General features: G+C 40.6%; 2 long non-coding RNA genes across 6 annotated transcripts; both read right to left on the bottom strand.

Annotated features, from left to right (window-relative positions):
• Positions 1 to 66,936: 66,936 nt before the first annotated feature.
• On the bottom strand, positions 66,937 to 123,810 carry LOC127382702 (uncharacterized). 5 transcript variants are annotated; one of them, XR_007889028.1, is made up of 6 exons: positions 123,676 to 123,810; positions 122,471 to 122,745; positions 115,147 to 115,213; positions 106,935 to 107,047; positions 98,617 to 98,821; positions 97,205 to 98,483 (listed from the first exon to the last, which is right to left on the bottom strand). It is a non-coding gene; the product is annotated as an uncharacterized LOC127382702 (long non-coding RNA). The 5 variants fall into 5 exon arrangements; XR_007889027.1 differs by lacking the exons at positions 97,205 to 98,483; positions 106,935 to 107,047 and adding an exon at positions 66,937 to 70,256 and having other exon boundaries at positions 123,676 to 123,805; XR_007889026.1 differs by lacking the exons at positions 97,205 to 98,483; positions 106,935 to 107,047 and adding an exon at positions 85,198 to 87,343 and having other exon boundaries at positions 123,676 to 123,804.
• A 9,595-nt stretch (positions 123,811 to 133,405) lies between these two features.
• On the bottom strand, positions 133,406 to 135,517 carry LOC127382491 (uncharacterized). The gene is made up of 4 exons (XR_007888969.1): positions 135,453 to 135,517; positions 134,410 to 134,488; positions 133,950 to 134,204; positions 133,406 to 133,860 (listed from the first exon to the last, which is right to left on the bottom strand). It is a non-coding gene; the product is annotated as an uncharacterized LOC127382491 (long non-coding RNA).
• Between the last annotated feature and the right edge of the window lie 8,662 nt (positions 135,518 to 144,179).

Genomic DNA, 144,179 nt, shown 5'->3' with positions numbered 1-144,179 from the left:
TGCAGTGCTTTATTTGCTAAATGAGGATATTCTTCCTTAAGTCCAGATTTCACATTCATATCTCTGGGGTAATGCATTAAACCACAAACAAGACTGAAGTGTTTGCATCAGCCTGTTTTAATGCCTAGGAGAAACCCACCTTCTCCTCTTCTCTCATGCTAGGGGGCTGTTTTTTTAAAACCTCTCTGTTCCAATACATATGGAAGCTGGGGCAGGGAAATATTCTGTTAGTTTTGCTGTTAACTCTGCAGCAGGTTCATCAACAACTTCTTCACCAGCATCTTGTCTTACCACTACCCCTGAGGAATTTCTCCAAATACTCCTTCAGTTTTGCTTGCAAAAGTGCATTATACTACTGTAAGTTTTGGATTAATTTTTCCGTTTCTCAGATGTACAATGTGTTCCTCTAAATCACCTACTGCAGCCAAAGCATCTGTTCAAGTGTGATTGTGTATACATGTTTTTCTTTGTATGACTTAGTTTGTCATATTTATTTCAATCTCTCTGTAGTATCTATCCATCCACATGTCAAGCTGCAAACCAATATTGATTTCAGAGGCCATATGCTATCCTGATGTCTACAAGCATTTCTCCTGGTAGTATCAATGGGAGCCCTCCCTGTGCAGGCTGAGAGTTTTCCAAGCTTGGGCAGTGCTGTTCATACTTCTTGTGTTGGCTGATCAGCTTTTCTTTGTGACAGCCAGGAATTTAGGAAGAACTCTAAGTAAAACTTGCTCAGTCAAATAACTATTTACTTGTTGAGAATCACAGTTTTCTCTTTAGCAAGCTTTAACTGTAAACTTTATGAACAAAACACTGTAGTATGAATATGTAATAAACAGTAAATAACATCAACATACGTATTTGGGCCTGATACTGCCTGATTTAAACCTGCTGAAGTCAACAGAAAGGTTAATGTGTGTTTTAAGAAGCCAGTTACCTAAAACCCCTAGTTAGAGGAGCAGGGTATATGGAAGCTGTGTTCCTTCACCATGCTGCCCTGGGACAATTTGGCCATGCTGTGGTGCCTCACTCTAAAGTGGTATCTTGCTTTACCTCCATGGACTGGATGGAGGATGACAGGCCTGTTGCAGAATGCCTCAGATTGGAAGGGACCCATAAGGATTGTATGTTTAATAACCAAATATATAGCCAAGCACAGACACAGAGCACTGGTCAAAAACTTTATTGGATAAGATAATGCTCCCCTTAGTCTAGAACAGAGAAATATATAAACTCCAGCCTATCATTCCGTCAAGGCAGAAATCTAGTGCTGCATGGCTGTACTTACCCCAGCTCACAGTCATACCCAGCTTTTGGTCATAGCTACTGTGGTGGACATGGCAGTTGTAAAAAATACAGTGGCTAGGAACACTATGATAAAAACATCTTTATTCATTAAAGTTTGTTCAGTCTTGATTTGTTGGACAGTCTGGGGAAAATTCCACCCAGACAGTTGCATAAAATTAAACTGATACTTCTTCATAGCACAAAAACTGGCATCTCTATGGTGTCAGTCACTAGCTTCAGGTGGATGCTCAGGCATCAGAAGATTTCATAACCTTAGAACATAGTCCCCAGAGAGATCTAATGCTTCATTAGGCCCCCACAGTAACCTAATGCCATATGTATAAGATGGCCTGTGCAACTTTTTTTCAGCCATAAAATTAATGACATTTCTATATCATTCAATCAAAGTTTAAAATATATCATGTCCTTCAGAATGTGGATGCCTCTTAACAAGAGGGCAGGCATGTTTTTATAAGTGCCACTACAGGGAGGTTTTTCTTTGTATAAATTATGCCTGTCAAGAAAACAAAGACTACTTCTGCAGTGTATGAAAAAAAACACTGTTTTTAATTTGTATTACATTGCTGTTAGCAAGACAGCTTTGTTTTTATCACACAACAAATTGAAATAAATTTCACTAGTAAAATAAACCTTCCAAAGATAAGAAATCCTAAGATACTTCCTTCTGGGTTTCTTCTTCTGGTCAGTTATGTGCTGCCAACTTTTATAGTCTTTTATTTATTGCATTTATACACTTGACATTGCTGTGGTAGGCAAGTACTCTGTATGATAATACAATAACCTTATATGAGAGCTAGTGAGAAACACACACAGTCTGCTTAGATTATTTTAAAGCATCTCTCAGGTTTACCAGCCATATCTGTGGAGGTGAACTGAAAACAGGATGAAAGGAAATCTCTGTAAAAGGTAGCACATGTTCTGGTCATTTCTGAGTGAAATATGATGAAAATACTGTCCTGGATGTGCTTACCTTTGCTTACATTTTCATTTCTTTATCTAGTTATAGAAAGCAAGTGCTGGCGACAGAGGAGGATGCGATGGGTTTGGGAGGTGGGGGGCAGGGAACAGACCTACTGAATAACATGCTCAAGAGCTCTCCTGCACAATGAGATTAGCACGATGTGATCATTTCGGTGCCAAGGTGCTAACACAATAATACAAGCGAGTTTGCCAACTTTTCAAATTGAATGTATTTGATTATTTGCTTTTAATTAGTGTGAGTTTTGGAGTATGTACAGGATTGTTAGAGATACATGAAAAGCCTCCTATGGCAGGAGAGTGTATTCTTAGTAAAGACATTACAGGATTGTTCTTTTTTAGCTGTGAAGAATGAGATTTAACAGCTATGTTAAATGTTTTAGCCCGTTCCTGTTGTGCTTCCATTTCAACCTATTGACAAGTCCAACTGATGCGAGAAAATAAACCTCTCATTTGATCTGAATGTTTAGCACTTTGCTATAAGAAAAATTTCCAGCCCAACTTTGGTGTACAAAAACTATCACTGGTTTATTTGCAGGAGACTCTTACTCCCTCTTTCTCGCTTAATAAGACCTAGAATAAACTCATGTTGTCATTTCATTTATTTATTTATTTATTTATTTATTTATTTCCATACAGTGATCTTCTTTGTGTTCATTTATCTTCGATACCTTCATCAAGATTGTAGAGTTTTAAAAAATCCTTTAAAACGGCAGAAACAGATTGCAGCTTGGGAGGAAACACAACAAAACAGGAGCTGTTTATTTTGACCCCTTCCCTTTATGCTCTGAAGTAAGAAGGCAGACTAGAGGTGTCTTGGGGATCGTTTGGATGATTTAGTATTCGCTCACTTCGTGACTTGCCAGTCACTGGGAGTAACTCACCTCCCTGGACCAGGGGACACGTCAGCAAAAGGAAAAGTAACGCTCATTGTTTGGCACAGATTGTACGTCAATGTCCATTTCTCAGTTTTGGGTGTTACGTGCCTTCACAGAGCTCAGTCTCTTGGTTTTCCACCATCTGAAGAACTGGAATAAGAAAGACTCCATAGATTCTTTGTGCAGTAACAAAGCCTTCTACCTATGCTGGTTTTCAGTCATTTATAAATAGTTATATATATGCATACACACATATATATATTTTAAATACTCTCCCCTTAAACAATAGAGAAAAACAAATGGTTGACAATAACAATGGCAGCAGCTCTTCAACAAAAGCGTGCAATTATTACAATTATACTATCCTTGATTAGGCTCCCATGCATTGCATTTCAATGTAATTGATGTTGTAGGTTGACACATTGGACACCAAATATTCTCGCCTGTCCCTTCACTCTTTTGTTTCAGAGCCTGATTTGCATTTTCTATGCTTTTAGTAATGAAGACTTAGCACTTTTCCTCCATTAGAAAAAAAAGAGAGACACAATAATCTGCAACTCGGCACTTGTTTAAGGATTCTGACCCTCAAAAATACCACTTTGCTTCACACATTAGCTGCTTACAAAGAAGGAAGCTAATGTATCATCTAATTGGGCAAACCACTGCATCTGATTTCTCTCAATCAGACTATTAGCTTCGTAATTACCCATCTGCCTCATGTGGAAAAACGGCAAGGCGAACACCCAGCTAATAACATTCTCAAGAGCTCTCTACCACAATGAGATGAGCATGATGTTGTGGGATATAGTCCCTAACCATTTAAGTGCCAAGGTGGTCTCACAATACAGTGGGAGTCTGCCAACCTTCCCAGTCTGAATGTGCTTAATTATTTGTCTTTAATTAGTCTGAGTTTTGGGGTCTGTTCAGGATTGGTGATGAAAAACAAGTGGCAGGAATGAAAGCCCCTTGAGCCCCCTGGCAGTCTGCTTTACATCCTCTTGTCTGCTAAAATAGTGGTATGGAAAGTGGGATTTAGCTCCTGAGCAGCTCCAAGTTTCCCCTCACTTCTTTTTATGGATTAGAAAAAGTTTTCTGGGTACCTAAGCTGCCTTGTCACAGTTCAGATGGAGGATGTTCAAACAAATCTCTTTTATTTTCTTGACCTTTATGGAACTATTGCCAAAATACACTATTTTAAGTGAGTAGATGCACAAATCTAAGATTTCCTCTTAATCAGAGAGAGGTGCCATTCTCCACTTCCAGCCCGGGTTCTGCCCCTCCTGGATAGCTCACAGTATCTCTGAGCATGTCTCCCACTCGGTCAGCTCACAGATTGCAAAAGGCTGGAATGCCCTTGCTACCAGACTCCAAGGTTGAAACCATATGGTCAAGTGGCAGGTGATTCTCTGAGAAGGGCCCTTGGCTCTGTTTTCACTCCCACATGTGGTTTAGTAAAGCCCACATCTGGTTGCAGGTAAAGCAGAGAGCAAGATGCATCTGCAAATCTGTTTTCTTTTCATTGATTTGGAAGCTTAGTGGAGATTCATTAAAGATAAATACAATATCGATCCATATTGACTAATTGCAAATAATAGAGTCTCCTTCATGTGTCCTACCAAAGAGCATACGGTATTCCTCATTTTATTGTAATTTATTCTATTGCTTTAGCATTTAGAATGCCATTTATGGGCTTGACCATCCAAGTACTAATGATCCCAGCAAGGGACTTAAGAACTCTTAAAGAAAATCTAAGAAGATAAGAAAAAAACTCCGACCAATAAAAAGAAAAACAAAAACAACTTAAAAACTATAGTAACAACATTTTCACATGTACCAAATTATTTTGCATATTGATATATTTCCATTCAGAGATATTCCTGCTTTGGCCTTCCTCAGAAACCACTATCTGAAGTGCTGTTGCAGCTATTGATATCAACAATGGTAGGAAAGACACAGACACAAACTATTCATTAGTAACTTGGTGCTTCAACCACCTCTCTCTCTTTCTAGCGGCAGGACTAGCAAGATGTGTACACAGCAAATGGAAACAACCAGATGGTCTTGCAGTTATGACCCTCACTCTCTTCTCTCCCATTGTTTACTGTTAACACTCCTTGTACTATGTCCAAACGCCTTTACAGGTCTGCTGCAAATTCTTCTCATGCCTGTTTCTGATGCCTCATAAAGGCTAACTGTTTAGGCCATCACGGATGATCTGTGAGCCCAATCCTGTAAGACTTACTCACGGTAGTCGTTCTTTGTCACTTGAATCATAGTATTTCCTTTTCAGGGTTGCTTGTGTGAGTAACATTCATGTAGGACCGGATTACATGCAGGTTTGGTTCAAGGTTTCTCAGCAGCATAGGCACCCACAGCGCCGATTTGAATGACCACAGTGTGAGCAGCCAGGAGAGGCCACCCCTGCCTCCAGAGGCAGAGAGGCAGGAGAAATGATGGTGCAGGGTTGATTCCAGTGATGGGGCCCTTCGTGGAGGGCTTGGGAGGAGTGGTGTCTCTTCCTGGGGTAAAACCCTCTTCTGCTTCTCAGCCGTACCAAATGCTTTGGGCACTGTGATTATTTCTCTTGGAGACAGAAACAGCTGGTCTGGCTTTCTGGAGAACTGACATAGCCAAGTCTATGCTACCCTTGTTTGCCTTTTCCTCTGACCCTGGCAGTCTGTTGCCTGCATTGCCTTTGCACAGAAACAGCCCTAGTAATTTCATGAGGTCCTGTAATTTTTTGCTGCCTGGTAGTTGTGTCGTATTAAATAATATTTTACAGCTGAAAGACACCTAGCATTCTAGGCTCTCAAAACCTTCACCAAATGCCATCAAGGGATTCCCAGCTATATCTCTGTGAAATAGTGTCCCCGTTTTATTGTCTGCAAAAGCTGTGGCAAGGCCTTGGGCAATGCTATGCAGAAATGTATCTCTGTCAACTGCCTGAGTGTTTATCTGTTTACCAAAATGAGTACAAGGCCTTAAATAACTCAGGTTCACTTACTCATGCCTGTTGTCCTCACTCAGGTGTCATTCTGCTCTTCAGGGTATGGGTTGCATGAATACGGACTGTGAGATTGTTATTTCAAATGCCTGTGTTCTCTGTGTTTTAATCTTCACCTTCTCTCTAGTGACCTCTTTGGGGGAAAGGCTGTGCAATCTTTGGTGAGACACATCACTTCAGCAGAGGTGTTGACTCACTTATGGCTTCAGATTAAACTGGTATGGCTGAAGTGTTGTTGTTCTCAACCACCCTCCCTTCCCTATGCTTCCTTCTCCTGAGATTGCTGGCTTCACATCAGGGATGGCCTAGCAGCTCTTGAACTGTTACCATTTTTAGACCAGCATATTACAGTAATCTGGCATTGGCTCTGATTTTCTTCCATATATTGGCCTCTAAATTGCTGCAGTTCAAGAGCTGATCCTTCTCTGCTCTAAGGTTATTATTCCCAGTCATAGACCGGGGAATCTTGGGGTGAGAGACAGGCAGGTGTCTTAGGGCAGGAATCACTGCACCATCCGAGCTGAAGGCATCAGCAAGTGCAATTCAACACTTGCTCTGTTTGTTGCTGCTTGTCTGTGTTAGACCCCTATCTGTGACAGCCGAGATTTATGCTGGCCTGTTTGGAAAGATCGAAGACTGAACTGAGAATAACATCATAGCTGACAAAAACATGCAGCTGGACACACAAAAAGTGACTTCTGGGTCACTGTTTGGATGCTTCTGCTGAATGTGATTCCCCTTTCCAGACACACATGCACATTAACTGGCACTGATTCAGTGGGAAAGCTGATGATAGAAACTGTCTCAGTTTGTGCATGAAAGGCCTGTGATATGGCTAAGCAGATACTCTACATTTACACCTGCTGTCCTGACAGAGAAGGGAACTTAGTACATGAATGAGGAGCTGACATTTCAGAAGTAGACATGTCATGTCTGTCTGTCAGTCCAGAGACATGGTTCTGAACAGCTTAACACAAGGTGGACAAAACAAATAGTGACCTGGTTGTTACTGAAGACTTGAAATGCTGCACTGAATCAGGTCAGGGAAAATAGGCCTTGGTTTACACGGAGAACCTGATGGGAATGCTCTTCTCCCTCTTTGGTTCCCTGCTGGCTTAGAAGATATATTGCAGAAGACTTGTCTTGCTAGACCAGTTTTTGTACTCACCTGGAAGTTGTATGTTTGGCTAAATAAAGAGAAAAAAATATTAGTTTTAAATGACTGCTGACCATGAGTTCTGACTGAGCTCCAGCTGGCGAGTTGCACACGGTTAAAATGTTAAAACTCATTCTTCAGCCACATTCCCATCTCACAATTCACCTAAAACCTATGTCCATTCTTCATCTGCCACATTGAGCATATTAGTGCCTATTTCCATGAGAGGTACCACATCAAATTTCAGCAGCTAAGGGGTGGCGCTCTTGTTCTGAGTGTCTCATGTGAGATCAGTAACTTTTGTAGGGGAAATCAGTCAGGGAGAATAACTTTTTTTGGTTTTATTTGCAGTTCTGTATGAGAGGAATAGTTGAAAAGGTAGAAAGGAAAATATTCTAGAGAGTTAATCTTTGAAAAGAAGCTCAGCATGCATTTTTTTTCTACCTTCTTAAGCAGGAAGATGCTTAAGTTTTTTAGAAAAAATCTCTAAAAAGTTAAGATTCCAGTTTTGTGGTTTTTTATTTATTTTTTTTTTTTTTCTCAGATACATGTCTGCTATCAGTGGGATTTTCTTCCTGGAGTAGGATTGATTTGTTCCACTTTGGATATTCATTGCACTCCTATGAAAGAGTCTACCATTCCCTGAAAAACAAGTGATTTCTCTATCTTGCTTTCCTGCCTCTAGGAAAATAATTTTGCTCTCCTTTTTTGAATGAATGAGGGATGGTCTGGCATTTACAATTGTTTCTCAATAAGGCAAGAGAGTGCTTCGTCCTCTTCTACTCTGGATCTGAGTTCACTCCTAGTTCTAGTCCCAGTGGCCTATCAGTATTTCAGCTATGTATGACCTGTTCCTTACAGCTCCACAAAGTTCCTTACAGCTCCCTGATGACCATACTCTTTTGGTGTTGACTTGGGGTTCCCACTTAACTCCTGGTGCATCATAACAGCACTTGTAGTTTCTTGGATGATACATGCTTCACATAGTAGTGAGATTTTCATATGCTGAGGTAAGAGGGACCCTAGGTATGCCTGGGACAGGTGACAACAGGCTCCATTCAGAGGTAATAAATGTAAAGGACACAGTCTGAAAGGACACAGTCTGAAAGTGATGGGGGATATCGTGTATTCCTGGAGTCTCTTGTCTCTGCTACATTCCGAGTGGTTCTGCAGGATTTGAGCATGTTTTGTAAACATGGACCACTGCTGTAGATGATCAAGCACCCTTTTGGGCCCCAAATTTTCAGGGATTAACCCATCAGCAGATCCAGTGATGTTCTTGATTAATTTGGCTCACACAGCACAGAAGAGTGATAAGGAACACAGTCGAATGAAAGTCTTTTTCATTATTCCTTTTTCCTTTTGCAACAAAGCTGGCAGGGCAGCTGTCCAGCACATGTGAATCAATGTATTCATAGTTCTGGGAAGTAATTTCTTTCTTTTATTATTTTTATCATTAGAAACTGTTGGTTAATTAAGCTGAAATACAGAGTGGACAAACGAACCAGAGGGTGTGTTGTGACTTTAGGCAGAGCAATCTGGGTGCTGTTCCCAGAGAGAGATTAGCAGCTCTCTCACTGAGAGATTCTGGTGTGTAGCCAGCTCTGAACAGGCTGTACAGCATGCAGCCACCTCTGGATTTGGGAGAAAGTGAATTTAGGAGAGGAAGCCAGGACAAGTCTCTATTCTTATAAGTCACATGAACTGTAATGCCAGACAATTTATCTGTGGTGTCTTATCTAACTCAAGAAACTATTACAGTATTAAAAAAAAAAAAAAAAAAAAAAATCTTTGCTAAGATTTGAACCTCACTAAAAGTGCTAAAAATATCAAGCTTAAGCAACAGAAGAACTCTGCATCATTTGACAGCAATTCTTCCTTCCATTATTTAGTTTTTCTAAAAACTGCTAAAAACCAACCAACCAGTTTTGTTTGAATACTCAGGAACCCAGTGTATTCCAGCAAACTTGTATTTGGTGCCAGGCAACAATGTTACTTCAAAAATAGGGTACTGCCTCTATCATAACCTAGACCTATTTGCAATTCACTTCTTTCACCTTGGCTGCAAAACTGTTTGTTCTTGTCATGACATAAGCTGAACATTTATAATAATGAGCCTTTATTGAACGGTGGTGTCCAAACTCATGGTATTACTTGCAGCAACACTTGGGGTAATGAAGAGTTCAATATTATCAGTCACAGACTTGGTTTTGATAGCATTGTACTGACTTCTGCTATGTGGAGAGACTAATGTAGCTGGACTGCAAAGGACTTCATAAGCAGCAGTTTTGCTTAGGGCATCAGCTGTCAATCATTTGCTGTGAAAGCTTGCAAATGAGGTTAGTGTGCTGGGTACACATTATCTGTGGTTGAATCAAGTCCTTGATGCAGTCTTCATGGTCCTTCTAGATTTCTGGAGGAGATTCTGGACAGGGATCTAAAAGAATTGTCCAGAAGTGCACCTGGAATTACAAAGAGTGATAGAAACTTCTAGTCAGATGACATCCTTAGAGAGGTTAGCAAGCCTGACTTGGTGACAGATGAACCGGAGGGTGATGTCTGATTTCAAAGAGAATTACTTTAACTTTTTTTATCTGACAAAATGAAGGTAAATGATCTGGAATTTAGGAAAGATACATTTCATAAAAATACTTGAATCTGTAATGAAGTTTCCCATTCCATTAAGTAATATTTCAACTGTTTACACTGCAAATTGGTTTCTATTCAAACTGCACTGCTAGGTCATTAATTAAAGTGTGATGACTTTTATAGCGTCTAAGTTTAAGAGACATATGTTTCTGTGTCAACTACTCTCTTCTTGGCCACTAAAACAATGGGTCACTTTATGACACAATCCTGTGTTTTGTACCAGCTTGTTCAAGCCTGCCCATCTCCTGGTGAGGGGACAGCCTTCCTGAGCACTTGCTCTTCTACAAACAGATAAGGCAGCTGTTATTGTACTGAAAGACAAGGAAGGATGCACGCAAGAAATTTGCCAGTTAGGTCTTATTAGGGAAAGATCCCAGCAGGGAAGTGGTATTTTCTCTTTTTTAAAATGAAAGAGCTGAAGTCCTCTCTTTTCATCTTCTTCTGCCCTAATGCAATTTCTTGATGGGATTTTGCTTGGTTGTATAGCAAAACTGGTGTTTTGATCTTCAGTGAGGACCTGGGACTTTGAATAGTATCACTTCTAAATTCCATCTTTAACACAAGTTTGCTATTTTAAATCAGAAAGAACTACTTGTTGGGAAAGGAAAATGCATTTGGCCCCACTTGGATGATGACCTGGAGTTGCTGCATGTCTGGTGCAGGGGGAGTAACCAGGAGTGGTAACGTATGCAGTGGCTGTGCAGTCTCTGGCACCCAGGGAACTGGTGGGTCTCTGCCTGTTTCTGTGGACAGGTGTCATTTTCTCACAGTCAAAAGACCTGATCCTCCAAAGCAGGCACTAATTGGCCCCCTTGTTGGCAATCTCAGCAGAGATGCCAGAGTGAATGGGCATGAAATCCCACTCAAACCCTTCGTGGTTTTCTCCTCAGGTCAAGGTTGAGGTGCTTTGGCAGAGAAGTGTGAGGAAGGCTGACACTGCTGCTGTCAGTCTCCAGGTCTGTCAAGCTGCCACCTTTTTTAAGCACTGAAACACAGGGGTTTGGGCTTTTAAGATGTGCTTTTTATTACTGTGCTAAACATTGTGTTTTCCGAATTGTAGTCCTTTGGTGGTGGTGGTGTGGGGGGTTGGGTTTGTAAATGCCAGTGAACAAGGAAAATTTCTAACCTGCTCCTAAGGCAACATACAGAGCAATATATTACTTACCTAGAGTTTGTGTGACCTAACGTTTCAAATACACCATCATAGCCCACAACCAGCTTCTCCTTGGAGTAAGGGAGATCCCACTCCTTTATATGTGGTCGCTATGACCCAGAATAATTCAGGCCTACAAGTCGTGTTTTTTTAATAGATGCAGTACAGAACCTGAGGATTTATTGTCTAAATAGAAAATGCATCAAATACATTACTTCAGCATCAAGTATATCAAGTGTAGGAGCTTATTAAGGCAGTCCAGTGATTCTTAGGGAATCTAATTCAAGATACTTCAAAGTTTACGAATGACAGCGTTGATCTACACAAGGACATTAACATGAAAAATCCTCACTGATTCTTCAGAACACACAAATGTTTTGGAAGGGACGTAGATTTTAAAAACTTCTTTGGGAGACTGTGTTTCATCATCCCCTGGCACTGCACAAAGGCTTTGGTCCAGTTCTGCGTTTACACATAAGCTAACAAGGGAGTCTGTGGGGACAGCACACAGAGCAGTCAGCCAGAGAGACCCATGACACCAGCTTTTGCAGGGCTTGTTTCATCCCTGCAAGTTATTTCTTAGAAAAGACAAACAATCCATTAGAAATTGTAAGCATCTTGACTACTTTTCTGCTTTCTGAAAGCTTCTGTAGAGAGACTTATAGTCACTACTAATGCTGTTTTAGTATGAATTTCTGGCCCGGACCCTGAGGGCTCTTTACTTGCAGTTGGATTTTTTCTATTTTTTTTTTTTTTTCACTAATGCTTTGCAAACCACAGAGAGTATTAGCTCAGCTGAAAGCAGGTAATATTGCAGAGGAAACTGTTTTCATTGTCATTTTCCTCCCTAATGTTCTTTAAGGCTTTTGTACTGCAAGTAGCTCAAATAAGCACTGTGCTCTAGAATTTGTGCCAGATAACAGGTTTTCCCAAATTAGTGCTCTCATTAAGAGAGCTATACACTATGTATATAAAACATTTTCCTGCAGATTTTGATCATGTGTTTTATAGTCTTTATCTAAAACAGGTTATGGGGAACAATCGAGGTGGGGGCCTACCTAAGAAGGTGCTGCATAGGCTCAGATTTTGGTGCTTACAGGTCTGCTGTGGCTCCTTCCACTGAAACATTAGGGATACAAATGAAATAAGCCTGAAAGCTGCAGAAAGCAGCTTATAAGCTGCACCTGTACACAGCTGAGTTCAGGAAAGCGGTGGAAGCAAACCAAGGGCACAGACTTGCTTTTCTTTCCAATTTTCCTTCTGTTTCTCTTTACCTGTCTCTTCTAGCAGCCAAAATCATGTTACGTGATACTGGGAATCTGCTGAAGTCCCTGCAAAGAAATTCTGGATTACAGGTGGGAAAATAACTGAATGTGGCCAGAAAACCAAATCACTGGACTTGGAGAGAAGGAAAGGTTTTAAGGGAGAGCAGCTGCTGCTGTGTCTACTTGAAGGGTCCCTGCTTCACAAGGAGGTTATGAAGGTTAGAGTTCAGGGCAGAGTGACAGAAAGAATTACCTAAATGGTAACTTGGTTTGGAATGTAGGAGTCAAAGATCTTAATACATTTTGTTCATCAAAGAGAAGGTTAAATGGTGATAAAAGTATCTACAGGAGATACAAAAAAAATACAAGCAGTAATGTGAGTGAAAAGCTATAAAAAGTCCAGAGCTGGAAAGTGAGGCTTGGCTAATTCAGACTATATATAAGCTATATTTTTGTCAGATAGTTAACTCCTGGGACAACTTAGGGCCTGATGTGGTTTCTCTCTCACCGGGAAATATGGCATGTTGTGCTGCAAGATGTGCTTATGTTTAATCATAATTTTTGAATCCAAAACAGGAGTTAATAGGGACTCAGCATAAAAGAGATAAAAATAGATGATAACACTGATGCTTGTCTACTGTTAAAAATCTATGAAGTTTATAAAATCTGATTTGCCCAATATATATATTTTCTTTTATTATTACATAACTTTTTCAGAGCTGATCTGGTTTGATGCCCAACAGTTTTAAGGCACACAAACTGGAGGGAAGATTCTATGCCAGGAGGTTTAAGTAGCAACTGTCTCAATCTTTTTACAGTGAGGTACAAAACCTACCAAGTATAATTTTGCATTTGTATGTGTAATTCACTATAAACACTGATGTGTTAGAGAAAATACCAATAGATTAGGGTATCATAAAAAGAACTCAAAACACAGCTCTGAGATTGAGCACTTCCTAAGTGTAAAGTACTGCAAACAAATTTTTATTTTGCTTTTATCCTCATGAAATTTTCACCAAAATCCACATTTTTTTTTTTCTGTTTGTATCAATATGGTATGTTTGAATGAATACCTATGTGACAGGATAATTTTAAAAAGCTGTAAATATGACTTCCACCCCCCCCCCCCACTTCATTTGTAAGGGTGAGATCTGCATTCCAAGGATTGGAACGTCTTTGTTTCCAATATGAAATCACTTGTACTGTAGATATAATACCACCAGGATGTTTTATATTCTCATATATAAAAAATAAGTGAAAAGATTAAATTCTAGATGAAGCAAGACAGAGGCTGGAACCGGTTATTGCAAGGCTGTAAGCAGGTAAATGTAAAGGCCAATTAGGCAGCTCCAGGGGAGGGGTTTAAGGGAAACTTTTCATCCTACTTGGTCAGAAGATGAGCAACAGATAGTTCAGGTATTGCAGGCTCTGATCTGTTAAATGAATGTCCCTGTAGTGATGTAACTGCCAATGCACTCTTCAAAATAGTATTTCCTCTGAGATTGATCTTTTAAGTTATTTGTGTGACTTACACACTTTTTGTATGTCAAGTCTCTGTTCTCTTTAGGCTCAGATGTGTGATCAATTTGCCACATATTAGGTGGGCTGTGGTTATTGCCTTCACTTTGGATTTAGTTGATGTTTTTTTTGCCTTATTTGTGATAGCAGAGATACCTACCTGGTCAGGTAAAACAGAGTAAGAATATTAAGGTTCATTTGCTCCTGTTCTAAGTTGAGTGGCAGAATAAGCACACTGTAAAACTTCTGTAATCTGTGCTTCAGTCAGCAGCATCTGAGGATGTTGTCTAGAAGGTCAGTGAATATGATTTAAAAGTAGGTGTGACTGCCAGTTACTTGAACTGTGAAACAACCTGACTGCATCTTTGTATTAGCTCTGATAAAGCAAATAATTCAGGTTAAAAAAAAAAAAGCACTAAGGTTTTACTGGTGATCAGTAAGCATTTAAGTAAAATTAAATTTCTATTGATTTAAGCAGAAAGGAGATAGGAGTGATATGATTGCATACAGAAGTATAATAGAAATTACACAGCTGCATTAATTTTATGTACTGGTAAATGTACGAAATATAATTTTATTACACAATGCTGCTGGGTATAGCACCATGAAAAAACTCTCTTCTGCTGCAATATCTGTTAAGACTATGCCAGTTAATATTCATATGTTGGGTTTATCTGGGGTTTTTTACTTAACACCTCATTCTTTCTGGTCTTTCCCATGCCTTCATGTTTTTTGCCCCTCTTGCATCTGGTTGCAACTTGGATTGTAAATTATCTGAGGTAAGAGGCCATGCGTTTAGTAAGTGTGTGTGTAGTGGCTGACACAGTGGAGTACCACACTAATTAAGTCAATCCTGTTGGAGTCCAAGGGATTACTAATGGAGCTCTGCCCAGGGAGGAGGGTTTGTAGGATTAAGTTGTTATTATCCATCAGAATCCAAAACAGTTGAGAAGGAGCAGCAGAAATACAGTAAATACTGTCCGAAGTATACAGCTTTGACTGAAAGGGTCAAGGTGGGGAAAGGTAACCAAACAGATCCTGACTTTTACAATCCCATTTGGGGAAGGAGATGGCTTTGCCTGAAGTAGAGGATAGGTTTGGAAACAGATGTAGGTGAAAGATGAGCTGTGCTTCTAAGCCTCTATCGCTGAAGTCAGTGCAATATTTACCTCTAGTGTCCAGAGACGACCTTATGGATCTGGTGAGGAGTGTCACCTCTTGCTTCTCACTGTATGCCTCCTGACAGACTGTCTGAGCTCTGGCACACCTCGATCTTGTGGGGCCATTCCTTTAGGTAGTAAAAGTGTCAGAGAGGTAGCCTTGAATGGTGACACAGAACTGAATTGCTGCAAAACTGTGAATTAAGTTGGGAACTCAGAATTTTTCCTCATTTAAGGAACTCTGAAAGAAACAGGGCAGGAACTGAGCAAAGTCAGTGGCCTAAGTGCTGACAGATAATTTCTGAGACACAGGAAAGTCACAAGATAAAAATATCCTTGGGAAGCAGCATTTACAGCTGTGTGTGGTGCAAGAAAAATAAAGGTGGAGGAAGTTTCTAGAGAAAGCATCCTTTAAAAGTACTACAGTTTTTTTATGTGATAAACATCATTCAAAGCAAACAGAACAGCTGCAAGATATGATAAAAATCACTTGAAAGTTCATTGATTTTGCAGTAAAACTGTAAGTACTTCACTTTATTGTAATTGTTCCTCTCATACTCTCAAATCTTGTGCTTGAGCAACAGGAGTATTCAGGTCAGGGTTGCAGTCAGAAAATAGGCACAAAAAGACAATGAAGCTCAACTAACGTGATACTTTAATCATGAGCTAATTTACAAACCAAAGCAAAACAAAATCATTTTTGTCTAAGATTATTGGAAGATGCTAATTCTCTGCCTAAAATGATCTTTTTCTGTAACTGAACCCCCCCCCCCCCCAAACCAACTCTTATCTCCCTAATTAAATTTCGTGACTTGGCTTACACGGTTGGTTGGACTTTTGTTTTTTCCTTGTCTGAGGACAATGTGCATGTGTTATTCAAATATGAGCTCCTCTGTAGTATAAACTCATATAAATATTGTCCTGATGGTACTAAACTAATGATAGTGCTCTTTGTAGTAATTTTCTCTTGGGTGGTAGCTATATTTAAAATAAGTGAGCAGCTTTTATGGAAGAGAGACGTGTGAAAATGGAGCCCTGCTAAGTCTACGCAGCCTTGCAAAATTTGTAAGAGACTTAAAAAACCAAACCAAAACCAACAAAAAAACCCCAACAAAACCCAAACCTAGCAACTTAGAGCAATGTTGGGTAGAAAAAACATATCTGTGATCAAATGATAAGGACATTCAGCATCAGAGCTAGGCAAAGGAAGAATAGAAAGTATTCATTTGAATTAGCTATGTGAATATATCTTGTTATCTGTAATATATTTTATTTTCTGAAAACTTTTAGGCGAATATTTTTTTAGTATTTTTTTTTCCCCTAAACAATCACAACAGTGACTCTATGTGCACACAAATACTTACACTCTCTTGCAAATATTTAACATTAATAATTTGAAGTATTTTGATGTACATTTGCAATTTTGCATTAACACTTTCTCCAGACATCTTTGCGTAGCCATCTTAAATGCTCTCTAGAGACTTTGCACACATCTTGTAGCCTAACAGTATTTTGTCTAATAAAGTTTTTGGGGGCTATTCACTTATTTAGTTTAGACATGGGCTTAAGAACTTGACTGAATTTGGTCTTGTGGGGTTGAACATCATCCAATCTGGGACAGCAATGACATCACCTACTTTAGCAGATCTTTATGCACTATGAGCAATGGGGTATGGAAAGTTAGTAGGCTAGCTGAATGCACTGTGTACAGGAAGAAATATTTTGCATGGACTATTAGCCAAATCTGCAACACTTTACTCCTTCCAATCCATGAACACCTGAGTGTGCTGGCAAGCACAGGAAAATAAGAGTGAAGTGACTGCCAGAAGTGGTTTAGTTTTTTATTGCTTTCAAGTTTTTAAAATCAAAGAGCCCAATAGCCAGATTTTTTTATGATTTAAAATGCTTGATAGTGTTCAATTCTATCCTAAGGATGCAGGTATACTAAGCAAAAATACACATTTCTAGCCTTTCATATCAGCAGAGTTCAAATGTTAATAATACAGCCCTTCATTTCAAAAGACTATGCTTGCACCAAGGCAAATGTCAGCAAAGGTGCAAGGCCATAATTTTCATTTATGTATGTATGTATTTATTTATTTTTTTATAATACCTCCTGGCATCTTTTATAAAGCAGCTCATCTTGTTTTGTCCTGCTCTTTGTTTACAGACTATACAGTCTGTGCCCGCTGCAGCACTGGCGCTCTCGGTGCAATCTCTCCTTCTTTCCATCACCCAGGGCAAAGATGGACCTAGACCTTGTACCAGCTGCCTGAGCCTCTGTTCCTGGGGAGTCCTCCAGCTTTGTCTTTTCCAATTCGTTCTGACTGCTGTGCTGCTGGCCAGGCCTGCTGGTGCCCCAAACTGGTGCCCCACCTTGAAGACTCTTTCTTGCCTGCTCCCCTTTAGTATGCTTGTTAATTGGAGATATCTCGATGTTCCTGTTTAAGCAAGTTCTGCCTAGGTCACTGATTTTGTCCTTTTTCTGCATTTCTGGTCAGTTCTTCTAAAAGTATGAGTCTGATCACCCTGGTGTACTCAATAAAAATACATCTCTCAATGCTGCTGTCAGCAGTCTGCAATCCTATCATTGCTGATTTGTCAGGTTTCCCAGGAGCCAGAACAGTCATGAATTTCCAGTATTTTTTTAGTGTTCCTATGTGCACATCAGACAAAGCAATGGTGCAACTGAGAGCACCAGGTGCTAATGTGTTACTATTGACTGTTGAAAAACTCAAACCCTCTGTTCTGTTTCTTGCTGTTTTGATCTCATGGTGATGTGCTGTACAGCAAGTTCCAGAAGTGAAAGGCTGCAATAGACAGAAACTTTGCAGAAATGTATTTAATATAATACGGTTAAATCTCTGTGAGCCTGTGTTTTTATGCAGAGAAGCCAGACGAATGGGACTATTATACAAGGTCATGTGTTTATATGTCCTTTTTTTCAAGGTCTATCTGCAAACATTTGAGGGCAAGTTTAAATGGTGCTGCTGAGCCAATCTTCCCATCTCTTTTATGAAGCAAGAGATTTGACTGCTCTCAACTAGCATAAAACCACTCTGCATTGGGAACTGCAAAATACTGCCTGGTCAGATGAAATCAGAGCAGCATATTTTTGAGCAAGAGTATGTTGTCACTTTTGACTCTGGAAGCTCTCTAATTTCTCCACCCTCTTACTGACATATCTGAGTTCCTCTCATGAGTATTTGTACTTTCAGGGGTTTTTCCCTTTTAATTTGTTCTTCAAATGTGAAATACTGAGTAATACCAGTGGAGGAACATCTCTCAATGCACTCCTGGTTCTGCTGACAGCCAGTGCATCATACAGATGGCATAGGTAACTATACCATATTGAGGTCCTTCCCCTAAACATATGGCCTATATCTACTTTGCTCCTGAGCTTTGTCTTGGCACTGAAGCAATTAGTCATATCAAATGCTGGTATTGTGCTTGTGTTGCCCTTGCAGACTCCCTGCTGCAAGAAGAAGGAATTTTTAGGCAATGCCAAGGCCTGGACTGATTTTGTAATGATGTCCCTCAAAGGGCAAATGAAATGTAGAGGAGTTTATGGAGCCTTTTCTCTGCAGGGATGGTGTTCTTGGGTGCCTCTAAAAGCACAGGACCACCCCAGAGCTGTTCCCATGCAGATGCAAAAGAACCAGCTCCAAAGTAACAGTGAGTAAATCTGGCCTCAGAGCCATTGATAAAAAGTGGCCACGAAGTTCTCACTCACGTTGTCATGTCATAGCAGGACACCAAGCTGATTGAATAAGAAACTAAAACATCTACATGTGTCATTTCCATGTTAATCTCATACTGTTCCTCCAACAAGCCTCCAGCTATTGTTTCATGAAATGTATGTGCTAGTTAGTCACTGCAGATCAGTCTGTCCAGAAGCTGTATTTGATACTTCTAACTTCAGGGCTGAGATGTGGTAATAGTTGACTCACTATTTGTGTTGTAAGTAATTTCATGAGACTGTCAGCAGAATTACTCTTCTCTAATTTGAGCAAATGTTGGATTTCCTTTTTCTTAATTAAAAGTGATGCTGTAGCTGCCTATTCTGTCTTCTGGAACATCTTCCAAGGTTTGAGAAAACTTGATGAAGTCAACACATGAAATCAAAAGCTCTGTGTTGTATTTCTGATGAGAAGTTGTTAAGATTCAGTGACTAATAATTTTATAACTTTTTGACTTAACCATCACCGGACTGTTTTCCACTGGATTTATTTTTGAATTACTTGTAATTCAGAACTGGGTTTGGTTCATTAAATTGCAGAAATTTTCAAGCCAATGCTTACATTGTCCATCAATATCTTGGCAGAATTATCCATGATTCTCCCTAATTGAGGGAAGCGGTGAGAATGGGCATCCAATTAGGGCATTCATTGTCTCAAACATCCATTCCTGTTTACGCTTCTTGGAAGCTTTCTCAATGTGCTGTGTTGTACTGGCCTGAGAATCACACTGGTCCTGACCTACTTGGCCTGTTAATCTTGCTCATCCTCTGTCTGTCCTTTTGTCAGACTTTTGCAGTCCAGATTCTGGGGCAAAATATGTAGATGTCTTTGTCCTTTGGATATTCCTTGAAATGCCAAGTTTCTGGGCACTCTAAAACTGGTGAACTCAACAGGTGAGTGAAAAACAGAGCCTCTCACAGTTATTTCTCATGAGAGAAAATGCTGCTTCACGAGGTATTTCTGGAGCACCCTGACATCGTGCCTCACAGCACAATGCAGTGCACTGGAGAGATTACTGCTTGTGGGGCAGGGGCCAATTTGCCTTTTTCCCCCTAACTGTTGAATCTTATCTCAGGTAGGATGGCTTTGCCCTGAGCTGCACACTGCAGTGTTGCTGTGCACTGCAGGGTTCCCTGAAAACTCTTAGGAACAGTCTAAGGTTAATCACTCCAAGCAGCCAAGCAGACTGGTGGCCAGATCGGCATCTGATGCCATGAGTTCACCAGCATGTAGGGATGGACAGAGACCTGCCCTCCATACTTCTACCAGTCCCAAGGAGGGAGTATAGTTGACTGGGCCTGTCCCCTCCCTTGGAGTGACCTTTTCTATACCAGAATTAAAATGAGGGCACTGGTATGTCTGCTTTCAACAGTTACACTTCTGTCATGGCATCTTGGCTCCTGCGAGAACAGAGCTGGGGACCATCCTGCCTCGGCCTTATTTGCCATTGCCAAAATCAGCATTATGTCCATTATCATAGGTGTCTAGTCTCCTTACTCATCAGGATTCACAGGTCAACAAGGTTCAAAACTATTCCTATAATACTACTAATAACAATAATACTAGCAGTGCCCCACTCCCCCCCCCCACCAGTTTCTAGTCACCTAATTAAATCACAGCAGCCTGGCATTGCAAGGGTGAGGACCCTCTCTGGACAAATCCTGGATGACAATGGCAGGACCAATGTCTGGGCAGAGCCCTGTGGCAGGTTAACACATTGAAAAAGTAGGCTTGACACCACCTTTGCCTTGCATCCTGAGATTTGGGGTGTTTTGCTGGTGTAAAACAGCCAACATACACTCAAATCCAATCCTAGGTCTGTCTGTACAAGTGAACCTAGATTTGGCCTAACAATGAAAACCCAACTATCTACCCATAAGCTTGTGTTTGAAAATGTGACAGGAACATTCCTGTGTGTAGCTATTTAAGTGTGTCTTAAAATTACATCAATTTGAAATGTCCTTCTTAAGTATAGCAAGAGTCCTATAGTTCACGGATCTTGGTTTAGGGAAGGAGGGTTGATTAGAAATAATAATAAATTCTGTAGAATATCTGGCCATGTCACATTCAATCTGGTAAACCTCTTATGTCTCACAACCCGATCATGAATTTTCTGTGTCAGTGGGTGTGTAATCACTCTTAATACAATGATTTACAGTTTGTGTGCAGACAACAGATAGATGCACTCAAATTAGGAAGGACTATCCAGAAAATTTTATATTTATAATTAACATTCTAACATTGTATGTGCAGCAAGACTAAAATCTGGTAGAAGTCAGGAAAAATGTAGCTGTGATTTTTCATCTGAAAATCTGTATCATTAAGGAATTGTCCAAGATTAGACCCCTACAAGCTTTAGCTTGTGAACACTGGGGGAAAAAAAAAAAAAAAAAAAGAGCAACAGCTTTAAGCATTAATGTGGTTAATCCCACAGTGTAGCACTTGGTTAGAGTCAGGATTTGGAATTATAGCTCAAATGGTGATATTTCAAGGGGAAGGTCAGTTTGAATCAGTGATAATACTTTGCATTTTTACAGTGCCTTCCGAATAAGAACCTCAGAGGGGTTTAGAGACATTAGTGAATTAAGGTTCTCAGACCTCTGCCAAGACTGCAGTTTTATCCCTGTTTCATAGAGGGGTAAAACCGAGTCACGAAGAATTTAAGTGGCCCTGCTGTAACAAGGGTGGTGCTGCTGTGCAGGGGACTCCCAGATCAGTACAGCTCTTTAGGGCATGGCTGTGGGGAGTGGGATGTGCCACTGGCAGCTGGAGGGATACAGTGAAGGGGAAGCTCAGGAGGATGAGTTTGGCTCTGGCATTTTGTGGCTAAGAGTTGCTGGTTTCCTTCATCTTGTTATGTTGTGATGTGTTTTACTGCAGCTCTTCAATATGGGCTTCTTAGGCTACTTCCCGTTCACGGTGGCTGAGCTATTTCCCTCTGCTCTCTGTCCTGGGAGATGCCACTTAACTTCTGGTTGGCAATACTTCCTAAAAGTGATCTATAACTATTGGAATTTGGTGGGAAACATCTTTTCCCATCTATTTTTGGGGCAAGGGAAAATGGAATTCTGTGCTGGACAGTCATGCTGTTCTTACACAGCAGGAGAGAGGCATAGGAATCGAGGATGCTGACAAGCATCCTACCTCGAAGTTTCCTATTTCATTTTGGATATTGCTTCCAGTACGTGGCTTACAACACAACTTATTGTTCAGAGAGAAACTCAATTGAAATCAATGGCTAATTAAATTTATGTCTAAATTAATAAATCACAACTATTCAGATCATGTTCATATTAATAATTTCTATTATGGTGAACATAATTATTAGATTCAGCATTTAATGAACCATATTGTTCGATGAAATTCTTGTGACAATTGGGACTAATAGAATATGTTAACCTTTATTCGCCTCAGCTTGACACCACATTAGACCATGAATTAATATATAAGTGCCTAGAAGAGTTTCATAATTAAGTAGCCATTGTGACTCCTTTGGCCTGTCAGATGAGTTACTTATCCCGTGTCCTTTCGTTAGAAAGCAGCATTTGCAGCAAACAAATAAGAGTCCATGAAATGTGAACAGGGTGCTCTGTTCTTTGTTGTCCCTCTGCCTGTGCAAGTAGCATCCTGGACAGTTTGTGTGTATGCTAGTGAGATTCAATTACATGCGTTACCTCCCATAAACACTTCAGCTCAGTGTCCTTCCTCCCCTCCCCCTGCCACAGCCTTCAAAGAAGGAAGAGCTGGGAGCTTCCACTCTGTGCAGCTCTTAAACACAAGCAAGTCCTAAAAATTGTGGTGTGATAAGAAAATATTGCCCAGAAGTGCATGTATGCAGATGAGCTTCCTCAAGTAAATTCCTATATTCAACTACCTTTGCCTCTTTTGCAACTAACATTGCAGAGCAGAAAGCCTGGAAACAGTTTATCTTTAGTTGAATAGAAGGCTGAAAAAGGAATAGGGGATTCATGTCCTCAAAATGCTTTGCAAATAGGTTTACAGGGAAGGGAAAGGCTGATATGCTGGAAGCCAGGTCTCTGTGACAGAGCTTCATGTTATCCTGTGGGCATAATGGCTAGAGTTTAAGCCCACATAGCCCTCTGTAAAGATTTTTAAACCCCACATGCCATGTACTAAGGGACTTTGATCAAAGACTTTAATGTGTCTTGTTCCACTCCAATGAATGTAAACCCTGGCACTGAACAACTAAGGACATTTGGTAACTGCAAACATATTCCCAAGTGAAAATCTCTATGTTCTTGAAAAAAACCAAAATAACAACAACAAAAAACTGCTGAAGCAAACGAAGCAAAATCATTGAGCTTTGCAACCAAAACCAGAGAGCTAGGAGTCCACTTGATCCACTTGATCAACTTTAATTACGCTTCTGTAGTTGTCCCTGTTTTCCATCACACACATTGGCCTTCCATACACAAGTTTGTCTGCTGGGACCTGCCTTTCTCAAAATCTGAAGACGTTTCCATAAGAGTAATTAATGCTATTGTTCTTATTTTTAATAACAACCAGGTGAGACAAGAGTATCATCACAGGCCCGTTATAGCTGGAGAATCAGACTACTAAGGGATTGCTCAAGTGTAATAGAAGTTTAACTGAGATGGAAAAAACCTCAGGATCTAGGGAACTGTTCTCTGCTGTTCTCCTTTGCAGAGTGTCATCAAATTAGGAAGAAAACAAGATTTACGCTTATTTATATCTAGATTATTTTTGCTAGTCCAAATATATGTGAGCAGCAGTATTTTGTGGCAATTGCTTGTATTCTATAACAGCAAATAATAAGGCACCAAGAAAATGATTTGCTAAGTAGAAGGAAGAAAGGCCAAACTTGTTAAGGAAATAATGTTACTTTCAAGGTTCTCAGGGGATATTAGAAACAATGGAGAGTAAAAAAAAAAATATTAGACTTGCATATAAAAGGCACTTGACATTTTCTATCTCTAATGACCCAAACAGCATTGCTGCAAAATACTGTGATGTTATTCTATTGGCAAGAAAACAAAAGGGAGCAGGCCTAGGGTATGCCAGCTATTAATTTTATTAAGAACTCAAAAATCAGAAAAATGAATAGGTAAATTAAATCATAATAAGAGCTGAAGAAATAGCAATGCATTTAGTTATTAAAGCCCATTTAATAGCAGAACTTTCATAATTAAAGCGACTCAACCTGCAGCTAGCAAGAACGCAACGTCACTGCATGTAGTTTGTGTAAAAGTCTTCAAGGACACGCCATGCTCTTTACTCAGGCTTGTCCATGTAGAAGTATCTTATATAGTACAGATACCTACCTGTATCTGTTAACATAGTTTCTTCTTCTCCTCTGTTTCTGCTGCTTCTGTGCCACAACTTCTGATTCTGATCAGCAATGCTTCACTCACAAGCTGCTACAAGGTCAGAAGCAGGTGAGCAAACACCATTTAAAACTGATTCTGGCAACGCGTATGAGCAGAGAGCAACATGGTGATGTCCTTTCTCATGTGAATTTAAACAAAGATTGTGAAGACAAGGGCTCAGGTATGTGTACTACGCAGACAGCTCTGCTTCTTTAAGAAATAGTTTCCCACTCCCTGGTGAAACAGAAGATTTCACCCATCCTAACTCTGGTGTCATAATAGTCTGTCTTCCATGCAATTTCAGGTGCTTGGAATAAGGTGGGCAGGCAGTGGTGGTGAGACTATGCCCTGTAGGGTTGATTTTTGTTGTGTTTTGCTTTGTTTTGGTTCATTTTTTATTTGCTTGTTTGTTTGTTTGTTTTAACCTTCAATATATTTTCTTTGGAGTCCAGGACTGGTAAGTGAAGTAAGACAGGTGTCAGTTAATTCCTTTGGTCAGGCTCAGTTTGGTGCAGGTGCGATGCTTTTGGTATGAAGAGCAAAGGTTTAGCCCAGAGCAATCAAGGTAGGAGTGAGGCAGAAAGCAGTGGGATGCAGAATGCAAGCTGCCCTCATCCTCATACACTATCCACTGGCCAGAGATGTTAGGCTGGGCATGTGTCAGAGGTGACTGCACACAGTGAGCAGTGAAATAACTTCCCAAAGTCAGGGAGAGCAGGGTAGAAAACTGACTTGCTGAGTCGCAATCTGCTTTTGGCAGAAGAGAGATACACAGCACCCCTTGCTCAGAGCAGATTGTACAGTTACCTTTTAGCCCTTTGCTAGTTGTTGATGGAGTTTGTTCTGTTCACAGTGCAATACAGGAACATTTGCTCAGAATTCTTTTAATGTTAAATCCAGAAGTTTAAAAATAGAAGGCACATGAAAAGATTTCATTAAAAGGTTATTATTAAATAATTATATCAAGTGTATCAATTATAGAATACAATATGAAAAGATTTTACAGTGCAGATGTCTGTCTACACTGTCCTGGAGACTTTCATTTCCATTGTTTCCACAGGAGGTGGCCTGACTTTCAGGACAAATATTAGTCAGTAACGCTGAGTTTCCATTGTAATTTTAGCATGGATCTGGAGGAAAGGAGGACAAATACATATTTAGACATATAGCAAAACAATTTACTCAACATATTTATAGTCCCACAGTTTCTGTCTCCGAAATTTTATTATCTTCCTACTTGAACAGTTTTGTTGTTGTTAATTGCTGGCCTTTATCAGTTAATATATAAGCTTCTATGTTGCTTTACCTGAAAACGGCTTGGTAATTTCTTTTGGATGTAGTATTATTTTTGTATTACGGTTTGGACCAAATATAGTTTGATGATGAACTGCTTGCACTGTTAGAATGAAGCTAACTTACCCCAGCTGCAGGATTGCCTGGTATTATTTCTTTTTTTCTGACCAGTGTGCATCAAGGAGAAGTGATGGCAATGGTGCACTATGACTTTGTCAGCTTCTGGCTGGTGGTCCTTTTCAGGCTGTGACAAAGTGACAGTTACACAGGAAATAACAGTTCTATTTTTCACCACTGAATATTTTTCTTATCTTTCTTAGTCTTTTTTTTCTATCAGCTGAAAGGAGAAATGGGTTGTTATTTTCTGTGCTTTAAATCAACATGTCCCTGCTCTCAAACAGATACAGAGTCACTTCAGCTTTGAAGAAAGCTGGTGCCATTTTTAAATTGAGATCTTACATGCTGAGGAAAAAATGGAACCTCTATTTAATTAAACTTTTTCTTTCTGTTCTCTTTCTCCTTGCACTTCAATATATGTTCAACATGTATTCACTCAGAGCTGTGAGATGGAAGAGGAATGGATGAGCATAAATGCTTTTGGTAGCTCATGGAATTATAGAATCATAGAATAGTATGGGTTAGAAGGGTCCTTAGAGATCATCTAGGTCCAACCCCCTGTGTGGGCAGGGACACCTCCCACTAGATCAGGTTGCTCCAAGCCCCATCCAACCTGGCCTTGAACACTTTCAGGGATGAGGCATTCACAGCTTCCCTAGGCAACCTGTTCCAGTGTCTCACTGCCATCATAGTGAAGAATTTCCTCCTAATGTCCAATCTAAATCTCCCCTTTTCAAGTTTTAACCCATTACCCTATTTCCTCTCACTACAAGTCCTAGTAAAAAGTCCCTTCCCATCTTTCTTGTAGGCCCCCTTCAGATACTGAAAGGCCCTGGAGTATGATGAACCCCACTGAGCTCTTCCAACACCAACACAATTCCTTCTCTTTCTTCTGAACCACAGTAAATCAACACCTTGCAAGCACAGGACAATGGCTGCAGGGGTGGGAAGAGAAGAGACAACTTATGCAAACCTTGAGCCTCCAGTGTCACCTGTAGTTGGTGTCATTGTTAAAGGTCTGATTTTGTTATGGAGGTTGTCTGACCTTTGGGACTATCTTCATTCCTGTATGGAAAAGGAAGGAAAATTGCATGTATGTGTGACCAGCTAATAGAGCCGATAAGATGATTTTCTTTGAGTTTGTGGCTAGACCTTAGAAAGGCTCAAATTATTTTTGTGATTGAAGCAGGCCTTATCCACTCTGCCTAGGTATTCCACAAGTAGACCTGATATTAATTTAACAAATCAACACATTTAAAAAATGTGTTGGAAAAGTCTGACTCAGGCACTAGATACTAAACTCATGCTGACTCCCTCAGTCTTTCATCTGAAAAATGTTAGGAGCTGGGGTAGAATGGAAATCTTTGTTTCATCATGAAGGTCCCTGACATATTTGGAGGGCTGTAGACATAAAAGGCCAGCACCTCTGCTGGGGCAGCTACCTCCTGTGCTCTCAGGAAGGAACTGCAGGACATTCTTAGGGGCCCAGGCTAAATCGAGGGCATGCTCTACTTCCCATGAGCTATGGATCTCTAACCTGTGGCTCAGGCAAGATCCCATCTGCTCTAGGCCAGTGTTGGTGTACAGTACCCCAAATCTCAACACCTCTGAATCTCACGTGTGTGGAAGCTGCCCTGAAGCCCAGCCATGAGCTGAGATTTACACCCAGCTGCTTCTTCCAGCTTGTGATAATAAATTTTCATTGCAGTGGAATTTAGAAGGGAATTGCTCGATTCTAAAGCTCATTGGTTGCTAATAATAATAACAACAACAATAAAAAGAGCCATTTCTTAAGGACTAAAAACTAATCAACGAACGTGTAGTTTCTGTGTCTCCTGCAGCTTCTTGTCTTGTGGGGCTGCCAGACCGCCTGAGTCACATGACTGGCTGTCTGATTTCCGACTCAAGCTTTTCATTTCCTAAATGATAACGGATAAAAGATAAAATCTGGCACACACAGGTAATCTTTGCCATCTTAATATTTGTTAAGCTTTTTGATTTACTGAGAAGTTAAAGTCACTGCAGGTCACAAAACCTGCACATTAGATCTGCTTCATAAAACACTGTGAGTGAATGCTGTAGTCATTCATTTCACCATCTTTAAACCAATGTAGCTGAAGAATTGCACCTCCAATTTATAAATCTTTCAATTTATTTCTGATTCCAGTTTATAGGATGGGACTATATCCAGCTTTTCCCAGCCATTTGTGCATAGCTAGAGAAGAAACCTAACATATTTCTTGCATAATGGATACTTGATCCAGCTTACATTTGTTAAATCATCCAAAAGGAAATATTCTCACTAGGAAACTTTTGCACACAGTTAACATATCCAGTCTGGCCTGTGTTTTAAATTTCTGCTGTTCTTCTGCATGCAATCTCTCTTTCTTCCTCCCCACTCCAACGCACACACTCACCCCTGCCTTCTGTGAAGAATAAGTATGATTATCATAGTCTCTCTGTTTCTTTAGTTTGCACATCTGCTCCCTACCCTTTTTCTGAAGGAGACATATGATCCACAGAGAAATTAGAGATGATCTGAACCATTTCAGATACCTACTGCTATGGGATGTGTGGAGGCCCATGGGTAGCTCAGGTTTCACATCTGCCAGCTTTTCAGAGGATGTGATCAAGGACAGAAATAAGCGGATGATGATGATGATGATGCCACAGAAACTGGTGTGAAGGAAATAGGATCTGTCCTCCCGGAAACATGTGCCCCCTAGCCCAAGTCAAGATCATTTGGACATAGTAGTAAGGCTAACACAAAGGAAAGTGTATTTTAAATAATGCATTATTTAAAAAAGGGAGCCTATGTCTTTAAAATACAGCATCTGAGTTACAATCTGCTTTAGATTTGGGAACGGTCTTTGACCTTGGAATGCTGACAGAGTAAAAAAGAGTGGAATGGGTCAAAGAGTCTGTCAGATGAGGTGAGAGATACTGAGCTTGCTTCTGATCTCACACCAACATGCAGTGGTGTAACTCCATTGCCCTCAGTAGATTTATGCAAACTTATGGAGAGAAAAACCTGCTCTGGAATGATTCATTACCAAGATCGTCCCTTTTTTTCTATGGCAATGTAAAAGCATCACAGGAAGAACACACAAGGTTCCAAAGGGCAAAATTTTGGCTTGGAATAATACTGATTCCAGCCACCACAGTGCAGAAACTTCTCTCCAATTAGCTGACCTTGATGGATGGATTCCTCCTTTTTATCTTCCTCCAACCTTTCCCATATTCCATCTCTCTCCTCTCCTTGATCCTTCTGATAAAGTCAGGCTGTCCTTCCAACTGTGATCAGCAGAGCCTTTAGCCAGTATGTAGCTCACTCTCCAAGGACTCCTGATGCCAGGGGCTCCTTTCATTTTCTCTGCAAGTACTTTTTAACAAATTCAAAAGACCTTATTGGGAAAGGAATGGAATACATTTGTGTGTAGTGATGTATTTTCTAAACGGTGTATGCTTTTCCTCACACAGTTCTCAAGGGACTGTTTGGCACGTTCTGTGGGCAGAGCACATGGAATTGCTCAGATGTTTTGTTTGCTTAGTGGGATGTTTTTTCTGAGTGTAAGGTCCTGTGAGAGAGCTAGGAACATAGTTATTGGAGACTTTCTGGGTTGAATGGGCTGGATTCTGTCTGCTCTTTCTAGAGCCTAACTTTGCCCTTGCAGTACAAGGCAGGTGAGTGCTTGGCCCTCACAAAGAGGTTCAGAGCACCTCAGCCAAGTGTCTAGTCTCCTTCCATTGTCAGTGCAGACAGGACAGAGAAATTCCTCATGTGGCATCAGTCAGATACTTCTGGTAATTTGGTTTAGGATGAGGCATTCAACCCAGTGTTCTTCACAGAGCTGGCACGTCTGGTCAGCCAGCTTTCTATGGTTACTTTGCAACAGCAGTAAGTGGTAGGCTTCAAGTGCAAACAAGAAAAACAGTGCTGGAGCTGTGAGAGTTTCAGCAACTGACAACCCAGTCCTCCTGTTGTGGGAAGGAGGGTATTAGTGGAAAACAACCACTTTTAGGGATGTGACTGGACGTCTGAGGGTCTCTTGCTTTAAGACTAAGACGTATGTGTCAAGAAAGACATTTTTTCTCTTTGGTTAGGAAGAAGGAGGGAGAAAAAGAGACAAAAACTTCAATAAATATCTAGATGGAATACAGTATGTGTATGTTTGTACCAGGGCATATGCAAGACAACCATTAAATGTGTCAAATACCAGGTTCTTTACCATGCTGAATTGCTGTGCCATAAAACTACTTTCTGTTTTCTTTTCTCCCTCCAAAATTCAATGAAGAGACATTTTCTTTGAACCTCCTACTTTATGTCTGAGCGGTCTAGCTAAGAAAAAAAACCCCTGAGAGATGTGGCTGCACATGCACACAGGGACAAGAAAGCAGGAAATGTACCAGCTGCTGGGGAAAAAAAGAGTGCTTGCTGTCCAGGAAGAGCTCTCAGTATTTCTTTTCCATGTGTCTATTAGTTCACTGCTCTTTGACATCTTTCCCCTAGCCACTGCTTCCACTAGGTTTTCTACTGGTTTAAGACCAAACAATTACCCTTCCCCCAGGTTTGAAGCTGTTGTTCCTCATACACTTGTGTCTTTGGGTTCACAAAGACTTTGGCTGTATTTTTTATTAGTCTTAGGTCTCCTGAGCTTCCCTGTAAGTTTTTATATTCTTCACATTTCAGATAACACAGGCCAAATTTGAATTACTCTGGCTTCATTTCTAATAAAATATCTTTTTCCCCAAGGTGATGGGAAGAGAGTTGTATCCTGGGTGGAAAAATGGATTCAGGCATTCATTTTTTGCATGTCCTCCACCTTAGATCCATCAGTATTGCCTCAAGATCTGTTTTGTCCTCTTTGTCTCTGAAGCCACAAGTTGCCTTCTACCCTGTCCTGAGAAGGTTAAATTCAGGCTTGACATTTCATTACTGAAATTTCACCCCACTTCTGCTGAAAAGTTTGTAAACATGACTCAACTTTTCATTATGTACCAAACCTCCAATGCAGAACCACCTGTCTTTAGATCTGCCTCAAATCCTCTTCACAGGTTTCAGCAGTGTGGGTGTTGTGCTGAGCAAGGGTCTGCTTATCCTCTTGCCACCTTCTCTTGGTCTCTGTTTAGACAGTGGGCATGTGGCTCTGCAATGGACCACTGTGATGTGGGTGCCAAGGGTGCTGTGGCTCCCTCTGGGCCTGGGTTTTCTCCCACAGTGGGGACAGGATATGCTGGTGTGGACCCTGATGAAAAACTGCTCTGCATCCGAGCTGCATGCCCAGGCCGGAGAGGGGAATAGTCACTGGTCCCTTCAGGCTGGATCGTATCTTGGGGCTGGAGGCTTGGCATGGTGACTGTCCTTCCTCTGAGCTTGGCCTTGCCAATGACGTGGTGGGAGCTGACATGAGCAGCAAGCTCACTTACTCTCTTGTGAAGCATCTCTGTGGGTCTTGCTGAGTGAACCAAACAGGTATAACCAAACTACTCCATCTCAATCTACATGACTTTTTGCTAGTATTTCTCTGCTTACTGACAATAATTCTTGGTCTTCATAAAGCAAGATTCATAATACTGATTTTGTTTTTCCAGATATTTAGTTCTACTATAAAAGAGTACAAGCACATGACCTGTAGGAGGATTAGACAGGTAGAAACATCGTTACTTTGTCTTAGAGAATTTAGGATTGGGCACTAGACACAGATAGAAAGCTATAGCTTAGGTTTTCTCACCTTAAACAGTAAATCTTCAAGAAAGAAAATATTTTCGAAAGTCCTGCGACTGAATTTTGGGAAAGCGAATTTGTCCCTTTTATTTCACACATCACAACTTTTCCTATGTTGAACCAGTTTTTCTGAGCTCCTGGTGACTTTCACTGATAAGTGATTTCTGTACGCTACCATTGCAAGGTTTTCAGTAAAATTACTCATCTACTTTTTCACATAAGCAAATACGTTTCTGTCTCACAAAAAAATAAAAAAAATAAAAAGAAAAAAACAAAAGGGAAAAAGCAAAAAGCAAAAAAGCTGTGTGCTCATGTAAGACCTTTACAGGTAGCTTTCAAGTCCTTTGTTTTCTGCTTGGTCTTGAGTTGTCAATGTTACTGTTCATTTGCATTTCACATCTCTGGGTAAGACAATGTCCTCAGGGTTCTGCCTCGTTATTGGATGCCAGAGCTAAAGACTGAGCCATACCTTCATGTTCTATTGTATTTGATGGGGGATTCTCAGCAGTGCTGTGTCTCCTCCTGTTTGGAGGATATCTCCTTTCCTGACAAAGTTTGATACCTGCTGGTGATGAAGGTGCATCACAGAGTTAACCCTGTTCCTGCCAAGCCAAACGCTGTTGTACTGTTCTGGTTCCTTTGTACGGGAAGAGCCCAAGTCTTTAAAGGAAAGTGTGGGAAATGGATACCTGACCTGCAGAGAGTTGTAGCTGATGGATTATAACAATCTGTTCAGGACTTCCTCTCATTGTCAGTGTTCATTCAGGAAAGACTTCATTAGGCATTGATCTCTAGCAGCATGGAGAGTTAAGCTTTGCTATACTGATGGTAAGACCCTCCCTACATTGGTACCAGTGCTCAGATTAGCAATTTTGTTAAAATGCAGTTCTTTCTGCTTCATACATGAAGCTGGACAAGGGTTATTGCACTGTGGGATATAATAACAGAATTGATTCTAAAGTTCTTCTGAGGGACTGTTAAAATCAACATAATTTTATAGCAGGCTGAAGTGCCTGAAACAGCTCTGTAGAATACCATATTTATTGAGACAATGGAAGCCTGTGAAGAACCAGAGAAATCACTGTGAGAGCAAGGCAATGGAAGATTTTTCAAACTTTGCTGGCTCTGTCTACATTGAGCTGCTATGGTTGGTGGGCTTTCAAATCTCAGGCAGTAAAGGGCTCATTTACAGTAATTTCAAGTTAGTAATAGTCTTCCTCTACATTTCTCTAATAGACATTTCTTCAGTTACTCTGCTGTATATTCCTCAGAATAATTCTTAGCTTTCATAAACCAAGAGTCATAATGAATTGTTTCAGATATTTAATCCTGCCATAAAAAAGAACATTTCCCAATGGAAAATCAGATAGGCAGAAACAATATTGCTCCATCTTTCTGCATAATTAAGGTGAATATTTATTTCCACCCAACTTTTATATGCATGATATCATTTAATTGTTTAGTTACTAGAAAGGCCCAGAGAAGAATGTATCCTGTTTTTCTGCTTACAGAAACTGTGATTTCCTCAGTTTGGTTCCTATAATTATTTAATAATAGGTGGTTAATTCTCAGTTTCAGCAAGCTGCCAGCTCACTTTCTCTAGCTTTAGGACAGCTTCCATGATGAAAAGAAGCTGAAGCAGTGACTGAGTTTGCTGGTTCCCTCCTGAATATCTTAAAGAATCAAGTCAGTGCTCATAGGATAAGCCATTTATCCTGTTAGTGTTTTAAAATAGGATATATTTATGACAAGCCTTTGTTTTCCAAACACACATATATTATCTGTGGAAGTGAAAAAAGGAAATAAATTAGTGAGACTAGCACGGACTTTGCCCTGCAGTTGTCCTGGTCTGACATGAAGCTCTTCATTTCTGTCCTCTCTGCACCAGGCGTGTGTTCCCTTAGAGCAGGAATAATATTTCATAATACTGTAATGTAATTTCATAATGCAGTAAATGCAGTATTTAGGAAAAAAGGGCTTAATGAGACTCCTCTTCATTTGTGAGTAGGATACCTCCAGTGTCCTGTTTATTGTTTTACCTTGTCTTTCCATACTGGCAAGTATGCCTCAAGATTCTCCTTTTGGTCTCTCTAGCCTCCAGGTATCCTAACAACCAGATTCTTTGGATCTTTATTTTACTGTTTTATAGATTAGCTCTTTCTATGCATCTTCTATGGATCCTTAACCTTGTATTTTACTTCTCTTTTCAGTTATCACCTTATGCTCCCTGTTGCCCAAAGCATTCTTTTGGGTTTCACCCGGATCCTTCCTTATTTTTATGTCTTAAGGACCTCCCAGAAACAGAGGCCCATAACCAGGTACCCTTGGCTCAGATGTCCAAGGAGAATTAGACATTTTTTAAACATCCTGTGATTAAAAAAAATCATAATGAAAAAATCTAACAACTTTCGTATTGAGCTAAATCTGATTTTAAAAAAACTCTCTTCAAAACTCCCCAATCGTCACTCCACCACATTTAATTGGATTAATTTTTAAAATGGAATGTACTGTGGCATTTTGATGGCTGTTACATCAACTAATCATCCCACTTTTGGTTTGTCAAACTTTCCACAATTCCAGTTTTGTTGAAACTGGTACACTTCTGTGAGAAAAGCAATGGTCCGATTTTTCCAATAACAGCAGTTCCCTATTTAATTGGTAAACTAAGGTACCTCATGGTGAATGTTATAGAGGAGCTTGGTAGGGCCCTGCACAAGGTTATGCATGTGCTGTGCTTCATACAAATTAACAATATAGCCTGTGAGAAGTGCCTGTACATGTAAGCAGGTGTAGATTTAAGAAAATGTTTCTAGTTGCACTTTCTTTTGTTCATTCATACATTCATACATTCACACATTCAGTAAGCTTTTTTTTTTTCTTGCCTGGATTGTCCTTTACCCAAATTATGATCATATTGATTTAACTTCTTGTAATACAGTTGTGATTCTAAGAATCTATTTCTGTAAAGGCAAGCAAAACCATGCTTTTGTAGTGTGTTGGTTAGAAGTAAACACATTGATGGTTTGTCTGTATGTTTTCCTGGATAACAAAGTTTTTGAGACTGTAACATGGCTTGCAGATATTTTCCTGATCTTTGAAAAACAATTCTTACTTTAAAAGCACTGTATATACTCTCCACATTAAGTATTTTCATTATTAATTTATTATTTGTAATAAGTTTAACCCTAATCCAATGTTTATTAAAACTGGACAGGATTTATTAAATTGATTCAAGATTATAAAATATGTGCAGATCTTTACATGTATTACATTAATTCTCTTTCTAAATATTTGCAAAATTTATTAAGTCTTTGCAAGTCTTCAAAAAATGTTACGTGACACTCACATTTGCCATATTCATAATGCTGACAGAATGCACTGATTATAAGAATACCTGGAAACAGCATCTGAAGAATGAAACAGCACATTATGGGTGTCTGCAAAGTAAATTTGAAACGTTGTCTTTAAGAAATGGGTTTTTGTAAGGCAAAACTCCTTTAGACATTTCACCTTGTTTAGCAAGAAAGTGTGAGATCTGCTTTGGAGATGGGGTGAAGGTGCAGGTATGTGTGTACTCCACTTTTTGCCCTCCCTGGTAGAACAGGGAACTTAGTACTACAGCCCCAGTGAGCCTTTCTGAGGAGCATCCATGCCAATGCGTTTAGTGAAGGAACTGGATTTGAATTCAGGAAATATGGATTTGGAGCTCTTATGGGAATTTGGATCAATAATATTTAGGTGTCTTGCTCCAAACATTTGAACTCCAAGATGGTGCAAATCATCAGGAATTAAAAAAAATCTTAACATTACTTACCCTTCCTGTGTCTCAGATTCTTCTCTGCAAGATAAGAAAGATGACACAATCCTGAAAGTCAGAGCAGGTGTCAGGGAGATGGGCTGATCATTGCTTAGTACATTTTTGCATAGTGTATTGATCACAACCATATAAGTACCTGTTGGGTAAAACAGATATTTTTTTTTTCCACAAACAAGACATTTTCAGTGTAGGAAATATTTCACTTCAAAGGAAGTCTTCACCTGGAAGTTTCATTTTCTGGAAAAGTTCTCAATGTTTACCAAAGCATGACTATTCAATTTAGGGTTTTGTTTTCCCCCTTGTTCATTCTCCATAGTAACATTATTTTTTTTTGTTAGTAAGTCCAGTACAATCAGTGATGTCGAAGATGTGTTTTCTTGGGGGAAAAAAAAGTCTGGGTATTTAGCAGCAAAAGCAAAAATTAAAAAAAGGAGAAATACGGAAACCACACGTGCAGAGTGCCAACATTTCAAAAGCTACTTTTCCCTCTAACAATTTTCATTTTACATCAATGTTAAATGAATATAGACACTTTCATATAACTTTATGGACATTTTTGTTCTGACAGTTCACTCATGCTCAATTTACCTTCACCCCTGAAATTGATACTCCCTTTGTGCAGCTCAATTAGAAGTGTCTATGTGAAGGTACACAAACACTAATAATGATCACCTGGAAGTCTGCAAGACTGTCAAGTGAACAAATTCACTCTTCAGCTTATCCAGAGGAACCCTTAGTCCTGGACTTTGGTGACACAAAAGCCACTGTCCAGCACTGATGGTGCTCTATGCTGTGACCTGTGCCATAGCTCCAGCTGAGGCAGGCCTTCTGCAGGCTGCTACAGTTTATGCTCAGTGCTTCACAGCCTTTGCTACTTGTGATGCTTGTGAAAACACCAGAGATTATATTAATTTTCCAGTTGTTTTTTTCAACACAGTTTTCCCTCGTGGTATAAACAAGAGGAAACCACACTAGGAATCCTGAGAACCAGCTCCTGGAAAGTAAGTTCTGGCTCAATAGATAAACGACTGCTGGGAACAGTAACATTCCACTTCTATTTTCTCAACAGATCATTAGAAACATTATCCCAGAGACTGCTAGAGTGCAAAGCTAATCTATCTTTTCATAATATTCCTTCTAGACATCTCCACTTAAGTGCACAATGCATTTGTCTGAAGTACACAGGGAAATATCTTCTGTTATGGACAAGATCATTGTCTGATGCAGACTAGAACAGGACTATGGAATTTCACTGGAGCTGTGGCAATTAACACTACTATGGGTCTCAACATGAATGTTAATCAAGCTATTTTAAGACTGTTTTCTGTTGTATGTAACCTTTGGGTAGGCTTGTATATGTATTTTCTGAGCTATTCATAACAGCCTCCCATGGAGTCTGTGTGCATTTGCTTTGGTCAAAGAAAACTCACACTTAACGTTTTTGTTCTGAACTACATTTTAAAGGAATCCTTTTGTATTTATAAAATGTGTAATTAAAGCTGTAATCCAGCAGAGCATTTAAATGTTTGTGCATGAGTCTGTACAGTCTTATGGACTTTCTGGGTATATATTACCCCTCACCTAGCCTACACTTTGTTTTCAGGCAGCTGGTATCGTGGCACAACAGGTCTCTTGCAGGGACATATTTTATCCTGCTGTGGGAAAATCTTGTGTTTTATTTGAAGCTATGGAGAATTCTTATCAGTAAGAGTCAAACTGATGATGAAGAGGCCAAATTGGGTAACAGGATGTTCCTGAGGTTTTTCGCATTGGTCATACAGTTGATTCATCTGGGGTGTATTTCTACCCATAAAGTAACTGACTGGAGTCATCACTGAGGAACTACAGCTGTAATTCAAGAAAGGTGTGGAAATCCTCAAACACTGATGTGCAGCATCAAAAAGTATAGTGGTCAGTCCCAGGAGTAATGGCAGAACTGAATTCAGTACCTAGGGTCCAAAAGCAGTACAGGCAGAAGAGTTAGCATTCTAGAGAGGGACTCACCTGCAGGCTAACTTCTGAGACACCTCCACCAGAGGGTAGGAATTGCAAACAAGACAATTTGTCTGGAAATGTGGTATAGTTTTATATATGGAATTTGATACTATGGTATAAAATTCAGAACCACAGGCAGGTACCTCTATAAAAGAGGAGTTCAAGGTCTTTTTGCAGATAGAGAACACTGTTCTCTTGAAGAGGGTGAGAGGAAGTGTCACTTTCTCGCAAAATTCAAATGACTGTGGCACAGGAGGAGGAAGGATGGGTTCTAGCCTACTCATGCCAGGTAAAGTTTGGGGTCACATTTTTTCACATCCCAGGATGTGGAAAAGCAGCAACTTGTGAGATTTTCAGAAAAAAATGACAATAAAACAAAAAAACCCAACAAACAAACCCCCACAAAATTCCCCCCAACAAAACATTTTTAATCTCTCTTGCTGGAACAAGACTGCCAGTCAGCTGAGAACCTAAGATACATGGAGGCAAACGTTGTGGTGCAGAGGTAAGGTCACTCCTGTGGGGCTGAGGCTCTGATTTATGGTAGCTAGTTATTGACTTGAATCCAGAAACTTTTCACAAGGAAAGGTTGAGAGCCTTTTCTCTCTGAGCTGAGTAGCTTAACCACTAGATAAGGATCAGATATTTCTGCTCGTGTGATTCTTCCATTCCTGGCTGCACAGCAATTACAAAGTCTTCTATAGCTTCATGGTCTGTGCAGTCTCATGGGATTTGGAGTTCAAAAGCCTCAGGCTAAAGTGAGGCCAAATATTTTGACTTTGCACTTAAACAAATGCTGTAAGCACCACATTATTTGACAAGTAGGCACCATCACCATTGTGAGTACGTAATGAATATTTGGAAAGCACCTAACTACTCCAGAGTCTTACATGCTGGGTTTTGTCTTCCCTAAATCCCAAACAACTTTAAGAAGAAGTGCACAGGTGGGTAGTTCAGGAAAAGATGGATATCCTTTGGGACATTCTCTGCAGTGCAAATATAGCCATAGTTCTCTGAGTACATTCCCCAAACATTTTATTGAATGTTGACCTAAAAGAGTGCATTGCAGTATCAGAGGAAACCGTTTAATTTCATCCAGTAACTTCTTTATGGAGCCATACAAATCTGTGTTTGGCTAGAATGTATCAGCCAGAAAGTCATCTTGTTCTCATTTGAAGAATCTAAAAGATGAATCCACCATCTCATCCAGTTATTTATGCTCATGTTATATTATGCGCCTTATTCCTCAGCTGTATTTGCCTGGCTTTCATTTGCAGATGATAAGAGCACGGTCTCACGGAGTAGCTGCAGTTGCCTTATTACAGTTGTGTGGGAATAATTTTTCAATCCAGGCTTTTCTTAAGAACTGGAAACCTTTTCTTTGGCTTCTCTGGAGGTCTGTAGCTTTATGTGTAAAATTTGTTTACTAGAACCTTCCTTTGAGCTTAATGTCACATAAACAGTACATGTGACTTAAACAGATAGTGGTAGAATGGGAAGTTATTGTTTATTAATTGTTCTTCTGTCTTTGTTAACATTCGATCTTCTGTAACACATGATGAAAATGCATTTTTGGTGGCACAGCTTGCCCCAATTTAGGCAGATCAATCTGATATATGAAAGGCAGCTTCATTTACTGTCCTTGACATAACTAACCATACATTAACAGGAACACTTCTTCCTAGCTAGGCTTACTATTTGTTCAGAATCTTAATAGGTGGGCTTTGTGCTTGTAAATTTGTAATGCTGTTTACCCTATATTTTAAGTCAAAGTGGATCTTTCTGTTGGGGATTCTCCACCACCTTTTTTTTTTTTTTTTTTACAAAAGAGTTAAGTGTTTCCATTCACCTTCTGTGACTTACCAGCTATTGAGTGGCACTTGTTGTGTTTGAATGTCACATTATATGAATTATAGCTGATAAAGAAACGTCATTTTCCCTCTTTTGCTAATATCTCTTGAGGCACTCTTAAAAACAAGATGTTTTGACTCAAAGTGTTTGCCTGGCAAAATATATTTAAAACAACATAATGACTTTGTTGAAGATCAAATAGTAGTGAGGTTCTCTTTTCCTACTCATTCAGTGCGATGATTCCCTTTAAAGTTATGAAGGATCCAGAGTTAAGAAATATTGCTTGGTTGGTGTTAAAACAGCAAGGACTATCCTGAGTCAGGTTGCAGATCACTTTAGCCCAGGGCTTTGATGCTAAGAGACAGTAATGCCAGTCAATATATGCTGGGCAAAGCACATAGGTTCGGGAGGCCTTCATTTTGCCAATTTTTCTATATGAATATGGATGTGTATCTACACCCAGTGACCATCCCCTGCTGCTGAGCTTCTGGCAAACAACTTTCAGAGCTAGAGATTGAGTCCAAGGTAGGTAGTTTACAGCCCCCTCAATAATCCTGAGGTTAGCAGCCTGGAACTCATCTAATCCCTTCTTGCACCTTCTATGCTTTTGCTCCCCTGCAGGAGTCCCCCAGTTTAATGTTGGGTTAGAGGAAGAATAATTTTTTTTCTTTGCTTTGAAACAGCTAGAGAAGGTGAAACAACTAGTTTTGCTGACTTAGAGAGGTCAAGCAAGCAAACAGGGCTTCTGAAAATGCCTTCTATCATGCACAGATAATACAGGTTCATGGCCTGAAGTCAGAGTATGTTTTCTAGGGTTGACGTCACGCTACTGCAAACATAGTTTTTCTCTGAAACTTCTGCTTTTCACCACATGAAGGTGAATTTTATTATTCTGTTTCTTCAGTGTTTCAGAAAGCTACTGAAATAGGCCACTTTCTCTATGTGTGTTAGAATTAATCAATATGTCTTCCTTCATGGCCCCAGGCCTTATTTTTCCCTGTGCCCTGGGTCTAGGTATTTAGAAAAATTTTGCCAGTGAGAGGAATGGAAGGGAATGGCCTGGTTTCTCTAGACACTCAAAGACCAAAATCCCAAACAGGGCTAACGAGGTGAGACCTGTTCTCTGGGGACCAGGGCAGATGGATTTATGTGCACTCCTGCCTCATCCTTTCCTATTCAGGAACTTGTGTCTTCCTGTAAGGAATGGGTAGTACAGAGTGAGTCATCCTGGCACTCAGCCACCTGGCAGTGCTCCTTTTTTAGAAGAAAATACCCCAGCTTTTGTAGGGCACTCCTGAGACCTGACACAAAGGGGACAGAATCTGGCCCAGGAACCATAACACACACAGTTTACTGAAACTGCTTAACACTATCCCACAGCTACAACACACCATTGTCTGCCCATTGTATCTTGTGGAAGCTCATGGTGATTTTTTCCATGCATCTTATCCTGCTCTATGTTGTTATCAAGTGCAGCTTCTGTTTGTTAGTTCCTTAGATAAAGGCCTCCCTAAGTCTGATCCATACTCTGCTATTGTGCCTCTTCTTATAGTACTGTGTGTGGTGCATTTCTTCTTTTATGTCTCTTCCAGGACTATCTCAGAGCATTCATCCGTCATCTGGCGTTAGGAATTGTTCATTGTGATAATTATTTTTTCCAGAAATAAAAACCTATGGTATACATAGTATTTAGCAACACTCTACAGTACTCTGCTCCATATCATAAAGAAATTAATGTCTCTTAATTAAAGTAATACAATTTCTAGCTGCAACCATAGACTATATTTTCATTAACTGGAAGGTATGTATATACTTGTGTCTTGTTCTCTTCTGTGTTTTACATCTGAATCCTACTCTTTTTCAGACTGACCCAGGTCAAATTTCCTGAGCATATGTGTGTGTACTTGTACACACCTTGGCTTAGCTAACAGACTATTTCCAGGGAAGGGCTGGTTACATCTAAGGCTATCCTACACACATGAGAGACCCCAAAGTGAGCAAGTGAGTAGGTTTGGGGCAGAGCATTTCTTTAATTGTTGTCAGGCTTAGTAGTATTTGTTGTTTATTTATAAATCCTGTATAGTTTTGCATTCTATAGCAATAAAAAATTCAGTGACAGGTATATCAATCATTAAAAAAAAAAAATAATCCTGCTACTTTAAGTTTCATGATTTCTTATGCAGTGTCTTTTTTTTTCATGCTTTATTTCCCATCTCTTCAAAATTTTACTACTGTGAAACTAACATACATAAGGATATGGTCTTATTGGGCTTGCCCTGGAAGATCTCAGTTTTTGAGCTCTCTGTGAGTTAAAAAGAGGTACAAGTTGGGATATCTGGGAATGAAGTCACATGCCATGAATGAGCTCCATCTGGAATGAAAGGCAGCAGCATCTGTTTAGCAATGCAAGTCAACATGAACACAAGAGCCTGGTGTCTGGTCCCTGCCCTGGTTTTTCAGTCAATAACTAGGTAAAATCAATGGAGAAGTGGTAAGGAAAATAATGAGCCATTTTAAAAATAGTGTCTTTGTAGAGCCATTGTCTTAAGAACATGAGGGGGAAAAAAAAGCAAACACCAAGGCAGAAATAATAATAATAAAAAACCCCTAATTTGAGACATGGAAAATCTCATGGTGGTTTGTTTAATTTTGGTAATGCTGTTGCAAGTACAATGAAAACAAGTTTCCAGTGGAAGCGTCTGACATGTTTCCTAAAAGTTGACACAAGTTGTCTTGCCTGTCATCTTTACATACCCAAAACATAATCAAGTCCTGCAGGCAGCGATTCCTGTCTGTACTTGATACCCGACTCACACATTGTGAAGAGTGAAGGACCTGAAAACAGGCGTTACTGCAAGGTCTTTCTTTTGAGGCTTTTCTCCCTTAGGGTCTGAGCTGGTGTGATTCTTGAAAGCCTTTAATTTAGGGGTCAGTCAGCAGGAATTGACAGGGCTTGATATGTAAAAGGAGTCAGTCATGGCATGTCTAACCTGCTTGAATAAGTTCTAGGTTTTGTACTGTCTGGGATCAAGCAGTCCCCACAGCACTGGAATAAAATGTCAGAGTTAAAGAACTGGACCTAAGTGCATGAGTGGAAAATGTCCACTCCTCCATCCTTCTCAATTAATTTATTGTGGTTCAGATTCTATGCTAAGAGATCACAAATAGGAAGAAAAATGGAAGGTAGACTGCCTAAGATTAACTGATGCTTGGGAATTTCAAAAGTAAGTGGTCTGATGGAAATCTACAGCCATATACATATATTTTCAGCTGGTAGATTTTGAATGAAGAGAGTATCTGCGGACCTGTTTTTAAGAAAAATAATAGCACAGAAGTACATTTTTAGTAGGACTGCCTCAACTTCTCTTTGAATTCTCTTTGAATTTTCATTTTAGAAAAGAGGACCAAATGGTCATAGTCAACTCTGAAGACTTCAAATTCTGGTGTAGACCAGAAAGGAGGAGATGTGAGCAGCACCTCAAATTTTACACCATTTTAATGATCCCTTTGTTGTGCACATTCTGTCATATGTAATGACTGAAGTAGGCTGCTTCTTCTACCTCTTTTGTCTCTGATTTACTCAGCAATTTTAATATGCAGCCCCCTGGGTTCTGTGGGCTTTATAAACTTTGTAAGCACTACAGTTCCTACTTGGGAAGTATGTGCACAACCTAAGGGAACATTTAATGAAACTAAGCAGCACAAGCAGCAAGGAGTCACCAGCATAAGCCTTCTTGAGGATTTGATAGTGTGTTCTTTGTTCTGTCTGTCTGTGTAGGCACACAAATGCATGATAGATTAATCAAGTTAAATATATCCCAAAGTTGTTTGAAACAATGCCTATTTAATTTTTTCAAGAGGCTGCACAGAAGTATAGCATTGTACCACAAATAAAAGTGTTGCCACAATGCCTGTAAATCAGAGCTTTAAACTATGTTTCAATTATCCTTCTATTATCCAGCTGGTGTTTAAACATGTTTATTATTCAAATCAGTAGAGAATGTGCTGCTGTTGTGTAAACAACTGTCAATTGCTGAAACAATGATTACAAGGCACCATCTCTTTCAGGTGTACTTAGAGGTACTTATACCTCAACCACTTGTATTTAAATAACATGCAAACACAATGCTTGAGTGACTACTTTCACTCCTGTTTCCAATACCCCGTGCCAGTTCTATTATATTAAGGGGGAAATCTATTACATTTTTCATTTATACACATCTGTACTCTGTTTTTAACCAGTGTATCATTAAGGCTTGAGTTAATACAGTAGATACACCAAGAGATACGGTACATACTGAGAAATCCTGTTCAAAATAAAAGCCAATTTCTCTGTATTATTTTAAGGCATTTGAAAGCTTTTATGAAAACAATACTAAGAAAATCATTTTCCAAAGAGGAAGCCTGAGAAATGAAAGATTTAGTTGTGGAACTCTGCTATCTTCCAACCTCTATTTGTTTTGCTGTAAACTGAGTACATTACAAGTTGATTGCTTTTTTTTTTTCCTTTTTTTTTTTTCCCCCCAGGTAGGCACTAATGCACTAACAAAATATAATATTGATGGCATTGAACTGTCTTGCCTGTACATGTGACAGTATTCAGTATCTTTACACACATCTACTGCTGGGCAAAGGTAGTTTAACAAGCAGTATTTGCCAAGTGAGATTTTGATGTGGATAGGATACCCAAAAGGCACAACTGAAGAAGAGATTTTATGCTCATCTCAGTGTTCTCATGAAGCAAAGATGATGTCATAGCCTTTGTCTTCTATATTCCTAGAGGAGAAAACCTGGAAAATAAAAGCAGATAGTAAAAAAGCAAAAAAAAAAAAAAAGCCTTCTGACTAATGGTATAACTGTTGGTTTGGTTTGGTTTGGCTTTTTGTCCCCACTAATTTCCTGTCTTTTAAGCTAAATGCTTAAAGGTAGAGCTAATGGAAAAAACAAACACTACCACAAGGATAAGCAGTCCTAGTGTGCTGATAAAATATGACATTCTTTTTCAGAACTTGAGAGATGCTTTGACTGTTGTTCTGCAGTCAACAAGGCTGGTCTAATTGGTGGCCATGGCAACAAAATCAGGTCATACAGAGGTTCATACTGAGATCAAGCATATGTAGATCTTCTTGTTCAAATATACATAAAGATAAGAACCTTTAGTGAGAGTCCACAGTGAAAGGCTGAAGATGGATGCTCCCACGCACATCTAATATTACTTAGAAATATTTACCTGTTTGTAACATAATGATGTTTTGCAGAACAGAAATAGAAAAATCCTTCATACCCATTGGAAAACAATATTTTTTTTAAATTCAAAGTAGGGTGTGTGCATGCACATTGCTTCATAGCTGTCTGTAATTTACTCTCTGGGGGTTTTAGTGAGTCTGACTTATATTTTAGATGTAATTAAGTAATCAGTGGTGTACACTGTAAAATGAATGTTTGGGCTGCTTAAGGTTGAATTTTCACAGCCACAGCAGCTGCGCAGTTATGGCTCGTGCCCCCACCTCCCTTAGTACAGTCATCCATTTACAATTATTACTTGAGTTATTTACATAGTTATGATATTTCATAGAAATGAAATAGCAGCTACCTGGTAATGGCTGGCAGCAAATATGCAGTAACTCACATGACTGCGTCTCTCTTATTTCCTCCTAAGGATGCTTATAAGGTATACAAGACTTGGGTGGTTAGCCCCCAGGTGACCTAAGCCTTGCTTAGGGAAACCAGAAGCTAATGGCTCTATTCCTGCAGAGCAGAGGCTGATGTCTTTAACAGACCTTCTCCCTCTGATCAAGTTCATGGAGGAGGCTGGAGAGGGCTGCTACTGCCTTTCAGCCTCCCCAGCTGTATTTACAAGCCAGGCTCGTAAGTGTTAAAATTTATAATCTTATGATGCTCAGTAGTCTAATAAAGATGTATAGATAGCCTTGGCCATGAAAATCTGGGACAAAACCCACACCCAAAGCAAGTGTCTAACATAAGTTCCCGCTGAAAATATTCCAGCTCTGGGTTCTGAATCCAGTTGTTACATAAATGCAGCAACACATTTTTAGAAAGGGTCTCTCCATGCTTTTCACTCTCTCTGCCTCAAGCTGAGGTGAGCAACAACTGCTGCCTACATTCCCAGCTTGATTAATTTTCCCAAGAACAAAAACTTGTACTTTAAGTACCGTTTGCATGGTAAAAAGAGAGAAAAGCACTTGAAAAAGCATCTACCTCTTCTGGCCAGTTCACCAGAGTTTTGCAATAGGGAAAGATTCTACTGATTTTTGGCTTCCTCATGGTCTTTGCTAAAGATACTTCAAACCTGCAGACATGTGGGTCCATGTGCTACTCATGGAGCCTCCCCTATTCTTTTCTCAGCTTCTTTCACCCGATGTTATCAGCAAAGCCCAATTACCAACCCCTATCCCCACCTCAGCAAAGCTGTTTTCTTAGCTACCAGGATATGCAAAACAATCTGATTTTAGTTATCTGTTTTGCTAAAGGCGAGGATTAAGGTTTCCCTAGAGCAGAATGCTCTGGTCCCATCCCTGCACATTACTGCGTCTTGCCACACTCCCCAAGAAATTGTCTGTTCTGGCTTTGACTAGTGTGTGGAAGTTATTTTCTTCCCTAAGTATCTGAATTTCTGTGTATGCTCAATGCAGGAATTAGAAACTCTCCTTTCCCCCAGCCATACTGCTTTTTAAAACACATTGAACTAATCTGTGGTGTTTTACATTAACTTCATTTCTTGACATTCTTCTCCATCAGTATAAATTGTTGCTACTTTCGAAGACACAACAATAAACTTTACTCATGGAGCTGAATATTAAGTGCATGTGGTTCAACCTTACTTGTGAAGATGGACCTATCTGAGTTCCAGAAAACAAGAGTCTATACATGAGGTTCGATGTGTTGATCCACCTGACTATGGAAATGAGGAAAAAGGAGTGATGCTGGTATGGACCTGCAGCAAGTTCGGGTGTGCTTGTAGAAGACCTTGTGAATGAAATGTTAAAATTGAGACCTTCATTTGGACATGAGGAAAATACAAGATTTGCATAGACTAGCCCTTAAATATCTGGATGGGACCGTGGAAGAGAAGAGACTTTCCTGGTCCAGTCATTTTCATCTGAATGAGAAGATAAGTTTTTTCTCCCCCATGGACATAGAGATAGCAGAAGATTCACTGTGGAGACCTATAGAAATATTCCAAGTTGTGACCCAGTGTTTCCTTGAGGCATGGGATGATGATTGAACCAGGGGCTGAATGTATTTCCAGAAAAGGCTAATTCCTAGTGGGGAGTTAAGCAAGCCTGCAAACTCCCTTGTTCAAGTGTTCCTTTTTTGGCACGTAAGTGTCAACAGGTGTGAACAAGTGTATGGAGGAACAAAGTGCCAATGTTTCATTGCTGGCACAGAGTGTGGCCTTCATGCACAAGAGATGACAATTGCAGTGTTGTGCAGTCTGTCCATCAAAACGCATTGTTGCTGGCACCTATATATCATTCAACTTGTGAGCAGGCACCATGCCATCAGAACAGATGGTAGTGAGAGAAAGCAGCCAAACTACCATGTACAGTAGATGCATTAAAGTATAGGTGTGGAGAGGGATTTCCAGCCAAGAACGTCAAAACAGCTCTCTTCGTCTTGAATTTACATGCCCAGAGTTAAGGGGATGGGCAAGCATTTAACTGCTTTCCCAGCTGGATACCATTCCATACACAGACAAAAAGCTTCTACTTCAGCTCACTTCAAGTGAGATTTTGGCCTAGCTGAATAAGGCGGGGTATTGGAAATGACAGAGAGAAGCATTTTAAAGTGATCTCCACCTTTTCTGGCTCTTCTCTGGAAGTCCTCCTATATGGAATAGGTGAAAAGAAACTCTCACGGTCAATTGTTATTTATGGAAATTTGCAGGGTGCTGTAAAGTACTCTTAGCTTTCTAGTGTAAATGTCTTTACAAAGAAGGCCATAACACTTACAAGTAATGGCATATTTAGTGTAAAAAAAAAAGCATGCAGCATTTAGAGAGCACTGTGCTGTGGTTTTACCCTCTTTTGTCTGTAGTGAGAGAAACACGAACCAGTCTGGGCTCTGGAGGGCCAGACCTGGTGATCTTAGAGGTCTTTTCCTACCATGACGATTCTGTGATTCTGTGACTCACACTCAGCAAAAAATGCATTTTCTGAAAAAGGTGAAATGGAAGTGTGTGGTATCCTAGTTTGGCATACTGGATATTGGGAATATCCCTCCATGCAAATAAAACAAAGGAGCATTAATGATATCCTAACCCAGAAAAATAAAGACAAAAAAAAAGGGTTGTTTAATACACTTGCTCATGTGCCTTTCTACTGAAATTTGTACTCTTAAAATGGCAGTGCAGCCCTCTATGTTTATATCTTAATGGTCCCCAGAGCAAATGTACTCAGTTTATTAAAAAAAACACACTGGGTTTGGGGTCTTGTCAGACCTGTTTTGCAAAATTCTGCCTAGAATTTTAAAGCCAGCCCACATCTACCACTGCCATAAAGAACTCAGGCTGAGTTCTGTCCCCATTTTCACTTGTGAACTGCACTGTCTTTGGATTGTGACCTCCCTCACACCTGTAGGCTCATTGTTTTCAAGAAGAAATTTTACTTCTTTTTTGTTGTTGGCCTGGTTTGAAAGCAATGTGAAGAAGGGTGTGTTTCTCTGACAAGCTGCAGGTGCACTAGTACTTTCATTTGAGTCTCTAGAGCTCTAATAAGCACAGATGAAGGGAAAGGTTTTTTGGTTTTTTTTTTTCTTTTTAAAGAACCTTGTGTTCTGTGGCTGCTGTAAGACTGCTTAGTGTCTTTCACAATCAGCCTTTAAAGCTGACACTAGCTGGAATTTTCTTAGCTGCAGAATGTGTTTGGAACTGGGGTTTGGTTTCAGACCTATCTGTTGAACAAATGAAGTGGAATCTTCATTTAAGAGGAAGAATGCTATAGGGAAATAAATTTGCCTAAAGGAGAACAAGACCTTATTAAAGGTTACTTCCTACATTTTGACTAACTACAGGAGTGTTACAGGATTGACCACACCTGTTTTTCTTTCAATAAGGTAGGAGTGAAGAGCCCTTGTCTTCTCATGGGGAAAACCATTGGACTCTCTTATAGGAAATTTCTTTCTGCATGCTTAAGGAAGATTATAGTCCCCATTGCTACACAAAACCTTCCTAAAAGGACCCAAGGAACTGTTCAAATTAACATAGGGATACAACAATAGGTGTTTTTACTGTTCATTTATTTCCTCAGTATTTGATTTCCTTTTTTTTCTACCCCAACGTATCTTTTCCATTTCAGAAAAAGTGTGCCTGGTCCTTCTCTGTGCCCTTTACCATCTTGTCTGTGGAAGTTTTAGTAAGCCAGCAGTGAAAGGTAGATGGGTTCTGTATGTTGGGAGAGGATGTGTGTATTTAATGTGTGATTCCCTGAATGGGGAAGAGGCTTCTCTTGTCTATTCTGAAAAAAATCCTGGTCCATTCAGCTGGGTGAAGGTGCAGACACCTTTGCAGTCTGGCATTGCTCCAATTTAACATGTTATAATTTGTCTGTAGGAGAAAATTCTCTGTTGTGTCTGTGAGGAACTCCATGTACACCTAGAATAGATGTTGTAGAAAGGGAAGAGGCAGTCCAGCCTTTGGTGCCACAATCCAAAGGGCTAGTGGAGATGATAGCTTCCATATTGGTATGGTTTCAGCCTAAGAGACTTGGACTTGTCACTGTCATTTTTCGATATTTGGCTACACGTTCTCTTTCAACCACGTAAATGTCAGATTCAGACCTCTAGATACTGCCTCTGTGCTCAGAAGCAAAGTCAGTTTGACATCATGCACTGCATCTCATTGTCCCTCAGTCTTCCCATCTCCAGCATTAGAAATGTTAGGATATTTTTCAGAGGCATGCACAATCTGAGGCCTAGATTTCAGTGTAGAAACTCTTTTCTGCAGAACTGAGATTGGAGAATATAATGCAGCCATGCCAGTCATGTAAAATTATGTTTTGAACTACTGCAGTTTTGGGGGACTATTGTTGGTGTCATTGCAACTGGGATCTTCCAGTTATGCTGCCGAAGATCCTTGGTACATACATGAATCCCAGAGACTGCTGTTACATAGAGTATATACACCGTATATATATACTTACAAATGTATTGAGATTTTGGCAAGTACACTTACATAAGGAGCACTAAACTGAGAGTCAGGAGGTGTGGTTTCCTTACCCGATGAACAGAGACTACCAGTGTGACCTTGGTTAACCAACAGAAAGTAATTTTGATGTATTTGGCAGCTACTTTTATTCTTAGCTGGCTCATGGGCTAGTTAAAACGACTAACTCATCTGCATGGTCCTGTATATAACCTTCTTACCCTCAGCATACTCAAACAACAGCACCAGTGTTTTTGATCTGCTGCCTAGCCATCATTCCCAGGCACCGGATAAATTTCTGTGGTGGACTCTGTGTAGCTCCTGGCCATTCTTAGTTGACATCATTCTTGCCAAAAGCCATGCCCCTATAGAAAGCCAATGCCTCCAAATTGTCTTGCTGTTTTCATTTAAGTTGAGATCTTGATAGTTGAATGCTTTAGTGACTGTGAACAGTATGGCAAATGCTTCCTGAGCCTCTGTTCCCCTTCTGCAGAATAAAAACAATTATTATCTCTTTTCCTAGGGAAACTGTAAAGTCTTCAGGACAAAAGTGTGTTTAAAATGGCATTTTGAAGAGGATTAGTGCAGAGGCATGAACCATCAACGCAGATGAGGCTGAGAGGTTAAGGCATGTATTCACGGTCTTACATGTGCACTGAATGGGTCCAAGTGGTTCCTAGATGATGTACTTCTGCTAGATAATCAGTGGTTCTGGTTCTGTAAAGTGCTGTATGATCGTTGGAAGACCCGCTGGTGTCTTTTTTCTGGTTTCCATTCAGCCATTCATTCCTGTTCCTGGAGGATGGAGGAAATGTTGGGCATGTGTAAGAGTTGTGATGGGGCAGTTTCTCATACTGGGAGGGATTTCAGCCTTTGTCTCAGTTAAACTCCTTTTCCAAATCACTGTGACTCCATTTGGAGATATTAGGAACATCCCAGTTTAGGTGCATTTGGAGCAAAAGTGGCTTAGCACCTGAGGGGAGGTCATGGCTTTTCCCATGGGGTTTCAATGTTTTGCCAACCCTTGGCTGAATAAGAATCTGAAAAGCACTCCCCTTCAGAGGCAAAACATGGAGAGACTCATGGCCCTGTCTTTCACAGTAATTTCAAACACAGTTTTAGATAGGTAGGGGACATGAGAAGAGAGAGAGCTCAAGACAGTATCTGAGCATGTGTCTATGTATGGGTATATGCATTGTGCATGTGGCAGCAAGGCAGTACAAGGACAGGGTGAGCTGAAAAAGACCTGTACACTAAATAGCATTTGTAGATATTTTAACCTTCAAATGGAAACAGGAGGAAGCTATAGTGGGAAGGGGAAAAGGAGTGATTGAACAGTAAACATGAGTGATGGTTACAGGATAAATAATAATATTAACTTGGATATCAGAGGGCACTTTTTAGAGACATACAAGTAATAATAGCCCAGAGAAAAGCACATGGTCCATCAAAACCTTGCCACTGGCAACAGAAATACAAATCACCAGGTAGGGTAGCTTACCATCTTATGCACAATTATCTCTCTTATGACTGCATGGTTACATTCATTCCTTGCTTCAAATGTGTTCAGCTCCCTCTTAAAGTGAGGTTCATAGTTTACGTCTATTACTGACTTCAGTAAAGACCATTTTATTCTGTGCAATGACAGTCCTCTGCAGAAGGATATTCTGTCTGAATTCCTCGTAGCGCTTTTTACAGTTGTTCCCTTGTCAATGTCAGTCTTTGTGATGTCTTGTTTTGCATGATAAACTTTCAGAAATCTCATTTGGCAGCAATTGATTTTTCTCCTTACAGGATTCTCTATATTTCCGAAGAGCTGCTCTTCTGTTTCTCCTCCTTTCTAAGCCAGTGTATATTGACCTTCTTCAAGTACAGTTTCTCTACAAAGCCACAGATTAGAGAAAAGCTTTAAAAATGAGGGGTAAAATACATCATTGCTCCAAACCCATCTGACTGTCTGAATAGTATATTTCTCATTTAGCATGGATATTATTGAAAGGAAAATAGGCATTTAATATAAAAAGGTGGTCTAATCACTCTGTCCAATTACAGCAAGGCATGAATGATGGTAACGTGTTTTGAGCTTCCAAATAAAATTAAGAACATTAAGCTAAACGAGATGTTATTATTCTGCAGCAAATGCCTTTAAATTTCTTCCTCCAGTAGCCCTTCTTACTGTTCTGATATTCTGAGGGGAATGTTGTGATCACTGGCTTGATTAGTGATGAGTGGCATTCTTCAGGGGTCAGTACTAGGATGGTTGCTGTTTAACATCTTTGTTGGCAACATGGACAGTGGGAATGAGTGCACCCTCAGCAAGTTTGTCAATGACACCAAGATGCGTGGTGAGGTCGACATGCTGGAAGGGAGGGTTGTCATCCAGAGGGACCTCGACAGGCTTGAGAAGTGGGCCTGTGTAAACCACATGAAGTTCAAGAAGGCCAATTGCAAGGTCCTGCACCTGAGTCAGGGCAATTCCAAGCACAATTGCAGACTGTCTGGAGAATGGATTGAGAATGGCCCTGGGGAGAAGGGCTTGAGGGTGTTGGCTGATGAGAAGCTCAACATGAGCTGGCAATGTGCAGTTGCAGCCTAGAAAGCCAACTGTGTCCTGGGCTGCACCAAAAGAGGTGTGGCGAGCAGGTCAAAAGAGGCATTTCTCCCGCTCTGCTCCACTCTCATGAGACCCTACCTGGAGTACCACGTCCAGTTCTAAAGCCCCCAACACAGAAAGGACCTGCCAGAGTGAATTCAGAAGAGGCCATGGAGATGATGCAAGGGCTGGAACACCTTGGCTCTGGAGACAGCCTGAGAGAGTTGGGGTTGTTCAGCCTGGAGAAGAGAAGGCTCCAGGTTGTGGATGCCTTATCCCTGGAAGTGTTCAAGGCCAGGTTGGATGGGGCTTTGAGCAACCTTGTCTAGTGGAAGGCATCCCTGCCCATGGCAGGGGGATTTGAACTAGATGATCTTAAAGGTTCCTTCAAACCTAAACCATTCTATGATTCTATGAAGTAAAGGTGACAACTTGGTATTCTACCTCAGATGATGAAGATGTTTGCTAGCCCAATACTAATACTTATTTGTGTAAGAATAAGTAGTTTGAAGAGCACACTGCAAATGCTATCAATATATATTTGTACTCATTCCCCCAGATTCACTAACACTGGTGTCTCTGTTTCAGCAGCAGAATTCTGATGATGAATACTTTACAGGCTACTCTTAATGGTCTTCTGGTGTGTTCAGCTGTATAAGAGATAAATACTATTATTAGTAGTACAAATATTTGGTACTATTACTCGTATGTAGCACTATTAGTACCCAGCAATATTACCAATGCTAGGAACTAGTAGTACTAAATGATAGGTACCTATACTACCCACTAATACTAGGTAATAACAGCACTAAATATATCACAGAGTATATAGTATATTAATATTATTTACTATTAAAATAAATTATTTGAATAAATACACTTAAGACTGTAGACTATTCAAAGTCTTTTCTGTGGTAAATATAGGCTGATCCCATAAATGGTCACATTTGTTTCAACAGGGAAGTTACAATAAATCTCACCCACTATTTTCCATTAGAGTCTATGATATTGTCTTTTTCGGTTTTCTGTTGGACTCCATGACTTCATATTTCGTAGTCAGAAGACTAGCTAAAGACAATACTGCCATAACCACACTATTGGCCAGCATCTAAGATTTCATCTGTATTTTAAACACAACATTTTTATTTTCTTTTAAAAATTCTCACAAATCCTTCTTCCTCATAATGTAAATAAAAACAAACCCTTGCCTGCACTTTCTTGCAACAAGAAATGATTTTGTTTTAATAGCTTTCATTTTCTTCTTTAGTGAAAGACTGTTGGCATAAGAGATAACAAATGATTTCAAATAATGACAATGTTTTAGGTTCAAGGTGAGTTAATTCAACTTACTTCATATTTGCTGAGGAACAAGAGTACATACACAAGGGAGCAAGCTAGTGTAAATCAGTGGCTATGTAGTAAGTAGGCTCTCTATACTCTTACCCTGTCATAAATGCAAGGTAGTTTACTCTGAATTGAAAGATGAGAAAGTGTCCTCACTGTTACAGTGAGAATACACACTGGTAATTACCCCAGAGCAGCTGATATGTGGCAACTGCTTCCCTGTGTACACTGCATCTTGTGATAGATGTGGGATAATTTGAGGGAGTTCATCCCTAATAGGTGACTCCAGGATTGTCTCTCCTTACTGTGTGAGAAAATGTTGTATTAGATTTGAGGAAATAGAGCCTCTTTGGCTATTTTTTATTTGCAATGGGTGGTGGGTCACTCAAATTACTGTACTGTATCATTCCTTCCCTCTAGCTGGATGTCTGAGTTGCAGGTGGCACTAGTTCCTTTGAGAAATTCTGGATTAAAAATCTTTGTGTTAAGATGTTTGTAGCTATGAAACTTACAGGTTTTTTTTAACAGTGTGCAGTTCTTGTCCAAGGACCTAGCTGACAATGACTCATGTGGCTTTAGAAAACATTAAAGAAACAAATATCAAGAAAATACTTGCCACACAGGTTTTCAGTGATAGATCCCAGCTACAAGACAGAAAACAATCTCTGTTATCAGCAACCATTCTTCCAGTGGTTAATATGTGTTAACTTTGACTCTAATACGTTAAATGACATGTGGTTCCCCTATATATTCATTCATTACCTCTGGCCCTTTTTTGTTAAAAAATGAAATGCTGTGTTTTCCAGCTACTGTCTTAATTTTAACAAGCCAATCTTTTTAAATGTTATGAAATTAACTGAAATTCCTTAGAAAAAATATCATGATTTTCACTTTTAAAAGCACATAGAGTCTTTAAAAACATAATATTTTAAATGCATTTTCTTGAACTTCTCATATGGCTGGAGTTTTTTTTCAATTAATGGAAATCTATCAAGATTTTTTTTTCTTTGCTTAGCAGATCATCCTCTTTGTGTATCCTCTTTACTTTTCACTGCTTCTTGCAAAGACTCTTGACTTGCATTCTGTTCCTTGGTGCCATAAAAAGTTTTCATGTGTCTGCTCAGTTGTTTTAGTCTTTCAGGGGTGGGTGAAGAGAATCTTGTGAATTCCTTATCTCTTTTAGACATTATAAATCTTTGTAATGTACTTAGATTCTCAGGATGAGAAACAATATTGAAGGGCAAGGCATTATTTAGTCCAAGTTCTGTGCACTGTTTTATGGTTTTGTCCTTCAAAGAAGTTCAGGGTTTAGTAAGTGCATTACAAGGAAAGAGAAAGGAATTTTGTCATATGGAGCCTAAGGAAAGAAATGTATCTTTTATTACTTATGAAATCAACACTAAAATTATTGTCTTTAGAAATTCAGATAAACACATTACATCCCTAACAGGCTGTGTTTCATGGAAAAATATACTGCAGTTTGAGAGGTTCTCTCTTTGAAGTAATATGATAGAGGATTTTAATTGAGATCATTTCAATATGCAAATACGGTCTGGCCATTACACATCATTAATGCTTAGACTTAGCGTAAATATTCCAGTCCAAAGGCTGGCTTTCTGCATGTTTCCAACCTACACACAGAGAGCTTATCACAGGCAATTATCTTACCCAAATAAAAAATGAAAATGGCAAAGTTAAACAAATAAAAGAACATTCTGATGGATTCACAGTAATGGGCTTCTTGGTTAACATTAGCCCTGACTTTTGGGCAGCTAGATTTGTTAATGTGCTTGTCCTTTGCTTATGCTTCAATCTCGGTGAATTCCCCTATATTCTACAATGATGTATGCCTAGTCATATCTCTTCTGTCTAACAAATAAGCCATAGAGATAACAAAGGCAGGATCAATATAGAAAAGTATAATCGTAAGAGAACTTCATCCTAATTTTTGGTCTTGATCAGAAGTAGAATCACAGAAGAAAAGTGAATAAACTGAGCTCCCTCTGGAATAATTGAAATCCTATATATTTTGGGTACTGTATGAGTTAGTTAGTAGGTATTTAGAAATCAAGCTCTGTCCATTCCACAAAAATACATAAACACATACAGATTTTTTTGGAAGCTCAGAAACAACAACAAAAAAGACATCCAACACCCAGTGACAATTGAAAGGAGTGAGATGCCAGTTTTTCATTTGTACTTCTGAAAATCTCCCTTACTGTGGCAGAGTTCACATATGCAATATAGCTGATTTATCTTACAATCTTCTGTCTCCCAGCATGTCCTTAGACTAGCTGCAATAAGAAAATCCAGTTCTCAGAAATTAAAGGCATTGCAAATAACTGTTCCAAGTTGCTTATCTTATTCTGCGTTAGAAATACACAACTTCTCAAGGTCTTCTACAGCAAGAAATTAATTCTGTTTGGAAGCTTAATATAGCACTTGCAACATTCATAACCAAACCCATCCTGTGAGTTCTAGGTTATGGTGACTAATTTTAATGTCAATACATTTATTCAAAGCACAGTCTAAATAAAGGTTTAGTGTCGATCACATTTACAAACACTACAGTTTGAATTAATTAAAACAAATAGATGAAAAAAATACCTGCTAGTTAATTCCACTTATACATGCATTTATTATTATGCAAATCAGGGAAAAACCTTTTCAGATGGTGTCATCTCATCCCTCAGCAGCATTTATATCTGTATTCAACCTAGGTCCCTCTGGCTGCCTTGGCAGTGGGCTGGAAATCAGGAGGGCTACTTCACTACCCATTTTTGCTCACTCACTTTTAGGCAAGACACTTGGTCCCTCAGCACCTCTGTTTCATAATCTGTAAAAATAGAAATACCTTCCTTTGTAAGATAATGTGGGACCTATGTATTTAAAACAGTCAGCAAACTTCTTGTGTATATGGTGCTTTCTAAGCTGTTTTTTTTCTTCTGCCATTGATGTGCACTAGATCAAGGGAAGGAACCTCTACCTTGTAGTCTGCGAAAGGTCCAGCTTGAGTGAATGTGTCCTATTCTTAGTATCTACCAGTAAAACTCTACAACCAATCTTGACTCAGCAATAGAGTTTTGACGTGGGTATGTGAAGAAGTGAACCAGATCTTTCTATCTTCCCTCCACATCATCTCTGTCCTGACTCTATCAGCTTACATCTTTTTCTACTCCTATCTGTGTTTTCTTTACAGCCATTCTTCAGTGGATTCTTTCAGAGATGTTTGTTGATCTATCTCTACTGCTTCTTTTCCTTCTTTCTATTAAAATTTAATTTAATGGTCTTTCAGAGTACATTTCAAAACTCAGAAAACTATCAGAGCCACTAAGAGGTGGGCTGTGGGAGAAGGAAGGAAGAATCCTGTAACAGTGAGGAGTTGTGGAGAAGTGGTTTGGGGAGTCTAAGCAGCCCTTGCTTTTCTTCGTTGACTGTCTGGACCAGTATTCACGTCAGTCTGTCTCTCATTTTCTGCCTACATCACCTCCTATACATAGGACAACTGGTGGCAGACTTTTGCAGAAATCTGAGCCTCAAGCTCCATTTCAGAAGCATATACAGATGCTCTAACAATTCTGTCCATCGTGGGCAATAGCTGATATGCAAATTCCCGTGGGCATTTGCTGCTTAGACAGGGGTGTGGAAAAGGGCATGCAGTAGTTGTGCTAGCTTGGTGGGCCTTCTAAAATCAAACAGACTGAAACCAAATGTTTGCCACAAATGTCCGTGTAGCAGCTTGGTCCTCTCAGCTGTCCCTTAGCAAGAATGAGTGCTGAGCTTAGCACACTGTCCCAGGTCACAGTCTCAAGATTCCTCCTTGTGCTCCTCCTACTAGCATAACCCTTCATGACCCAGGGCTCCTGTCGTGTCAGAGGCAGTTAGCTCTTGTTGTGCAGGGATATTTGTGCAGACCAGGATGAAATTTGGCAGTTGCTTATGCACAGCTCCTACTGAATGCAAATGCCAGCTGAAATCCCATTTATGTAGTTCAGACTGGCTAGGGACACGAGAGCACAGGATGCAACTGTTCATCCCCAGCAGCTCAAGGCCTACAGAAATCAACCCAGTGACTCCAGCTGTTACAGCCAAACCTGTATTACCTTTGAACTGTGAAGCCAAGGCACAAGAGGGCTTCTTTTGGGCAAACTATCTTCCTGTTTCCTGAAGTACAGGGAGATCATAAGTATACCATAACTGTGGTTCTAGTGGAGCTGTCTCAATTCTGTCTACAGGACACCATGGCTAAGGTGCTACTTGATCCTATTTGCCATTATATACTACACAACAACTGTGTGTGCCCAGCGCCCATATATATGCAAGGCATTTAAAATCTCAACACCATTTCTCAAAGCTCTCCAACCTGTCACAATTTCTTCTTTTGTTTTATGAAGGCACTTTGAAAAATCCCCTGGAATTAATGAAAATTATATGCAGATGAAAACCTAGGGTGGACATCCCATTTCCGTATTTAGAAAGGAAGGATGCATTTCCAATTCTATTTTGAAATAAATATTGGTTTTATATTCCTGATTATAAACCCTAATCTAAATGTCATGAATGGAAGTGAAGTATTTCTGTAGCATTCCAAAATTCGGGCATTTTGTTCAGATTCAGAACAAAGCCAGTGGGTGAAATCCAGAACCGGAAGTCTGCCGTCCACAAGGTTTTGCCAGCCACCAGCATTGCCAAAATCTGGGAAAATTCATCTGACTCCCACAACTGGACCCAGTTTTCACCGGGCACAGGACCAAAGCTCTAGATCCAAGTGCTGAATCTCTGAGAATATTTATTCATGAGCAGAACTTCTTGTCTTGCACTTTTCCTTAAAAATGTAATTATAATTTTTTTGAAGAATATGTGGTTTCTGTGACAGGAAAGATGTTTTTGTAATGGAACGAGGCTGGAAGTGAGGACTTCTTGACTCAGCACAGGGACCTGAAACAATCCAATGCAAGTTGAAGAGAAATGGAGAGAGGGAAGAATAGGGAAGGGGAAAGAAAGAAAAAGAGAATCAAAGAACTGGGGCTGAAGGGGGACTGGGATAAGGAGAGAACATACACTGGCAAGGAGCAGAGAAAGCAAGGGGAAGAGAAATAAGGGGAGAGGAGGGACAAGACAAAGAAAGGGGGGAAAAATAGAAAAAATACAGAGGGCAGAGAGCAAAAAAAAAGAAGAACTTAGAGACAGAAGGAAAAGCTGCAGGGAAGAGGGTTTATTAGAGAAAAAAATCGCAGCTTGCTGAAATATGGTTGGCGTAGAAGATTTTTATTTCATATCCTGCTGCCTAGGCTCTGATGATTCCTGGGCTGAAGGTATATGACACTGGTAGATAACATACGGGCAGCTTCTGTGCTCTTCTGAAAAGCTTTTTGTGTCCCTGACAACTTGTTCTAATTGCACAAGTTCAAACACTTCAGATGTTCTGTGTGGCTGCAAGCACTTTAGAAAAGGTTGATGTAGAAAAGCCATCTCTCTGTAGTATCTGTGGACTGACTTTTATTCACAAGTGCTTCTGTTGATAGTTTAACTTTGTTAATCCAAGCAGAGAGCTGTGTAAATATCTTGAACTTTATATATATATATATATATATATAAAATTAAAACACTGGATTGCAGGAAATTCGTGGGGGAAATTAAATCTGCCTCTGTATTTTCAGTGGGACTGGGTATATCTTTTCCTGAACTAAGAAAGGTTTGTTCAAGCACTTTGCCTCCAGCACATCTAGTATCTTTATCCAAACCTTGCTCAGCCACATAGGCCACTGACTTCACTTTTAATGAGTAATAGAAAATACTTTGAACCTTCAAAGCCCAGGAGAGCACATGAAACTTATTATGATGTGACCAGGAAAAGAATAGTATATGTCTCACCTGGGACCTCATTTGAGGTCCTCTTGGGAACTGATCATGGAAATGGCAGGACTGACTGGAGCTGAAAGAACAGCATAACGGGGGGTAAAAAAAAGGGTTAGCAAGCAGAGATGAGGCTGGTGGATTTTAAGGCTCCTTTCAGTGCTTAGGGGAAGAGTTGGCTGCACAAAGGGAATGTGGAGGTATGAGTTGTTCAGAACTAGAAAGCAAAGGTTGCAGATTAAGGTGAAATAATGTTCCAAAAGAAAGGACAAGTATTTAAAGGGAAAAGAGTATGTGGGAAACAAAGCAGGGGATTAGGACTTGGAGTTGCTTTAACAATTCTAACTGTGTATATTGTACTTTATTTCTTGTTGCTGGTTTGCATCACCTGAAGTGAAAGCCTGAAAGTACATGCTCTGTTTATTGTGGACAGAAGTGAGAGAAGACAACTGCAGACAATCTCTTAAAAATAATAGTTAATGTGTGTCATTGCTTGAAGTTCTTTGGACAATCTTAGGAGGAAGACAATTCAAAGAGTTTAGAATACAAGAGAAATACAGGTAGTCAGGGAATGAACATGAGGAAAAGTATGGTATGCATTTCCAGTTTTTTCAACCATAGCCCCATTTCAGGCAGGATGGAAACAGAACCATCTTAGTCAGCTGTGGTGGGACAATAATATATCTTTGTAAAACATCCTGACAGCTGCAAGGCTGTAGAAACAGCACACATAAACTGCATGTAATCTGTTACACACTTGGATATGCAATCCAACTTGCACACTCACACCACCAGTCAGGCAGAAGAACTGCTGTTGCAGACACCCTTCACCATTTCCAGGTATATCACCATCAGATGTAGGATAAAGATAGCCTGGACATGCAATTCAAATTTGGGCAGACAATATATTCACAATCTGGTCTCTGCTTTGTCAGAGATTTGAAGTTGTATGGTATAAGAAGTGTAGCTTTGGAAAACGTAGTGACGTGGAAAAAACAAGAAAAGACCCTTTTTCTCGAGTATGTTGGAAGACCCCACCCCCAGCATTGCAATTGTATAGTATACAATACATTGCAATAGTATACAGGAGGCCCATCACATTGCTGGGATCTTGGCCCAAAGAGTATAGACTCATCCAAGACCACCTGGGGGAAGAAGGGACAAAACACACCTGGAGATATTAAATAAATTATTTTAGTTTCAGTGAAACAAGACTCCCTCCCTCTTAACTATCTACTAAAATGATCTTTATCTGACACTCTAGCACAGGAAAGCTGGCTATTCAGTGTTTCTGGAGGAGTGGTGGTGCCTGTGGTTAGAGAGGAAGATGGGCCCGTAAAAGTTAGTCTAGTTTAAACAGCCCCAGATACTAATAAAATCAAAAGTTGATAACAGCAAGATTTTTATTCCACTTGTTTACATATGTTTTGAAAGGCACTACAAAAGAAACATCAGTGGTGGATTCTGACAGAGTGCAGGAGTTGGCAGATGTTTGTTAATTAAAAGAATTCAGGTAATGAAACTGTAATGAGGGTTCACAAGAGATGCCACATTTGCACATGCCAGCACTCGTGTGCATCCCCCTTCACATCTCTCCCATTCTCCAAGCAGCACATTCTCACCCAGTTGTTCTTGAGCCGTGGTCAGCATGGAGGAAATAAAACATGTAAAACCAGATAGGAGGCATGTGTGCTTCCCAAGGACAGTCTGAGCTCATCCACTAGTGGTCCTGCTCATCTGAGGAGTCTAGGACAACCAGGGAGCCTGTTGCTGCTTCTGCAAATAGAGGAGCCTTGCCTGGCTCAGTGGTGCACTGCAGAGACTGAGGTCATGTTAACAATTGTGTGAAAAGTGATATCCCTGTGTGCCTTTTACTACAGACTGCTTTTCAACTGGGAAAAAATAAAAAAGAAAAAAAAAAGAAAAAAAAAGAAAAAAGGCAGAGCCCTACCTGAGGAAAACTCTCATTATGTAAAGAGCAAAGGAACAAAATCAACGTTCAGTCAGTGGGGGCAAAGCCTGGCCTAAGCAGCAAAGCCTTTAGATGCCACTGACTTTTGGGTTCTGGGATAACAAAACTGCCTTTTTCCAGATAGCCAAGTTAGAACAACTTTGTTCTTCGTGTTTTAAGTAGGAATCACCTTTGCAGTGATAGGCAGTGCTTCTCCACAGCCACCACAAAAATGTATGGTGCAAGGTTTCACGGGTGCTATTCTGAGTGCAGGGGATACCTGGAAGTGTCCAACACAAGTAGCAGGTGTCTATCCCCTTGCAGTTAATAAACAGGAGTTTTCTTACTCCTGATTGCTTATTATTTTATTTTGTCCCAAGTTGAGATATGAAGTGAGAAGAATCAGAAAAATACCCACTGATTCAGTTCAGATAAACTTCAAAGTTGAGTTTCAGGCATATACTGGTGATCAGGGAAGTTGGGTTAAATCACATCTCAGCCAGAAAAACTATTGCTGTGCAGCTTGGTGTGGCTGTTCTTGGATGCTCTGGTTTCTCACCTGCAATATGTGCCTCATGCCTGTGTCACATCAAGCCTCATAGCAAACTGTGAGATTGGATTTATCATGTAAGTTAAGGTGCCTGGAGACCTTTGCTTAGCATACACTGAAAAGAGTACATTTACATTGCATTGAATTTCTCTGTTCAATAAAACTGATACGTAACTAGCAATTCATGGCATATCACACCTGTAGTTAGTCTAAGCATTGTTTTATTTGTGGTTTCTTGCCACATCTACTTCGAGTTCCAGGAAAAATCCAGAAATGCAGAAGTGTGTTAACATACTCTCCCCTTGCAGCCCAAGCTAAATATTGATTCTCTCTTGATAATTTTTACTTTAGTCCTAAGAGCTCCATAAAGAGGGTATCTGTGCAAACTTTGCAGGAAAAATCATTATTTGTTCATTTCAGGTAATTTTGGGTGCTTGCTAATTCATTATTCAACTAGACGTGAGGTTTTTTTGCCACAAGAGCAGTGAAGACTCTCAATGTGTTTAAACTTAGTAGTTAAAGAGTAGATGTGGTAAGAAAATTCAAGATGTGATTAATACTTGTCTTCTAGCCCTCCAAATTTTCTCTTAAAATAGTTCTCACAGTCCCAGAGTATGTCTGTGGGAGACATTGGAATGGCTACATAGCCTAAAATTGATGCCAGTGATAACATTCAGAATGGTCAGCAGGGTTTGGGGGGCAGTCAAATGTTGACTTGAGGCAAGTAAAGGAACACAAACACTATGGAAAAAAAGAACAAATTTATGCTTGTAATCTAAAATATATGGTTATACAGAAATGAGTTTATTCTATCTTTTAGTCCCTAACTGTGTAGCAGTTCATGAAAATTTGTCTAAAATGCTTTGTGTTATTCTAGTACTATGATTATTGCATTTTTAAATCTTCCTTTTACTAATTTCCATGACACGCCAGTGAGAAAAGCAGATTAGTACTCCTGTTATGCATATGGGGGATTGTGGCGGGTTGACCCTGGTTGGACACCAGATATTCACCAAAAGTGCTCTATCACTCCCCTCCTCAGCTGGGCAGGGGAGAAAAGATGTCATGGAAGGCTGATGGGTCCAAGCAAGGACAGGAAGAGATTATTCACAAGTTACAGTAACAGGCAAAACACTCGAATTGGGGAAATTAGTTTAATTTATTAGCAGTCAGATCAGAGAAGGATAATGAGAACTAAAAACCAAATCTTGAAAATCACCTTCTCTTCTCCCTGGGCTTAATTTCACTCCCAAATTCTCTACTTCCTCACCCACAGTGATGCAGGGGGACAGGGAATGGGGGTTGTGGGCAGTTCATCACAAGTTGTCTTTGCTGCTCCTTCCTCCTCAGGGCAAGGACTCCTCACACTCCTTCCCTGCTCCAGTGTGGGGTTCCTTCCCACGGGAGACAGTCCTCCACAGACTTCTCCAATGTGAGTCCTTCCCATGGGCTACAGTTCTTCACAAACTGCTCCAAAGTGTTCCCTTCCATGCAGTGCAGTTCTTCGGGAGCAAACTGCTCCAGCGTGCATCCCTCACAGGGTCACAAGTCTGGACAGCAGTGAGGGCTCCTCTCTCACCATGGGTCCGCAGGTCCTGCCAGGAGCCTGCTCTAATGCAGGCTTCCCATAGGATCACAGCCTCCTTCAGGCATCCACCTCCTCCAGCATGGGCTGCAAGTGGATAACTGCTTCAGCATGGACCTCCAAGGGCTGCAGGGGGACAGCCTGCCTCACCATGGTCTTCACCACAGGCTGCAGAGGAATCTCAGCTCTGGTGCCTGGGGCACCTCCTTCCCTCCTTTTTCACTGACCTTGGTGTCTGTAGTGTTGTTGATCTCACATATCCTCACACCTCTCTCCAGCTGCAGTTGAGTAGTTTTTCTTTTCTTAAATGTGTTATCCCAGAGGCAATACCATTGTTGCTGACAAGCTTGGCCATGGCCAGTAGTGGGGCAATCTTGGAACCGACTGGGTCTGGCTATGGCATTGTCTCACACAAGCCACCCCTGTAGCCCAAAACATTGCCTCACAAACCCAATAGAGGGACAAAGATCTGGAAACAACAGCTTCTGAAAGTTAGGCAGAAAATCTCAATTAGGTCAGTGAATCAAATGCTTGTCCTCCTAAATATTTGAGTAGTATTGAATCTAAAAGAAGTCCTCTGTGGAGCAAGCTAACAAATGTTGAAAATGGAATTTTACATTAATTTTGTGGGTAGCTTTTGAAAGTCCATATGAAACCATATCCTAGTTGTCTTAAGAGCCTTGTGGTAGGTCTATTCATTCTGTCCATTAAGCTTCCAGTCTGTCACCAGGGTTTAGGATCACGCCAAAGCTGAATGATATCTAAAATTCTCAATATTTTTTCATTCAATGAATTCAATTATCCCAAGTGTGCCTGTTGCAGGGCATCAAGCACAAGACAGGAGTGCATTGGAAGTGAATTTACAGCAAGCTGAAAAATACAGCAACACATCTCCTCATGTCATGATTATGGATGAGCTGTTTGCTCTTATGTCCTTCCTCAGTCACATAAGCTTTCATAACCAGGTTTTTAAACATTTCTGTTGAACAAGCTATATAACTTTCCCTCCTTCCTTCCCTCCTTCCTTCCCTCCTTCCTTGCTCTCTTCTCTTCTCTTCTCTTCTCTTCTCTTCTCTTCTCTTCTCTTCTCTTCTCTTCTCTTCTCTTCTCTTCTCTTCTCTTCTCTTCTCTTCTCTTCTCTTCTCTTCTCTTCTCTTCTCTTCTCTTCTCTTCTCTTCTCTTCTCTTCTCTTCTCTTCTCCTCCCTTTTGCTTGCTTGCTTGCTTTCTTGCATGCTTGCTTGCTCTCTTTCTCTCTCACTCTTGCTCACTCTTTCACTCTTTCTTTTGCTCTTCCTTTTTTTTAAATTTTTTTTTTCACTCTCATATTTTCTCTTTTTTCAACCCAGTAAAATCAATGTTAAAACAGAAATGGGAATTAACAAATGGAATAAGCTGCTGACAAAACATACATAACAGTTGTGGTGTAAACACCACACTCAAAAGAACAGGTTTTCCATAATATCTGTCAGCTTGCAAGAAGGAAAAAAAATGTTTCACAGAGCAGTATAAATAAATAACAGTGTGATGTGCAACTAATATTTTCTAATTTTCATAGGAGCCACCATCTTGGCAATATTGTGTTGCTTAGGAACTAACAAAAACATGTATATTTTTTTAATTTTCTTTTTAATGGTTCCTTTGTGCCCTGATATTTTTCCAAGTTGGCAGCTGTAAGGAAAAACAATGTGATTTGGTTAGATTCAACCCCTCTCTCTCTCAAGTCTGGAACACAACAGATAAGAACTTGTGTGTCAGAATACAAAGTTTACTCAGCACGAGTCAAAAGCTTTTGATGTTTGCTATCCGATCTGGCCCGGCATCTTTGAAGTTCAGTTAATCAGACTGTAGCTCCATCAGTAAGAAATAGCCATTTCCCTTATGTTAGTTAAAACACCTGATGAATAGGAGCAGCCACAGCAAAAGCAGCAAGATATTTTTTACAGAGCTGATCTAGGCATTTGTATTTCTGTTGGTATGAACGACTGAAAATATTCAATCAGAAAGACTGAAAATATTCCTTATAGGGAAGAATGTGGAAAGAAACTTTTACACTGTAATCGGGTATCCTCTTCCTGGAATGTGTTTCTGTATGATGTTCATCACTTAAATGTAGTGCACTATTAGTCATTCTAAAGACTTTAAAATATTCAACTGCATCCTTTGTGTGTGTGTATCTTTAAAGTTAGATATTAGTCTCATTTGTTAAAAAGAATGAAACTACATAAATGCCTTAACCAAGATCAACAAGTAACTCTTCTGAGACAGAAAATGCATTTCCATTCCCATTTTTATCTTGGTCAAGAGGTCAAACTCACAGCTGGTGTAAATCAGCAGAGTGCCTTTCTAGTTGGTGGACCTCTGCTGATTTACACCAGCAAAGAATGTGGCCCAGGAAGGCTGAGATGAAGGAAATCACCCCCAGTAGCCCATCACAGAGCAGGAAGTGGAACCCAGCCCTGAAAACCTGTGATGTGCTTTAACTACAGTCATAATTAAAGCAGGAAAAGCAGTATGGTTTTGTGGTGTAACTCTTACCAGGGCCTTTTGAACTATGCAATGTATTCTTAAATCAGCATGGATAAATTCTTTTCACTTGAACAAAATCCAGCCACAGTGTTAAATATTATGTATGCCAAATATTAAAGTGATTTTCCTGTTCTACTACTAGTGTTCTTTGAAGGAATAGTGTCTTTGTTCTAGGAAATAAAGCTGTACAATCAGTATACAACTAGTGAAGTCTCATGTTCTCTACCTTTTACTGAGTAAACCTTAGACAACAAAGCGGAAGCTCTACTCTTTCATCCATCATGGGTTCTCAAGGAGACCAGTGATTTTTTTAAGGCTATTCTAAAAGGGTCAGTTAGATTACATTCAGTAGTCAAGTAAAAACTATACAGACATAAAAGGAATAACACCACCTTTAATTGGAAATCTGCAGTCTCAACAAATTGTAACAAATCCAAATTCTATTTTTATTGTAAATATGCCCTGAGTTAGCTGTTGGAAAGAAGAAAAGCTGATACAAAGGCTACAATTCAGTTACAAAGAAAAATGCTGCACAATGGAGAGATCTTTTTTTCTTTTCTCCCATCAAGTTTTCCTTCTGTGAGATCCTGTCAAGTAACCACTGATGATTTTTTTATTAACATCTGGGCATTTAGTGTATGGTATTGGCATTCTTTTCTCTCTTCTCCCTCCTTTGCTATATTCTCAGCTCTGTTTTATGCATTGCTTCTTACTACCTATCCATTGACCTTTCCCATTAGAAGTATAAGAAATCTTGGAGACAGGTACCAATTCCTAACAATGATAAAGGAGATTACACACAGATTGACACATGAACACTCCATCCAGTAAAGAAAGAAGCTGAATGACATAATGTGCTGCTCCAGAGATAGATGTATTTTGTCTTACTGAAATATGTGTAAGCTGTTCATAATATGACTCAGAGTGTTTGGAGGAATTTGTCTAGTCTTGAGTTGCTGTAACACTGTCTAGCCTGGCATGTGCACCAACCATATCCTTTTTTACCTTGCAGCTAGTGGAAATAACAAGAAGAAAAGCTTCTACTAAAACTCAGAGATTATGAGTGTTGATGTTTCTACAGTTCAACGAGAGACATTAACACATCATCTTGATAAAGTACTAGCTGATTTTCAAGTCTCCTTTCTCTCTAAGAAGGAATGAAAAACAGAAAAGAGGGTTAACACAGAAGTAGTGGATTATGCTACTGATTTTTTGACCTTAAATTGTTCTACATGAGTGCATGGCACCTCCAGCCAGAGACAGCATTTGCTTTAAATGATAAAAAATGCAGATATTACTAATTTCAAAACAGGTAGAAGTAGATTAATGTGAGAGAAAGTTAGGAATGAAATAAGAATAAGATCTTCAAAGTGGTTCCCCAACCCTGTTCCCTAACCCCTATCTGTTGTCTCCTGGCTAGCCCCTGGATGTCTGTGCAGATACATCAATGGGTTTAGAAATCTCACAGAATCACATATTATTAGGGGTTGGAAGGGACCTCCAAAGATTATCAAGTCCAACCCCCCTGCTGGAGTAGGACCAAAAAACCACACAGAACTAGGGCATACCACTCAGAAAGGAATCCAGACAGATCTTGAAAGTCTCCAGAGAAGGAGACTCCACAGCCTCTCTGGGAAGCCTGTTCCAGTGCTCTGTAACCCTCACAGTAAGAAGTTTTTCCTCATGTTGAGGTGGAACTTCCTATGCTCAAGTTTGAGTCCATTGCCCCTCATCCTATCACAGGGCACAAGTGAAAAAAGCTTGTCCCTGCCTTCTTGATGCCCAGCCCTCATGTATTTATAGACATGAATTAGATCCCCCCCCAGTCTTCTCCTCTAAACTGAAAAGCCCCAGGTCTCTCAGCCTTTCCTCGTAAGGCAGGTGTTCCAGTCCCTTAATCATCCTCGTAGCCCTCATAGTCTTACTGATGGATGCTACAGACCTGTTGAAGTCTCTGTCCTCCAGAGTCTTGGTGCAGGTGGGTTTATCGCTCAGGGAGAGAGGGGGAATTCCTTCTAAGAGATTTTTGTAAGAAAGGACAGATGTGCACATAGATACAAAAAAATATTTCTTTAGCAACATTTATTAAGAATGAGCAATGTGTATAAATTCAGCAGGGACATAGTTTTGCTGACAATTGGTCTGTCCTTGCAGACATGTTCTCTATCAGAGTAAAAAGAGGTAGCTGATGGGATCCTGTTTCTTTTTTTTTTCTTTTTTTTTTTTTTCACTCTCTATAGAATAATACCCATCTCCCAGGGTAAGACTATTGACAAACATTTTCTCCTACACAAGTGGCTGAAGAAAGGTGGTTCTTGTGATGCAGGCCAGTAAAGTGAAAATTCACAGAGCTCCACAAAGCTGATTTATTGCAGTCTTTGTTTTGATCCAGTGGATCTGGCCTGCAAAATGAACCTTTGCCCAAGAGAGGATGTGATTTTTATGTGGAAAACACCACGTAATCCTAGAAAGACAAACTGCTGGGAGTTTACGTTTCATGTGCAACATGACTCTATTATGTTGCTTGGACAGCAGAAAGAAATCTTAGAAGTTCTTCAGTGTAATTGTGAATGAGATGTTTGGACTTAAATTCACATACAAAATTCTGAAATTAGGCATAAAGTCTCATTGTGTTCTTAATAATCTACTTTGCTGCAATGCAGTTGCAGACACTGTACAGCCCCAGCAATGCTATTTTTCTATCTCTGTCTGCAATGAAAGTGTCTGTTCGGAGCGTAGAATAGGAAGCTCTGTGATAAATCCACATTTGTCTCTGTGTTCTGTGCTACGCAGCAACTACTGCTGGCGGCTTGCTGCAATGACACTCGCAGGCACGTTGTTTTTGAGGACAAGGGGAGCTCATTGCATGAAAGCAGCTATCATTTCTGGATCAGACTTAACCATGGCATTTGTGATTTGAAGGTATTACGCTGTATAGCATTCTTTTATTTTCCAGATTCTCCTTCCAAAGAGAGGAAACTCGTAGGCTGCTGTTTTGACGGTAAAGCAAATGTCGATTGCTCTTTTATAAATTCTGACAAGCTACTGTATCTAACGTTTATTTAGTGCTCTGGGTGTGTTGCCAGCAAGGCTAGCTAAATTTCTTCAGCAAAAATAAAAGGGTTCAATCAATCATATGATCTGGGCAACCTGTATTTATATCTCCAGTGTGTCATAACCTAGCGTTGCTTGTCATCTCTTATCTGATCTACAAATATTACAAAAGCAATTTTCTGTCATACTAAGGCTTGATCACAGTTGACCTCAAACACCTAAGCATAGTCACTGGAGAACCTCCAAAGCTCCACGAATATTTATGGGTCTACCCTCTCTGCTGTACCCATCAGTATTAAAGAAAACCTACCTCATGTTTTCCAGTTAGGTTCCTTTCACCTTCATACACTTTCACATCACTTACTTCTTGCCAGTTTCTAAATGTTCTGGAGACAAAAATAATGGTATTTTTCTGTCTTCAGCTGGGTGGTATATGAACTTAGAGAGACACCCACTTTTCTTATCTTGCTTTCTTTCCCTTTTCTCTCTCTTACTAGTTTGGTCTTTGTTATTACAAAATGCATCCTTTTTGTTGTTGTTTGGAAAGTGTACAATGAAAACAGAATGCCAGCTGCATCTTTGCTGAAAGAGCAGCCTTAGTTAGCACAGTAGCTTTGGAGCACACTGGGAAACTGTTGATGCTGCAACCTCTATGACTGTGAGAATATTGCTCTGTGAGTTGTTTTTTATCAGGAACTCATAGCTGTTGGCTGGATGTCTGTGGATTTTTCTGGATTCAAATTTAGCCTCCCCCCCTCCTTTTCTCCCCAGCACCAGATTTATCTTTGAAATGTACTCACAGATGGTATAAATCATTTCTAAATGTCCTCGGTACAATGCAGTTTCTTAGGAATTCCTCTCCTCTTGTTTTGCAAATGTTTTTTTTCTTTGGCATATTGAAGTGACCTTGGTGTGTCTTACAACACTCAATATCGGGAGGCTTTCTAAAACTCATATCTCAGAAGTGTCTGACATTACATTACAAGAGGATCTGTAAACCTCCATGAGATGACGAATGTCTTTTTTAAACAACAGACCAAGACTTCATTTAAATTAGTAACACGGAGATTAGAGGAGCTCTCACAGACTGTGCTGCAGCCATGCCAGGACTCTAGGAATATCAGTCACATGAAAGCTGTTAAGTTTGAGATGGAAATAAATCAAGGAGCCTGTAAAAACTGTCAGCAGGTCAGGGAAGTTTATGAACTCTTGCTGTATCTAATCATAAATCATAAGAATAAGCTAAAACTGAGAAGAAAAATGTCCTCTTTTGTAATCTAATGCTGTCTGTTAAGGCAATAAAACTCAAATGAAATGCATGCATTGCAATTTTTAGTTGATACTTTACATTATTACCAAAGTGAAGGAAGAGTTTCAAAGTTATAAAAGTGAGATAAATGAGAGGTGGGCCTGTGCTGGTTGGCATTTCCAGGCCTGCATTTCCTTTACCTTCCAGAAACAAAGAGCACTCATCCAGCAAAGCACTTAAGCGTGTGTGTAACTGCAGACACTCAGGCAGACTTAATAATGGCAACAGGACAGATCCACATGCTGAAAGGAACATGGGTGCGAGCTCTTTGCAGGGCTGCAGCTCGGAGGATGGGTACAGTCACCAGCATCACACTGCTCTACAGGAAGTGAAGACTCAGGTCTGGGGTGTACGTGTGAGCTCCAGCCTAAGGAGTGACATAAAAAGTGGAGACGTGTGAGCGTTTGGTTATTGTGGGCAATAACGCATGTTATTTCTGGAGGAGAAAAAAAATTTAACCTTCTGATTTCTCTCTGTTGTCACTCAAAACCCTTATCACCAGCTCTCTTGCTTTTAAAGTCCTTTAACTCTAGAAACCAGAACCACTCTTGTAGGGCACAACTGGCTTTGTCAAGTTTTAGCCCCTTTGTGCCCTAAACCCACAGTCTTTCCATCTGTGTCACTCAGGAAATATTCTGCATCTGTTTGGAGCCCCACTAACTTCACTGATACTTTGTACAGGGGTTAGGGTTTATCTGTCAGGATTGGATTGCAGGGTTAGGGCCATAGATTGAAAATCTACTTGCCTGGCATACTGTTGAAAAGCACTATGAATGTTTCTGACACTATGAATCTTGTTATGCCGGGGATCCATCTTGGAGCACAGTTAAGTGTTCACAGTACTTTGCAATGGTATGCCAGGGAAGGAAGGTTTTATGATCTGTGGCCGTGACCTTGCAATCTGATCCCAACTGACAAATCCTTTACCCTGTCTGGAGTACCACTGAAGTCAATAGGACTAGTTGAGCAGCAAAATACTATTCAGGTTGAATAAAGGATTCAAGAGGAAAAGGCTGATAGTATGTGAACAATGCCTGAAAGAGGGAGAGGGAACATCTCACATTGCATTTAGCAGAATACAGAAAAGTTTGAGGTTAGATTTTCTTCCACAGCTTCTTAGCAGGACCGTGTACACCAGCCATTGAATCATCTGGACTGTATTTGCTATTGAGAAATTTGAAAAGATTGTGTGTATGCAACTGTAGAATATGTATGTAGATTTTACACCTGACTGTCCAAACTGAGGGTGGCAGAAGTCAGTGTGAAGACATACTGCTGAGGGAAATACACCAGTGATAAGGAAATCTTGCTGAGGTTGTAAAATAAGTACAGACTATGCTACTGTAAAAATCATGCAGTTTTTAAGGCCTGACACAATGTGCAGTTGAGTCTTATTTGTCTAAAGAAGAGCATTGCGAGTGTCCTGTAGAAGCTGTAGAATCTGCGTGCATAAAACCAGGTAGCTGCTTCATCTGAGCAAACCCATGAACAGCAACTGACTACTACTTGTATTTTAAGAGCTGGGTGTTTTTAAAGCAAAGTCCTGTCGCTGTGGCTTTTAAAGATAAGCACTGCATGAATACTTCTGACCTCAGACAATATAGCAGTATCTTTATCATACTGCTAGTATAGTTGCTTGATAAAGAAAGCTAAGGATGGTGGTTGAGGGGGAATGCTCTGCAATCAGAAAAACCTGGTAACAGAGGCTAGAGTTTAAAACCAGTAATAGCCATTGTAGGTGCTTCTGACTCAGGACTATATTTCTGTTGGTCAAAGAGGCCTAATTTCAGAGGATGGTGTGTTCTTAAGACCCAATAAATTCTGATATCTTATGGTAGTTACTGAAGTTCAATGAGCTCAGTGTGCTCCTAGTCCAAGTTCTCTAACAGTGGACAAACTCAGCAATGAACTGGAAGGTAGACATGCCCCATGGTGCAGCTTTGTGTGCTGTGCCATATACAGAGCCCTGAAGCAAAGGTTAGCACCCTGAGAACCCCTGCTGCTGCCTGTGAAATCCTTGATTGTCATAAGACATTACAGAACTAGTTTGGGTTTTTTGTGCAAGTTGAAGGAGCAAAAGCCATGCTTCAGAAAGAAATCCCCATATTCAGCCTTCACAGGGCAGTAAAGTGAGGACAATCTCCCACCTTGAGAGGGAGCTGTGCCTATTCCAAGTCAAACACCTTTACCTTCGATATTTCTTAACACAGAAATAACAGTTCCGCATGCGGTCTGTCCCTGATGTGTTACCTGGCGTGCTCTGAGCTGAGCAATCTGACCACAGAACAGACTGAAATGCTGCCTCCTGCTGTGGGTGGGAGAAGGGCAGTGGGCTGCTGAGTCTGGGGATGGAGAGAGGTTTGTGCCTTCTCTGGTCCTTGGAGGAGCACCTCTGTTGAGCAGTAAGCCATTTTGCACAGACGTGCAACTGGCAGGTAAACAGGCTCCTCCAGCAATTGATAAGCACAGAGCTCGTCAAGCCAGGATAATGGATGGGAAAAAGGGCGAGGGTAGGCTCCCGAAGAACATTCACCCAGATCCCTTTTTCGCTGATGCACAGGGGCTCCCATTTGCCTCCCCCTATGCTTGTGCTGACCTCCTCATCTCACTGAGCTCTCAGCCTGCTGTTTGTCCTCTCTGCTTTAAAACCAGTGAGGGGCCTGATTAACCTCGCGTGTGAATTGCCTGGTGAGGACTAATTGCTTGTACTTCCTTCTGTAGCATTGAAAAACATGGTTTATACTTGCCCTCCAGACACAGACAGGACATCAGGATTGGGAAAAGGCTATAAACCAGCTCTTCATTAGTTTCTCTTCATTGTTACTGGGACAGGACCTTATGGCTTCACTTCCTCTGAGAGGGGGTTACTGAGACAGAATAGAATGCAGGTGCCCAGGTGCCCATGACATAGTTTTCCCCTGCAACCAACCTGAATAGCTTTCAAGAGGAGAGATCAGAGACTCCAGCTTTTGTAATGTCAGCATCCTTGTTAAACATTTAGCAATCTGAATTCAGCTACAGTAATGCCTCTGGCTTTTTTATTCAATGGACACAAATCCTTTAACAGACTTGTAATGATATTAAAGATGAATGAAGAACATACAATATTTAATTCCTTGTCTGTGATCTTTAGGGCAGAGCAGTTTGATCTGTGTGTTTGCTTATTATGCAGAAAGTGGTGGTTTAGTAAATAAGAAAGGAAATTCAATGGGGTAGGACAGCAGAGAAGGCTGGGAGGGGGTAGTTTGTGACTAGTGGTCAAGGATGGTCTGGAAGGCTGTGGCTGAAGCATAACTCCTCTGTTTTAGATCCAGAGACAATAAGAGAGTAAATCGTCAATGGGGAGATTTCCAAACAATCCATGATCAGAAGGATAAGGGAAAAGGTTATTACATAAATCAAAAGCTTTACTAACGGATCAGTCAACTGCAGACTCAGGGGACTGGCCTTCGTAACAAACATCTTTACATTGTTAGGTCATCCCTCTGAACTGGGCCAGAAACAAGAGTTTTATTAACTGAAGGTTGTTGAGAAGCAGGTGTGGAACAGATTAATGGTTTGGAGCTCAGCTGGCTGAGAATGGCCAGACAGAGAAAGAGACAAAAATGAACCCCAAATTATTGACAAGGGGTGATGTCAGTGTGCAGGGTGGCTGCGAGAGCCATCAGGTGTGCGGGGAGTGAATGTACAGGGAAGTCTGAGCTGTCATTCTCAGTGGTGAGAGCTCATCTCAGTGTGTCTTGGCACTGATACCATGCTGGGTAAGTAAAAGGGAGTAAAGAGCTGTTTTTCAGTGTGAAAAGTAGGTATGTCCTCAGCAAATGGGGCCACAAATCAACGCTGCTTGTTACTTTCAAGATTTTAAAGGAAAGAACATTATTGTGTTGGTACAGTCTGCTGAATACACAGAACTGCATGCAGTGGGTTCCTTTGGCTGGGTCAGATGAGACTGGACAGCATAGTGACAGTGAAAAATGCTTCAAGTAAAGGCAAACAAATGTATATGGGAAGAACTAACTCATAATTAAATAGCCTGGTATCACTTCCCATTGCTGTGAGAATTCCCGCTTTGCTCACCTGCACTTGGTGCTGTCCCTGAGTCGTGGCAGGACACTTTCCACCAGTCAGTAACTGCACTTTGACTACCTGGAAATTCTGAAGTTCATAAGAAAAGCCAAAGATAACAATTCTTTAGCCACATATTTGCCTCCTTTTCTAAATAGCTTTTTCTTGCAAAGCATGTGCATCCTCCTGTGAATCTGTGAATTTTCTGAGACAAAAAAGGGAAATTCTGTTTTAACAATGTCCTACGTAAGGTGGGAAGGAGCTGCTCCACAGCACAGGGATGTTCCTTGGTGGTATTTGTTGTTCAGATGAGGCAATGGAAATGGTATGAAAGAGTGGAAAGAACTCTTTAATGAGAGTAAATTTGCCTCCTACGGAAGGAGGCAAATAACAGGAAAACATATAGGAAAAAAAGTGTATAAATTGTAGCTATAATTGCAACAGAATGTTGTTGAGAGTATTAATTCAGTGAGATTAAAGATTAGACTAAGTTCTTATTTGGCTAATGAATTTCCTAAAAATTATGTAATAGCTGAAGGCAAAGATTTAAGATGAAATATGCTGTGTCTGACCTGAGATCTGCTGAACACTGATCCGCTATTAGAGACTCATTGGTTCAAGCTACTGGAAGCCGATGAGCTTCAGATCTAATCCGGTGTGGCAGACAGTGTACTTCTCTACCTCCTAGATTCTAGGTCTGAAACACTGTGACAATCCCTATGTTCCTGTCTTTGAAATGCTTTCACACCTCTACACTATTTCTCATTGCCTGATTGTTTCTTCTTTCCTAATCCAGTTTAAAATGGAAACTGCTTTGCTTTTTTCCCTAAAAATATTTTTCTGCTCTCACAATTTTTTTCTTGCTTCTTTAAGGCAAATTACTTCAAAGTTAAGTCCTTTTAACAGTTGAAAATATAGTGGGTTTTTTTTCAGTGTTTAAAGATGTCTTCTGTTGATTTTGATGACATTTCAATTCAGGCATGTTAAAACCTTGGTACTTTACACTTAACAAAGGTCCATTTTGTTTATTGATGAGTAATCTTGGCAGTTTTGAGAAAATGGGTATTTTTCCCCAGCAATTCTGCTGAAAAATCTGTCTCATTTTTCAACATAGTTCATAACTCAGTAATTATCAATATAAAAATGTATTCAGTTTATCTATCAGAGTACAATTTGAAATCATGATTTATTTATTTATTTTTCCTGTTGCAGTATGTTCTCAGAAGAATGGTGTAGTTAGATTGCAGAAAGACCGGTTACTGGGATGAAAGGGAGAAGTGTCACCAGCCATTATGCTTCAGGGCATAATCTGATCACCAGCTGTAGTCAGAGGAGATCACTGTCTCCAGAATTTAACAGGACTAAATTTATCACATTTTGATGAGGAGGTGAAGCAGAAGGGTATGTGTTTGGCTGATCAAGTATTGAAAACAACATCACTAGCACTATCATTTTTTGATCTGAACTGCGTGTGTGCATACGTTATGTATTAGCTACCTGCCATCTAACCAATTCCACAGCTTTGTTCAAATACACAGTTTCTGAGACTGACTGTGAAAAGACAACGTTTAAAGTGAGCTCAAGCAGTGAAGCAGTGTAAGCATGATAGGAGACCAAGCAGCTTGTCAGTGTTGGTGAAACCAGTGGAAGGTCACTTTTTTGGTAAGATTTTTTGACATACGAGCAATATGGGATTTCTACTTCCCTCTGTTTACTAGGAGGATGTTGGTTCAGACAGAAGCTAACTTTCCTCATAGCAAATTGCAGGCTGCTTCCCTCTTCAGTCAGTAGAAGAGATTTTTCTGCTGGAAAATATCTCCAGGGAAATGTCAGTGGAGAAAGGGAAGTTTATTATTTAATTTTATGTGTGAACTGGATTACTTTTACTCATGATCAGTAGAAATGGTATTATCCCACTAATTTAAAAGTCTACCATAGGAAAACCCTAACATTATTAACATTGAGATTGAAGTTATTTGTCCTATTTTGGTTTTATTTTTAATCAACTTCAACATTTTTCTTTAGTCCAACTTTCCTTGGAAAAGGGGAAAATGAGAACCAGTTAGAGGCTTTGTCCATTTCTTGGGCTGAGCCTGAGCTCCCTCTGAGTTTCAGAGGAGAGGGGAATTAACATTTGTGTAACTTGCTTCTGTTGCAGTGTTAAAATTTATAGTGGCAGTGGAAATTCTGGAAGGAAGAAAATTTTTGTGTCAAAACACAGAAAGTGAAAATATTTTGCTTTCAATGCTAAGCTGAAGCAGGCAGGAGGTGGTGGTGGTGATGGTGGGGGGTGTGTTGTGGAAGGCTGGGGTAAATGAGTGAATGACCAGAGGGGATTAGCACTGATTTGGTTGCACTGGACAGTTGCTTCACACTACCCCACTCCTCCTTCAGGGCACAAGCAAAGGAGGCTGATGAGGTGGGAGTTGCTAAAGTTTTGGAGAAGATGCAGTCACTAAGGATGATACTTAAATTTCAGTCATTGAAAGCTGAAATGAAGGGGAATCATGTGAGATGAGGGAGTTTGCCTGAGCCGTGTATGCCGCACAGAACAGAAGCCTGTGTGCCATTCAAATGATTGGTACAGATGGACAAGAAGACTGGACAGATTACAGAATGAAATTAAGAATGCAAAAGAGTGATAAGGAAAGCAAAGGCTGAGAGTTGTAAGGAAGATTGTACAGGCAGTTAAGACAGATAATGAGAAATGTTTCCAGAGTGTAAGGGCCATGAGGTCAGAGAAGGAGAGCATAAGGCCTCTAAGACATTGCAAAGGTAATTTATTGTCAGAAAACATTTCTAAATGTAATGTATGCTGTGGCTTGATAGTCACAAAAGGAGGACAGGGGACAGATGCCACAGGCGGACATAAATTTCCCCAGGGAGGAAGAAGAAATATGGTGAAGGGGGGAAGGTGTCAGGCTGACACAGGACTGCCTTGTGACCTTCGAAGGCTGGCAAACAGTGTCTGGATGGGATATTAATTGAGAAAAATAATGTCTTATCATTGTCCCATCTTAACTGAAGAGATCGAAAGCAAAACCAGTCTGTCATTTCAGGCCACTGCTGACCCATATGAGTTGCTTCTGTGCAGCGTCATGTGGCCTCACTGGGAACTGACTTGCCCAGAAGCTGAACTTCGTTTTGCCAAATGGAGGTGCAGACACTATAATACGCTTTTGAAGTCACAGCTAGCTGTAAGTTACTCTATTTATATATGTCTTCTTTTCCTGCAATCCTGAAATAAGGGAAATACTTAACTGTTGTGGAGAATATGTTTAAGGCAATGATGACTTCCCATGGTCCCGTTAATCACTAGGGCTTCAAGCCAAGAATTTTTTTACTCATTGAGATACAATTATGACTCTATGGATGTGTATAGGGAATGTTCTCTTGATAGGAAAATAAAATATATAACTCTAAGCTTTAACCAAATTACCTTTAAAATGTTGCATTTTACTATTTACCTTCTACAGATATTCCTGGATGTTCATACAAAAGATCTTTTACTGAAAAAGCCTGGGGCTTGGTTCTTAGCTGGTGCGAGTCAGTAGTGTTGAAAGAATAGAAAACAGAGTTTGATGCAATACTCTGAGTATGTTTATGTGTCATTTTACTGTTCCTAAGGCCCTTATAAGATCTCCCTATGGTTTCCACAGCCATTTTCTCAGTCTAGATTTATGAGGACCGTTTATTTTTTTCTCCTAAGGCCTTTCTCAGCTACTGTCTGATAATTTCTAGTGAAGAATTTATTTGAAAGTGGAGAATCTCTACGAATGAGAGTTACTGGATCTGTCTCCTGCAGCAGGTGTTCTCTCCATTCCCTGCATACAGCAGAAGACAAGGAGTGTCCTGGGAATAGGATACAGCTGTGCTTTGTTCTGCTTGCCCCAGCAGCACAACACAGAATGCAACAGAGTTAAGAGAGCCATAGATGGCTCCTTTTTTTACCTGAGGCTGTTCAGATGAAAGAGAAAACCAGTCTGGAGCTGATAAGGCAAGAGGATTTTTTTTCATGTTGTTCACTGCAGGTAGATTGAGTCTGTACCACCAGATTATGTAGTCCTTGCTTTGGTGAGAGTCTCTTCCTGGGATTACTCCTATTTGCTCCTGCGGGGATGGCATGTGTAAGCTAGTGCATGCTCACTCATGTGAACAAGGGTGATGTGCTCTGTCCCAAAAATAGTTGTGTGATTAGTAATTTCTGTACTGAGAGAAGGTCTAAGTCACCTCATTTGAATATAGCTCACAATATCCATTCTCAGTTTTGGTTAATACTTAGTTATTTGACACAGTTTATAAATTAGAAGCACATTTTCTTGGAGACCTCTCTGGGTATAACCAGTCCCAGCGTGCTGAGAACACGCTGGCAGTTTCCTTTTAAAGCCCTATATACTAGTGATGTGGGCAAACTATGTGTGAGGCCTGGGTAGATTACAGATAGGCCAGTCTATCCAGTGGTTCCAAGCAGTAAGACCAGGCACTGGAACCTTATGGTTATATGGTTATAAATATATGGTTATATATTAGAAAAAGTTTTGTTTTGTGCCACCTACCACTCTCCAAACTATTCCCTAACATGGCCGGGGGTTAGCACAGCCCAGAGACTTCCCAGTCGGTTTCTTGGATGCAGCCACCTGGTTTTGCAGACAGAGAGAGTTTAATGGCACAGATAGAGTCTATTTCATGCCAGTTGGCCTCAGTGCCAGAGGATGGTCTGAGATACCTTCAATTTACCAGCAGAGACAAAGCATTATCAGTCAGTAAACTGCATAGCATAACTTTCAGAGGATGGTATGGAAGACGGGACTTTTATTTCATTCCAGACTTGCATTAGTGTCAATTAATCACTTTCAGTAAAGTTGCTCCTTGTTTGTTCTGCTACAAAAGAAAATGTGTATGTAAAGGTAAATGTCCACAAAAATGCCCTGCAGACTAGTGGTCAAAGTGTGAATATCTTCTTTGGATGGACCTGCAGAAAAAGGGAGAGGTCTGCATCAAGTCTAAGGTGGCTCTGTGAGCTCTGTGAGCTGTACATCTGGAGATGTCTGGTTGCAAATAGAAAGTTATGTAAACTCCAAATCTTACAGTCATTGGAAGGCCTTGAGCTGTTTTTGGCTACTTGCTGCTTCAAAGCTCTGGTATCTCTAATTTTATCCAAGGCTTATCTCTATGCTGCTGTGACATAAACCTTGAAAGCCTGAAAAATCTGAATTTGAGTCTTAGGGAACTTGTAAACATGGCCAGTTAGGGCTGGTGGAGATCAGGGAGAAGAAGACTCCTGGGAATAATGATTGAATTGAGTTACAGAACTTGAGCATTGAAGGATCGCTCAGGCTTTAAGTGTTTCAATAACTCTTTAATAATTTTTATTTGTACACAAATGAGGCATTTCCTGTGAAGTGGAATTTCCAGTTTTCCAGCTAAAAAAATGACACTCTGAATGCATAACAACCATATTACGGCTGCTTCTAGTTGGTCTACTAAGCAAGTCACTCAGCAGACCACAGCAAAGAAGAACTTACTGAACCCTAGACAGTATTTGATTTAAAAAAAAACCTTTCTGGGAACAGTTACTGGGGGAGGGTGAGGAGGGGCCAGGGGCTGTTAATGCAACAGAGGAAGCAAACCTAGATGGGCTTCCTGACCCTTGTCTGTCTTAAAATTTCCTATGTAATCTCCATAGACATCTCCTTCAGTGCAAATATACTTTGGCCAGTAGCCTTGAGGTTTATTAACACCATGGAAAGTAATCATTGCCTTGTCCGCACTCCCTGTGGCAGTTATTGTTTAAGTATTTCCCTTATCCTGGATTGCAGGAAAACAATCCATTACATAAATCTACTGACAAACAGTTATGCTGCAGCAGCTCGAGAAATGCAATATTCTCTCTGTGTTAATTTCAGTAAAACAGCACGGTTTTGTAAATGAGCTAATCCACAGAAAGTGACAGAATGTTACATTGCAGAGGCCTGGCTGAGTTAATGGTACAAAATGAAAGAATGTTTTCACTGCCTGTCCTCCGAGTTCAGTTGGCATAATAAAATACTGTTTTCCTCTGTAGAATATATGTCCTTCTACTTTGCTTCTCTGTCATAATAAATGACTGGCCTGGAATTAAATGGGTTGTTCCTGGACATGAGATGTTACTGATGGAAAAGACCTGTTAGATCACGCAGGCCATCTCTTTGCCAGTACAATGTTCCTTGCCTTCTATTTTGTGATGCTCTAGCTACTTGAGTTTTAAAAGCCTCAAGCAGCCAACCTTCCAGTCCTCTCCTTACAGGTCTTTCGCTCAGCTTCAGAATGTGATCTTGCAAGCAAAACCAGTTGGGTTTCTGAGATTTGATGAAATAGCCCACTGTAATTACGAGGAAAAACATTAACCTGCACCAATAGCGAAATACACCATGTAAGCATAAATTACAGCTGATGGAAATATGAGACCTTCTAAAAACCAGATATTAACGTGCCTTGTTCCCCAGCTGGGATGGACTGAAAACTCTAAAATAGTCTGTAGTTCCACCTCAGCTGTTGACTGAGAACTGAGGTAACTTGGTCATTTCTGCTCATGGTAGTTGGAAACTTTCCTCTCACTCTTGGTCTTCCTGGTTTCATCTTATGACTCCCATCTATACTCCTGGTCAGCACAGATAGTAATTTACATTTCTGTGGAGTTAATATGTCTGAAATATCTGTAGACTGCAAAAATATCTGAGTCATTGTTTTCCCTCGCAGAAGGTCCAAGTTCTCTGTTTTGCTGAGCTATGGCAGCCCAGAAAATGTCTCTATGTGTCCTCCCTGTGAGTCTATGCCTGGCAGCAGGGCCTTGATTCAGGTCTGAGAAAGAATGGCAAAGATCACTACTGGCTTAACCATGGCTTACAGGTTCTTAAATAAGTGTATAACACAATTTTAAGTCATGTAATGACTAATGAAGGCAGACATCCGGAAATGTCTAAGCCTTTTCATCAAATGTCTCTTTGTGTGTTGTGAAATCTGCACTCCTGTACCTCAGTGCACACTATTAGACTCCTGGGCCTAGAAGAGGCCATTGTTAGGGTCTGGTAAGGATGAAGATTCAAAGGTATTTAATACAGAAGCCAAATAGAGGGAGATTAAATCTGTGTGAAATAGGTGTGTTTAAAGCACATGTCTGGGTCTAACTAAGCTCAAGGTAGAAATGCAAATGGCTAAAACACAACTCAGATATGATGGAAATCTTTGTTAGACAATCTCCAGTTAATGGAAAGCCACTATTAGGTTGTGCTGGCAAAGAGCACAACAACTGGTATTTCATTTTCTCCACCAAATCTGTGTCTAACTGCAGCTGAAGCACTGAGACGCTGCAGCTCTTCCAGAAGGCAACAGTCCTGCCAGTCTGGTCTGTGAGGCTCCTGGAAACAGAGCCCTCTCATCAAAACTTGGGTAGAAGTTTCTACACATTTATTGTTACTGTTCTCTTTTTTTATTCCTTCTCATTAATCTTTGATTTTGGAGTCACTCCAGAGAAAATGATGGAAACATCTCTGGATAAAACTGCTGTAAATGAGGACGAAATCTGGTCCCTATATGATTCTAAAAGGCTCTTTTATTTTTTTACATAACATTATCTGTAAAACAGCATAATTTGGCCAGACTTAATGGATCTTGATACTAATTTTGAGAAGTTTAGTTATCAGTATGTGCATCACAAGCTAACTGTCTCCAGAAGGATGGCTTGGAACAAGATGACAACGTTTAGATGTCTTTTCCATCAGTGACTGAGGATTTTGTCTGTAGTAGAGTGGCCACCAGTCCTCCTTGGGTTTCATGTTAAGCCCCTAAACCAGGTCTTCTGCCTCTTAAAAAGATCCCCTAACTTGACATGCCAAGTATTTTAACTACAAAGGAATTAGTGGTTGCTCCTGTGGTCTGTAAGGGCCTTTAGTTTTATGCAGTCATGTCAGATAAGTATTGTAAGAGCTTGTTTATTTTCCAGTATTGTGTCAGTGTGTTCATTCAAAGCTCCCCTGAGCTCAACAGGGGGCATTTAGAAATAACTGGCTTGATAAACTCTGATTTTAAAACTATAGCACATTAAGGAAAAAACTCAAATCCCCCATAAACTTTAAAGGGAGGTGATTACTGCAATAGTTCAGGTGATTTAGTATCCATTGGGGAAGTTTATTTTCATAAATTAAACTTGGTGTAACCTCAGTTTTCCTGTATTTAGAAGAGCTTTGTCACAGTGATGAAGTTTGTGAAGCAGTTGTGGCAAAGCAGTGATGAGAGCATATAGATGTCACCCTCTGCTGGGGTTCAGGATCTGGCTTTTCTGGATGAAAAATTCTTAACTGTTTCCTATAGTGAACTTGTTGACCCTGAGTATATTTTATTACTCATGATACAAGAGGGCTCATGCCTGAATGGGCTTTTTTAAAGACCAGAAATTGTAAACTAAGCTTCTTATTCTTAAAGAAAAGAGCTTATTTAACGTTACATTAGCAGCAAAGTCAAAATCTGCTCAGGTACCATCAGGGCTTATAACTTCTGCTGTCTTGTGTATCAGCCTCATCCTAGTCTCACTGGTGTTGCTACTTTGGGTTAGAAAACCATGGTGACAGATCTAGTTTTCATTTCTGTGTTCCATGTATTTTGCCATGTATCTGTCCAATTGACAGGACCTGGCCTGATAGGTGTACCTGAAAGAAAGAGGACATGTCATATGTTTAATGTTGCTGATTGGAAAATCTAAATATTCTTGCCCTAACTTGCAACCTGACCACTGAAAAAAAATCAGTTGCACCATTTGAGACTGCAGCAAGTTTGTGAATCCACTGATAATTGTGAAAGCAGTTGCCCCGGGCAACTACTAGTGGAATGACTGACAGCAGTTTGGGTTTTTGGCATTGTGGAGAGCTGTTGCTGGAGACTCATTTTGCATATATAAAAGATTTTGGGGATAAAGGAGACTCTTCACACTTATTTTCTTCACCTTTTATTTCCTTTCAAAATCTGTGAGTCATTCTATTCTTTTTTTTTTTATGTTTCTGAAGGAAGAGATCAGGGACATCTCAAAATGTGCACTTCATTTTGTGTAGTGAGGTTTCTATCTAATTTATCTGTCCAATAGAAGTGATGCTGTTGGAAGTGGAGTGCTCTAGTATATTCTCTAGTGTTCACTTACTCTCTAGCGTAAGTGAAGGACCCTTAACCCCAGAACTTACTCACTTTTGTTAGTTTTATCAGCTAGTCTGATAAAACATATTAGCTCTTCCTACAAGTCCTTATTTGTCTGGATATTATTATCAGCAATACAAATATTGTGGTGGCTTATATGGCCACACCAATACTGTGGTGGAAGAGGAAAGAGGCTTCAGAGGTAAAGTGCATTCTGTAAGGACAGTAGCAGAGCTGAGAGTTAAACTTACATCAGCTGAATCTCAGTTCACAGCTGAGCCATAGGTACATGCTGCTTTCAAGGAACATGTAGTTTGACAAGCTCTGTTGTTGCACAAACAGGAAGTTCACTCTGAAATGCAGATTGTATAAGAGACCAAAAACATGTATGGATTAGTTTCCTCCTCACAGTGTATCTCTGTTTTTCTGTAAAGCTAAAGTGTTTTCCCCCTATGTATTTCAGGCAGTGCAAAGCAAGTGTTGAGTTCCAAGTGACATTTTAATTTTGAAATCTTGTTTTTAAAAGGATTCAGCAGCCCCTGAAGTTAAAGAAATTATGATTTTGGATTGGGCCAAATCAAATAGTTCTGGTCAAGCCAAACACATACTTCCTCTGTTTTAGCAAGATGTGCCTTACAATGTTTTGCTCTTGTGAGTGTCTCTTCCCAGCCCCTGCTCCTGTAACATTCTGACCAGTTTATATTGCTGAAATAATTACTTTACACCATTCAGCCAGATACTTGTAGCAGAAATTCGTAGTGAGATGGAAATTCAAGGGTGTCATCAACCTGGATTGAAATGGCTCTCCTTTAATGGCCTGTGTAAAATGGTTGAGTGAATTCAGTTCAGTTTCTGCATGTGTCCACAGAATAAACTGGCTGGCTTTGTGTTTTCAAACTAGGGCAGGACAGGAGCAGTAGTGGTCTTCAGCCTCACAGCTGAGGATGGGGATGAAGCTTCTCTGTGACTTCTTTTCACCAAGATTTCTGGCCTTTGTGGTCATGAGCCTGCTGGTTTGGCGAAGTCTTAAACATTGCTTGATTAGCAGGGAGCAGTGTTTCACACTCTTTCTTCCCTGTGTGTTGGACAAGTTTTAGGGGCAAATAAGGCAGGGCTATAGTCCTGGGCTCCAGGTTGTGCAGATGGGAGCTGGGAAGAAGAGGGCACAGTTTCAATTCAGAGACCATGTAGAAGTTAAGGATCCTCTTAAGCCTCATGCCCTGTTCACAGCTATTCCTTTTTTCTCCCTCTTGCCAGTGATACTCTCCCAGTAGGGCACTGCCAAGGGGCTTTGATGCAGCTTATGTACATTCATTCCTGCAAACAGAGGTGACAGCAGCAGGTGCTTAAATACTGAGGTGCTCTTTGTGTGGGTGCCCATCTTGCAAGGAACTACGGGTTGTGTGAATCTCCACTAAATGCTGATTTTGATGGATAGCGGCACTTGTCAGGCATGTTTCTATGCAGTGTTAAGTCTCTGAAACATTTGTAGCAGGAATGAACATGTCCTTGAGACCATAAATCCCATCTGCAACTTTTCTGTATAGCAGGAAAAATCAGCCTTTCATGTGACACCTGGGCACAATCTTTTGCTAATCTGGTCTGGTTCACATCTGTGAATTCAGATCCCCTCGGCTGCCATGTCAAGTATAAATTCCATTGCAGATAATTAGGTCTTGCAAGCTTAGCACCTTAAATTGTGTGGCAATGCTTTGCAAAAGCCTTCTGAGTTTGGTGTCTTAATACTGTACACTTGTTAAGCCTAATATTTGTAAGGAGGATGTGAAAGACAAATCAAATTAATTTGAAGTAACAAGAATTCAAAAGCATGTCTTCCTTTATTTTCTCTCCTGTTTGCCTAAGGATTATTTATTGTGTTTGCCTTGATTCCAGCCACTTAATTTTTCCAAACAGATGCAGTCGATTGATTAATGGCATTTCATGTTTAAAGTCAAAAGTGTCAGCAAGACTCTTGCACGCCTGTGTCATTCTCTCCTAGAACAATAGGTTCGGCTGAGAAGCAGGGACTTGAGCCAAGTATTCTTGAGGATAGGAGGTCATGTGCCACTTTTCTGCTAGGAGACAGATATATATATAAGGACAAGGGGAGGCAGGAGTTTGGGGGGTTGGAGGGCTAATTCTGTTCTAATAATAGTTGGATCACATGGTTGCTAAGTCACCTACAACAAGGCTTAGTTTGTGGAGGTGAATCAAAGTGCCGGGAATTAAGGACATTTCTTTGACTATCCTATGACATACAAAAATAGGCCAAGAGAAATACATATGTGATGAAGAAAGAATTGACTGCCTAGGCCAAAACTCCTCAGAGGAACAGCGGGACTTCAATTCTCTCACCTCCTTTTATGATTTCTCTTCTCTTACGTTTTAATAACCCTGCATGTGAAAATAGCATACAGGTGATCCAGCTTCTCACCTAATACTTAATATCGTGTATTTGTGTATAGTAGGCTACAGGCCAGAGCCTCAGCTGTTGGAAACAGAGATAGCTTGACTGATGCCAATTACCCTAGTCAGGATCGGTCCCATCTGCTCAGCGTGGTGTGAGAACTGGGTAAGGAGTTGCAAATGGGGAATTACGTACCCATGCACCACATTGGAAACCTATCGCATTATTCTAGTGTCAGTAATAGAAAGCATCTTCATTTGTGGATCAAAATGAAACTGGCATAGGCTCTCCTTTGACAGCTGTTTCAAATATACAGATCATCACGTTGTAATTCTTTCCCAATATATGCCTAGAAACATGTAAAACACCAACAAGCCTGAGACCCTATTGTTCTCTTCTGCACGTTCTGAGTGTTTTGTGTAAATGTATCTCAGGCCTTGAAGGCCAGATTCCTAGATGCTGAAGTCAGAGACCAAGCTTTGCTATTTATTGTCAATGGCATTAATCAACAAGTGGGGAGTTCCTTTTGTTTCCCTGACCTTCTGTGTGTTTTCCCAGCTTCACAGCCTAGGCTTCAGAGGAAACTTCCTCTGAAACTATAAGCCACTAGAGGCCTCCTGAATACTTGAATTGATTTTGCTTCCAGGAAGACAGTCTCCTAAAAAGTAAATCAGGCTTATGGAAGAAAATTATTTCCAGTTTGCCAAGCCAGGCTGACACAGAACATAGCAAGGATGAGTGAAAGATAGCACAGCTGAAATAAAGAACAGAAATGCACTTGAAATTCAGCTCTTAAAATTCAGCTCTTAAAATACAGCCCATGTAATATTGAGTCATGGTGAATTACTCATCTCTGTTTAGCCTTTATCTGTTGCAACCTGATTAGAGAGAGAAACTACATTCCTTTGTTCAGGCATGTGGCCAATATTCATATTAGTCATTTTTGGCCAAAATAAATTGTACAAACTTTGGTCAAAATGCTTAATCCAGTAACGCAAATGTGGGGGCTCTTTAAGTAAATCATCCAACAGCAATCTCTCTGTTTATTTTTTGTTTGCATCCTCACACCTTCATTCTCTCTTTCAGTAGCTCTTGTTTTCTGTTGCACAAGCTTCATTTGTGTTTACCTCTTTTGCATAAGCATCCATTGCAAAACCCCCATGGATGTCAGAGATACTTCGATGACAGAGTTGATGCTTCCTCTCTGAGCTATGCCAGGTTTGCCCATTGATCCAGGAGCATGTTCCTGTTCATTAATGCAAGGTCACCCCTAATTCCCTCCTCCTGCTCTTTACCTCCCAGCCCTCAGGGGGGCAGACACTTGGAGGAGAAACCCGTTTGCTTTCTGTGTCAAGAAGCTGGTTGGTAGCTTGCTGCTAATTACTTTGGCTACAATAATTCTTAACCCGATTACAGTGATACAAATTAAAGCACTCTTGGCGAAGGGCAGCTAAATCCACATGTCAGACACCAGAGCCTTGGTTTATTTAGGGACATCACATTTCTTCTGATCTTGTTACCCAGTTTTCCATCTTCTTTGGGTAATCCTGAGTAAATCTTCTGGCAGTGGAAATCAGCACCATACACATAGGCCCAGATTATTAAAAAGGCCTTTGAAATTGTCTCATGAGGTTCCTCCTGAAACCCTTTGGGGTGGTCAGGTCCTTCTGCCCCAAAGGATGAAGAACAACTAGTGATTTTGAGAGCTCCCAATTATGTGTTTTGACAAAGCTTGATTTTCAGAGATGTTGCCTGCACCCCATCCTGAAGATCATCCTCTGCAACGTGTTTCTGTGTCAGGTCACCAAAGGAACTGGGTCCTGTTAAAAACAGAGGTATATGTACTTACACAGCCTTTGGCCTTTGCTTACGCAAATCAGGTATTTGTCAGCTAACCTTATTTCCAGTACCTTGGGTGCAAAAAGAGTGTTGTGCTTTCTGCATTCCCTGAAAAATGTGGTCCTTTTTATGAAATGTGGGTTGGGATGTGGAAAGAAGAATTGCTTCCTAGATAAATTGGCATCATCTTCTGTAAACAATCAGCATCATTCTGCATCTGTTTTCTTTGCTGTGGTGAGGACCCTTTGTAGTCAGTTTGTTAATGAGACCATGCTGACAGGTAGGAACTTGGACTCTCATCACTACAGCTGGGCCAGTGACCGGAATTTCTCAACTGCTATAGTAATGTGCTATAAACTAGGAAATACTTCTGCTAAAATCGAGTTTCCTATAGACTGTGAATCACACACTGATCACTGAATTAGTTCCTTAGTGCGAAGGAAAGTAACGAGATTAAAGAGAAACCTGGGAATAGATTTAGTTCTCTTTTACTTCTTTTACTCTGGCATTTATCAAGCTAAACTCCCCGCAAGTCAGAACTATATAAATATTGAGTAAAAGCTGCAGGATTTAACAGTTAGTGCATGCCACATAATTATTAGCCTCTGGCACTATCTTATTCATTTGTAAAACCACTAACATGAACGTATTGTACCAGATAACAATGTTGCCAGGTATTTTATTTAGCAGGTCTATTCTGCTGCAGCTTCCTTTCAGAAAACCCTAGCTGTACTCTGTGCAACAACCAGAATGTATATTTTCTTTACAGTAAGGTACCACATTACAGTACAGTTTATTTCAGTTCGCCAAGCCATGATAGTAAAACTTTCCCTGTTGCAGTTTCACATATTTTCTGTGAAATTGCACATTGATGGTTCCACAGCATTGCATAAACATAGGAATATTTTGCAGGGTGGTTTGAAATGGCCAGATAGTGCGGCATAACCTTACTCTTAGGAGTTTGCAATTATTTTTATACTGTTCTGGAGATCTTTCACTGATTCATTTGCATTTTTAGGTAGAGTGCACTATACAGCTATAAGGGCATGAACCTTTTTGTGAACCAGGACTTTCAGATTAAAATAAAGCTTCCTCCAAATAAGGCTGAACTTGGCATCATAGGAAGGTACCCACTGCTTTGCTGAGAGCCTGTGTTTACTACATCGTGTAGGTGTCCAAGTTAGCCCTTTGTAAACTTCCTGACTAATTTTTCACAGAAGTTTCTATTTCCAGATGTTAGGAGTGGAACTGAAAAGCTGGGCCCAAAATCTGTAAACTATGCTTGAAAAATTAGATCTGCAATAGTCATGTTCAAGGGAAAAAACAAGCCCCATCACCAAGTCCTGTTTTTCTGTGCAGCTGCCGTGCTCTCCAAAGCAAAGCTTCAGGCACCTTTGGGAACAGGTGATCTTGCTTGCATATGTAGATGTGGGCTTTAAGCTTCTAATTTTAGATGTTTGAGATGTTTGACTCAGTGCCCCATTTGCTCTGCACCAGAGCTCTCAGGGCATATTCCTGCAGGCATCTAGACCTAGCCGTGGTGTGGTCTTTTCCACCTTTTCCCTCTGTCAGTTTTGCCTGACTCCCAGCTCTGCGTTCTCCTGTGATGTAGAAATGCTGGCTATGATGGTGCACAAATGCTACCTATGATGATGCCAGTGATTTCTTGTGACCTTGTTAAACCCAGCAGTCTCCTGGGCCGACCAGGACCCATTTCCCAAAGGAAAGTTGCAGGAGGTCAGACATTCCACTCCTGTCTCGCTGAGCTCATCTATCCAACTTCTTCTTTCCCTTTTTTTTTCCCCCCTCCTGTCCCTTTTTGTTTGGTTTGACCTTGGTCACTGATGACAAGGCTGCTTTTCCTGCCAAACCAATCAATAAGCTAAACAGAGAGAAGATGAGTATTTAGAATATGGGAAGCCAAACTCAAACACAGATAGGTTATCAGCCTAGCCCAGAGCAGACTTCTAAGCAAATATTTCATTAACAAATTTTTCATGGCAACTTGCATGTTAAAAAAAAAAAAAAAGCAGCAACAACAGGAGAGGGAACAGTAAAAGGGATAAAGTGAAAGAATTGGGCTGGAGCCATCAGGCTTAGGCTGTTGCGTTGCTGTCTTTGGTTACCAGGTCTTTCCACAACACACTGGTGCTCCCCAGAGAAATGCTAAGCAGGAAGGGTGAAGACCTTGCACGAGTGAGGAGTTGAAAGCGCGCCCTGTGTTGCTGCACCTTGTGCTTCCTCTCAGGCAGGGAGGGGCACAGGGTGGGTGTGGAACTCTACCATATGTTTATGGTCGAGCCACATTCTGGGCACAGTCTGAAGTTTATAATTGTTTAATCCTTGGACCTCTGGCAAGGGGTGTACACATTTTCTGTTAACAAACAGCTGTATCATTAAGTTCCTGGTTAGCTTAGTGACCTGTAGAAAATATATTTGTAATATTGCAAAATCTTGTGAAAACATAACCAAAGATCTCACTTCACTGCCTCTCTCACTCCTTCCGTGTGAGACCTAGCTGCCTTTTTTTGAATACATTGTTTCCCTCCATTTAAGTTAATAAATACAAATTAATGCATCTTGTGCAGATTGGGATATTTTACAGCATTTTTAGCATAGATTAACAAACCCTTGCTTTCACATGTCATGAGAATGAGGAGCAGAAGCTTAACCTTTTTTGGACTTGACAGCTATTTTGAAAGGTTGGCTGAAGGGCAGGGAAGTTGCTAAATAACTTTTCAAATATTGTAGAGGAGAAAAATATAGGTCACTAAGCAATAAACTCTCTACATCCTTCTGGCTAAGGAAGAGACTCTGAATCTCCATCCACCTTTTACTAAAATGAGACCAAAATCCAAATCCAACATAAAGCATTACAGCTTTAAGTACTGAAAATATTTATTATTTTTATACCAGTAATCCAATAGCATAATCTCAAGAACACCAGTGCTCCAGGAATGTCTAGAAACACAATGGATTTGCCTTTATTCCTTTATCCAGATGTTTCTATAAAATACTCTGGATACTAGGAATCTGTAGGGGAATTAAAGATTTATTTTTAATACTTGAAAAACTTGAATTTCTAATAACTATGATCCTTTAAAATGTTTTAACTGCAGATGCAACATGCTTCGACTCTTTGACGAGCTTTTCCTGTATCTTTTAGCTTGCTTTCCAAATGATGGAAAACCGTTTCTCACAGGCAGCTGCAAGACAATCACACGACACAGTCACTTTAGCTGATAGCTGTAAGTGTGAGCATTAAACTATGTGTTTGCTTTAGTTCAGAAGTTTGTCCTTATTCAGCAAAACTGTTTAGATTTTGTCTTTACAGTGCTATGTAGATATACCTGAACTAGGGAAGGAATCACCAGCATCCTACATAATGTGGGGCAACAACGAGCCCTGCTTTTTGAGGAGCAACTTTCATTTAGATATTGCAGGGTGGAAGGTCTTTGCCTATTATGTTACAATCTGTAGTGCTGTAATTTTACCTCATTTCTGAAAAAAGGTTATACCATTTTTATTTTTTTTTCTTGACAGATACAGCACTATGAAAATTATTTCTGAGCCTTGTCTGCTTATACTTACTGTATGTTCACCTGGTGCCATAGTGCCATAGATCCCCAATACGCAATGAGTACCAGGACCTTTTTCAGAATCAGGATAGTATATGTTGAAACTATGTAATACCTGTGTTTTATAAGACACTATGGATTGAATTACTTGTTTAATAACAAGACAGGTGCAATAAGTACACAGGATTTTAGAGGCAGACATCTCTGAAGCTGTTGTGTTCCAAACAGCAGGTCAGAAACTGATTCTCTGAGAAAATCCAATGCAGAAATTTCACTGTGCTTCAGCATCAAATTTAATTTCTGAGTTGTCTATCATTTGTCTGCTCCTAAAATTCTTTAATAAAAGCAGAGCACTAGTTAGTATTGTATGCAACTGTTCTAAAATTCTTCTAGATTTCTAAATCTGATGATAAAATTAAAGGGGTGCTTTTAATGTAAACATCGTGAGTTGGGAAATAAATCTCCAATCACAATTTCTTCAGCTTACTTAGTGTAGGAATTTAAAATAAATTTGAGCCAGTCAGGTTCACTGTTTCTTTTCAATGGTCATTTAGAAATCAAACAGATAAGCAATAGAAATAGGGAACAAATCTTTAGTCAAAACAGCAATTTGTGATCAGAACACACTCAAAGAAATGGTGTTAATTTTAGAAATTGTGTTCTGGCCAAATATATGGACTTGCCACAGGAACTGCTGACTGAAGTGCTCTGATTTCGTAAAATACAGATTTGTGGCTCATAGCAGTTTCTTCTGGCCTTAAAATATACAAATCCATGAGTTAGACAGGTCTTTTGCACAAAGAGAACAATTGGGGGGGGGTAGGTGGGTGGGAGGGGTGGTGTTTTGGGGTGGGGAGAAGCTTAAAAAAACCTGATTGTAAAGCCACAGATACTGACAACAGAACATGAGGAATATGATACTGTTTTCCTGATCCAATTCCTGCTACCTCGCAGTTTTCCTTGATGACACTGGGAACTCCTGTGCACGTCTGTTCCTCTATTCTGCAAAAGGTGATAAAAGGCCTCCCTTACAGGAGCAGCATGTGGATAAACCAGATCAGAGCAAGACAGTGATTTCCTTTGCTTGCAGAGTCTCCTGAGTAATATCTGTGACTAGACAGTGTCTCTGGCTTTCTGATCTGCGGGGTTTTTGGTCCAAGAGATAGGCATTGTATTTGTGGTTTTACATACTTCCCTGTTATGGGAGGGAGATGCCTTACCTTCATTTGAAGCTGCAACTATGAACACTGTCCTACAGATTTAAGGTTTGATAGTGTAAGTTTCTTAGCACAGTCCAGTAATTGTTCATTGCTTCAGCATGTGGAGATCCTGCTTTAAAGGAGGTCTTCTGCTACGACGCAGCACTGGGAACATGTTTATAGGGACCAGAGGCAGTGATGCCAGTAGAAGCATGCCTGTGCCTTTGCATTGCCACCTCCCCTACCCAGGGGACAGATCAGAAAGAGGAGGGCAGACAGCACTAGCAAAAGCTGCTCACTGCAAGAAGATGCCAGGCTTCTTGCAGATGTCAGGGTGGAGGCAGCCAAAGGCAGGCAAGTAAATCTTCCCTCTTTGCTACCAGCCTTAAGGAAGACTATATAGCAAATGCCCAGCTGATGTGATCAGAGTGGCTCCTGTGTTAACTTCACAGTGCTTCTGTTCAAAATGCAACAAATTGTCAAATCCAAGTCTGCTTGCAGAGGGCACAGTGAATTAGGAATGCTCCTCATGTAGCACTGACTTGATCTCATCTTACACATACCCCAAAGCAATAGCAAGGGGAAAATGCTGTGAAGCATTTTTTCCTTTGTTAGTGCCCTTAGGGCTCAATCTGAACTTTGTAAGAGACAAAAAAGAATAGCTAGGAAAAATGGTGAATTTCTGCGTGCCGTAGGGACTGGAGGAACTTACACTGTCATCTTCTGCTTCTGTTGTGATGGGGTGTGCAGATGTGACAGGAAGCAGGGCTCTTCCAGCCGCACTCAAGTCAAACATGACCCGTATTACATCTCTCTCAACAACCACCTTCCATTTGGCTCTTACCTCTTACCCAGGCAGCAGCAAGATGCTGTCTCAGTTGAAGTTTACTTTTTAAATACACTTCTTAGGCTGATCATAAGATTCTGCTTCACATTATATCCATCTCATTACTCAAACCTACACATCACTGAAATGCCTGTTCCCACACCTGGTTGGATTGAGAGTAAAGTCTTTGGGTTACGGACTATGTTCCTTCTTCCATTTAGGTACAAATGGCCTTGATCTGTAGCTGCATTTCCCAGGAAAGGGCTACTATAAACCACATCTATAAAAATAATCTTTGGGAATAGTTGCATCACGATACCTCACATGAAAACTCTAGGGAAAAAATGGTAGGCAGCTTTCAGAAAATTATTTCTTATGAAAAGTCTGTATTACTTGGTAATACAGCACACTCTGAATCTGAATGAAAGCTTGCACAAAATACCATTTTTCTCTTTGTAAGAAAATGTGTCAAGACATTGACCACAAGGGGCAGAATTAAGTCTCAGAATTAAAAGTATAAGAATTCATTTGAAGCCTGAAAATTCACTTTCTCAGATTTTCCTATTTTACATAGAATTTTCTGGGGCACAGGAGAGAGTAAGACTAGGAAGAAGATAAGCATTACTCTAAAGATGAAAATTCAGTTGATACTGTGCCATGTTCCACAAGAAAAAAAATATTTTTCATGGTAAAAAACTTTCCTGATATTGCAAAAATATATGTATGTGAGGAACTTTATTTGTTTTTAGTAATTTCATTGAACTCACACTAAAACAGAAGGTCTGTATGTTCTGTACAGGAGGAAGGCCTTTACTGCAATGCATGTTTGCAAGAGTTAGGGTATTGATAGTCCTTGTACTCTATGTGTCCACCTATAAAACATGTAAAATGCACATAATAAGTTTATTTTGTGAAAGATTATATGGATGGTTGCTAATAAGAGTGAGTCCTTGGGTTTTGTGCTGACTCAGCATTGCAAACACTGAGCAGGCTATGACTTTCTCTTCCATCCCTGCTTCAGGTAAGAAAAGATGTTTCAACCCTTTCCACTGAAAAACTCACTCTTATTGCCACATTGTGATTCTGGGTACTGACTGGAGCATGTTGCAGAAGCTGTGCCCACTTATTCCCTCTTACTGAGCATTCCCTTGATGTGGAATGCAATAGCTGAGCAGCTCATACTATTCTCTGAGGCCAGAGTTGGTATCCACGCAGGACGTGGTTGTAGGGTGGTGATGATGGGAAAAGACACCTTCAGCCTTGGAAAGGTTGTGACAGCCAGGGATGTGGTCTGTACATGTGGGCAGTGTTTACTGAAAAAAGTATTGGTATCTAAAAAGAAAAATGGTATCTATTATATTGAAAAATACTTCATAAAGATGAACTCACTTTCAAGGTAGTTGCCCATCCATCACATATAAGGGAGCTGCAGGCAGTGGGTGCCATTAATTCATTACTGGCTCTTGTACGGAGGCTGTGAATCTTCACAGCACCTCTGACTGCTGGATTTTGTGTGTTGAGGCTGGGGAAGATGAGAGGAGCACAATCTACTGAGACACTGTGATTGAACTGTTGTCTGCTGAAGTCCAGGTCTGCTGCCTTGTTCAGCAGTTCTCAATGCACATAGCCAAAACATCTGCTTTCGATGGGAATAAGTGGAGATGAAGGGGTAGATTCATAATCATGTGCTTTTTAAAATTTTCTGCCCTGATGTCTGGACATTGCTGCTGAAAATCAAGCAAACCCAAAGGCATTTTAAAATGTCCTTTAAATTACTTCCCTTTTCAGCTCTGAGACTAGGTGAGCTGAAGTACTTCAATACAGGTAGCAGGAAACAGCCTTGGCCCAGTAAACTTGCTTTTGCTCCACTTTTATGGTTAAAACAAGGCAATGAGCTGACTATCTCCTTGAGAGACTACTACCTTGATGTGGTTAGCTGTGTGTTGCCCACTTGCCCACCTCCTTACACAGGAGGGAGCACAACAGTGTCACAAAGGGCAGTGCAGAGATATGCTCCAGTCTGGTGGCCCTCCTCTGGCAGAAGGGGCCCTCAGCCCTCAAAATGTTTCTGCTTCCAATTTGATCTCTGTTGATCGTAAACCTGGGAAAGGCATGTAACCGGCTGAGAGCTTGGCACATCCAGGATAACTTGGTCACAACACTTGGTGTTGATTGTCATAAGTTCTCCTTTTGGGCTTGCAACTGGTTTTCCAAAATGTCAGCATGCGTTTCAGAAGTCTGTGTGGGGAGCTGACCCAAAAGCAATGGAAAGGGCAAGAACATTGATGAGAAACTGAAAATGTGCAGAACTGAAATTAATATATGCCCAAGGGCTATCCAGTATGCAGGCTTGAAAGAAATACATTCACACTATGATGAACAAGCCCTCCAAAAAAAGTAATCAAAGGTAAGAATGAGGCATATGCGAGGTATTCAACATCAAGTACAGGGGAAGACCAGAAAGATTACAAAGTGAGGTTCAGAAAGTATTAAAACTGGTAAGAAAAGCAAAGGTAGAGAATGAAAAAAAGATTGCACTGGAGGTTGTGCAAAATGACTTTTTTCAAGTACACAAGGAAGAAGAGATCTGTAAAAGAGACAGAAGGGCCTTTAAGGCATGGCAGAGAAAAATTATTGAAAGGAAAAGTAGGTATTGTTTAAAATATTCAATGCATTTCTTACTTTCATTCTCTGTAAAGAAGGTAGTGTTGGCGGGCACAGGTGTCAGAAACAAGCATGAATTTCTCAAGAGTGGAGAAAGAAACACTGAAGGAAATCAGGATCATGCCAGAACAGGTTCTTAAGAAATTAGAATATCTGAAGACTTGCAAAATAACTTGTTCAGATGGGACACAGTCATTTCAGTTAAAAACATCAAGAGAGGTAGGATAACCCCAAGAAGACACATTTAATACCCTGTTTAAAGAGCGCATGGCTAAGTAGATGGCTGATAGGCTACGGGTTTCTAGGTGCTGTGATTCTGTGGACTTTGTGGGAAGGTTCTGGTGGTGTAATGTTTGTCAGCTTGCTCTGGACTGCATCAAAAGTGTTCATGTAAAAAGAAAAATGAAGCAGCATATAATGTTGGAGTTTAACTTCTTAAAGCAGTACTTCTGTTCTATGGATTATGGATTCTAACAAACTGGACTTCAATTATTTGGCAGAGTCCTTAGTCCTGCAGCCTTCTGGTGAAGCAGCCTGCAGTTCAGTAGCAGATTTGTTTAAATTAAATTTATATAAAAGTTTACTCAATTAAGTACCTAAATGAATAAAACAATTGATATTATTTATTTTGATACTGAAATCAATTTAACTGATGCTATTTTCCTGACGCTCTCTCCCTACATGGTTCCATGCTGTAATGAAAATGCAGAACTGCATTGTAAAAGTTGCCATGGGGAAGCTGAAGCCTTTGGCAGTTGGGTAGGGGACAGTTGGAGCTTTTGGCACCTGGGAAGGCATGGGAGGCAGTTTGGGATTGTGGAGCAAATGCATTGGCTGGATGCTTTTGCTAAAATGATCATCAGTGGAATCATTAATAATACTGGAATTTAAATTGTCAATTTTTGTTTCAGCATTAACACACTGTTGAGGGGAATAGGGCCATCCACACTTCTCAAAGCTATAGTTTCAAGCTATCTGCAATGTCAGATAAATATTGGTTTATGGTCCATTAATGTGTTCAAGGTTATCTTCACAAGCATAGCATTCAGGAAGATAAGATGAAAGTTTTGCTTCAGAAACACAGTTGTGCAATAAGGGAAAGATGCTGTGGTGTATTCCACAGTACCAATATCACAGGCTACAGGAAATTCAGCTAGTAGTTCAAAACATAGCTAGGGAAGATACAGAAAATTGCATGTCTATGGTTTTGATTGATTTTAGTAGTTGGGTTAGAATAAAATCATAAATCAAAGTCTGAAGGAAGGAAAAAACCTAAGACACTTGTGCTGCAGATGCTGTCTGTAAGTGCAGAGACGAAATTATCTACTGGGATTTTTATGGAGAGTCATGAAAGACTGGCTGAGGAAGGGCCTGCCTAGAGCTGATCTGATCCTCAAGAAACCTTTTTGATCTGGTATGACACAAAAGATTGCTTCTCAGGTCAGTGGACAAGTTTGGATATGAGGTACATCAGTGGAAAATAACTGATGCAGATATCAAAGAAGGCATTTGAAAATGGACAGGATTCAGGTCAAAGGGGACAGGGTACAGAGTGAAAGGAGACAAGAATCTGTGTTTGGTTTGATTTTCTTCACTTTATTTATAAATGGGCTTTGATGAAGAAACGTGCAAAAGTAATCTATTTTCAAAGCTAAGTGGGGATAGTAGGAAAGAGGAATTAGGTAAAGTAAGAAAGAGGGAATGGTGGGGGGGACAGAGGAAATGACCAACATTGATGTGCTTATTAGTGAGGAAGAAAGAACCAGTATGTTACAGGATTATTCACAAGTTTTAAAAATGTTGCATGAAGAAATTTCTTGGAAAATTCAAATGCCATGACAGCCTCTTCTTCCTCCAGACCACTTCCCTTCCCCAGTGTTATCAAGGATGGTCTCAGAAACCTTGCTGCTGGAAGGAGCAAAGTTGGAGAGAACTCAAAGCAGGCAGAAAGTGATAAGATCTCGTCCTCCACAATGCAGAAAACCAGAGCATCAGCTGGGCCACTGGCATGTGCAAGTCAGTGGCTTGAATGGTTTTGGTAAACGTATCAACTCAGAGATATGCAAAAATTTATCCGTGTTTGTGTGTCTAAATAAACTCTTTCTGTAAAAAATTAATCTTTATTTTCCTTGGGTTTTCTCACTTTTTATATTGGTTTACTGTGTGCTTCAATCCAACCTTTAGAGGACACAACAGTAGTTATGTGACAGAAAGCATTCAGTATTTCAATATTTATCCATTATATTACAATAATACTACAGATGGAATACATTATTTTTGGATGATTACTGGCCAGAATTAAAAATCAAGTTATTTGAAATAATATGAAAATAAATAAACTGAAGCTTCTGCTTTTGCTGGCAATTGCAAGCAACGTATCCGTGTTGTCCATATCTCTGGGTCTCAGGAATTCTTTCTCAGGGAGTGCCATCACCTTAGCAAAACATCATCCATCACCTCTACATGCTGACAGCCCTGGCTATCGTCCTCAAGACGGGCAAGTAAGAATGCTAAGATAATGTCCCCATGTATTCAGAAGTAGGATAGTGTAGTAATCTGATCTGTGACAGGTTCAGTGTCAAAATGTTCTGAGCCTGGACAAGTTCACCATGGATTGTGGAACTTGTTGGAGCGCTGTGCTTGTCGGAAGAATGACTCACTTCAATTAAGGTTGCACACACAGTGTTGGGAAGTTTGAGCCTAAAAAAGATCTCCCATTTTCTGTCGTGGTGCCTGCTCCCTTGGTTTCTGAGATGGTTTTTCAGCTTGTGTACACTGGTGGGACCTTGCTGAGGTTAGTAAAATTATGCTCCTTTACAGCTGCCAAAGACCCGACATGTATTCTTCCTGTTCCCTGTGAAAAGATGCTTTGGTTTAAAATGTAAGAAAGCAACCATGTAAAAACAGTGCCCTTGTAGTAATCATAGTGAAAGTAGACTCTCTGCCAAATTGTAGGCTGACTACTTAGGTCTTGTGTGGCCACATACCTGGTGATGTTTCAACGTCCAGCACAGCTGTGAAAGAGCAAACAGGACTTCCTTGAGCTTCCAAGTCAGTGCAGATCTCAGGAGGGTCTAGAGCAGCAGAAGCTGAACCACTGATGAGGCTCTTAATAGCAGAGAGATGGCAGCAAGATTTTCTGGTTTTAGGATGAAAGGGCAGAGTTGGCAATTAGGAAAATCATCTTTGGGTCTGCAGACAGAACAAAAGATCATATGGAAGGCACAAAATCAGAAAAAATTATAGAGTGCCTCATTATTTACATTACTGCTTTTCAGAAGTCTAGATGCACTTTATTAAGCAAAAGCTAATAAATCTATTTTACTGTCCTAATACTGTACTGGTTGCTTTTTCCTATCATTGCTGAGTAGTATTTTGACTTCACTCCAGCACTAACAAATAGTTGCTTTACAATTCTGATATGCTGTATCTTGCAATCTGTTATGACGGTTGTTGCTGGCTGGGCTGGGAAGAAAGACAATGTATGTTCATTAACTTGTGTGCTACCAGTTGTTATATCTCATACACTTCAGAAACTGCTGCAAGCAGGTGAAGTACAAGAAAAATAAAGACCTGTTGGAGAGGGTCCAGAGAAGGGCCACAAAGATGATCGAGGGGCTGGAGCACCTCTGCTACTGGGACAGGCTGGGAGAGTTGGGAGTGTTTGGCCTGGAGAAGAGAAGGCTCCAGGGAGACCTCAGAGCACCTTCCAGTACCTGGAGGGGCTACAGGAAAGCTGGGGAAGATAGTGGTAGGACAAGGGGAATTGGTGTTAAACCTAAAGAGGGGAGATTAAGGTTAGATATTAGGAAGAAATTCTTCACTATAAGGGTGGTGAGGAACTGGAATGGGTTGCCCAGGGAGGTTGTTGGTGCCCCATCTCTGGAGGTTTTTAAGGCCAGGTTGGATGAGGTTTTAGAGGCCAGGTTGGATGAGGTTTTGTGCAACCTGGTCTAGTGGTAGGATTCCCTAATCATGGCAGGGGGGTTGGAACTCGATGATCTTTAAGGTCCCTCCCAACCTTAACAATTCTATGGTTCTATGATACTAAATAGGTTTGGATAGGGGTCGGGGGGAGGGACTGGCACACATCTGTCCCATTACTGCTGGTGTGGATTGTGCTGAGCTCACCACAAGGAAGTTATAGTCCTGCCTCAAGGCACCTCAAAGGCTTGACTGGCTCAGAGCTGTAGGAAGACATGGGGCTTTTTTCAGTTACTGAGCCAAGCACCACCAAAAGATAGAAAGTATTATTTTAGGTCATCAATATAAGAGATATTCTTCTTAAAAACTATGTTAAAACTGGTTTTGAGTTTAAAAATTAAAAAAAATAAAGACAGTTTAATAGATAAAGCAAAAGCTTTATAAGCAAAACAGAACAAGGAATTAGTTCATTGCTTCCCATTGGCAGGCAGGTGTTCAGCCATCTCCAGAACAGCAAGGCTCCATCACATGTAGCTCTGAGAAGACAAACACCATCACTCTGAATGTCCCCACCTTCCTTCTTCTTCTCCCATCTTTATATACTGAGCATGACACCATATGGTACAGAATATCTCTTTAGTCAGTTGGGATCAGCTATCCCAGCTGTGTCTCCTCCCAGTTTTTTTTGCCCTCCCAGCCTACTTGCTGGTGGGGTGGGGTGTGAAGCAGAAAAGGCCTTGACTCTGTGCAAGCACTGCTTAGGAACAATAAAAACATCTCTGTGTTATTAACATTGTTTTCAGCCCAAATCTAAAACATAGCCCCATATCAGCTGCTATGAAAAAAATTAACTCCATCCCAGCCAAAACCAGCACACATCTATTTTTTTTTTTAAAGTAATGTTTCCCTTTAGTTCCAAAAAATTGCCTCAAAAATAAAAGTAAAAAAACCCAAACAAACAACTTCCAAAGCATTCCTTTCTTTTTTTCCCATTTGAGATTCTTTATATTAATTGATACTTTTAGTAGACTCAAAATGGCATTTCTCAGTGAACAAAATAATTAATGGAAAAATTATGTCCTCTTCAAAATGACCTGAAGTCAACATAAAATATTATCAGTAGCATAAATAATTCCATGATTCTTGACCTGCAGAGGCTTTCAGGATACTACCAATGAAGTCCTAAGTACTCTCATATAATTTTAAAGGCTAAAGGAATGTATTTTGGTACTGGGGATAAGTATTAGATAGATACTGGGAAGCTGCTAGTCTGTTTAACATCTGTCTTACAAATAAGCTTCATATGCTCTCTTTCTAAATTCTTCTCATTTAATTTGCAAAACTAATCAAGAAGGAACATTTGCTGTCTTTGGACCAAATCTTGAGGCCTTATTCAGGCAAATGCCGACGGAATAATTAGTGATCTTTCCAGCAGAAGGAATATCCGACTGACGGCAGAGTGTACAGAACAGCTTGACATGGTTTAGACTCTAGTGTTGTCGCCCATTGCTCTGAACACAAGGGGACTCAGCTGGGTGAAAAAACACTCGAAATTAACTTACACTTTGGCTTATTGCCTTTTAATAGGATTCTTGTGAGGTACTAATTGAAGAAACAGGTTTGTTTTTTTTTTACAGGGATGATTAATGCAATGCCATAATATAATAAGCTTTTTTCACTAACAAATATTCTAAGTGCAAACACGGTCACTGCATCTTCTGCACAGTATTTTTCAGGTCCTGAACACTTGTTGCAAATGGAACAGTGTTTTATGTCCTGCGTCCCCCTTGCATGAGAAGTGCTGAACAGTGAATCTTCTCTCAGGATCTCCTTGGCCCCACAATTCTGGAGCTGCCAGGTGGTGAGTTCAGAGGGAGCAGGACCCCAGTTAATGCAGGATTTCCATAATCATTCTTCAGCCCTGTATCCTCCCTCCCTTGTTCCCAGTTCCCCTCTGTGTTTTTGCTCTTCTACTCATTCTGATTTCTCATGCCCCAGAGAACCCTAAGCTGCTGTGAGCAGCTCCATAGATAATAAACAGGATCAAATTCCTGTTACCTCTGCGGTACCTATGAGTCTATTTCTTCCTTGTGTTTTCTTTGGTTTATACTCTGGACTGTGTTTGGAGGATGTGTCTGTCCCTGGCTGTAGCAGACCGGCTGATTCAGGAAACTTCAACACAAAAGGGTGCCAGTGTTCTAAATCCATTAGATAAATAAGACAAAAGGCTAAGCAAAGAAAACGCATTAGGAAGTAGAGAAGAATTGACACTGCTTGTACATTTTGCCTACTAACTTGAACCAACATGAAGAAAGAAACTATGAAAAGAAATTAATCTCTCTTCTTCCTGCTTGTGTTCTTTTAATTATCCTGCTTCTTCTGTAGCTATTATCCTTACACATGCTTTTTCTGATGCTCAAGAAAAGACCCTGAATTTCTTCTAGTTTTTATACTTTCACCTTGGTTCTCATTTGTGTCTTTGTATTATTTTCCCTTTTTTTTCCTCTCTAGCTCCTCAACCTACCTTTTATTGTCTCCCTCCCACTCTTTTACTAAGCTTCAACCAGTACCAGGAAACTGAAGTTTTTTTCTAAGAATTAGAGCACACTCTGATCACTGCCACATATGGATATCTTCCTTTCAGAAGGTTTGCTTGGCCAGGTGAACATCTGTTCCTTAGTGGTCTTATGAATAAACAGCAATAATTCTAGCAGAGTGAGCTTAAGATGACAGCTTAACTACTTTCATGCAAGAACTTAATCATTCTTTCTTATCTGACTCCCTCTCCTGGATTTGCACACACTCACGCGCGCACACACGCGCTTTCTTATCTTAGCTATTAGACCTAGTTTTCCCTTGGAGTATAAATCTGCCTCTCTCTATTCTGATTCAAATGAAACTTTTGTTAAATGGAACTGCTTTTTTTGTTGCATGTTTTTTTATTAGGCAAAAAGGTTTGATGCGAAAGAGATTTGGAGGGACCTGTATCTCCTCTCTCAGGTGAACTCCTTGTTTCCTGGCTCTCTAGCCTTTACCAGCATGCTCTCCGTACTGAGGCAGGTTCTTGTTGGAATTCGAGGGACCTCCCCCACCCCATGTCCCTCTGCCCACTGCCTGCAGGGTTCCCACAGCAGTCCCTGCTGCTGTGTATTTTCTTCACTGGGCAGAGTCATTCAGGCAGTGAATCTGAATAAGTCATTGAAGAATCTGACAAAGGACACTCAGGAGGACATGTCTGGGTTTCGCCTGTGCTCATCATCCTTCCAGGCAGATCAGAACCTCATTTCCCTCACCACAATCTGGGAAGCCCACCTGGCACAAAGAGAACAAACTTTATTTGCTTTTTTCATTTATCACTTCTGCTTGCTACTAAGAGAGGCTCTGGATTTGCACTTGGCTGAGGCCAGAGTGAGGGGAGCAAGGTGTGTAATGATGAATAAGAAGAGGATATGTGGGAAGTGAAGTGCACTTCTGGTGTTATGGCTGCTGCTGCCCAGCATCCCCACATAGCGTAAACCTGAGCAGGCAGCACTTCACTGACCCCTTTAGCAAGGGCTGTGCATGAAGCCAAGGCCCTGACTCTCACCTGTGGGGATCCTTGTGCATCTTTCTTGGCTTTGCAAATGACAACCGCAAATGCAAATGATTCATTCTGCTGCTGGGAAAGAGGATGTAGCACAGGAGCCTGCTGCTTCACAGCAGGCCTGCTGCTTGGTTCCAGCTTGGCCCGTGTGGAGGGGCTGAGGCACTGTGCCTCTAACTCTGCATTTCCCTACCTGCAAAAAATACCTTCCTGAGTAAGCCTAAGTCATGCCTGCGGCTTGCTTCAATTAAGGTTCAAGTCCTATGGATACATGAAAACTAGAGGGGGAAAGGAGTTACTTTGAATTCAGGAAAAGGGTGTGCACAAATAAAATACAGTTAAAAGCTGCCGGCGTGGGAGTGCCCTTTTCTTTTGAAGACTGGGAGTGGAAACGGGGGTAGCAGACAGGGGAAGGCAAGAAAATATAAGAAGCAGAGCAGGACACAAAGTGAACAGGACGAGAGAGTTGACAAGTTGTCACTTTCGCTTGCGTCGGCTGAGGAGGAAGCGTGCGGCCTCCCCCCTGCGCGGCACACTTGATGTATCTCAAGGCATGACAATATGGCTCTGTTTGTTCTGGTCTGGGGGGACGGGGCTGGTTTGTTTTCTTAAGACTATTAAGTCCTTCTAAGTACCACTATCGGCATCCTATGATTGAAAGTGACAAACAGAAGCAACCCTATTTAAAAACTGCCACTTTGAATTAGTGGAAGTATCAGCTTAAGTTTTACAATATTTTACTGCTTCATTTTTTTTGCACTCTTTTACATAAGGACGGCCAAATAAATATCCCGGCGCCTTGTCTTTGCCAGAATTCCTCCCCATGCTCCCGCCCCATTAGCTGCTGCCTTATGAACGCTGCTCTAAACAGAAAGTGACAGGAGCTGATAGAGCAGCCAGGGCCAAATTATCAAATCTCTGAAGTTGTGCTCATGTAGCCATGCACAGGCTCACTCTTTCAGATGCAAAGCAGAGAACTATGAACATACAGATGCACAAGCATGCAAAGATGTTCCTGCAGGAGCCTCCTCCTCAGCCATGCACAGCTGAAGGCCGAATCCAAGAGAGTTTGGTACCTACAGGTCTCTGGTGTTAGAAGCATGGACTTTTGATGTGGTGAGTCATTTTCCATAAAAAAATAAAATAGTTTTGCACAGTTTAGATTTAGGCTATGAATTTAGTGCCTGAATTGTGAGCCTCAGTTGCCTGAAGTGTCAACAGGGATAAAAAGAGGCTTCCAAGCAGTGCTGTAACATGCAAGTACTGATGGCAGCCCAACTGAGGCACTCTTAGTTGTTCTGGGAGTCTGTCGGTACCCAGTCTGGCTGCTTAACTATCCAAGCCCCTGATTGCTTCTTCCCCACCCCAATCCCAGGACTGGCATAGCTGCAGATCCAGTTGACATAAACCCCAGGGGTCTCCTGCCAGCAAGGCACCCCCCTTTAGCATATGAGATGTGAGCTATGTTGTGATGTGCAATAGCAGGGTGGTGATAAAAACCTTGAGATGCCACCTCAGATCTCCTCTTAGCTTCAGTCATGACTGGGAATCCCACTATGAACTTCTGCCTTACCCTGTTCCAAAGGAAATATCAATTTCTCATAATTTGTCTGCTCCCCTTCCCTTGGGAATGGCTGCTATTTCTGTTGCCCAGAAGGCTCTCCAGGGTAACCTCAGGCAGGAGAAGGACTGAATCTCAGGAGTTGCTGGGCTCAGTGTCTGTGGGGAAGGAGAGGATGCAGAGAGGCACAGGGAGTTGCAATACTTCTCAGGGAGCCTTCATCTGCTGCAGTGGGCCAAGGTACTGTGTGAGCCTGAAGCCTGTACACAGAAGCCTTCCTTGTTTGTAGGGAGCAAGGCATTTTGGCTTTCAAAACAAAGCCACATTTGCAATCTTTGATCTTCCTTTTTTATTCTTTGTTTTTCATAAGGAAAGATGCAGACAAAATAATGCAGACAAAGCAGGTTATTTGTAAGCCAGCTTGAGTACCCATTAAATCTTAAAGGCTGTATTATTCCGACTTTCAAAACCAATACACAAATAGCTTTTCTTTCTTTCTTTTTTTTTTTTTTTTTTTTTTTTTTTTTTTTTTTTTTTTTCCCATGGATCTTCCATATGGCCAGATGAACAGGCTGGCTGCATGGTGAGCAGCAGAAAGAACAGCTGATGTATAGTTTGCAACCACACTGCAACATCTGGGCAGAGTTTGGTCAACTGCATGCCTGATAATAGTTTTTACATTCAGGCAGAGAGACTCCTTTTTATGGGATTGTGAAAAGTAGCAGAGAAAATATTAATGTCAACTTTGAAGTGTACAATGAGTGGTGTGTTGTAGCAGCAAAGCAGGCAAACCTATGTGCTACAGTACACAGCACATTGAAATGAGTCTTTTCTCTGGCTCTTTCTATACCTTTTTGTAGTATCTTAAACAAATAATTGTATCCTGCTTTTTCAGCCTCTCTTTCCCCTTCTCTCCATTCGTGTTTTTTGTTTGGTTATTTATATAATTTATTTTTTTTCCTTGCTATTTAGTCTGTAAACTCTTCCATGAGCTGTTGATTGTCAACACACACTCACAATTATGGCCCAAAAAGGCATTTACACCTCACTGATCAAAGCATATAGTTTTGTCTTTGCTATTCACCACCACATCAGATTAAAAAAGACACCTTCGGTTGTTACTTGCCAAGATCAGGAACAGCAGTTGGTACTGGTAGCACTTCTGGTGGGTTTGCTGCATGAATATGGGACCACAGAGACAGGAGAAAACAGGTGCAGCACAGATAGAGGCATGTGTAGGTGTATACATGTGTGACAATATGGAGAACAGTCCATTGAGCAACCTCTCCTCTTCCATCCAGATGAAGAAAAGCACTGTGGCAAATGTCACAGAAAGTACTCACTTTCTGTCCAAATGCTGCCATTTCAGCAGCATTTCAGGAGTAGCAATTAAGTCTTCCAGTGTATCCAATGGGTAACCTAGGAAGGTCAACTCGCTATTGCCCCGCACTTCCAGTACGTATGAGGAGGGCAGCTGGTATACAGAGCTATTTCTGAGGGCCTCTTCCAAGGCTTGTTAGCCTCTGGTTAGATGAAGGAATGCTCCAAAGTCCCACAGATCCCTTTCAACGTGCGGTTTCACAGCCCCAGCTGAATCAGCGTTCAGCTACACTGGTTGCACATGGAGGAAGGCTCCATATGGTATGTGAATGGCATCCCAGCACAGCCCCTCCTACCCAGGTGTAGAGCCCATGCTAGGGGAGGGGGAGATTCTGCAGAGGAGGGGAATATGCCAGGGAGACAGCACTCCCCCGTCTGTGCTCCCTGGGCCAGGATCCACAGATCCTGGCTCCCCTCTGCCTCTTCTAGCATTTGGCCCAATGTTTTGTCCTCATTTTGCTTGTTCTGTAGCAACAGTTTCTTAGCAAACACCATTCTCAGAGTGGTGCTGATATTAATTGATGAGGCTGGTGCTCAGAGTTGTCTTGGCATGGTAAGGCACTATCTAAGTAGAAAAATAAACAGCCATGTTCACTCCAGTTCCTTTCAGAGAACGGAAAAATAAATCAATGCCTCCCAGATGGAAATTAACAAAATAATCAGCAGAAAAATGTCTTAAAGCTCCTAAGAAAGCTCTGAGAATGGAGGATGAACAGTCCTAGTTTGTTGGGGAATTTTTTCCCATTAAAACAAAGAACTGCTTCTCCAAAGTTGTGCTGTGAACAGAGGAGTTTGGGGCTTCAGATAAGGTATAACATTTTAGGCATTTAATATCCCTTCAGAAAGAAAATCCTTACCTGCAGTGGAAAAATGGTGATTTGTCTTGCAAATGACTGGTTTTCCTTTGAAAAAGCAGCATTGGGAGTTTTCATCTCAGATGTATATGTTTCTTTCATTCCTTTTAACAGACCTGACATAAACGATTTTGGTTTTAACAAGTCTGTAGCCACTGGCTCTGGTTGCATGAGGGACACTGTTCTTACTGGAATGGAGTGGATTATAATATTGGGCTCAGCTTTAACAATAAAAATAACATTTGAGATCAGACGTTTCTTGAGAAGATCTCTACTAGACAGCATTATTTCTAATGTTGAGCAATGTGTTTCAGATGCTTTCTCTTTGTTTAACTCTATGAACTCTCCCATATTCATGATTTGAGTTTAAAAAATACACATTATTGCCTTAAATACAGCCTAAATAGCAGCTTTTCTAGGGTATGATATTAACTATGAGCAATAAATTTTAGAACTAGTAAGTAAATGATCAATAAAAAAGAGCAACCCAAAACCATAACTTGAAATGCAAAGATTTGAGCTTTCTTTGAGACTTCTTACGTTCTTTTTTCCCTTTCATATCTGAAGTGGAAATGAATTGTTTTAAAAGACCTTGAGGACCTCATACAATAAGCTTTGAAATCATGGACTGCATATTCATTTTAAAGAAACTCAGTGGCAGTTTTATAAGGGTCTTCAAAGCAGACTTTATAAATATTTAATGCTTTTGTTTTCTATTACATTTCACTAAATAATAATATAAAAGCCCCTTCACTCCCCCTTTTTGTTTCAAGGATATAATTTCTTTAGTTTCAAATTTTTGTCCCCTAAAAATGGCACCAACAACATTTTCACAAAGCATTCCCTGATAAGCTAAAATTCTGTGGTGACTGGAATGAAGCTCCATCAGTGAAAAATGAGCAGTCATTTGTTCAGATTCAGAAGAAGCACCTGATTCAAATATTGGGAGAAGACAGGACACAACTCATGGCTGGCATGACAACTGGTTGGTCTTAATTTTTCATAATAGTCTCTTCATAAGAAAACCGGTATGATTCGCAGGATCAGCTGTCTTCCCACTATGAATAATACAGAGTGAACAGTGTGCGTATGACTGAAGAAGTGCCAGGCTGAGAAGTGGAAATGGAGACAACAGAGTCAACACATTCTCAGAAATCATATTATTTCAATCCAGATTTTGAGATGTCTTGTCAGAAAAGACCTAAGCTCTATTTAAGAGTATGGTGTCCAAGAATTATTGTGTCTTTCTGAGCCACTATCTGAAGACAAGATGCTAGGCAAATAGCAGACATTTTTCTTTTGCTCCTCTTTCAGAGGAATCAGCATCAAGGTAAAGTGCAAGGTGGTAGATGTTGTATGTGCCCTGATAAAAGTTCAGAATAATTTTGCGATGTAAAACTTAAAAAATGGTTAAAAGAAATGTTATGGAAATTGCCCTTTGTTACATTATTTGACTATAATTAAAAGAGAAACCAAGTGCTGATAGCTTAGCACAGAAAATATTTTCATACTTATCTAATCTGTGGTTTTAAGTAGGGACAGACAAACTCATTTTGCCTAGTTTCAAACCCACTTGAACATTATTCAGCAAAGCACTTACGGTTGTATTTTCAAAGCTTGAGATCTTTTCTTTCTCCCACAATGGTATCACTGCTGATATTCCTTCAGTAAGAAAGTTCACATCGTTTTACAAATGAATTTCAGGAGCATCTGGGTCTAAAAGCTCTATGAAAGTCTGAATTACAACTCTCTGGTTGTCTCCTTTCATCCCTGAGCCTGTCCTTTCCTCTCCTTAAAGCCATCAGCGTACAGGTCGTTAATGAGTTCTCTATCCAGCACAGAAAGTTCATGGAGTGAGAAGAATATAGGTTGCTGCTGGATACTGCATAGGGTCTGCATCTAGCCTTTCTTTTGGACAAATCTATGTGTTCAGCTCAGGTTTCTTGGTACCTTTAATTTATTTATTTATTTATTTTTGTACTTAAGATGAGTGTAAGACTGGTTGGAAGTCTGAGAAGATGCAGGATTTTCAGTTACAGAGCAGGAAACAGGAAACACTTACCCTCAGAGGCTTTCCCTGTTGAGCTGAAAGGGGACTTCAGCATGCTAACCTGCTTTTTTTCTTGAACTGATTTTAATAGACAGAATGCAGCAGCCAATAAAAAACCCCAAAAGCTGTGAAAGCACTAATTAGTTCTAACATCTGGTAAGAATGACCTCCAAAGTACAGATGTTCATTATGTGTGTGCAGGATCAGGCCTACTATTTATACCATCTCCTTTGTATGCATAAACTGGGGACCAGAGTGGGTTATAGCTGCAAAACAAAGGCAAGAGGTGTGATGAGACAATATCTACTTAATATGATGAGGTGGAAGACAGACAAGTTTAATAGAGTCAAACTGTGGATTGCTTCATACCACTTTGCAGTTTTGAAGAGCTTGTATAGACCCTGTTTTTATTACCATTTTTTACTCCTCTTTAAGCGTATGTGCCAAGATGGAGCACAGGTGAAAAGGGAGGAAATGTAAAATAACTCTCTTCAGCCCTTTTGGGGATTCTCTAAGGCTGTTCTGTCCCATTTTATATTTGCAAATTGATCCATAGCTGGTACCAATATAAATACATTACTATGATGCTGGGAGCTGACAGACAAAAGCAAGGACTGCTTTTTAGTTGGTTTGTCCTTCTTGTTTCAAACAAGACAGAAAGCTAGAGTGAAAGAAGGCCAATCAGAACACAAAGATCTGAAAAACTGTTGCATGACTGCACTGTGAGACCAGATGGCTGGATGAACTGCCTCTCCATATGCACGAGCACATAGATAATGAAATACGATTCACCCTCATCATCTCCCTGTAACGTCCACCATGTCACGTGGAGCCTGTGACCAAGTATTAAAGATCAAATAACTGCCTTTTGTAAGAATGATGATTAACACACAAGCCTTGCTCAGTCCTGTTCCTCCTACACATAGCTTTGGTAATCTATCATGATTTGTCCAAAAATTAATTGTCTGCTGGTGACCCATGTTAGCTGTAAGTCAGGAGTGCTAAAGAGATCAGCACGTACAGTTTTCTGTGGGAAGAGCTGTTCAATCTCTGCCATCTAAACCAACACTGGAAACTTCTTGGCTGTTTTCTTCTACCTTCTGTTACAACTTTTTTTCTGTTCCTACTGCATTGTTTTCTCTGGAGTCTAAGCCAAGTCTAGTTACTTCTACCACATTTTCATTTCATCCTCTGTTCACATTCTTCCACTCCCATAAAAACAGCCACTTCAGATATAAACCAATGTAAGACGGAAATGAACTACTAGAACTGAGAAGTATTTTGGCATTCTCGGTTCTGGAAAAGTGCTTTGCAGCTGCTTGTTCTTGGCTGAAACAGAACCGAGACAAGAAACGGGAAATAATGATGGGACTGTGAAGATTTTCATGAACTGTTTAGTCAATACTCAATTCTCACAAACATTTTCTCATTTGACAGTATTCTTCTGTCCTATTATTTGAGGTTGTACTGCTACCGTGTATCACTCCCTGGAATGACAGAGTGCCTCTGGGCCTGGTTTTGCATTATTAATCAATTAGTCTCTCCATCCCTGTAATGGTTGCCTTGAAAGTACAACTGGCATTGCTGGCTGTCTTAAAAAGCAGATTAACAGCAGCTGAAGTTGCAAGGTATTTGCTTCATCCAGAAATTTCAGACGGCCACTTTTAGCAGTAATATCTTGACATTTCAAGTTCTTGGAAATCTTTTAAGCAAAGTATTGTGCTATAAGAGTGAGGTATGAATTTTATATATGAGCATATTCCTGACTTAATTTGCTCTACGTGAGTACTCATACAATTCTGAGTGGACACCCCAGCTCCTACCCATACATATTGTGATGAATTTAAATACAAAAAGATATTCTCTAAATCCCATCTCTGCTTCATCTATTCCAAAATGCAAGCTAGGAGTCTGATGTGACCGGGAAATTTCAGAATCACGCTCCTTTCTTCCTCTGGCTGAATGAATACCAAAGTATTCCATGTGTAGTGAAACAGCTTTAACAGAGTATTCCCAGTGTCCTAGCCTGCTTTCTGGGTCCCTGGTTAGGACAAATTTCTGGGAACCAGAATACATAACTTCAAGTCACTGTAAGCAGATGGAGGATATGAAGGCCCACCTTTCATATGCCAAACTGACTTCTCTGCTTAGGTGTTTACCTCTCCGCATGACTCTAGATATTGGAGTGGAACAAATCCTTGACTCACTGCAATCTTGAGTACTGAAGTGGTTTTCACCCTCACTTTTTTATAACTCATTGTTTTCCAGTCTGTGTCCTCTCATGGTTATTTTTCTGGACAGCTTTTAAAATCAGGACAGGAATCTCATCACATACTGTCTTCTTCCTGACAAGGTATTGCCTGGAATTAAATCAAAAACCCTCTGATTGAGAGAAAAACAGGTTAGAAGTGGATGCATAATGCTGGAATAGAAGTTTTCAGCTCAATTTAGCATTCCCTCCAGAGTCTACAGAGACTAATCGTTTGAGATCTCTGGCACTCACGTGAGTTATATGGTTTATTCTTTATGTGTGGAAATGAAGTATGACACAATATTCCACAATGGAGTATTTAAATAATGCAGAACTAAGTGTGCAACTACCTATGCTTAATTATATATGTCATTACACGGAAAAATGTCAGTAGCTGAGCTAAGGTTGCTACACTGCATATTCCACCGCAGCAAAACAGAAAAAGCAACTAAATTGTTCAGTAGCCTGTTCCACCCATCAGCTTTTCCCAGCTTTGGCTACCTCCCTTTCACTACCTGTAGGCCACATATTTCTGTCTTTTCCTGATCAGCCAATCCTAATAGTGTTCATCAGTTGTAGGTGCACTATAGGGTGAATGTCACTGCAGTGAGATTATTTTGTTGAATTACATGAAGCTCAGTTGTGTCTCCAGCTTTGAAGGGAAAGTGAGGCAGGGTGAGAACTCGGGATGAAAGGTAAGCTTTTCTGTAACATGCAGGAAAGCATAAGTCTATGGGAAAACAGAGGAAGAAGTGAGGGACTGTAATGTTGCTATTAGTTCTTACTAAAGAGCATTCTGTATACATGTGTGAATTGATGAACTGCATTTCTGGGAGCTAGAAGTTTGCACCTTGTTTCTTAAAAGTGGAAACAGTAGACTGTGAGACTACAGCACCTTGCAGTGTCCTTAAGATATCATTACCATGCTTGAAGACCTTGAGGTCCTTGCTGGAATGTGACAGAAAATGAGCACAATCCCAGGGAAGACATACTAAGAAGCAAGGTTGTTCTCTGCTAACATGAGGGCAGGACAGTGATGGACTAGTCCCCAGTTAGCAGAAGGTCCTGCTTCACTCTGTGATGGCTGGGCCTGAGCCAAACAATATTCAGGGTACTAGAGCTGGCTCAATTTCTGGCATGCTCAGCCTTTGAGAAAGCGAGTGAATTACAGCTATAGAAAATAATTTGTTCCCAGATCTCTTGTTCATTTTTGCTTGGCTGGTGAGTTGTGCCCTTGGCACAACTTGTTACAGCACGTCTCCCTGTGATTTTCCTTGTGTGCCCATTACCACGCCACATATCCGAGTCTGGATACAAAGGTGAAAGTGCTCCCTCCCCTGCAACTACATTGTGCTTCAACAGGCATTTAAACTCTGGAGAAACTCAGTTGCTCAAACTCAGTCTTATTCTGCCATCTATTACATCCATATTTATTTGAGATATTTCCTTAGGGCCAGCTGGCATGATAACAGACCTATGAAAGACCCACATGCTTCTGGAGTAGAAGTGGCCACCAGGTGGAATACCTTACAGCATCTCCCATGGCATGAGCTGCCTATGTTGGACAAATTAATTGAGCACCTGATGTTAATCTCAGCAGAAAATCCAGTGTAGGCCTAAGAAGAGCTGAGGAGAGCTTCTTCTAACTGTTGTGGGAATCTTGTTTATTTTGACTGAAGAAGTTCAACACATCCAAGCTGGAAAGATTAGGTTTGGACGTGAGTGATATTTCTGTGAGTGACACACATGGTGACTGGGTGTTAGCCTTGCTTATGGTGTCTCTAATAATCTTGGTCATGACTGAGGTTTCGTTCTTATCTTGGTTTTTTTGCTGTCCGCTTTGTATTTTGTTGCAAGAGTTCCCTTACTGCTTGAATATCACCATCTGCAGGCATGGAGCTAGCTATGTCAGTCAAATTGTATGACTGCTCAGGAGCTGACTCATAGAATCATAGAATGGTTTAGGTTGGAAGGGACCTTAAAGATCATCTAGTTCCAACCCCCTGCATGGGCAGGAACACCTCCCACTAGATCAGGTTTCTCCAAGCCTCATCCAACCTGAACTTGAACACTTCCAGTAATGGAGCAGCCACAACTTCTCTGGGCAACATATTTCAACCACCCTCACAGTAAAGAATTTCTTCCCGGTATCTAGCCTAAATCTATCCTCTTAGACTTCCTGAAGGAGCTCAAATTAATTCAGACTTTTCTCAGGTAGAAAATTTGTAGAAAAAGGCAGAAGCTGTTGGTCTTCAGTGTGAGAACAGAAATTTGGAAGAAAGGTTTTATTATGTGACGGGGAGGAAATCGTCATTTGTTTGAATTCAGTCTAAACCAAAGCCAACTACCAGACTGCTCTAAGAAATAAGTGGAAAATGTGTTAGGTTTTTACTGGACATGTGTCAATGTCTCTCATGACATCCACCACCTGCCAACCCACCTGGGAAGAAGGGGCAATAGCTGGGGTGGGGTGAGGTAGGATTGCACTTTGGCTAGTTAAAACTTCCATAGGGCCTTACAGAAGAGTGTAGTCTTATGGCAGCATGAAGTTTCCAGCCATGGCCCATGATTCTTACAGGTGTCTGATGAACCAGCTCATAAAAATGATATCCCTGTTACTTTTCAGCCAGATCAGTTCCCTGACCTGGTTCAAGATGCAACTGTGTGTCCCCCAGCAGAGAGAATTGTACGGATATAAAGACAGGCAACCCCAGTCAGGATGCTCTGAATTGGTCACAGGGGCTGCAAAATGCATGAGTAGGTGGCAAGAGTGAAATAAGCAAAATGCATGTATAGGAGCAACTTTGTAGGTCAAGAGGGAACCTCGCTTTAGAGAAATGTTATTCTAGCACCTTTTACTAAAACATTCACTTAAAATATGTGTTTGTCATGCTGGAATGTGCTAATGGCCGCAATCAAGTTGTCTTTCATCTGCAGGCAGTTGCTGACCTCATTAAAGCAAATGGGCTTGCTAGCCACCTATCACCAGTGCTACATAGAAGAACAGGTTTCCTTATGAAGAAATATAGATGAATACAATAAAAGACTTCATCCAGGGAATAAAGCTTCTGGGGAAGACAATCAATTTGAGTCCCTGCAGGCCAAAGCATTTTCTCGTTGCAAATATAAAGACCTGGGTGCTGGGCGAATGATGGGAATGCAGTACGAGGTAGGAGAATGAGGATGAGGAAGCCCTGGAAGGGAGTCAAGAGGGAGAAGGACCTTTGGCCAAAGCCCTTGCTGAGAAGCAGGCTTGAATTCTTGAATGAGAAAGTTGCTTTTTTCTCACTATTTGTTTCAGAGAAATTAGTTTCTGTGTATACTTTATAAATAAACTGGATTGCGTCAAAGAAACATCTTCATGTGCTTAGTTTTTATTCCCAGTTATTGCAGGCGAATTAGCAAGGTCACGGGTACACAGGTTGAGACCAAGCTTCAAGAGAAAGTAAGATGAGGCATAGATGTGCAAAACAAGATCTTTGGGTATTACAATATGCCTCTTTATTTCCATTACGCAACTGCAAAGGCCTCTTACCATAATGACGGAATTTGACGAAGATTAGCTGATTGTATGTTTAATCAGTTTTGGCATTTTGAGGAAAAAAAAAATCAGAAAAGGAACCTGAGGTCTAAAAAAACAATCAGCCACTGCTCATGTGCAGTAAATATCTTCCACCAAAATGTCACAGGATTTTTTTGCAGAGCAATATAATGTTCATATGCAGGAGGCAGGCTGACACAGAACTTTGCAATGATTACACACCAAACCCATGAGGTTTGATGTGAGCTGCATTGCCTCTGTAGGTTTTATTAATCTGATGTCATCAGTTATTGTAGGGAAAACAGTGATTTAGTGGCAGTTGAAAGAAGATAAATCTAATTTTCATAGCTCTTTGTTTTAAAAACATGAATACCTCTGTGCTGTTCATGAACTGAAGTGACTCTCATCCTGGTGTCTGATTGATTTCAGCAGAGCTGTACCTGTAAAGTAGAAGACTTTATCAAACTCTTTAAGATAAACAGATTCAAGAAACCAGAATGCCTGTATACAACTTTCAGCCAGCCTGATTTCCCTGTTGAGCAGTATGGGGTTGAGTTAGTGGAACAAGGGCAGTTTGCATCCAAGCAATAGCTATTAGGACAGCTCCAAACCAAAAAAACCTGTAAACCAGAGAGCAGTAGTAGCTCCTCCTGGTTTTAATTACATCGTGGGAGTATTGACATCACAGTGGCTGGATATTAGTATTGTTATTACTGTTGTTGTTTCTTGCACCAATGTGTAGACCAAGACAGAGAGTTGGGGAAGTGTGAAAAGGGGATGGATCTGCATCAGTCAGAGAGGGATGATAGAGTGCACAGCTCCGTTTCTGCATCCCACCCTGTGCTGCACTGCATGCTAGAGGGGCAAAGAGGCTCTGTAATTCATTGCAGCACCTTTTCCACAAGCTGTGGCACTTGGCTATGCACCACTCCCCATAAATGCAACTCCTAAATAACCAGGGATGTTTCATGGTATTTTTGGGTTCTTGCTTCTGCATTATTTCATTAAATAATGTGCAATTTGACTGTAACTCAATTGCAATAATCCTCTAAGTGCCCCAGCTTCAGGAACCAAAAGCTAAAAAGACCTTTTTCTGGTGATGTCTGTTTCAAAAATGGAGACTGGAAAAGACAGAACAACACTGTGTGTGTGTGTCTGTGTCTGTGTTTTTGTGTGTGTCTGTATGTGCACATGTGTGCGCTACCAGTCAGTTGTGGCACTAAGAAACCGGAGAGTGGAATTAGAAAGACAGGTTGATGTGCTGGGGAAGATCAATGAATATGAGAGGTTCACTGATGACAGATGGCTGGTTTCATACTCTGAAGGAGTGACAGAGGAGGAGGAGAACCAGCTGTGAGTGAGTTGCAGGATGAGTGCATTGGAAGCACAGCCTTGTGCAGGAGAAGCCGCCCTGTTCCAGCAGAAGCAGGAGGGTATAAAGGGCAGTGGCTGGGTAACTGAGAAGAGGTAGGAAAGGAAGGGAGAAGTGTAATAAAGAGAGGGAGGCTTGTGCCAGTGCCCAGCACATTTCCCAGAGTTTTAATGATTCAGAGAACAGAATCTCACAAAATGATGAAATGAGCATGGGGAAATCTGTGGCAAAATTAGATCAGAGAAGTGTTGATGGCAGAGTTGATGTTGCAGATAGTCTCTGCTGTTTAAAACACCAAATCCTCACACAAGTGCACGAGTCAAATGCTTCCAGGAGAAGGGGCAAGGGATTTTCAGTCAGTGGGCTATGGCAGATAAATAGCTTTAAAAAGAGACTAACATAATGGATGGTAATTTTTAGAAGTGATGTAGAGGCAGGCAGATAGTGTAAAAATAAAGCCTTACACCCCTTACCTAGCTAGTGGAAAAAGAAGGCAGCATAATGGTGTTTTCTAGTATGTAAGTGCTTAACTTTATCACATATAAATGAATAGCTTGGAGTGGGATAGCAGGGGGTAGGCGGTGGGGGCTGGCAGGGGAGGAAACGTGAAAGATTTGGGGAATTACAAACACAAAACAGAGAAATCAAAATGGCAGAGGAGAGATGGCCTGTATTATTCCCAACCCTATGGGAGCAAACAGATTGTCCACTAATAAGGAAATGATCTAGCCATTTTTTTAGATTAGTGGTGTGGGAGGAGAAGAATTTAAAGGAGGGAATGCATGGATCTCTCTATAATGTATCCACTGGTTGTCATTGTAGGAGATAATGAGAATGTAAAACAAAGGTGGGAGGAGTAAATATCTTCTATACAAATGCTGGGAGCATATTAATAAGGTCACAAACTGGAAACATTAGATTCCAAGGCTAAGTGTGATATTCCTGGAACGTATCAGCCAGAAGGAACTGAGAAGGGAGTAGGGAGATGCAAAGTTTATTAAAGGGAACAGACTGTCTTCCTCAGTCACAGCAGAGAGAGCAGTATATATCTGTGTCCAGAGCAGGAAACACTACAAATGTTTTGCCTGTTGGAGCAGAGGCTGTATGGGCAGAAGCTGAGAAAGGACAATGAATGCAGTCATGTTATTCTTGAATGTTGCTACAGACCCCCAGGGCATGCAAAGTAAGTAGGCTGGGAAGTGTTTTTACAGATAAGAGAAGTCTGTAAAACAGCTAGAACATTGATCATGAGGGATTTTAATTACTTGGCTATTGATTGGGACAGCCATGATGCTGAAGTGGAGGAATGGGTTTCCAGAAGTAATGCAAGATTGCCATCTCACATGGCTAGCTGAACAGCCAAGCTTGCACAGTCTGAAGCTATTCAGGTCCTAATTCTAGGAAATGTGCCAAGTCTGATCAATTAAGTTTAAGTTGGGGAGTAGTTAGGATCCAGTGACACCATCTATCATCAGAAAGAAAATGATAAAGAGGCAACACAAACATTCCTGACATAAGACGAAAGGAGTTAAGCAAATGAGAGTTGTCCTAATCAAATTTGACTGGAATGTTGTAATGTATTGGAAATGTGATAGGGGATATTTATTGAAAGAAGCCATAAAGAGGGAAGGGAAGGGAGTGGAGCAGTAATTGAAATTCATCCTAGTTCAGCATAGAGAGGGAATACAGCAGCAGAGGCTAATAGCTGCAATGATCCTTGGCTAATGGAGAGTTCAGTGGAGGTCATGAACACCTGCATATTTTAGAGCAGCTCTGACACTGCCCTAAATTATCTGTCTGCCTCTGGCTGTCCCTGGCAGCTATAATAATACCTTTACACCTTGTCCCTCTCAGGTGTATCAGTTGATGCTCCAGAGCTTCTAAAACATAGTCTACTATTTCTTATGGCATGAGTAGTCTAGAGAAGTAAGTGTCTCTCTGGCAAAAGTAAAAACATGAAAGAAAACTAATTCTTTTCCCAAAAGTCAAGAATAAAAGAGGATTTAATTGGGTTACAAAACAACAACATTAAGAAAGAGATCAGTTGCTTCTTCTCTTTTAGCAGCAGTAGATGCGGAAAAAATGCCTTACTTGGTAAGTGTATAAACCCCACTAAATGTCTCAGGCGATATGACAAGCCCCTAGCATGGAAAATATTAAACATTTTGTCACTTAAAATAAATTATTTGGCAGTACCTGATTGTTCCAAACACAGGCTAGCCCATGAAACCTTCTAGTAGAACAAGGAAATTGGTATATAAAAGCATAACATGAAACTATAGTATGAGTACATAGTCTGGTCTGGACTTTCTAGAGGGTGAATTGGCAGGTACGAAGAGTATCACTGACTTCAGATTATAGCAAGAAAAGGAAGAGGGAAACAGACCAGGACATGGTATTGTTCAGAAAATTCTCATTGTGAAAGTGGCCTGCATACAACAGAGAAGGAGAGATGATGTTGGACAACTGCATCATCAAGCACCTGTAAAAAGCAGCCACTGGCCCAGGCAGGTGACCATGCCTATAGGTGGTGGAATAAGCTTATCTACATTTCCTCCTCACACTGCTTCATTTTGTAGAGTTGATTGAGTTGTCAGTGGGGTGGTTCTTTCTCAGCTGCAAGGTGTGCAGGGTAGAACTCTCAATCTGATTCACTCCCTCTGGCTCCTCTTACAGCTGATGGAGAGCAATAGTCATACTAAGGATTAAACAACATGTGCTCAAAACTCCTGCTTCTCTCCAGCAGCCATAAGGCAGTATGGGTGATGAGCTCAGATGTAGAAGCTTGTACTGAATGCATCTATAAGCAGCCAGATGAAGCTTTCACTCAGCCTGCAATATCAGCACAACTGTTTGGGCTGTAGGATGCCAAGTCCCTGATTATATTAGACAAAGCAGGGACTCAGACTGGTGTCTCCTACCTCCTTCATTACTGCCATATCCACTGGGCTTCTGGCTGTCTGTGCCTTTGCATGCTGTTTCAGTACCTATCAATAAAGAGTGTCAGTGCTGATGAAAGGCACTGCTCTGACTAGATCACTCCACTGAATGGTTCCCAATGAGTTCTGGTAAGAAACCACTTGCTTGCCAATTTGTCCCCTTTTGTTGTTCATTGATCAATATGAAGGAAGATCTAGCAAAAGACAGTGTCCTAAGACACAAACATACAATATAAAACCATCCATTGTTTTCTGATCAAGTCTTGCCAAGAGTATGCAATAGTTCTTGAAAATGTATCAGTAGCTGATGGAATATTTTGATCTATACAGAGAAAACCCTTCTTGCATTAGTGAATCCTAATGCAATTGTTCTTGCAACCAAGTCAAAGACTGTTTCCCAAATTCACAAGTAATACAAGATTTAGAAAACAGTATGTAAAGTTTGTTCACACATAAACTGCATTAGCTTGAGCCGCTGCCCTTTTCTGTGGGTATTGAAAGACACATCAGTGTATAATGTCAGAGGAGTTATATTTAGGTACTCCCTCATGCTTTGGAATATGTGTTTAGTTCTCATTAGCCTTCAGCAGCATGGGTGGTTACAAAGACTAGCATCTGCAAATTGGCGTGAACATTGTGAAAACAGCTTTTCTTCTGATGTATTAGGCACTCAGTTTCTATTAGTCCAAAAGAATCCTACATCTGAATATCAGGGAGTAGGTCAACTCATGTATTTCCATGTGTCTCTACTCCTGTGCCAAATTCTACCTACTTTTTCCACTTATATGAAGAGAGGAGGAGGTAGGGAAGGAACAATAATAAGAAGATATAAGGCAGAGACCAAATGCCAAAGTAAAAGGTTAGACTGTGAAGCTTAAAAGTAGAGTTAATTGTATTTGACCTAGAAAATTGTCCTAAGGCAGTACCCACAGAATGCATGAGCCTGGCAGACATTTTTTAGCGTGGAAACTGATGCTTGTGTGACTTCATTCTTTATTTCAACTTCTTTTGTTCCTGGCAAACTAATTTTTTATGGGTTGAGAACAACTAGCTCATGGTCAGCTTGAGTTCAGATAAAAAACTAATTTCAGTGTTAACATTGGTAGTGTATTTTAGAAGGAAGCGAAGATGGAGACGCTCAGTGATTTAGCTCAAAAAAGAAACAAGTTAAATAATGTTTTTTCCTTCAAGGCCAGTGATTAAAGAACAAATACATAACATATATGTGAGAAATGTTGCATGTGAGATATTAAAAAGAAGTTTCTAAGAATGACTGCAAAATGAGACAGTAAAATAAACAGACAAGGAAAAAATAGGTGAAAAATGCAATGAGATTGCAGAGGAGGTTAACATAAATAAGAAGAAAGTATTGAAGTACGTAAGGAGCAGGGGTTCAGTGAAGGAGATATGGTGAACATGATTTATTGACAACATAGATAACCAGAAACATTAATGGATACACTGCCTCAGTGTGCTTGCATAAGAGGATGAGGAACAGATACAGAAAATAATTTCCTGGGATTGCAATGCTGAGAAGGGGCAGAAAAAGAAATAGTAAAGAAAATGGGAAAGGTCCCACCAGCTTGCCCCATGTCAGAATACATTTTTCAAAAAAGCATCTGAATTCTAATTAGAAGTGAAGCAAGACATGCTTTTCCTGTAAAGGTAAGTAATGCAGATTTGGCAATTTACTACACAAACTGGTTGAGTGGAAGCGAGAAATGGGAAATGCAGTCAAAGAGTAATGAAGTGACGACAGAGAGGAAAGATGTTTTTAGGCTAAACTAAGGGAGTGTGATGCTTAAGAGTCATATACAACCCAATAATAAACTCAACTGGAAGTCAGAACAAAACAAAAAGATAAAAGAAGAAACATTCTGTCACCAACAGTGAAAAGCAAAAAGTAAAGGCCTCCAGTAAAGTAGTGTGCAAGGAGGGAGCAGTGTCTGTGTCAGCTACAGAAGCTCTGCTTCATTTTTCTTTTGTTGGAAACTCTGTAGTGCTTTCCAACAGCCTGCACCCATGGGCTGATCTTCCCAGCAAGGACCAGCCAATGGGACCAGGAGATCATGCACCCTATTCTTCTTTCTGGGGTCTCCACTTTGTCTCTTACTACTTCCTGGTGGGGAAAAGCTACAGGGAAACACTGGGGAGAGGCTTGCATGCATGCACTGAAGAAGGACATGTTGCCATTCTCTCACCAACATGGGGGAGATGTTTCACTTGAGCATGAAGAGATAACAGAGGCAACAAGCTTCAGATATTATGATTATGATCTCCTCAACGAGTAAGAGCTATTGAGTGCTAATTACTTGGATCAAGGTGTTAGCTTTTCCATTGTAGAAGCCAGTGCCAAGTCTCCCCAGGCACATGTTTCTCTGAAGAGGGTGAAGGAAGGCTTGAGGAAACAGGTTTAGGCCAGAACAACTCAGACACAAGATGAAGTGCTTCAGAACAGGCAAAGTGCAATGGTCATGGTGCTTGCACTGTCCGATTCAAAAACAAGAGTCACAGCAAAGTTGCAGTGCAAGTTTTGAGGATGAGCTTTGCCTTTTCCTAAACCTATTCCCTTCATTATTGGCTCATTCTACCTGTTTTGCTCTTTCACATGAGTTGTTTCCTTACTGACTTGTTGGCTGTTTTCTGGGAGCAAAGGCTATCTCCTTTGTCACCCAGCCCTATAGTGTCACACAGACCTGATCCATAAATTTTTAGATGCCACCATCACCGAAGTATTAATTGCAAAAGAAGCAGCTGAGCCTGAGCTTCTGCCCTGGATCTGCACAACTACAGTAGGCAGAAGGCTTAACAAATACAGCTCCTACCAGAAGGTAGGTGTGTCATCTACTGGGGGGTGAGAGTTGTGGGATTGTGGTGGCGGGGAAGGTGGCAGTGTATGCCAGGAAACAGCACTTGACTGGCCTCACAGGCACCAGTCCAGTGTCTGTTTGCTGAAAGATTTGGGGCAAGAGGTGTTTTAAGAAATAATCTGAAGTCCAAGGGTTCTTCTTATGCAAACCCCCAGCAGCTGGCAGCACAGAGGAAATGACTAATGTTGTGTTTGTTGTTTCCCTGTGCCGCACTTGTGTGTGCAGATCTTGCGGGAGGGGGAGAGGGGGTTTTTCTGAAACCATGTCTGCAAACAGACACTGCTGCTTGCTTTCCTTTCTCTGCTAACAGCTTGGAGGGGAAGGGAGGAAAAAAAAAAAGGGTTCACCCTGGTCAGCTTCACTTTACATGGAGAGAGAGAGAAACAATGACGGCAGCAACTGGGGGGAGGAATCTTCTCCAACAGGTGTGATGACTAATGCTCCAGGTGCTCACCACATTTCCTGCACAGTTAATAAAGAGGTACAAACTCCTTAGGGTTCAGAGCTGGGCCTCACCTGCTGTGGTTGCCACCAGTCATACACGGGGAATCCACTCCTTGTTCCCCCTGGGAGTCCTCCAGTTGCACCAAGTCAAAACACTCCCTTGCTTCTTAACTTCCAGACCCTCCATAGAGCTGGAGTAGCTGTGCTCACCATTTTGTCTCCCATGTGTCTCTGTAGGAGGCTACTGCCACTAATGCTACAGGGAGAGGAGATGAAGGAGATGGAGGGAGACTCCTCTCTTGCTTCCTGGGCAGAAGTGTTGCTCTCAGAACAGGCATGAGGTCCAGCTGCAGAGTGAGAGAGATATTGATGATGGAATTGTGGCACCACTGGGAATGCCAAACCCTAGCTGAGCCAACGATGTGCTACTGGGACTGGGAAAAGGGTAGTGAGAGCAGGAACAAGAGCTCAGCAGAGGCACACATAGACTTGCCTTTGACTTCCAAGGGCCTGTGACAGGGTTCAAAGGCAAGTTTTAGTTGCATGTTTCTAAGGACAGCAGAGGGAGATACTGTGAGGCTGCCTGAGAACTGTACCAAATGCAGGGATAAGAAGAAATGAACACTGGGTGTTTTAATTAAAAAAACCCAAAACACAACAAACAAACAAACAAAAACTTAGGCCATTCAAGAAAGAACCAAACACAAAGAAAAGAGAAATTCTGATAAATACACCAGGCTCCCTACAGCAACATATCAGTTTTACTGAGTGAGTTGGTGTCCACTCAGAGTCCTTGTGAACAGGCAGAGAAGTTGGAATGCACTCAGACAAGCAGAGGTCAGATGTTTCTCTGGATGGGAATATTTTCTCCTCCATGTTTGGGGCATTTGGGGCAGTTGTTTGCTGTTGTTGTTGCTGCAAATCAGACAAAAGTTCAAAAAACTGGAAGCTGAGGGTTTCTCTCCCACAGGCCACCTGGTCTTGAATGAAGCCCCTTTCTTCATTGAGGCACCAAACCAAAACCAAACAAACTTCTGTTTTATGCTATAGTTGTTCTCTCTTCTATTGTCACTGTATAATTATTTTTAAATTAATGCCAAAGAGCATTTTTTGGGATTGTTTTTAACCCTAAATGCTTGCAGGATTATTTTGTTCAGAAAAGACATAAGCCCCATTAATTGAGCTGCTCTGTAAAACCTTTAGTTCAAAGAGATTTCAGGAAAATAAAAGGATATAAAACTAACTTAAGAATATGCCAAAGTAGAGTGCTATCTTACCTGCTTTCAGAGAGGGCATGGAAGGAAAATGTATTTAGCAAGATCTGGTGGATTATTAAGTGATTTTATCTCCACTTGACATCTCTCTGTAAATAAGTCAAGGTTTGTTGCAACCTTGTGCAAGTGCTGGCAAAATTTAAAGCCTTAAACGGTGAACTGCTTTGAAGAAAGCTTATCTTCCTAATGGAAACAAATTGTGCCCATTATTTATATATGTAGTAAAGCTTTACTAAAACACTGAGGTGGTGGCTTTGGTTTCCCTCCTTAAATAGGTTGATTATTTAACATCAAACTTAAACCTTGGATTATGGCATATTGATAGAATATGAACTATACACTGTAATAAAAGCAAATAAACTCATCCTTTATGTGCCACCAGCAATGTTTTAAAACACGGGTGAGGGCTCAAAATTATCCATTAAAGAAAGTAATTCAGCACCAGGAGGGTATTAGATTGAAGGAATGCCTGTAGAAGTCAGGAGGATAACCTTAGTTGTCTTCCTTGGGTGTTGGATCATACCATCAGGAGTCAGATGTATCTGATACATGTATGACTGCTCTGGAATGAAGTATACTGTCATCACAGAGAAATAAATATTGCATAGGCTTCTTACTACCACCATAAGATTTCACAGGTTTTGGTATGTAGGATAGCAACTGGAAAAAGAAGTATTTTTGCTTGCTTTCAGTTATTTAAGTTCTTGACCAGTTTTTTTGATGGTTGCCTTTTTTTAACATTCTACATTTCTCAGTCAGAAAAGGTTAGTCTTGGTAATTACAGCTTTCAGTTACAGATCTGGTTTCCATTTTTGACTCTTATAAAAATACACAGATTTGTGATGTTAGGATTCCCAGTACTTCAAGTGAGTAGAAGTAGCCCTCTATTTTTTTTCCTAAAAAAAAACCCAAAACACAATTGGATTAGGATAGGTAATTATGTTGTATAAATTAAACACTTGTAATCAATATTTATCTATATAGGCACATATCTGCCTTGATTTTTAAGGTATTCAGGGCTGATGTCAATGCTACCATTTCAGATCTGCTTCTGCTGTTTTAGACTAGCTATTGTGGTACATAGGACCTGTAGGAAAGTAAATATATATGAGTTCACTGTAAATAATACTCAAGCATGAAACTACCTTTCTCCCAGGATTTGAATCTGGGAACAAGTTTCAAAGTCCTTATCAGTGGGAGGAGAGCCAGTGGATTATCTGGTGAGGATTCCTACTGCATCCCTAAGTTACATCCCTAGCTTGTGGTTTGGGTAAGGACTAAGAAGGCTCAAGCATGCCCTGTAGAGCCTTCCTTTCCAACACAAGGGTATAGCTCTCTGGTGACCTTCTTGCAATGTGTTTATATCAAGCTAACGCCATACCAGTGGCCTGGCACAAGATCCAGGCTCTCCTCTGCAGGAGGTGTGGGGAGCCAGGAGTCTCAGGGTGCATGATGGGTGCTGCAGAGCTGCTGGCAATGGCAGCCCCAGCACAGCTGGTGGGGATGGGCAGGTCTTTCCAATTTTCTTTGAGGTTGTTGGCATCCTAGAAGCATATTGCATTTGGAAACACAAGATAACAGTTGTCAAGAACTACATTTGGTTTGCATTAAATTTATATTAAAAAAAAAAAAAAGTTATAAAATTCAAAATTAAGACAAGAAAATAAGTTGATGCAGCCAAAAAAATATCTCTCACAAGTATCCCTACCTCCCGCCCACCGTACTCTTAGCCAACAGCTTAGAAATGACCCATTCCCTGGACAGGGCAACTTTATCTCCTGTCTGCCATATAAGATAAGGTACCTGAGCCGTTGGCCTGTTGTCCATTTCTGGGAAAGATGGCTGAATGTGAGGCATGTTTTGTGCTGTACAGTGACATCTTTGCCACATAGAGACCCACACATCCAAAATGAAGTTCTTTGTTACTTGCCATATCCCTGGGCTTGAGTATCTGAGGGCCTTATAACCTTGCTATATTTGTTTCCTTGACAGTCAACACACCTGGAAAGCAAGAAAATCCTAATTGTGTCCTCTCACCAGATGGAGAATGAAGGCAGGGAGAGACTGAGGGACAGACACTTTGACCACATAGCTCAGAAACTTCTCAGTTCAATGAGAGCCTGGGCAGCAGCGGCTAGGCCTCTGGCCACGAAGGAAAGCAGAGCAGGGAGTTGGAACTCATCTCTGAAATTGCATAACCTCAGGCATGGGGTTATTTTGGCTTCCTTTTAACTTTGCTTGCAAACTGATATGGGAGTAGAGAAAGAATCTTGTTATTAGACGAGACATGAAGTAACAAACAAAAGGATATCTCTCAAAATGTAGAAAAATAAGTTTAGTCAGAAGTACTTTGTTGACCTTACTGTAATAACTCTTTCTCTGACCCAGATACAGTATGTGTAATCCACTTTGTAATGTCACCACAATGCTCATCAAGATTTCTACCTTGATATGACATCTGTAGATCAGGCATTCATTGTTCTGATCAGCAGTGTTCTCGTGGTTGTGTTGCTACCTGGGTGGTTTCTGACACCAAAGAGACTTTAGCTGTATAAGATCATTTGAAATTTGCAGCAGCAGAGCATTTAGGATTTGCAGACAAAACCATTAAAGTATGGGCAGGATAGTTTTCTTTCCCTCTAAATATGAAGGAAGAGGACACAGAGATGACATTTTATTTAATTTGGATTAAAAGAATGCTGTGAGGTTTCATTTTTTTGGAAAGGTGAGTTTTGATGTTACCTTACACTGGTAAAAAAATATATATATATATGAAAGTTCTGGTTGAAACTGTTTCCTCTGGAGTTTATTTCTAAAATCAAAACGCCTCTCTGATTTGAAGTTCTGAAACCCACTGCTGGGAATAAAAATGTGCAGCCATTTCATTTATTCATTTTGGAAAAATGAAAGAAGCAATGAGTAAAACTGCAGTGGGGTGAGGAAAACCTGCTGTTCAGAATGAAGGTTACTTATATTACAATAAACATGTGTTGGTCTTGGCTAATATTGGTTTAAGTCACAGTCTCATTTGAACTCAAAGTGCCTTTTGCTTTGGCTGCTCAAAGGACACAATTGTCATCAAGGAAGTAAAATCTCTTCTGTTCCCCCAGCTGGAAGAAAAGAGATTGGAGATGGCAGTGGAAGGGACAGGGCACAAGAAAGAAAAGGAAAGGAAGGCTGACGCTCACACACAACTTCTTACAATGGCTCCAGCATGCCCTTCCATTGGCAGGAAACCTTTTGATCAAATCCTTGCCCTCTGCTGAAAGTGTTTTAATGAGCATACAGGCACCGTCTTTTTTTTTTTTTTTTCTGGGTCTATTTTGTGTTCTTAAGGATAGATAAGTAAAATGTGCACTTAAATGATCATGTCTGTGCTCCTTAAATGTGCTCTGGAGGAAACGCATAGTACTTGAATGTGGATAGAAGGAAAATAGCAGAGGAGGAAATTTGAAGTCAACTTGTTTCCTTTGACATTTTGTTTTCTTTTGGAGGAGGAATATACCACCTGCAAAGAGGTGGGCATTTTGGAGCTGGGGGGTGTTCTATGGAAACTCCCATGTCTTACTAGATTTCCCCACCACTAGTTTCTTTGAGATTCCCACCAAGGCAACTCTGGTTCACCCAGCTCCTTCTGCCTGCATCCTGTGCCAGGGGAAGGATGTGTGGCATCATGCTGGGTGGCAGCACCTAGCCTCTGAAACAGGGTGCCCTGCACAGCTTCTTGTAAGACTTTGCTCTTCAGATTTGGTTCTAGATCTGCATTGTTAAGTCTTCTGTCTGGAAGGACATGTGTGATTTGGTCTGCAGTGGTGATCCACTGGTCCCTGCTCTCCCCACCACGGCAAGGCAGGTATAGGACCTTTTGGCAGCAGTCTGAATGTAGCATGTTTGTGGAACTAAGGAAAACCTCATTTGCCTGGGCTGCCAACACATCCCTTCCCAGGAGCCCTGAAACATAGTCAACCAAAAAAAAAAGAAAAAAAAAGAAAAAACAGGATTACACTTGACAAAAGGCAAATGCAGTTTAGTTTAACACATCTCATTATTCTGAGGCATTTGTGGAAAAAGGCAAACTTTGTCAGTATGTCACAAGGTACAAACAGTTATTGGAAATCAATAAAGGGACCTGCTTGCCTTGGAAAACACACTTATCACTAGCTTTCCATTTACCTGTTAGGTTTCAAAGATGGGGGTGCAGGAGGATGGAAGCCAAGACCTCTGCAGAAGAAGCGCTTTCCCCAAACTGGGATGGCAAGACTAGAAAGAAAGTTTTGACTTGACAGCAGCTGCCAATATCAAAACCTGTTTTCAATTTTATTTTTTTCTTATGTGTATCGTGGGCGGTGCCACTCTTGGGATTTGCATCCAAACAGGAACCCCGCAGATTCCTTTAAATCCTGGTGGCAAAGGTGTGACATTTATGACTTGCTGACTGTTCTTCCACATGTGTGAGTTGCCAAAAAAAAGCTTTTGAAAACTTTTACTAGTGACTGATGCAGTTTGTAAACAAGAAAGTGCCAACATTGAAGCTTGGTCTGGTTTAGCTCAGGGCACCAAATGCTTCCCAGGTAGAGCTGCTGGTGGGAGCTGATTGCTTCAATTAAAAATGCTCTTTCCATAAGGGGGCCATTGTTACTGCATAGCTTTGGCTTGCCTAACAGGTATGCGGGAAGCAACTGTATACTTTTAGCAGTGTGGTCCTGGGTAAACAACGGAAGTTTATCTCATAGGAAATATTTTTGGTGATTCCATAGTTTACTTAGATATTTTGCCTCCAACAATGGTACAAACAGCTCTGGAAAAAGGTAAGCTGGTCATGTCTGGTATGGATGGTATGGATACCAAAGCACAGCTCTTCTCCCTTAAGTGCTTCTCTGCTCAGGTGTTATCTCAGTTCTTTCGTATGTTAATCGCAGAGGCGCATCTATTGTCCCTCTAATGGCTCCTTGGCTGGGTTTGGAGCTTCTCAGCTTCTTACCTGAGCCACTCCTGGGGCTCTTCCCCTGCTACCAAAAAACCCACCAAACCGAATCGCAACAATATACAATATGTAAAACGTTTGCAGTTCCAGTTTTCCTTTCACTGCATTAGTTTCTTTAGGAGCATCAGATTTAACCCACATAGATTATTCAGTAATCCACACACTTATGCTCAGCTTCACAGGAACTAACCTGCAGTATAAAAGGAAGAAAGCCTGTGCATCAAGTCACTTTTTTTTTTTTTTTTTTTTTTTCCCATTCTTGGTGATGATTCTTTCTGCTGTATGTTTTTAGTGAGGCACCCAGATGTGTGACACTAGCTAAGTGGATGCCTCTTTTTTTTTTCTTTTTTTTTTTCCTTTAACAATACAGTACTTTTAATGTCATTGCCTTTCACTTAACACACCTTTACAATAATAATAATAAAAAAAGTTCCACCTGGTAAGATTTAATTTTAAAATATTAATCAGTTTAAAGATTTGTTAATTTTTGTGGTAGTTCTATCCTTCTAAATTTGGGATTATTTCCTTTATTTCTATTCAAATAATAATACTAGCAACTGACATTCTGCACATGCACACATATTTATTGATATATCTATCTCTGTCTGTCTCTATCTACCTACATCTAGCTTTGTGTATATTTCTGTACACACACACATCTGAACTTGCTCTGCTGATTTCAGACAGCTTTTCAAACAACTCTACCTTCATGCTTCCTGACTGAGCTGTCTTGGCACAGAGCAATTTAGAAAATAATTAATTCATTAACTAATCTCAAGGATACCTGAACAAAATACCAAAACCAACAAAAACAAAAACTTTGGGGGCTTCATCTGTTAGCAGGAACATGTAGAGAATTCAGATGGTATGCAAGTAACTCAGAAAATGTTTATGTGGAAAATTGTCCATGCATTTTATTACTCGTTCACAAAAAATCTCAGTGCACAACTTAGCTAAATTACTGGCAAAGTTAAATTAGGCATGCACACTTAGAATTACAAACACCCCTTTCTGCCTGCCACACAGAGGCTGCAAGTTCATAGGGAGTGGGAACACAGAAATACCTGCTCTTCATCAGTCTGTCAGAAGATGAGCTGGTATCCACAAAACAAATTCTTAGTAGAAAAACTGGACTTGAAGACGGACATTTTAAAATACAATAGGATGCACTTCTGCTATGGTATTTTTATGCAAATTACACTGAAACACCAGTTCCCCTATCGGAATAATGCAATAGCCACCACTGATAAGTAAGTTGCAGTGTTTTGGAAACATATCCTAAAATGGAATATTTGGAATATTTCAGTATTAAAAGTAATGGTCCATGTGAAACTTTTTTGGTTTCCTGATATTTGCCGTTGTCTCAGACAGTACTTTATATATACACAAGACAGAGTTTTTTCTTTAATATACCAGTTATCAAAATTGTGTATTTTCAAACTTAATTGAAACTAGTCAGATTACTGGGGTACATCTGTAGCCCAAATTAGGCTCAGCTGTGCCATGATGCATATAAAGGGAAACTTCTGTGACTTCAGAGGGCAAAAGGTTCAGAGATCAGGGGCCTGGGTGCTGCAAAGGGTGTAAGACCAGGACTGTGCTACAGTACTAAGCATGCTAATGTCACAGAAGGAAAGAAATTTGTGACAGTCCTTGGAAGTGGCTGCCAGTATTTGTGAGATGGAAGTGGGGTCATATGGTGGTTTTATTCAAGGCAGTGCTATGTGGCAAGTGCTCGTGTGAAATGATATGCTCTAATGTGAATAAATTATATTTAAAGTGACCAGGGGCAGAGAGTTTTCCATTTTTAAGGAGCTCACTGCCAGTCAGACTTGCAAAGGTATTTGGCAGTACGTGGCTAGTGGAGCTTCCAGACATTTTTGCAGTGATAATGACGTGTGGTCGTAAAAGAGGCTACAGAAGCTAACCAAGGATTTTAAAGGAACTAGCAAAGGAGCTCTCTGAACCATTAATGATGATTTTCAACGAATCTTGGTGCCCTGGGGATGTTCCAGAAGGCTAGAAGAAAGCTTATATAGAGACAACATTTAAAAAGGTTAAACGGGATGACTTGAGTAATTATAGGCCTGTCAACCTGACATTGATCCTAGGCAAAATACTGGAACAGCTGATACGAGACTTGATTAATAAGAAATTAAAGGAAGGTAATATAATTAATGCCTTTCAACATGGGTTTATGGAAAATAGATCTTGTCAAACTGGCTTGGTATTATTTTTATGAGATTATAAGCTTGGTTGAGAAAGGTAATAGCACTGATGTAATGTACTTAGATTTCTGTACAGCATTTGATTTGGTACCACCTGACATTTTGATTAAGAAAGCAGAATGCTACAAAATCATTGCAGCAAACATCAAATGGAATAAAAAAATAGCTAATTGTTACATCTCAATATGTAATTGTAAATGTGGAAAATTCATTGCACAGGTGTGTCTCCATTGGAGTCCTGTAGAGAATGGTTCCGGATCCAAAGCTGTTTAACATTTCTAACCACATCCTGAAAGAAAAAATAGTGACTGTAGGTTGTACTTACAGACCACATGAACACTAGGAGAGTAGACAACAATCAAGTGAGTGTGTTGCTAATAAGGAGCAAACTCGATGTTTTGACCCAACTCTGATATTTTCTGTCTAGAAGCAGCAAAAATCAGCCTTATAGGACATTACCTGTAGTAGGCATGACTTCTAAAAAGGCTTAGAACTCATTACAGGTGGGTAAAGCAGCAAAACAGAACTTCCAGAGCAGTGTCGTACCTAAAAGGAGTCATCACTGAATGTGCAGCAGGGAATTTCAGGTCTGAGTAGGGTGAGTTTATATTACTACTAATATTGGCACCAATATCTCCCCTTTGGGAGTACAAGGTCCCATTCTGAATCCCAGCCCAACAAGGATGCTGGTAAGCTGAGGAGCACTGGGAGAAGATCCCCAAGAGCATGCAAATAACGGGAAGAGGTGCTTTATGATGAATAATTCAATATTTCTCCCAGAAAACAGAGGACTAATGAGGTGATACGATCGATATGATGGGATTTGTTTTGCCCAACTCTCCCAGCCTGTAAAATAGGAACATGATCTGGGCTCACTGCCTCGCCACCCTATTCAGTCAGTGCAGAAGTGGGCAACTAATCCCATATGGAGATTGCTGCAATGAATTGCCTTCTGGTAGTGCCTGTTTCTCTCAATTGATTACTGAAGGATTCCCAAACACTGGGTATGACAAGATGCTTCATTTTTGCATGGTTAAAGTTAAATGAGATAATCCCACATTAATTGCCTCCATGGGGAATGTAATTTTTAAAATGAAGGCTCTTCAGTCTGTTGAATAACAGGCTCTAAGGGTTGGAAGTTTTACAGGGACAAATTCAGATTAAAAATCAGGTGCACATTTTTCTCAGGGAGTGTAATTAACCTTTGGAGCAAATTACCAAGGGTTGTGGTACTTTCTACACCAGTGGAAATTTTAAAATCAAGATGAAATGTTTTTTCCGAAAGATTTGCTCTGCTTAAAATGCACTGATTTGGGGAAGTTAAGCGGCCTGCATTGTACAAGAGGTCAGAGAAGATGGTTTTGTCCTTTCTGGACTAATAATAAATGCCTCTACATCTTGTGATGCTAGAAACTTTTCCTTCAGTCTTTCACCATTCCTGAATTTCCCTTCTAGAATAGAATTCCCTACCTTGCAGGACAAACACAATAAAGACTTTGAGATGCATAAATATCCTGGAAACAATGTCCATACAAAAATTTAAGGTATACTGAAGAAATAGATAGGGCTCAAGTAACACTCACTGCCCAAGTGCTAATTGTGTTTTTGCCTTGTTGGAGGTGGGTGCTGACTGGTTACTAAATTTATTGCCAGTTTCCATATAATTTAGGGCACAAGTGTCTTGAAAAAGACACCAAATGTTTTAAAAAATACCCCACAAAATGTCCCATGGTTTCCTTTGTGCAATAGGTGCTGGAGGAAGGCCAGATCCACCCTGCTCTTAGCCTCCACACCCTGGTGGTTCATGGTTCAGGCTAGCAAGGTCACCCTGTTGACGTGGGGTTAAGTGAACAGGAAAGCCATTAAAATTTATGTGATTTTGGCAATCTGCTGTATTTTCCCTGTCTGGATTGAAAAAAAAAAAAAGAGAGAAAAAAAAGAGATGACCAAGAAGAGAAACAGGGAAGGATTAGAGCCATTCAGAGGAGTTTTCTTCAGTCTCACTTTGACTTGATCATCTTCATTAATGTCTAAATCCCCATTGCCAAAGGACAATGTGATGATGGAGATAATACAAAGTACACTTCAGGAGCATCCAAAGAGAGAGGCTTAACAGTGTCTAGAGCTGGACACAAAGTTTCCATTTACATTGTTTTGCATGACCAATTCATTTTTATGCTTAATGAAAAATATCTACAGTGGAATTTTTCAAGTTTCTCTTTAAAGATATGCAAAGAAGCAAGTGAAATATCTTTTTGTTCTCACCTGAAAATTATTAGCAGCAGGTATTTTAAACCCCACCATGTTTGCTGGTAGAAATTGTTATTCAGATACCTTAGTTTCTTATTCTTTTATTTGGACCAGATTTCTGCCTGTCTTTCCCAAGATGAACTGTAAGCTTGAAGTCAGAACATCCTCCTTTATAATATAAATATAATATATTCTTACAAATAGTAGTTGTTCCACTGTTTCTCAGTAGTACTGGAGAATCAGGGACACAAAGAGCTAGCAGAATGTCAGATTAGGGAACACATGAGCTACAAGCCCATGAAGTACAAAAGCATGTTAAAATAAAAACTCATAGTCTTTAGAGGAATATTTGGAAAAAAATTTTGAAGGATGGACACTGAGGGAAAAATGATAATTCTGGAAATCAACAGGAACATTCGGGCATGTAAGCAAGAAAGAGCACATGAAAAATAAGTAGGCAAGATAAACTGAGAGAAAACTGAGCAAGTGATATCATGTTGGGTGATTCCTTAAAGAAGTGATTTGAGAGACGAAAACAATTTCCACTAGTGTGTGCCTTAAATCCATGGGTTCTCAGTGACCTCCATTGATGTAAATGAGGACAGAATTTTGTTGCTAAATATGGATGTCCTTCAAGGAATTTTTGAGATGTAGGTCTCAGGATCAGATACTTCACTATTCATATGGCTGCTAGCAGGTTCCCATCTCCATCTGCAGCACAGGAACCTATGGGGCACACAACCATTGGCATGAATCTCCCAATGCTCAGGTGTAAGTAGAAACCAGCAGAAATCTGACAAAGCTGTGGGCCTTACCACTGCAAAGCACAGGTCCTGGCTTTGGGGTGGGTGGCTCAACATCTTCCGGCTCCTTTTTTCATATGCTTAGGCAATGCTTTTAAAAACTCTCATGATGTGCTGGGTCAAGAGGGAAGGACCTGAAGGTTCTTGGGCTTTATGATCAAAAGTCCTCCAGATGCTGTTGGAAGAACATCTTTAGTCTAGGTTCTGGGCTCTGCTTGTCTTTGCATTTCAGCTGGGGATTCTTACCTTGGCTGAAAACTCTGAATACTGAGAGAGAGAAGAAATTTGCAGTCAAGAGAGACGCACCCTTCTGGCTGAACAACTTCTGAAAGCAAGATCAGCTGTACTCCACCAGTGAGGTTTCTCCACATAAAATACAAGGAAATCATCCTTCTGTGACTTAACTTATTCTGCCCATACTAGAGGCTTGTGCCTGCCCCTCACACTCGGCAAGCAGTTGGTCAAATGTTACCTGGTAAATTCCAAACAACCCCAACGCAAGAGTCGTAGCCAGGCCTTGCTTCCCAACTTTTACTTTCCATGACGATTTTCTGCCTGAATACATATAAAAGGAAGCAAATGGGAATTCAAATTCTGTGACAACTAATTATAGTTTTTTCTGCTTCAGTAACCTTATTGATTACGGAAAAGACTGATTAAATGTATGCTTCATATTTTTTTCCAAACACTTTCAATAAATCCCCTTTATGTGCAGCAACACAAATAAATAAATAAATAAGTAAAGTGTGTCTTCCTGACAGCTGGCTGTAGAGTAAACTTAGAGCACCTGCTTTCTTCTCTTTTGTTCATTTTTTACTGCTAGATGAATAACACTTAACACTAAATAAAGAAGGAGGGTGACCATGGCTACTGAAAAAGATTCAAAGGCAGTCTGCGCATTGCTTGTAAAGAACTGAAGGCAAACATGTAGTGTACAGCAGACAACAATATTCCTGCACAATAATCTAGCAGTAATTCACATTGTGTTTTAAGTGTTAGATTCTCATGAAAGCCACTGAATAATCTAAGGCAACTCTACTCTGTCAGGTGCCACACATTTCTTTGGCAAATTTAACTGATAACGCATTTAAAGGTGCCGGCAGGACAGGCAGTGTCCTTGAAAGCTGGCAGAAGGGGACAAGAGCAACTTTCCCTTATTTTGGCCTCATCTGTAGGAGGGTTTGGAGAGAAAAAAACCCACAACAAACAACCTTCTTGAGGTCTTGATTATTTTGTTTGTAAATAACCATCTGCTTCTTTCTGATCAAGAGCCAGCATAGTAAGGTATGACCCCAGGGAAAGCTGTGATTGATACTCCGCCACCTCTGTTAGCGGGGGTGCCGCACAAAAGATAGCGTCAGGCTCACCAGTGGCCCATGATGAAAAAGAATACACTTTCTTTAAAAATGTAAATGGTCTGATGTTATAAAGGGATGCAGGTGGCATAGGGGAAAAGCCCAGCCATCAAACACCTCATTTCTGTCATACCTACCTACCCTCCCCTCTGCGGCTCACTTGCCTGTCCAGCTGCTGATCTTCACTCCGAGAGGGAGGCTGCACCAGTGGGGCTGGGCACGGCAGGCGCAGCATTGCCCCACCAGGAGCACCGGCCACTGGAGTCATGTCTTTGTCACTGGCTCACTGTGGACTTAGAGCATGACCTTGGGCAAGTCCCCTAAGCTCTTTGTGCGTCAGTTTATCTACTGGTGAACTAGATATAATACCTTTACTGGGGATTATGGCAATTAAATGTGGTTTGTAAAGCACAATGAGATCCTCCGTGCCACAGAAATTAATATTCTGGTTAGGAGTTTCCTGCATTGATCAATCACAGCAAACCTGTGAGAGCAGCTACTAAGTTCCTTCCTGTGCTGTCTTCCTCATTTCCAAGGGCTTTGGGGACCTGTCCTGGGAAGCAGGAGCTCCTAAGAGATTTTAAGGAGCTTTTTTACAGAACAAAATAGTCTGAATTGCTGTTGTTCTGTCATTGTGGCAGTCTTTGTGAATACCATAATTAAAAAAAAAAAATTAAAAAAATCATCTGCTAAGAACTGTTTCTGCCTGTTCAACATATGTAAAATCAGCTGCTGAAAATTGTTTCTGGCCATTCAGTGGTTGCATCCTTCTGTGTAACCCAGTATTCACACCAGCAGAGCACTAGTTGTTACCAGGCAGAAACTAGTGGAGAAACTGTTCAATGAATTGAAGAAAAAGAGGGGGGAAATAGGTTATCAAGCCCTCTGGTGCTTGGTGAATTTTTTTACTTGGTTATGTGCTTTTAGTGGAAAGGTTCCAAAACATGCAACCAGGAAAAAGAAAAAGAAAAAAAAAAAAAAAAAGAAAGAGAAAAGAAAAAACGGAGGGGAAAAATTCCCAGGCAAAATAACTAGAGGTAAATTCAGTGTTTTTCCACTCCAGTGACTGCAACCTTTGCTTTTATTCTGGTGCAAACAGCTGCAGGTGCCTCAAGTCAGCCAGTTCTATCTATCTGCAATGTCATCCATGTTTACTTGCAGCACTGGACTTTTGATTCTGTCAGGGTGCCAATCCAACGGGCCGCCAGGCACTGCAGCTGACAGTCAAATCTGTAATGCTGAATCCTTCTTCTGGAAAAAAGGGCTAAAGAGGTTAATACACTCAAGTAAGGATAAACACACCAGCTGTTATAGTTTCTAATATTTAATGTCATTATCAAATAAAATAACTCCTAAGAAATAAAAAAATATGCAGCCTCCAAATCACTCATCTTTGTTAGTATTAATAAATTATCTGAAAAGCCTACACTATAAAATAATAACAGAGAGCCTACAATTAAAGTAGTATTTGCTCTTATGCTCTGCTGATGTTGCTCTAAGCTGATACCTTTTCCTTTCTGTGTTTTATCAGTACTGGTATTATGCACTGCACAGTATCTATAGGATAATCAGGGATGGATTCTTGGAATGCAGAAGAATAGAATTTAACTTTTGTTTTGTTTTGTTTGTTTGGGTTTGTGTTGTGTTTGTTTTTTTCAAGGTCCTTGTTAAAATATTTTATCTCTCTGATTTACAGAATGCTATTATTCAAAGCCTTCACGACTTCGGGTGTTTCTGTTTTACAAAAATCTGCTTAGGATCATAAGAATAATGAGTCCCGCAACAACAAGAGGTCTTTTGTGTGTGTTTATGTGTGAAATCTCAAAGGATGCCCTCCAGAACTCGTTACTGGGGCTAAATACTTTTTAGAGTCAGGAAGTGAATATGTCTTTGCTTCTGTCATTTTACTTATCACTTCTACTGCTCTTCATCGGTGTGGATTAAGCAGAGGATAACTTGAATACATTCGGAAAGGCTGAGAAATACACACAAACACACAATGGAAGAGCCTTCACAGCCAGCAAAACAGCCTGCAATGAGCTCAGCTTCCAGTTTATGATCTATGTTATAGCAAGACACACTCATTACCTCGTACTTAAAGGTCTATGACCAACTCCATAAAAATTCTTGAATTTTAGGATTTATTGGTCATTTCAAATCACATCAGACTGAAGCTGAAGCTGAAACCAATCCAGCTACACTTACTTTTTTTTTGCTTTTACAAGATTTGATCAAAATTTGTTTCTCCAGTTATTGCTTAGAAATGGGCAAAGGCATGGAGTTGGTGGGGACTTTGGGGTATGACTTTGTCAGTAAAGGCAGTGCTGCTGCTTGACTTGGGATCTCCGCTCTTGCCAGCCACTTCGAGGCACAAAAGGAGGTATTTACCCTCGTTGTGTACCTCTCCAAATCCAGCTGAATGTTTTCTTTTGCTGGCCTTCTCCACACAAGTACATTTATTTCCTGCACTGTACTTTTTTAACAACGTACGGATTGTATAAAAAATAATAGATTTTTTTTTCCCTACCAGTACAACACCAGAGAAATTCCTTCCCATTAAAAAAACCTGTTATTTTTAAATTATCCCTCTCCCTTGTCCCCCGAAATGATGATTTTTAAAATTTTGCTTTTGAACTTAATTTTTTTTTCCCAGGGAAATACTCTCTAGAAGGGGAAGCAAATTGGACTTTCTTGGGGCTTGCCAGCTGCCTGCCGAAAAGGGAGAGCATCAGGAGCCTTGTCGGCAGGCTGCTGCAGGCTGGCCACCCCGCGCCTGCCTCTCCACCTCCTCCTCCTCCTCCTCCTCCTCCTCCTTGCCTTCCCCCTAGCCTGGCTGCTGGGGAGGCAGCTGGGCTGCAGGGCCGGCAGAGCGCCAGGGCACTCAACCTCCCCTCCTCCCTCTTCCAGACCTGCTGCATCTCCCCAGCTGCCTGCCTGGAAGACTATTGTCAGTTTTGCTCTCTGCCTGCAGACGACAACAAAATCGACAGGGACCTTCCAGCCAAGCAGCCATGGAGCCATCGGTTTGATCTTTCCTAATAGAAAATCAAAAATTTCTGGCAAAATTGAAATTTTCCCATTAAAAAAATCCCATTTTTATGAAAGGCATATTCCTCTCCTCCCCCTGCCCCCCACCCCCGCCAAGTAATTCCAACGGAACATTCCCAGCTGCTGTAGTTTGAGAGACCTTTGATTTAAAGTGTATAGAAAAAAAGACTCGTGTGCTTGGCTGTGAAATAAGGGCTGATGAATGGAGTCAAATGCAAATACAAACTGCCTGAGAACCAATATGCAGGGTCCCAGCATCTGAAGATCAGGTCCAGGATATTTACATGACCTTAAAGGAGCTATAGGGGATTGTATCCTTACTATAAAGTACTAGAGATGATAATTAAGACTTACTTAGCAAGGTTAGGTCTCTTTTGAATAATTTACACAGGTCCAAACTCTCGTGAGAATAATTCCCAGCTCGCAATTACCACCAAACTGATTCAGAAAAGTATTTAAGCTTTTGTAGCCTCATCAAAATAGAAACCTTTTTGGCAGAAGCACATCAGACACTGTGAGAGAGAGGGGGAAAAAAATGATATTTCACCCAGAGCAGTGCTACAAAGTCACTTTTTTCTCTGTTCTGTCCACATGCTGTTGGGGGCAATTGTCATGGTGGTAAATGACCCAGGACTCCTGCTGTGTCATTCGTGCCTATAGTTTTTGGAAAAGAGAGGTCCCAGTGCCAGTGATGTCAGGGAGCCTCAATGCAAGACCTGGGCACACCTTTCAAAGGGGTATGAGACGAGATGGGATGAGATGACATGAGATGAGATGGTGCAGGCAGCCACCACCAACGTCCTGTGCTGGTGTCCCTCTGTGCAACCTCCAAGTCTGTGCTGAACACATTGCCTTTCCTTCCAACTGCAGGACTGCAGATTTGACCTGGAAAAGCTTCCACATTTGTGGTTTTCCCCTAGCAAGGACATCTCAGTTGGGTCAAATACCAGCTCCTGACTTCCAGAGGAGTGTGGAGACCTGTGCCCAAGGAGTCAGGTTGCTAGTGCTTGAAAAGGACTGTAGAAGCAATTCTGAAAATATTTCCCTGTGATCTGACACCACCCCCAATGATCTTGCAACAAGAGTGAGGAGCAGGTAGGACAAGGTCCACTCAGGCAAACCTCCCACTGGAGTAATCTGGAGCTTAATCTGAACAAGAGCTGTAAGAGGGTCAAATGTAGCTCCACCTGTGCTGCTGAATGGTGCAAGGCCTTGTGCAGGCTTTTTCCTGCAGATGAGTTCTCTCCTATGGGAGCAGCTTTCCACAGAACAATGCAGGAGCCTTTTTACACACACTGGAATGGTTTTGCAAGTAAAGCACCATTAAGAAACTGAAAGGCAATACAAAATAAATATATCAGAGGATTAAATGTGAATATAAATGGTCCAACCCAGACTGAACCCATGGAGATGCAGTGAGATGAAGCACCCCCTGACTGGTGCCTGGCAGGCAGGATGCTGTGCCGTAGGGCTGCAGGATTGGCCTCCTGTGGGGGCTACACCTTGTACCTCCTACAGCATTGAGTTAGAGGATGGAGTAACAGCTTTCTTTCTGAATGGTACTAGCTTTCTCAGATATAAAACAAACCATTTATTTGCATGTAAATATTTGCAATTAATTCTTGATAGTTTTATTTTCAAATGTTCATTAAAACTTCTCTCCCCTATATTTTATTCATATAGATCAGTCTTTGGCCAACATCTTTCATAAAGTGCTGAAATTTGCCCTTGAGGCATCAGATGGAGTAGTCAGATTGTCAAATAAGTCTCCTAATTGAAGTTAACGCTGGCACAATATTTGTCTTTTGAAAATAAACATTGCCAGCGAAGTTGCAGGTCCACCACTCTGTGTGCACTCTGACAGTGCTGGGGAGCCATGGAGCGTGTAACAGAAAAGGAGTCTGATATGGGGAATAGTTTAGAAATTAGTATGTTAGCATATTGTTTCAGTGAAAGACCAGATATGCTAGAGTTTACCAAATCAGCAAAAGCTGCTGGTTGTGTAGAAGTCACATGTTAACAGGTACAAGGAATAAATAAATATTCTATTTGGGCAATGTATTTGCATTTTTATATCCTAAAGGGTCAGAAGCAGACCTGGGAAATCAATAGTTCTCCTTGCACTGCAAGAAATTAATCAGTAACTTTGGAGACACTCTGTATTTAAGAAAACAAACTGAACGAACATCACATGGCTTTTAAAGACGTCCTCGTGTGACGTTCCTAGTGGGTTTGAGGCAGTAAAGGACTGAGTGTTTTTCAGTACAGTGCCTACAAGAAAACCAAAACCTGAACACAAGACAAAGCATAGTTGGATGATGCCCACGCCGAAATGAATCGGGAAGTGAACGTTAGTGCAGTTGTAAGAAACCTGATAGTGTATTGTGCCTGTTAACCATCTGTGAGGGAAAAGGTCACAGACCTGGGTTTTGCCACTCACTGGGAGTGCTATCTTACTTCTCCATTGCAAATCCAGCAGTTGGCTCCAGCAAAGGGCTTAAAAATCACTGTCCTCCTGCAGCAGGTGTCAGCTTGTGTGGAAGAGGGGCATGTGCTTTGGGATGTGCTGGGACTTCGTGTGGGCAGCTCCGGTGATCAGATGGGACTGCTTCAGGTACCAGGTGATGAGCAAAGGTAGCAGAATGTGGCACATAATGAAACCTTTAATGCCTGGGGTTTCCTTTTTCCCATTCACACAGTTTACAGTCAAAATGCTGGTTTGTATTTGTTGTTTGCTGTTACTCTGAATAAGAATCTCCCAGGAACAGTTCATAATACATGCAGTAACTGTGCCCCATAATAGCCACTTAGCTACATCACCTGATCCAGTCTATGCTCCTGAGCTATTTGGTTTTATTTAACAAATCCAGAAGTGATATAAGGGTGTCCAACATCTGCTATTCAGGTTCATGACTGGCAGGTCTCTGAATTCTTGCTAGGTGATAGTCCAAATGCCTAGGCTGAAAGTTCTACTTGATCAACAGAGAGAGGGCTATTGGATAAACTGCATCCTTTAACAGAAGGTGATCAGACAGCCCCCTCCTGCCTTAAGACCCAGTCCTGGCTGGGGAGCATCCTGGGAACTCTGCCAGTATCCCCTTGGGCCCTCTGCTAGGCCGTCCCGTTTCCAACCTGAGCAAAGTCAACTGGTCTAAGAGCACAAGTGAAACAACCTCATTTAGAATTGCTGTATATACAATGACTGTACTCATGTAGCATACAGTGGTGGTAATGGGGTGTCCTTGGTGAGTCTCCTGCTGCCCCAGTGGGTGCAGCTGCTCCATGCTGGATGCCCTGATGTTTTCAGTTCAGCCCAACGCAGAGCTGCCCCAAAGATGCTGTTGACAATCATTGTGCAAGCAGGGCCATGAAGGGCTCCAGGCAAGCCTGGGACTGCAGCACAGGAGAGTAGGAAGATGCTGTAAAGTTGTCTGTGTCTCGTGGTCTCCCCAGCTGAAAAGCACTTGAGAACTAAACGTGCTTGCACACACTGCAACAAGGACAGAGCGCTTGCAATGATGTCGAGTGGCTCTGAGCCATGTGAACCGAGCCTGGGAGCTTTAGTTTAAAGCACTAATACCCTAACAGGGCTCCCAATGATGAAATGAAACCCACTGACTTTAAGATGAGCAGAATGAGGCTTTTGTATCAATGTAATACAAAGCAGGAATTGCTTGATGGCAAGTGAAGACTTACTGATAGCGTGGGAGCAATAAAGAGCTGATCCTACTTCCATTAACTTTATTGGGAGCAGACCCAAAATATTCAAGTGGAGATTGGCATATCACATCTATCTAATCTAAAGTATCTCAGGATTTATGTTATGGTATCAGCCCTGAGACAGACAGATGAAATATTACTCTTACTACATTTAATTTATAATCTTCATCTCACTAAACCTCCACCTACCTACTTATATGGTCCCCATTACCAAAGTAGTTGAGTGACTGCCAAGTATTTAGACATATAAATAAAATAGCATAGATTATTTTGTTCTCTGCCTCCCCACTTCTGTAGTTCATAAGTTGTCCTGCAAGGTTTAGTCTTGTTCCTGTTTAAGGTTTTGTACCTAAGTGGATGGAACTGTGAATCTCCAGTTTGTCTAAAACTTTTTTTGGGAAAAAAAAGTTTGCCATAAAAGAGATGCACATTTACTGCTGAATATGTTGAGATCAATGACTATCAAAAAGGATAAAAGCAAATAATGGAGTCTAGCTTCAGGCACTGTGAGAATCTCATTGCATAAGCTCACAAACTTCCCCTGTTGGTTCACAGTACAGATTGTTCCCATCAAATGTCATGGGAGGTCATGTTGGTGGAAGGAGATGTGATATCTCAGGAAGCAAAGTCCAATACCCTGAATGGCTTTGACTGTCAAGACAGAAACACTGGGCAAATCAAAGGAATTTGTGCTACTGAGTAAATGGGATGCTGTGGTTGGAAGCTTCCAGATCTTTCACAGGACTCGTGGCTTCTTTCCTAGGCATAATAAACAGCCCCTGCAAAACTTCAAAGTCGAAGAGTGCACGGGGGGATCAGCCTGTGTCACACAGGGGTGGCTCTATACTTTTGGTTGGTCAGTCACAGGCAGAAAGGTGATTACCAAGGATTGAGTAAAGATGTGTGCTTCCCTTCTTAATAACCTCTCATAAGCTTCATAAGCTCTCCTAAGGTCTCCAGCCCCAAGCGGGCACTGCTGCAGCTACCAGCTCTTCAGAGAGGAACTCTTAGAGAATGTGGCTGAAGCAAGACATTCAGGACCAAAGTAACCACTTCTTTAGGCTGTGTACTCAGGCCAGTTCTCATCACAGTCAATGCTCATCGTGTGGCAATCAGTGGTTGCATTTTGTTTGGGTTCAACATGGAGCAACAATTGCTCTGAGACTGGTACAAAGGGAGGAACACAAGACATTTCAAGATGTGTCCTCCAAAGCTGCACAGGACTATATTTTCTCTTCTATTCCTGGCTGCTGCTGAGCTCATGAATCTCCGCCAATGGATAAACAGATAGCCCTGGACCATTTTCATAATTGTTTCTGGATATATCCTTCCTCAATCTTATTCCACACAAAACTTCTTGAATAGCTCATTTAAGGAGAAAACACTTGAAAAGTATATTAGCAAACTCTTCCAGTGGAGTAAAACCATCAACATGGAAAATTCAAGTTTTCAAGAGAGCCATTAAGTGTGATTAAACCTTTAAAAAGGGACAACAATGAATGCAGCCTTGTATTTAGCAATTTCATATCTTTAATTGTACAAAGATTTTCTTTAAAAGCACAAGCCTGAAAAGAAGCTGAATGTTACAGTATTTACTGAAGGAAAGCAATGAGAGAAGGCCTGTTCACCAGCTAATGGAGTGAAGCCCAGAAATAATGACAAAAAAGCGGTAACGACCGCTCTCCAACACAACATATATAAAAGAGGGAGCCATAAAAAGGCAACAATTCTTGACTTAGCTTTGAGTTTCACAATGACTGTGATTACAGATAGCAAGTGGAAGAGCATATAAGAATGATGAAATCTAGTTGGCTTTGCAATTGAGATTCAAGTGATAAAAAGCAAAAAAGCAACAGGGCCATTGAATTTCTGCAGCACAAATTTTGGATGGGGTATGAGAAATGGAAAGAAAGGAATAAGAACAAGGCCATCAAGAAGTTCAGCAGAAAATTAATACATTCTCGTCCATTCCCTCTAATAATAAACACAGAAGGGACCAGATCCTCAGCTGAACTGAACCGGAATGCCAGTGATTGAATACATTTGCTGCTCCTGCAGATGTGAATGTCACACACATCCTGGCATACTTTAGTCTGCGCTGTCCTGCAGCATCTTTCAT

This window comes from Apus apus, chromosome 3 (genome assembly GCF_020740795.1).
Source record: "Apus apus isolate bApuApu2 chromosome 3, bApuApu2.pri.cur, whole genome shotgun sequence".
Classification (NCBI taxonomy): Eukaryota; Metazoa; Chordata; class Aves; order Apodiformes; family Apodidae; genus Apus; species Apus apus.
The sequence above is the reverse complement of the archived record's forward strand: the minus strand, read 5'-3'. Positions and strand labels throughout refer to the sequence as shown.